This window comes from Macaca fascicularis, chromosome 13 (genome assembly GCF_037993035.2).
Source record: "Macaca fascicularis isolate 582-1 chromosome 13, T2T-MFA8v1.1".
NCBI lineage: Eukaryota > Metazoa > Chordata > Mammalia > Primates > Cercopithecidae > Macaca > Macaca fascicularis.
Genome location: NC_088387.1, coordinates 84,433,157 through 84,577,335, shown reverse-complemented (window position 1 = coordinate 84,577,335; position 144,179 = coordinate 84,433,157). Strand labels below are relative to the sequence as shown.

At 41.0% G+C, this 144,179-nt stretch overlaps 1 protein-coding gene and 1 long non-coding RNA gene across 4 annotated transcripts; one reads left to right on the top strand and one right to left on the bottom strand.

Moving 5' to 3' along the window:
- The first annotated feature begins 35,740 nt into the window (after window positions 1–35,740).
- LOC135966847 (uncharacterized) lies at window positions 35,741–75,610 on the top strand. The gene is made up of 2 exons (XR_010580510.1): window positions 35,741–35,817; window positions 69,221–75,610. It is a non-coding gene; the product is annotated as an uncharacterized lncRNA (long non-coding RNA).
- On the bottom strand, window positions 60,214–87,335 carry CDC42EP3 (CDC42 effector protein 3). Of its 3 annotated transcripts, none has more exons than XM_015433431.3 (2): window positions 87,198–87,335; window positions 60,214–62,196 (listed from the first exon to the last, which is right to left on the bottom strand). In XM_015433431.3, exon 2 carries the CDS (start codon window positions 61,959–61,961, stop codon window positions 61,197–61,199), a length of 765 nt encoding a protein of 254 aa, XP_015288917.1. In that variant the 5' UTR covers window positions 61,962–62,196; window positions 87,198–87,335; the 3' UTR covers window positions 60,214–61,196. The 3 variants fall into 3 exon arrangements, with proteins under 3 accessions (XP_015288917.1, XP_005576164.1, XP_045225421.1); XM_005576107.4 differs by having other exon boundaries at window positions 87,222–87,335; XM_045369486.2 differs by lacking the exon at window positions 87,198–87,335 and adding an exon at window positions 86,564–86,780.
- Window positions 87,336–144,179: the final 56,844 nt, after the last annotated feature.

Genomic DNA, 144,179 nt, shown 5'->3' with positions numbered 1-144,179 from the left:
CCAAGACTTTATGGGACATAGCTTGAAAGTTACTGTTAAAGTGAAAAAAGGTGTTGAGTGTGAGTTTAGGCCTAGAACATAGAGTCTAGTTCTGGTCCTACTATTATTTAGTTTTTGTAACCTTGTGTAAATAACAATAGCAATAACAGTAGTAATATAGTATCCTGTAAATGCTTATGGTTATAAGAAAGGTTGTTATAATTAGTAACTAGATATGAGGTCACAGATATGGTTTGGTGACTCACGAGCTAAGTGAGCCTGAGCAAGTCATTTATAAGGGAGTTACTTTTTTGATTGTGACATGAGAAGGTTGGACTTGCTTCCTCCCAATCCATTCTCTACTCTCTATCCAGAGTGATCTTTCTGAAATGTAAATCTGATCTATGTCACTCCTTTGCATCCACCTGTTCGTTGGCTCTGCATGATATCTAGGATAAAGCCACTCTCTTTAGCATGACATATGGTCATCCTTGCTCACCTTTCTTGTCGGGCATTTTCTTTACTCTTTCCCTGCCCCCACCATACACACAGTATGCTCGGATGCACACTCACTGAATAATGTGAAGCTGCTGTATATGGTACGCTCTCTCTCACCTCTACATCTTTGCTCATGCTGTTCCTTATAACTGAACAGACTTTTTCCTCCCCGTTTTCTTTTCACCTATCTATTTCTTTCTCATTCGAACTGGATGTCACTCTCCAGAATGCTTCCTTTGATCCCCCAAACTGAGTTAAATGCTTCCTGTATGATTCCCTTTAGCCTGTACGTTATGTTGCATTAATAATTCCTGTCCTGTACTGGTTTGCCCCAGTTGGCTCTAAGAAACTAGAAACCGTGCCTTAGTCATTGCCATACCCTGAGGCCTTAATGCAGGCCCCCCTGTAATGGATTCAAATATTTGTTAAATGAATTAAAGATTATTTGATTCTTCTCTGAACCTCAGCTTCCTCATTCCTTATATGAAACTAATATGTATCTCCAAGATTGTGATGAGGATTACAGGCACAGGATATGAGAAAAAACTTGCTGACAGAAATCACTGTACCTGTGTAAGATAGGAGGGGAGGGCCTGCCTACTTTTTGGTCTACAGTTTCCTCTATACAAGGGTTTGGTGAACTGTGACCCACAGACCAGATCCAGACCACCTCCTGTTTTTGTGCCACCCATGAGTTAAGAATGGCTTTTAGATTTTTAGGTAGTTGGATACAATCAAAAGTACAAATGCAAATGGTATGAAATTCAAATTTCAGTGGCCATAGTTTTATTGAGAAATCATTAGTCATGCTCATGGTTTTGGTTATGGCCACTTTCGTATTACAATGGCAGAGTTGAGTACCTGTGGCAGGCTTTCTTACTCTAAACCAAAACTTCTTCTCTCCCCTCACTGTTCAACCCCTGCTTCGGGCCTTGGTTCTGCTTTGATTTCTAAGCTTTAGGAACACTTGATAATTCCTCATGCACCTAGAAAGAACCAGTAACTTCTTATTTATGCTAAAACAACCATATGGGTATATACACAGAACATAGGATACTTCTGCAAAGATATTTTGTATTTGGGCATGTATAATATGATGAATTTAGGAACAAAATTACTGGGTTCTCCTGCAAATGATCTCATTATGCAGGTTATTTGTTAAAGTAAGGGCTCCTTATGGCTTTCTCTGATGAATATCTGAGTGTGAAATTTGTTCAGATGGGTATGAATTTTTTCTCTGCATAAGGCTTTTTATTTCTTTTTAAAAAAATAATTAATGGAAAGAAACTAAAAACAAAAGCAGCTGCCATTTTTAAAACGAGGTGTTGAAAGCATTAACGTTAGAATAGATTCAGTTACACAGTTGGAAGTGAAGAAAGAGAGAGAAAGAGAGAGAGGGAGTGAGAGAGAGAGAAGCTAAGAAGTGCAATGGTTATCTAATGGGCCAGCTAGAAATACTGTTAGAAAGCTGTGCAGACAATACCTCAGGGATCAGCATGGCTCTGTAAGGGAGAGGCCCAAGGACATTTTTGTGGTAGTTTAATTGCTTCCTGCAGAATCCCTGTAACTGTTTGGCATCTGAACCTCTCCTGTTCTGTTTTCGCACTCTGTGTGGTAGAGCTGGGATTGTACGTGAATGAAAACTTAATACACCCTATCTACGCAGAGGAACATGGTGTCCCACCTCCCAGAATAGAACCCAATGACCACTTGGACCCTAAGCTGAATTCCTGAGCTTCTCTGAGGATATAGTAAACAAGTTGTCGGGATCCAGAGATTCACGGAGAGAAGCTTCAACACTGTGAAATACTGTTGACATCTTGGTTGCTCCATTTGGCACCAAATCACACTTTGAGAGAGAACAATGATTTTGACAATGTTATAGACTGGTCTAACCACAAAACCCACCAACTCCTCCCCTCTCTGCCTTCTAAAATTGCTCCAACAGGATATAAAACCCTAACAAATGTAATATTCTAAAATGATGGAAAACCAAATACTAAGGTCAGAGGGGATGGTATAAAGCACATATGTGAGCTTTCAGTCTGACCAAGTTCGTAACACATGTTGTGTGTATAAATTCACAATTTGAACCTATAAACTGAAGTTATGCTACTCTGAGTTGGTTTTGGAAAAATTACATATACTTACATGTATCTGCTACAAAGTATTTAATTTTTTAACTCTTTAGTTTGAGTGTTTTTCTTTGATTTTGAGGGTATGCTTAACCCACCTTGAATATTTCTAGTATTCCCCCACCTTTTTTTTCCTTTTTGCAATGCTTTAAAAAATAAGTTTACATTATATCGACTGGAAACATGTGCTTCAATTTCATCTGCCTTGGTACTTCTCCTTACATAGAACATAGTAAATTTTTGGTGCCAATAAACATTTTCCTTTTAGGGAAAGGGACTAGATTTATGGTGCAGAATCCCATTAACCTATATTGAAACAAAGTATCTGGGAAATGCTTCTTATGTAGTGTATCTGTTCAGTGGAAGAATTTCTTTGTTTTATGTGTCCAATTACAATTTAGTTCATAATAAAATGATATTTTTCCAGACATCAGCTTTCCAGAATCCATTGTTTTCTTTGTGCTAATGTAAACTAAGTAGCATGTAGTTGACTGATTATTAACCAGCAATTTTCAGATATTGCTTCTTTTCCCTCCTAAATGAATCCCTATCTAAACTAGAAATGGGCAATAATTTTTCTATTGAAACCCAGAAAACCATAGAGGAAATATCAAATAAGAACACCCCCCTCTGAAAAATCAAGACAGTAAAGAAGAAAACTAGAAACTAGTTTATCAATACATTTTTTAATGTAAACACCACAGAAATGTACAGAAAATAGCAAGCATCCATATTTTCAGTTCCCAATATTAAATATTTATCTTGATATATTCTTATGCTTAAAAAAATACTAGGCTGGGTGCAGTAGCTTACTTCTGTAATCCCAGTGTTTTGGAAGGCTGAAGCAGGAGGATTGCTTAAAGGCCAGGGGTTCTAGACTAGCCTGGGCAACACAACAAGACCCCATATCTGCAAAATAATCTATTATTTTTGTAGAAATATGTGCGTATTATAACAAATTCAAAAGACAAAAAAAATCACTCAATGCTACTGCTCAGAAAAAATTCACTGTTATCATGAGAGGAACATCATTTTAGAGTCCATCTTTTTATGCATATATACTGTTTGACTCCTTCAAACCTGAAGTAGAAATTTGGTCCCTGGTGTTGGAGGTGGTGCTTAATGGGAGGTGTTTGGGTCTTGGGGGCAGATCCCTCATAAATAGTGCCCTTCCTGGGAGGGAGTGAGAGAGTTCTCAGTCTGTTAGTTCCTACAAGAGCTGGTTGTTTAAAAGAGCCTGGCTCCTGCCCCCAAGGTCTCTTGCTTCCTCCCTCACCATGTCATCTCTGCAAAATTACAATGGTTCCCCTTCACCTTGCACCATGAGTGGAAACAGCCTGAGTCCTTTACTAGAAGCAGATGCTGGTGCCATTCTTCTTGTATAGTTTGTAGAACCCAGAGCTAAATAAACCTCTGTTCTTTAAAAATTACCCCATGTCTTTATATAAAGGTACATATATATAAAGGTATTCCTTTATAGCAACACAAAACATTCTAACGTATAATGCACACACATGCACACACACACAGGTTAATTAGAAATATCTTTATTAAGATGGAGACATTACAGAAGACACTTTAATGCAAAAAGTATAATTTTACTTAAATTTAATAGAAGCAGAAACAGAGAATTGTTGAACTCTAAATAAATATTTCCTTAGAATACACAAGATTGGCCAGGTACAGTGACTCATGTAATCCCAGCACTTTGGGAGGCCAAGGCAGGTGGATCACGAGGTCAGGAGATCAAGAGCAATCTGGCCAACATAGTAAAACCCCGTCTCTATTAAAAATACAAAGAAATTAGCCGGGGGTGGTGGCATGAGCCTGTAGTTCTAGCTACTTGGGAAGCTGAGGCAGGAGAATCACTTGAACCTGCGAGGCAGAGGTTGCCGTGAGCCGAGATCGTGCCACTGCACTCCAGCCTGGGTGACAGAGCGATACTCAGTCTCAAAGAAAGAAAAGAAAAGAATAGACAAGATCTATTATTTCCTAAAAGTTTTCTTTCAGATTAAAAAAGAAATTTAAAAAACAATAATAATTCTTCAGCTACATATTTCTTTTTTTTTTTTGAGACGGAGTCTCGCTCTGTCACCCAGGCTAGAGTGCAGTGGCTGGATCTCAGCTCACTGCAAGCTCTGCCTCCCGGGTTTACGCCATTCTCCTGCCTCAGTCTCCCGAGTAGCTGGGACTACAGGCGCCCGCCACCTCGCCCGGCTAGTTTTTTGTATTTTTTTAGTAGAGACGGGGTTTCACCGTGTTAGCCAGGATGGTCTCGATCTCCTGACCCCATGATCCGCCCGTCTGGGCCTCCCAAAGTGCTGGGATTACAGGCTTGAGCCACCGCGCCTGGCCTTCAGCTACATATTTCAATCCTAGCATTCTCAAACTTTCTCCCACTGCTTCCCAAATTTTGGTAATATTTTTATATTGTCTAAAAATGTAACTTTTAGGTTTTTTCTGTAATCATAATTCTCTTAGTTTGATTAGTTTAGTATTTAGCTCAATATATAAATGGATTTAATGCCTATCAGTTTTTTAAAACTTGGATGATTTTATTTCTGTGTTCTTTATTTTGATTCATATTTTAATATTTTTTCCCCAAGAGACGCTTATGAATGTTGTATTTCCTGAATTCTGTCATGTTTGAGAAAGTCTGCCTACTGTTCTCCTCTAGTCAAATGCATTCTGGATGGGTAGGACATTCTTGGATCACACCTTCTTTGCTTCAGAACATTGTGAGCATTACTCCTTTGTCTTTGGCATTTACTGTCATTATGAGGAAGTCTGATTTTTTTCCCAGTGTACATGATTTTCTTTTCTGGCTTATTACTTGAAGAATTATTTCTTTATCTTTGAATTTTAATAATGTAACTTGGCTATGCTCAGTGTAGAGTGTTCTGTATCAAACTTTTCTGGAAAATACAGGAAAAAACAACTGCAAATACAGGCATTATTTTTTATTTATTTATTTTTTGATTTTGCTCTGTCGTCAGGCTGGAGTGCAGTGGCAGGATCTTAGTCCACTGCCACCTCTGCCTCCTGGGTTCAAGCAATTCGCCTGCTGCAGTCTCCTGAGTAGCTGGGACTACAGGCATAACGCCACCATGCCCAGCTAATTTTTGTATTTTTAGTAGAGATAGGGTTTCACCATGTTGGCCAGGATAGTCTCAATCTCTTGACCTCGTGATCTGCCTGCCTCGGCCTCCCAAAGTGCTGGGATTACAAGTGTGAGCTACCGTGCCTGGACTTAAGTATTATTTTTAACTCTTTGCTTCAGGAATGGTCTCTTGCACTATGTGTTTGCCTTTTTTTTTCTGTTTATTTGTTGGGTTTGTTACCTTGATGGCACCAATTATCCTTGTTTTAGATCACATTTTTCTCTATACCATATCTATTATATCGTTCCTAAATGCTTTGATTTCTTTTTAAATGTTATTCACCATGATTAGTTCAAGTCTTTCTGCTATGTTGGTAATTGTATATACAGCAATAGCCACTGTGTTTCATATTGTTTCTAAAATATTTATTACTTTTATATGAGGTTGTTTAGGACCCCCATTGCTTCCTCAGATATGCAACAACTTTTTACATCTTGGTAGGTTGTTGTTATCATAGGGCCTTTGAGTCTTTTTGTTGGTTTGTTTGTTTTTGCTATTTTAATTCTATTTTAAAAAATACTTTAAGTTGTAGGGAACATGTGCATGACATGCAGGTATGATATATAGGTATACATGTGCCATGTTGGTTTGCTGCACCTGTCAACTTGTTATTTACATCAGGTATGTCTCCTAATGCTATCCCTCCCCCAGCCCCCGACCTCCAACAGGCCCCAGTGTGTGTGATGTTCCCTGCCCTGTGTCCAAGTGTTCTCATTGTTCAATTCCCACCTATGAGTGAGAACATGTGGTGTTTGGTTTTCTGTCTTTGGGATAGTTTGCTGAGAATGATGGTTTTCAGCTTCATCTATGTCCTTGCAAAGGACATGAACTCATCCTTTTTATGGCTGCATAATATTCCATGGTGTATATGTGCCACATTTTCTTAATCCAGTCTATCATTGATGGACATTTGGATTGGTTCCAAGTGTTTCCTATTGTGAATAGTGCCACAATAAACATACGTGTGCATGTGTCTTTATAGTACCATGATTTATAATCCTCTAGGTATATACCCAGTAATGAGATTGCTGGGTCAAATGGTATTACTAGTTCTAAATACTTGGGGAATCACCACACTGTCTTCCACAATGGTTGAACTAATTTACATTCCCACCAACAGTGTAAAAGCATTCCTATTTCTCCACATCCTCTCCAGCATCTGTTGTTTCCTGACTTTTTAATGATTGCCATTCTTACTGGCATAAGATGGTATTTCACTGTAGTTTTGATTTGCATTTCTCTGATGACCAGTAATGATGAGCATTTTTTTTCACGTGTCTGTCTGTTGGCTGCATAAATGTCTTCTTTTGAGAAGTGTCTGTTCACATCCTTTGCCCACTTTTATGGGGTTGTTTTTTTCTTGTAAATTTGTTTGAGTCCTTTGTAGATTCTGGATATTAGCCCTTTGTCAGATAGGTAGATTGCAAAAATTTTCTCCCATTCTGTAGGTTGCCTGTTCACTCTGATGGTAGTTTCTTTTGCCATGCAGAAGCTCTTTAGTTTAATTAGATCCCATTTCTCAATTTTGGGTTTTGTTGCCATTGCTAGTTTGGGGAAGTTCTCCTGGATAATATCCTGCAGAGTGTTTTCCAAGTTGGTTCCATTCTCCCCATCACTTTCAGGTACACTAGTCAGATGTAGATTTGGTCTTTTCACATAGTCCCGTATTTCTTGGAGGCTTTGTTCATTTCTTTTCACTCTTTTTTCTCTAAATTTTTTTTCTCGCTTCATTTCATTCATTTGATCTTCAATCACTGATACTCTTTCTTCTAGTTGATCGAATCGGCCACTGAAGCTTGTGCATTCGTCATGTAGTTCTTGTGCCATGGTTTTCAGCTCCATCAGGTCATTTCAGGACTTCTCTGCAGTGGTTATTCTAGTTAGCCATTCGTTTAATCTTTTTTCAAGGTTTTTAGCTTCTTTGTGCTGGGTTCGAACTTCCTCCTTTAGCTCGGAAAAGTTTGATTGTCTGAAGCCTTCTTCTCTCAACTTGTCAAAGTCATTCTCCATCCAGCTTTGTTCCATTGCTGGCGAGGAGCTGTGTTCCTTTGGACGGGGAGAGGTACTCTGATTTTCATAATTTTCAGCTTTTCTGCTCTGTTTTCCCCCCTACCTTTGTGGTTGTATCTACCTTTGGTCTCTGATGATCATGAGGTACAGATGGGGTTTTGGTGTGGATGTCCTTTCTGTTTGTTGGTTTTCCTTCTAACAGTCAGGACCCTCAGCTGCAAGTCTGTTGGAGTTTGCTGGAGGTCCACTCCAGACCCTGTTTGCCTGGGTATCACCAGTGGAGGCTGCAAAACAGCAAATATTGCAGGACAGCAAATATTGCTACCTGATCATTCCTCTGGAAGGTGCATCCCAGAGGGCCACCCACCTATATGAGGTATCTGTTGGCCCCTACTGGGAAGTGTCTCCCAGTTAGGCTACACAAGAGTCAGGGACCCACTTGAGGAGGCAGTCTATCCATTCTCAGAGCTCAAACTCCATGTTGGGAGAACCACTACTCTCTTCAAAGCTGTCAAACAGGCATGTTTATGTCTGTACAAGTTGTCTGCTGCCTTTTGTCCAGCTATGCCCTGACCACAGAGGTGGAGTCTATAGAGGTAGTAGGCCTTGCTGAGATGCGGTGGGCTCTGCCCAGTTCGAGCTTCCTGGCTGCTTTGCTTACCTACTTGAGCCTCAGCAATGGCAGATGCCCCTCTCCCAGCCAGGCTGCCATCTCGCAGTTCAATCTCAGACTGCTGCGCTAGCAATGAGCAAGGCTCCATGGGTGTGGGACCCTCCGAGGCAGGCACGGAAGAGAATCTCCTTGTCTACCAGTTGTTAAGACCTTGGGAAAAGTGCAGTATTTGGGTGAGAGTGTCCCATTTTTCCAGGTACTTTCTGTTATGGCTTCCCTTGGCTAGGAAAGGGAAATCCCCTGACCCCTTGCGCTTCCCTGGTGAGGCAATGCCCCACCCTACTTCAGCTTGCCCTCCATGGGCTGCACCCACTGTCCAACCAGTCCCAATGAGATGAACCAGGTACCTCAGTTGGATATGCAGAAACCACCCATCTTCTGCATCGATCACGCTGGAAGCTGCAGATCAGAGCTGTTCCTGTTTGGCCATCTTGGAACTGGTCTGAGTCTGTTTTAGCAAGATCAAGTACTTTGTAAATTATTCTATAGTGCAGAACAGTTTTCCTTTGGGAAAGAACTTATTTAGTTCTTTGTCCTTCCTTTCCTCTCTTTCTTCCTTATCATATAAAAGTTATATAATTGCCTGCCATCTCATTTTTTTTTTTAAGTTTGGGTGGTTCTGTCTAGGCATTCTATTTGCTCTGATGTGCAGAGGGTTATTTCTTATTTTTTAAAACATTATCTATGACGATTTTGTTTGCTCCTCAGAGCTTTAGGTTGGTGCCTGAGTATCCTTGTGTTCTACCCATTCTGTTATAAACCAAGAGAATAGCAACAGAGGGAGAAAGCTCAGCTGGGTTAGGTTATTTACAGTCTTTGTTAAAGAATTGAGCCCTGCTCATTTTCTGGAACTTTATTGATGGTCCTGTGTCAAGACTTACTGGAGGGATATTTTCCTTTCTTGTGGAAATGTAGACTTGGCTCCTTAGACTGTACAGCTGTGGAGCTTTCTTTTCTGTAGGGTGAGTCCCTATTTCATTCTCTCCCTCCCCCCCCGTATCTTCTCCCCCAATTTCTCATTTGGAAAGGAAAAAAGACAGTGACTCAGTTAACTTCTTTTGAGGTTTGAGTTCATCAATTCAGAAGTACAACTTCTGGGGGTTTGGGCACAAGTAAAAGCAAAGCAGGGCACCCTCTCTGTTTCATTTCACAGTCTTCAGTATCTTTCCCTATTTACCAGTTTTTGGAGTTTATGCATTAAGCACCCCCCCTTTTCTTGTTTTGTGGCTACTAGTGACTTCTCCTTTAGGTTTTAGGTTTTATAATTTTTAAAAATTCCCGTCTCTTCCATTTTGTTAGATACTGGAAAGGGAAATACTTTGACTCAGTTTTAATCTGCAATCTTAAAGTGAAGGCAGGTTATGCCCACAATTATATTCAAGAAATATAACAGATAATTTAATTGTAAATTCCATATCATAACCAGTTAAAAGGGAGGGAGTTGGAAGGAGAAATATGATGAGAATTTGAAAGACTATAATAAAAAAATCAAGAGAATAAAAGAATAACAGAGAAGAGAGTGAAATAATTTAAAAAGAGGAAAATTCAGTTGGTTCTGATGATGCTTTGGTGGGTAATATTATCTTTTTAGACTGAGGGCATTGGTGTTGGTAATGCATTATCACTATGCTTTGAAAATCTGTTAGGCTTTTCAACTTTTGAAAAACGATCCTTCCTGTTCTGGGAAATAGTTTGGTTGTTTTTATTCTAAAACTTTAAAGTTTATGTTTGAAATAAAGTCTTATTTTTCTATGTAACCTTGAAATCTTAACAGACGTTTGAAGCAATGACTTGGATTTTAAAATTTATTTTGTAATCTGAGATTCGTTGACCAATGTGCCAACTATTCTGAAAGTTCCTGCTCTCCTGTATCATAGACTGTAGCATTAGAGAATACTAAGAAAGCGGTGAACAGCTAAACATTGGGAGGGAGGAAATGGTTAGGATGGTAATGGAATCAGAATCAGGGAGAGAAGTGGGACCAGATACTGGGTACAGGCAAAAGGTGGGGTTCGGGACCCAGATGGCTTGAAAATATCTACTAAGGGGTTTTATGGAAACTGCACCAAGAAGAAAGTCAAATGTCTAGGTAAAAGTCAGGGGTCAGTAGAGCCACAGAGTACAGGAAAAATGTGGACTGGAAATTCGTGCCTATTAAGAAGGAGTGAAACCTGAGATGGCTTGTTTTCTGTCAACTTTATTCTATCTTAACTATGGGAAGTATCAACTGTGACATAGAGAACTTGCAATAATAAGATATGATACTTCTGGCTGTGTGGATAGAGACAGAGAAACAGAGAGGGAAAGAGAGAGAAAGAGAATACACATCTTATTCCTTTGATGTCACCAAACTGTCTGACATATTTCCCTTCTCTGACATGGTAGGTGTGTCTCAAGATTACATTCATTTTGAATTAGCATTTATGAATATTTGATTTTTAAAATTTTCTTTTTGAATGTAGTGTTTGAGATTGAATTTAAGGCTATATTGTGGTAAAACTTACAAACAACCAATAAACTTTACTCATTTAAAAAATGCAATTTGATGAGTTTTGACAAACGTGTATTCCTGTAAAAACAACATAATCAAGATGCCATATGTTGCCATCAAGACATGGAACATTTCTACCTGCTTTGTAACTTATTTATTTTTCTACATCCTTCTCAATGTATTTTTTTTTAACTATTCCTAATATTGTGGTAACAAGATATGCCTGGGATTTGGAAAAAATGGAAAAACATGTTTGGCAATTTAAACATATTAATCACAGTTGTTTTCATGTTTGTGCCTGATAACTCTAATATCTCAATTAGTTTTGTCTTTTTCCCTCTGGTTTTTCAGACACTAGTCTGATCTTATGGTTTGCTTTGTAAGTTTTGATTGAGTCCAGACATTATATATGAAAAAATAAAGTGACAAGTTGAAAGTGGAGGCTCACAATAAGGTTTCCTTCCTCCAGTGAGGGTTTAGAACAGAAAGTGATCAACTTAATCCAGTTTGGCACCATTCTGATTTGAAGCAAGGTTTTGGTCTTACTAAGGGCCAATCTATTTCTAGTTTCACCTTTATTCCTAAGGTAAAGCCCTTTCTTTTCTGAAAGCCTGGGTTTATTGGTTTACCCAGGATCTTCCATCCTGGTGAGCTCTGAAGTTCTATTATTTGTCTCCCCATTCTTTTGAAATTCTGAAAGTGCTATTTATCTTCTCAATGTCTCTACCAATGCTTATAAAATGACAAATGCCTTGGGTGAAAAGCATCACTGATTGTCTGGTTCACCTCAACATTCTTCTCTTGTTTTTAAAATATTGGCCCTTCAAGTCCTGGCTGCCTTGGTAGCTCTCTGATTACTTCAAATACACACACACACACACACACACACACACACACACACACAAACACACATATATTCTTGAGCTGTTTTCTTATTTTGTATTTTCTTAATATGTGCTTCATTATTTCATTATCAATCCAGTTATCCAAACTAGGAATCTGGGTGTCATCTTTCATTCCTCCCTCATTGTCTGTATACAAGTAATCACCAAATTCTATTTTATCATCAAAATATTCCTCTAATCTCTCCCCTCCCCTATATCTCTACTACTAGGTTACTAATTCAATTTGGAACTCAAAATTTACTTTCTTTGAGAAAAAATTTTCTAAACAATTGGTAAATTCTCAGGCAAGCCTACAAAAGTCATTACCTATTTGAAATGCTATCACAGCATTAGCCATAAACTCTCCCAACTCCAAGTTTTAAGGCTCTTGATCTCTGAGTCTCATATCTTTTCTAAATCTAGAACTCTAAGATCCAGCCCAAACATAAATACCATGAGCCAGTTGGATGAATGAATAAAGGGAAAGAAAGGGATAGGAACTTAATGTAAACACCGGTAATATGAAGGAAAATCTGGCTGAGGAAGGGCAACATAAAGCATGAGCACTCTAGCCTTCAGAAAGTGTTCTTGGCTAGGGTTTTCAGATAAAATACATGTAACATTTGGGACATACTTATAATAAAAATTATTCATTATTTATATGAAATGCAAATTTAACTGGGCATTCTTAATTCTGTTTGCTAGATCTGTCAATCTTACGCTAAGCTGAAAAAGCAGGATTAAGAAACTAAAGTGTGTAGAGAGTATATAGATAAGAATATAGATATAGATAGATAGTTGGCAAGTGAAGAATTTTTTTAATGCAGGAGCTTTATAGACTAATATGGTGCACAGATATGACCAAAACTGAGTCTTCAGTTGCCATATTATAATTTTGAATGTATGGGGGCATCTTGGCATTTCTAAGAAACAATGCTGCAGGTGACATCAGCAAGATGGGAGAATGGCCGTAGTCAATGGATGAGTAGTCAACCTTCATCCCTCCCACAGAAACACTAATTTTGCCAACCACTCACAGGTAAGAGAACCTTTGTGGGAGCTCAGAAGTTCAGCAGAGAGATCATAGCACCTTGTTTGGAGCGAAAAATAAAAAATAAATGAATAAATAAATCCAAGAATAGATGCATTAAAGAAGGTAAGAACAGTTTTACTTTACCTGTGTCACCCCTCCCCCAGTGTGGCACAGCTCAGTGCCAAGGGAGACCACTTCAGCCTGATTTCTTCCACAGGGGAAAGTGAGAACAGTGAGTGCCCAATTTCCTCAGCTGTAGGATGCTGTAGAAGAGACCCACTTCTGCCTCACCCAGGTCAGAACCCTGAGGGAATCAGTATGGTAGAATAATCTGGGGTAGCTAGGAGCAGGGAAAAGGGGCAGAACTCACAGCAACCTAGGTATGGAATTCAGCAAAGAGCCACCGTTTCTATTAACTACCTCCCAAATTCCATCAAGAGCGCCAGCCACAAACTGCATAGAATGCATAATCTGCAGATCCCCTGCCTAGCCCATGTGTGCTTCCAACCTTCTGCATGCCTTTCCCCCGTGTAGCTGGCACCCTGAATACACCCCCACGGATAGCATGTACAAGCTTCTGCAGTTTGTGCATGGGAACACGAAGACAACTAACTTGATTCAGGATTGGAAAGAGGCAACTAATCTTGAATTTTTCAAGGCACTTCCTAGGGAAGATAAACAGGAGGCTTACATTGCACATGGCCTGACTTTTGCAAGACCAAGAGAAGGAATATGCTGTAATTTGAATGAAAATTTAAAATTTAAAATTTATGTTGAAGCTGAATCCTCAATGCAATAGTACTAAGAAGTCTGACCTTTGGGAGGTAATTAAGTAATGAGGACTCTTCTCACTTGAATGGGATGAGAACTCATAAAAGAGGTCAAGGTTTATGGGAGTTCTCTTTTGCCCTTCCATCCCTTTTGCCAGGTGAGACTTCTCCTATGAAGAATGCAGCAAGAAAATACCATCCTGAAGCAGAGAGCAGCTTTCATCAGGCATCAATCCTTCTGGAGCCTTGATCTTGGACCTCCCAGCTCCAAAATCATAAGAAATAAATTTTTATTGCTTATAAATTACACAGTCTCAGGTATTTTGTTATAGCACTGCAGAATAAGACAACATATTAATATAATCTTGAGACTTTTCTACCCCACTCAAGAGGGAACAAGGGAAGTGGAGCGTATGCATCTATAGAAAAGTTCTGAGAGACCACCAGAATCCCTATTTAAGCTGACTAGTGAAAGTATTTCTCTTTTGAAGTTAGTAAAGACTGGAAGAGATAACTACTTTTTCAAATGTGAAGATAGTAGCGAAAGACTTCGAAGAATGCAAAAAATCAAGGAAACGTGACTTCACTAAAAGAACACAATAATATATCAGTAACCACCCCAAAGAAATAGAGATCTATAAATTGCCTGATGAAGGATTCAAAATAATTGTTCTAAGGAAACCCAGCAAACTACAAGAGAAAACAGACAACTCAATGAACTCAGAAAAAATACATGAACAAAATTGGAAGTTCGATAAAGTGATAGAAATTATTAAAAAGATGCAAGCAGAAATTCTGGAACTGAATAATATAATTAAATGAAAAATTAAATAGAGAGCTTCAGCAACAGACTTAAGCAGAAGAAAAAAATATGTGAGCCCAGACAGATTAGATAAAATTATCCAGTTAAAGGAGAAAAAATAACAATAAAGAGTGAAGCTGATTAGATTTATTGGACATCATCAAGTACATGGATTTATATATACATTATGAAAGAGAAATAGAAAAAGGGGACAAAAACTTACTTAAAGAAATAATGGCTGAAAACTTCCCAAATCTTGAGAGGGATATTAACATCTTGGTTCATGAAGCTCAAAAATTCCCAAACAGGAAAACCCAAAGAAGATTATAATGAGGCACATCGCATTATAATAAAATTATCAAAAGTCAAAGCCAGAATTTTGAAGTCAGCAAGAGAGAAGCAGATTGTAACATTCAAGGGAAACTCCACAAGGCTATGAGTAGATATCTTGGCAGAAAGCCTGCAGGCCAGGAGAGAGTAGGATGAGATATTCAAAATGCTAAAGGAGAAAAAAAAAAAACCCTGCCAATCAAGAATACTATGCGTGGCAAACCTGTCCTTCAGAACTGAAGAAGAGATAGACTTTCCCAAGCAAACAAAAGCTGGGCTTCCTCAGATTTGCTACTACACTTGCCTCACAAGAAATGCTAAAAGGAGTTCTTTAAGCTTAAAGAAAAGGATGCTAATTAGTAACACAAAAACATATAAAAGTGTTCATATGTTTACTCACTGGTAAAAGTAAGTTTATAGTCAAATTTAGAATGCTGTAAGATTGCAATGGTGGTACTTAAATCACTTTCCTAATATAAAAGTTAGAAGACAAAGTATTAAAAATGCAGTTGAACTATTGTCCAAAGAAATTGCTCTATAAAGAGTAAGTGCCTCCTTATATTCAAACAAAATAAAACAAAATCTTAGCAGTTCAGAAATACAGTCTGATAGAATAGAAAGTCTTAGACAGGGAGGCCTGGTTCTGTCTTTTTTCTCTACTCTTTTCCTATATTGGATGAGTTCTTTAACATTCCTGGCCGGTTTTCCCATCCATAAAAGAAAGGAAAACATGCAGAAGATGGGTGCATTTTGGGGTCTTGTTAAAATGCAGGCTCTGACTCAGAAGGTCTCGGGTGGGTCCCAGACTCTACATTGCCAATAAACTCCTACGTGATGCTGGTCCATACTTAGGTTAATACTACTACATATTAACCCCATTCCTAAAGGAGATTGATCATATACAAATCATGAGATCAATAATCCTGGCTGATAAAAAATTCTGGACAGGGAAAGGTTTATTCAGTCAATAAAGGCAATATTAAAAAATGCAGTTGACCTTTGGAGAATGCAGAGGTTAAGGGCACTAAGTCTTCCCCCATGTTGTCAAAAATTTGCATATATAATTTTTGACTCCCCCAAAACTTAACTGCTAATAGCCTACTGTTGACTGAGAGCTTTACTGATAACATGATTGATTAACACATATTTTATATTTTATGTGTATTATATGCTGCATTCTTACAATAGAGTAAGCTAGAAAAAAAATGTTAATAAGAAAATCATAAGAAAGAGAAAATATATACTATTCATTAAGGAAAAGTGTATCAGCATAAATGTCTTTTCATCCTTGTTGTCTTCATGTTGAATAGCCTAAGGAGGGGGAGGAAGAAGAGAGGTTGGTCTTGGTGTCTTAGAGGTGGTAGAGGAGAAAGAGGTGGAAGAGGCAGGCACACGAGGTGTTACTTTTATTGAAAAAACTCCTCTTCCAAGTAGATCTATGCAGTTCAAATTTGTGTTGTTCAAGGGGCAATTTTAACTATATAGCTATAATAGGTTAATAGATACACACTATAAAAAGATGGAAATTTTGACATCACTAACATAAAATAGGTGGGGTGGAGAAGTAAAAGTGTAGAGCTTTTGAATGCATTTGGAGTTTAACTTATCAGCTTAAAATAGACTGTTAAAACTATAAGATGTTTTATGTAAGCTTCATGGTAACCCCCCCCCCACCCACACACACAGGCTCTAATATATACACAAAAGACAGAGAAAAAGGAATTAAAGCATACCTCTACAAAGTATAATCAAAACAAAAAGGAAGAAAGCAAGAGAAGAAATAATTGAAGGAAAACAAAGAAATAATTAACTAAATGACATTAGTAAGTCTGGTCTATCAATAATTATTTTAAATGTAAGCAAATTAAATTCTTCAATCAAAAGACATAGAGTGGCTACATAGATTTTTTTTAAAAAATCCAAGAATATGCTACCTACAAGAAACTCACTTCAGCTTTAAGAACACACATAGGCTGAAAATGAAGGAATGGAAAAAGGTATTTCATGCAAAAGAGAGTAGGGATGACTGTACTTATATCAGTCAAAGTAGACTTAAATCATAACTGTCATAAGAGACAAACAAGGTTAATATTTAACATATGGTGATCAAAGGGTCAACTTATCAAGCGACTATAACAGTTGTAAATATATATGCACCCAACATCAGAGCATGTAAGTATATAAAGCAAACATTAACAGAACTGAAAGGTGATATAGACAGCAATGTAATAATAGTAAGGGATTTCAATGCTCCATTTTCAACAATGGATAGATCATTCAGACAGAAAATCAACAAAGAAAATCAACAAGGTCAAAAAAGAAGTTAAAAGAAAAAAATACTGGACATAAATGAACATGACAATACAACATAGTAAAACTTATGAGATTCAGCAAAAGCAGTCCCAAAAGGAATGTTTATAGTGATAAACACCTATTTTAAGAAAAAAGAAAGATCTCAAATAAACAACTTTAATGTTATACCTCAAGAAACTGGAAAAAAGCAAAAGAACAAAGTAAGCTAAAATTTAGCAGAAGGGAAGAGGTAAAGATTAGAGCATAAATAAATGAAGTAGAGACTAGAAAACAACAACAACAAAAAAGTTGTTTTTTTAAAAGATAAAATTTAAAAACCTTTAGCTATACTAACCAAGAAAAAAAGGGAGAAGACTTGAATAAGTAAAATTATAAATGAAAGAGATATTACAACTGATACCACAGATATACAGAGGATCATAAGAAATGATTAGCATCAATTATACACCAACAAATTGGATAACTTAAATAGTACATTTTAAAACATATGACTTATCAAGACTGAATCATTAAGAAATAGAAAATCTGAACAGGCCAATAATGAGCGAGGATATTGAATCAGTAATTTAAAAAAAGTCTCCCAACAAAAGAAAGCACAGGACCAGATGGCTTCACAGATGAATTCTACCAAACATTTAGAGAATTAAAACTAAGCCTTCTCAAACTCTTCACAAAATTGAAGAGGAGGAAACACTTCCAAACTCATTTTACAAGGCCAGCATTACTCTGATACCAAAGTCAGAAAAGGATGCTACAAGAAACAAAAATTACAGGCCAGTATCCCAGATGAACACAGATGCAAAAAGTCTCAACAAAATATGAGCAAACCAAATTCAGCTGCATATTAAAAGCATACATACCATGATCAAGTGAGATTTATTCCTGGAATGCAAGGTTGGTCCAACATACAAAAATCAATCAATGTAATACAACACATTAACAGAATGAAGAATAAAAATCATATGATTGGGCCAGGCGCGGTGGCTCACGCCTGTAATCCCAGCACTTTGGGAGGCCGAGGCGGGCGGATCACAAGGTCAGGAGATCGAGACCACGGTGAAACCCCGTCTCTACTAAAAATACAAAAAATTAGCCGGGCGCGGTTGTGGGCGCCTGTAGTCCCAGCTACTCGGGAGGCTGAGGCAGGAGAATGGCGTGAACCCGGGAGGCGGAGCTTGCAGTGAGCCGAGATCGCGCCACTGCACTCCAGCCTGGGCGACAGAGCGAGACTCCGTCTCAAAAAAAAAAAAAAAAAAAAAAAAAAAAAAATCATATGATCATCTCAATAAATGCAGAAAAAGCATTTGACAAAATCCAACATCGTTTCATGATAAAAATTCAACAAATTAGGCATAGAAGGAATGTACTTCAGCATAATAAAGGCCATGTATGACAAGCCCACAGCTAAAATAATATGGATTAAAATCAACATGGATTAAAGACTTAAATATAAGACCTGAAACCATGAAACTACTAGAAGAAAATATAGGACCAAATCTTCTTGACATTGGTCTGGGCAATAATTTTTTTTATATGACCCCAAATGCACAGGCAGCAAAAAAATAGACAAGTGGGATTGCATCAAACTAAAAAGCTTCTGCACAGCAAAGGAAACAATCAACAGAGTGAAGAGACAATCAATCTATGCAATGGTAGAAAACATTTGCAAACCACATATCTGGTAAAGCCTTAATATTCAAAATATATAAGAAACGCAAACAAGTCAATAGTAAAAAAAAACCCAAAAAACCTAGATAACTTGATTTTAAAAATGGGCAAAAGACCTTAACAGATATTTCTCATCCAAAGAAGACAAGCCAAGAGATAGAAATAACCTATGTGTTTGTCAATGATAAATTGATAAAGTATGGTATGTGTATATAAATATATATATCCCATACTTTATATGGTATGTGTGTGTATACACACACACACATATATATATGTATACACACACACATATAAAATGGAATATTATTCAACCTTTAAAAAGAAGGAAATCCTGCCATTTGCTAAAACATGGATGAATCTGTAGGATATTATGCTAAGTGAAATAAGCCAGACACAGAAGGATAAATACTGTATGATCTCACTTATATGTGGAATTTTTAAAAGTTGAACTAAGAAAAGCAGAGAGTAGAATGGTGGTTCTCAGGGTGTAAAGACAATGGCTGCATCGCAGTCAGGTATAGGCCGAGGTACACATCTGGCACAGCATGACACAGTGGGATTGGAGTGCAGACACGCAACCCCATGCATTATATAATCATAGCTATGTAGCCATAACATGGGAAGTTTCATCACCTGGCCCTGAGCCACTGTTGTCTGTGAGGTGCATAAATGCAGCACCAACAGTGTCAGCGAGCTGCTAAATAAAGCCACGTCTCACCTACCTGTGGTCTCTTGAGTGTTCTTTCAGCTACCTGCTACCCCAGCGACTCCCCTTGGACCTCATCTTGGACTGAAACCTAATACAGGGGCTTTGTGGGGGGGGTGGTAGGGAGATGCTAGTCAAAGGGTACACAGTTTCAGTTTTGCAGGATGAATAAGTTCTGGAGATGCGATGTGCAGCATGGTGACTATAGTTAATGGTGCATTGTATACTGGAAATTTTCTAAGACAGTAGACCTTAAGTGTTCTCACTAGAAAAATGAAAAGGTAACAACTACATGAGGTGATAAGCAAATTAATTAGATTGTGGTAATTATTTCACAATATATACATATATCAAAACATCATGATGAATACTTTATATACAATTTTTTTTTGGCCAGTTATACCTCAATAAAGCTGAGGGGAAAAAAGGATAAGCTGCCATCTATTAAATTTTCTCCCAAGTAATCTGTTGCACGTTTGTGCTAGGAAGATACATCACTGAGCTCAAAAATCATGCAAGTGAATTGAACTCTGTTAGCATAATCTGATGAGTAAAATCCATTTTGTACTAAGAAACGTTTGTGAAGACTGATGAATGAATAACTTGGACTAGGTTTTCCCTAGCAAAAGAAACTATCACCTGAATTGTTCTCTTAGTGTTGTCCTTGTCAGTTTTTGTAACAGAGAGCTGGTCAAACAGCTGAGTGATGTCTGAAAGTGTCGTCACTCACCTCAGCTTTATAGACAGTGGAATTAACACAGGAACTCAGAGGGGAAGTGATCAGACCTTAGAGTGAGAACAAAGCAATGTCTTGAAAGATGCTTCTGCCACTGTCAGGGGCTGTAGAATCTTTTAAAGGCTCCAGCCTTAATTTATGAGTGAGTGCAAATCAGATATTGTTTTTAAGTGTCCTTTAAGAAAACTTGCCAGGAATTCCTTCATAAAATAGAGAATCCTTTTGTAAAGCAAACCACTCCAAATTTGGGAGAAGGCAATGACAGAGAATTTCAACAGTCTGCCAAAATCAAGTTATTATCTAAATAACTTGGCCCTTTAGCAAGAAGACTAACTTGTTTAAAAAAAAATCTGTGGCCCTAATTGGAAACATTTACTAGAAGTCAGCTGGTCTCATGGCAGCAGCTAATTTCTGGCCTGGGTTAACTTTGTCATCACGCTTTAGGAGGATAACTGAAGATCCCTGAGGATCCTGGAAATTGATCATCAGCAAACTGATGGCTTCTAAAAGTGAAAGAGTTGAGAGCAGTGATATTCCAATGGTTGCTGTACATTACAATCACTTGTAAAAATTTTAAAAACATGATGTCCAGGGACTTTTAAGGGCCATACCAATTAAAACTATCTGAGGCTAGGACCCCGGGCAGCAGATCTGAAAATCCCCCAGGTGATTCCAATGTGCAGCCAAGCTTGAGAACCAGCAGCTTTAAGCAGAGCAGGGATTCTCATCCTAGTTACACGTTAGCATCACCTGGAGAAAATTCAAAGAACTACTGATGATCAGGATTCACTAAGAACAATGCAGGTAGAGTGTGCAAAGGCCCAGCAGGTGTTCAACTGATGGCTTAGGGAGCATAGGCAGTAGTTCTCAAAATGTGGTTCCAGAACCAGCAGCATCAGCATCACCTGGGACCTTGTTAGCAATGCAAATTCTCAGTCCCCGACCCTACACCTACTGAACCAGAATCTCTAGGGATGGGGCCCCAGCTTCGGCATTTTAACAAGACTTCTAGGGGATTCTGGTACAAGCTGAAGTTACAACTATTGGATAGTGAATAAGAACGTGTCCCTGGAACTAGACTGCCTGGGTTCAAATCTTGCCTCTGTTACTTGCAGAGTAACATGGGCAACTAAACTTTTCTGGGCCTCAATGTCTCCTTCTGCCAAATGGGGATAATAATGGTTGTCCCCACAGAAGGTTGTTAAAAGGTGCAAAAGAGTGACATGTGAACAGGGCCTGGTATATGGGAAACACTACATAGTGCTGGTTAAGTAAGCATGTTGTTGTGCTTTTGTTCTAAAGAGATGTGAGTCTTGAATGCTATTCAGGTGTTCTTTTTTACTGCAGCAGACACTTGAAGAAGAATCTTTCTTGTGATCTCGTGGCTGGTACCCTGAAGTCCTGTTATGCCAATGGACCAGCAACCCTCGCAGGCAGGAATTTCTACTAGAAAGACTATCCTCTCTGCAGGCAAATTTCTGGAAGGATACTATTTTATGGGGAAAAATATAAACAACTGTAAGTAATTTCACAGTTTGTAGGGCTTGTCTCCTATTGGTAATTACCCCTGGTGGAAATGTGGAGGTGGCTAAGTCAGGTCATAGGAAAAGGCAGGCCAGCTGTGTTTCAGTGGCTTTCAGAGAAGGTGGAGGGAAATAGTCTCTTCTCAGCAGCAGCTGAATCCCAGTGTTAGGAGACGGAGCCTTGTTTCGTGAAAGTGCATTCCCAGGGATTCCCTTGAAGAATGTGAGAGACCAGCTGGAATGAAACTGGATGTTTTCGGGTCCTGAAGGAAATGTAAATCCAGCAGCTTATTCTCAAGATGTGGCTCCAGAACCAGCAGCATTGATTCTTCTGAAGAGTTGAGAGTGCATTTTAGCTGTGATATCTTTGTACTCTTAAGAAATCCTCCTCAAGAAGACAAAACTTGACCAAGAGCATTCAGTTGTCTTCCAGAAGGCTCCCTTCAGTACTGGCACTCTTCCTGGATGCTCCCAATTAATCTATTGAAAGAATGACTCGTGATGGCAGCCCCTCACCTGACAAACTCGATTTTCCCCAGAGATCATTTGTAATGTTTTTCCTGAATCTTAGTTGTGTTTCCCTATTAGCAATGTTATGTATTTCTATATCGCAAATACTAAGTGCCGCCTGTAGAACCTAATCTCCATTTATAGCATGGAACACGCAGCCATCACGTATCCTTGCCCTGGCCTTCAGCCTGTGAATATTTTAATAAAAATCACTCTTTCCTCCTTAAGGAGAAGGACCATGTTCTTTAAAAGTTTAACACACAGTTTTTAATAATTGGTCACTTTACTTGATATTTCTGATGTTTCTCTGTTTGTCTTGGCTGTCCAGAAGCTCAGACTTAAGCGTCTACTTACAGTAACAACCTTGTTGCGGATACAGTTAATTCTACCTATCTTTTATATGATTCCCATTGTCTTTATTTATTATCTTTATTTAAACCTTTAAAAGAGTATAAGATATCAATTTATGAAAAGAAAAAAATTTTTTAGTTCAACTGAAATCCCTGTTTTGTACCAAACTATATTTAATGCCCCATATAGTTCTAAAACTCTGCGTGATTTAAAGCAGGCATTCTTATTCTGGCATATGTGTGTGTGTGTGTGTGTGTGTGTGTCTGTATGTACATAACTCAAGGTAGGCTATAATTTATATAATTTATATGTATATATACACACATGCACACACACAGACACACATGTAATACTTTATAACATATATTAAATACATATGTATATACATACACACACATGTATATACACATTGTGTGTGTGTTTGAGTGTGTGCACTTTTGGAAAGAAAGCATCTCTTTCATTAGTTTATCCAAAGAATTTGTGACCCTTCTCTTGCCCCACCCCCAGACCCAAAGTTAAAAATTACTGGTTTAAGGGGACCTGGAAGTAAATATCCAGGAGTAGAAATGCACACAGCTCTGCCTTCAATTCTTCCTCCCCAGTCAGTAAGCATCATTGTCATTCATTTTTTGGCCTCTTTTAGGAATTGTTCTTCTGACCAAGCAAGTAGATGAATTGCCATAAGTGGAGCCAGTTCAAAGCAAGGCACAACTCGCTGGTTTTAGATGCCAAAGAAGTCCCACAGTTCAATTATCACCCGGGGGAGGTCAGAGCTCGGCAGGTGAATCTTGCTTCTGAATGAAGCTGAGGCAGAGGGAGCCGATTTGCCTCACCCTTTCCCTCACTGGTTTCCCCCAGGGAGGCCTGAGTGACAGGCAGGGCACAGCTCCTAGGCACAAAGATGCCTACTGATTGTGCTGGGCCAGGCTGTGTGTAGGAGTTGATGGGGCAGCAGGATGCTGGGCTAGATAGAGGCAGCAGTGGGCACCCATAACACTCAGGGAGCTGGATGTCAAGCCACGGAAATGAAATCTACCAGAGTATCAATGAGTCACAGCTGCAGCATGTTCTGAGTCCATGCACAGTGCTGTTGCCAGGAGACCCAAGGCAGTGTTTTCCAAAGATGCTTAGTAGTAGCGAGTCTCCTGAGCTGGCTAAGGATGCACCATAGTGCAAGAGGCACACAGCACACGCACCATCACTTTCCTCCTCCTCTCCAACCAGAGAAGTACAGCAATGATCTGCTTAATAGACATGTGGCAGCAACAAGTGCACACTAAGTCACTATTCCTCTTGTTTCCCTGTAAGAGGAACTTGGCAGTTTTACATTTCTATCTCCTCATTCCCTCCTCTCCAGAGGAGGAGTGACTTCCCTGATTGGGGAACTTGGGAGCGATGCTTGGGAATGTGGGCTCAGTCTCCTCCTCTGCCCTCGAGCTTTGGGAACAGCCTGTCTCAGAGGCCATGTGTTCTGGTCTCTTTGATTCCTTTGTACTGTAGTTTTCCCTGAGAGGACCCCTTCATAGGAGACTTCTGGCTGTCCAGTGCCGCTGTGGATACACTTAATTTTGGGATGTAATGCTAGCATGCTCATTTGGTCCTCATATCTCAGTCACAGTCTCCAGTAGCTTCACCAGTAATGATACTGATGTTTTGATCTGCACTTCTTTCTGTTGGTTCTGAACATAGGCCAGTAAGGCAGGAATGCTTTGTGTGGGTCTTCTAAAATTCCAACAATTTCTTCTGAAGAAAGGGCTCTCCTAGTTTGAAAAATCTTAAGACAATCTGATCTCAAGCCCTGTGGCTGGTGAACAATATTTAGGGTCATAAGAGCTGGTTGACATCAGTAGGTAAGAGATCTTGGAGAAATGAGGGGACAGAAGTGGAGCAGACAAGGAAGGGGTCACCCTACCCCAGCAGTCACAGAAGTCACCAAACTTCAACCTGATCTTCCAGCTTGAGTGGCCTCTCCATGTCCTCTTTCCCTGGCCAGATCTGATTCAGAGAGATGCTAACCAGAGAGTGCTTGGGCCAATGAACTGATATACTGAACAAGTAGAGTTTAATCTGGTATGATCATGAAGTCATGTTTTCTCATCACTGCTCCAGCAGATGCCATCTTGGCTCCTTTCTGCTGACTCTTGCCTTTGGATGAAAGCTCCCATAGACATCCTCTTTTTGGTTATTCTTAGATAATAATGAAAAAGTCCTCTAGTTACATCTAGCCACGAAAAAATATATATCTTATTTGTAATAAAATGTCCAGGCCTATATAATAGTAACATTTAGACTAGAAGCCCTGCTGTCCTCCGTGCAGGCTGCTTTCTCCTAGAAACTTGTATGAAGTTAGGAAGGGGAGGCATACCTACTTTCTGTATTTCTATGGAGCACGTTTACCATTCTCCTTTACTTACTAGGTTGTCTTAGCTGACCCAGGGCTGAGGCAGGGGAACAAGAAGACACAGGGAAAGTTCTTGCTTGATGGTCTCATGCTGGTCTCCTCTGGCTATGGGTCCTTAACAGATTCTTTTGCTGGGTCCCACTAACTACAGCTTCTAGCCTTTTCTGCTGAGATCACTATACTATTTCCAGAAGGTACTCCTGGGTGGGGTCACCTTTTAAATGACCCAAGTTGATGATCCTACTGTGAGTTACACATCTTGGAGTCACATACCAGTGGCCTCACATTTAAATCAGAGGAGACTTCAGCTAACATCCTCTTGCAACTAGTGGCAAAGTGTTGGTGGCCTGGGTGTGGCCGGCTGCTAGAGTGTGGAGCTGGCAGAGGTTTTGCTGGTGAGATGCTGCCAGGGGCTTGGAGGAGGAAGTGGGTGGAAATGTGGGCCTTGCCCTCTCTCAGCCTCTCTTTCCTGCTCCTGTTCCTTGCTGTTGGCTGCCCACTTTTCCCTTGCATCTCTCAGCCCTTGCCTTCTTCTTTGCAGTCACGACATCCACGTCATCTTTTCCCTTTTTTGTAGGATTTTTGGCTTCTTGGTGGTACCAGCCTTTCTGTTATTTTTGTTCTAATCCAGCCACATCTTCCCCTTTCACTTGCTAGACTGAGAATATTCTGGGTGATTTGAGCAGAGGTTGCCTTGGCAATCTGTATGCCCAGGGGTATTGATTGGTACTTCAGGAAGTTCATGTGAGCTGACACGCAGACATAAGAAAGGGTCTGCTGGGCAGAAGGAGCCAGGGCAGGACAGAAGCTACCAAGAGGATGGGAGAAGGGAGGACCTGCCTTAGAGAAACACAGGGTCTGCCTGCCAGGAGTCCACAGGGTTCAGCAAATGGCCCAATTGTGATAGACAAGAATTACACAGAGGGAGTGAGTTCTAAAGCATTTAAACATTCCAAGCAAAACAATAAGGGCTGTGAATATCGATTCAATAATCCTTCCTGTCCTAGGATTCTGGGAAAACCCATTTTACGAATTCCCTACAAAAAGTTTCCAAATCACTCAGAGAATAGTGTATTTGCCTGAAAAACATCCAGTCATTCCTTATCAGCAGACTTGTGCTGCCAGCAGTGGTAACACTGTGCTTCCTCCTAAAGATGTGCAAGATTATGAGCCATGAAACAGATGTTTGAGGTTTATGACTACCTCTGCTTAAGCCTGATGTCTTAAACAAGTACTATGTTTCAGGTGCCTTCTAATATGCACTGACTGCATTTACTGGAGGCCTCTTTCTTAACACAATCTCTTAATTTCCCTTCCTTTTGACTATGTGGTTCCAGGAATGCTTGGATTTTAGTAAAATCCTGGCCTCTGATTAGGGCTGAAACTGTGCCTTCTTCCCTAATGGTACATGGCAAATTAAATATCCCCAAACTTGGGTTTTGATGTGTTTGCTTTGATGAACTTTTCTCATCCCAAACTTATCTTAAATTGTAATCCCCATAAGCCCCATGTGTCAAGGGAGAGACCAGGTGAAAGTAATTGAATCATGGGGGTGGTTTTCCCCATGCTGTTCTCGTGATGGTGAGTGACTTCTCACGAGATCTGATGGTTTTATAAGGGACTCTGCCCTTTGCGAGGCAGTTCGCCTTCTTGCCACCTTGTGAAGAAGGCGTCTTGCTTTCCCTTTGCCTTCTACCATAATTGTAAGTTTCCTGAGGCCTCACCAGCATGCTGAACTGTGAGTCAATTAAACCTCTTTCCTTTATAAAATTTCCCAGTCTTGGGCGGTTCTTCATAGCAGTGTGAGAACAGAGTAATACGTGCTTCGAAGGGCAATTCATGTCCTTTCTCTCCTGGGCTGGATTTCTGGAGCTAAAATCAGGTTTGCAGGAGTTAGTATTACTTCTTTACCATGGAAAAGAAAAACAAGGATGGGTGGTTGCGTAAGGGCTCCAGTGATTGAATTGAAAGCACCTGTGAAAACTCAGCCACTATTTTCTTTAAAGGAAAGGAGTGTACACAATCATGGTTGTTTAAATTAGCTACCATAGCAGAAATGACCTGAATATCTGTGATTGGCTTCAGCTGCTCAGCGTGTCCTTCAGGTCGAAAAGTTGGGCAGTGGCCTCTGCCAACTTGTTATTAACAAGATATCCTAATATTTTGAACAATATTGCTATGCTTCTATTTCTACCTTAATGAAAACAATGATATCACTTATACTTTTTAAGCACTAGCCATGCATCCAGCACGGAACTAAATATTTATATGGAATATCTTGATTAAATGCCTCACAATAACCGTATATGAAGTAGCTGCTATTTTCATGAATAGATGATAAAAGAGGCTTAGAATCTGCCCACAGTCATATAGTTTGTAATTGAGTCAACCCATGGCTGTTGTGACTCCAAAGTCCATGCTCTTACTTAGTATTAACTGCCTGTCTTCATCGGTTGAGTAGAAGCTAACTTCTAAGTTTGTGCATGGGTGGGTGGCAGGGGTTGGTGTTCCCCCTTCCCAGGTGTTTGTTATCACAATGATTTCACAATTCCATGGGCTGTTCCTGTGCTCTCTGTGGTGTTGACTGCATCAGTGGGAGCTTAGCTGGGGCACCTGAGTTCTCCTCCAGGTGTCCTCTCTCTCTGAGTAGTGTCTCATCCTCTAGGGCATCTCCACATGGCTTCTCTCCAGCAGAACAGCCTAGTCTTGCTCACAACATGGAAACTGGGATCCAAGAGGGAGCTTCCCAAGACAACAAACCCCTTTTCTGATTGCTTATATTAAGCCTAGCTTGCTAAAGTCTCATCGGCCAAATCAAGTCACATGATCAAGCCCAGATTCAATGCAAGAAAGAACTTTACGAGGGAGTAAATATCAGGAAGTGTCATTCATTGGGAAAGCCACAGTAGAAACTCTACCTCATTAGTAATAATAGTAATGATATCTTTCATTTATTGAGCACTTACCATGTGCTAGTCACTGTGTTCAAGGTTTTACAAAATTATTTTAATCATCATAGTAACCCAACCTATCAGCTTGGTTTTATTCCCATGTTACAGGAGAGGAAAATGAAGCTCAGACTATCTTACCTGATAAAATGACAAGAGTGAATTCAAACACTGATCATTCTAAGTTCCCGATCCAAGAGATAGAAACATGGTATACAGAAAATGAAAAAAATGTATTTTTCATGTAATGATAGCCCTTGGAATTTATAAGGACAAAAATAAAGGTACTAGTCAACGACTTTCATGCTGACTGGATAGCATGTTTGGGGGCCTTCCTGCCTCAAGACTGACTCTCTTGTATTTGCAGCCAGCCTTTCTAATTCTGGTATTTTGAATGGAGAACAGTCGGTAAACAAAATTGGGTATAATTAGGCTAATCAAAATGTGAAAGAATATAATGTGACTTTTCTTTTAATCAGCCTCTTGTTTTAATCTTTGGCAAAATGAGCTGGTCTTTCCTCTGGCTGTGTTTTCAAAAAGTTCTGCTCCAAACCATTTGGGAAGCAGTGAGTTGGAGAAAGAACGAAGGGCAAGGATCTATACCCTATAATAATGCAGATTTCAAAACATAGCTTAGATTTTTGGAAAACCCCTTCATGAGCATGAAAAGTACAACAACTATGTTCAGATGCTTTTGCCAGCTGAAAACCACTATGACACTTGAGATCAGTTGCAAACGTTCTCTCCTTCCCCACCAGCACCCAGGGCTGTGGTCCAGGGGGTGAACACAGTGTTTGGCCTGTCCCAGGCCTAAGGGTGTATGAAGTGTGGGCATTGTTGGGTGAGCTTGGCTGGGAGGGCAGTGCTTCAATGCAAGGGAATCATGTGGAAAGATTCATGGAAACTTATATTAAAATATGATACCTCCAAAAATAATTTCTTGCAAGCAGCAAGAATTAATGCATTGTGAAACAAACAGAGCTTTCACTATTAACTTCAGGGAAGAAAAAAAAGGGAGGGTGGCTGGCTCAGTGGAAAATATCAGCTGTAAGCTGTGATTTTTTTTCTTGCCTTTTCCATGCTAGATGGCACTAATTGAAGAGATCAGTTGTTTGGGAAGGGGGTTTGGGGGGAATATAGCATCTGATCATGTGATTTTGGGGCATCATGGGGTCCCTATTTTATTTTCACTGTTTACTCCACCATTGTTTTGGTCTTTGAGGTAATTATTAATTTTAAACTGATTGCATGATTTTTCTGGAAGTCAATACTCAGAGAAAAGGCTAATTTGGAGGGCCTGCAGAAGTGCTGGGGTGGGTGTTGACAGATCTGACTGACATTTGCATGGTATTTCCCTGTGTCCCTCCACCCCTGCCACCCGTAATCACCCTAGTGGCAGTGGTTTAATGATACAAAGATCCTGGAAAAGAGCGTTTCTCAACCAATTTCTTTCAAAGGGAAGCCATGGAAGAAGGAGCCATTTTATCTGAGCAAACAGCAAATTCTCACAGGAGTTTGTAATGGCTGTCCCTTCTCCCACTCCATCCCCCAAAATAGAACTTGTGGTGTGAAATGAGGACAGCAAATGATTCATATGTAGATGGGTTTATAATTCATTTTAGAAATAAAGCTGAGCCTGTAAATGACATTCCAGGAAAAATAAGGAAGAATGAGTAGCTTTAAGGGCACACCAGACTACTTAGGCCAAAATTAAAATATTTGGTAGACTTAAAATAAGTATATTTATTTTTTTGAAAGGTAATATGCAATTAAAGTTTCCACTGGAATAGTCACTTAAAATAGGTTTGTAATATTCATATTGTGAATTTATGGAGGGATGGTATGCTTTGATCTCATCAATGGTTCTATAAAGAAGGCTTGACATCTAATGTTGACAGTGATAGAACAGAGGCTCAGATTCTGTCACTTTCCTAAGGTCACGTGGGTTGTAAGTGACTTGAACTTGGAAATTATGGCTCTAAAGCTCATTCTGTTTTCATTAAGTTGTACAGCATCTCACTCTATAAGGCTGTGTAATGATGGACCTGCTCACTCAAGATCTGGGTGGTGAAGAGTTTTGGATTTAGAATTAGAAGAGGTAATTGGATTAGATTAGAGTCTCACCTGATATTACTTAGCTGGGCGACTTGAAGCACATCACTAAAATTCTCTGAACCTCAACTTTATTATCTGTAAATTTGAAGGAGATATCGTTTATTTATAGAGTTAAGACCAAAAATCGTGAGCGTAAGAGTTCTCTGAAGATGGTACAGTGCTCTACAATGATATACTGTTTATTAGGCACAGGCTATTTATTAGGCACAACAATAGACTGGAGCTAGGAGAAATTCAGAAGTCTTTTTTATAGCCTGCCTGACAACCTCTTTAATTATTTTCCATCTGCTCAAGAAGCTCCAAGCCCTAGTCACACTGAACTTTTTAATTTTTCCTTGCACGATTTGCTCTCTCATATCTCTGTGCTTGTGCATAATACCCCTCTCCTGTGATCTCTTATGCATCTTTCGGAGGCCCTTTTCAGCTCCACTGGGTAGTTTTTCCTCTTCTAGGTGCCTATGCATTTTGTTTACAACTCTATTATAGCATTTCCTACAGTGTGTTGTAATTCATCTGTGTATATATGTGCTTCTGCTCCTTCCTAAGCTATGAGCTTCTCAAGGAGACATGCTGCCATCTGTATTAAGTGTGCCTGGTACATAGTAGACATCCAAAGGCTTGCTCAATGAATGCATGACTAGAGGTGTAAGAATTACTGTCCTGACTCTCATACACATTACAACGTAATTGAGGATCATGACAAATAGACACAAAACACTAGCAAAGTAAACAGGAAAAAGGATTCTGTGATGTAGGTGCAAAATTCAGTGCATAAATTCAGAGGAGTAGGAGACCTTTGAAAGCTAAAGGAATCAGGGAAAGTTTCCTGTGAGTATGTGGAATTACTTAGTAAGTGATGAATGGGGAAATCATTAAACCCACCAGAATTCCTTCAGGGAGAAAATCCTGTTAATTTGGAAGGCACTCTGTGGTAGATGCTAAATACTCAAAGCATCTGCTTAGGGGCAAAACTGTACTATAAGAATTTAGCTATTGTTCTAAGAGATAAGGATGAGGAAAGGGAGAATGGAGGTGGATTGAAGATGATGGCTGAAGACCACACACCCAGCAAATCTCAATGACATTGACTAAATCCCGAAGTGCTTGAACTGAATGGATTTTTTAAATGGAAACAATGAATGGACTCAAATTGGACATTCCATGTGAATATAGGAACAGGGAGACAGGGAACCAAGGCACAGCTATTCAGAGAACTTGAGATAGCCTCCTTGGGGTTCAAAGACATAGATTTGGAGTTTGGGCCAGGTTTAACCAAATCTCTCAGGATTGGAGCTGAGGAGCAAAGAAAAGGGGAAACTGATATATGGGTGATAATATCCAAATGAGTTGCCACTCCAAAGCAGAGAATTGGCCATGGGCCTTAGGGAATCATGCAAGTTAAAGCAAAATAATATTTCAATTCTCTATATAAACATTCCTGTAGCCACTGGCCCCTAGACCTATAGTTTATAAATGTCAGTCTACCCAGCATGCTGATGGAGGAAAAGCTTTCACCTAAACACTGTGACAATGTAAGTTGTTCATAATACTAAATTCATTTAACTTGCAGAACTATATTTCAAAATGTTATTTTTCCAACATAATTGTTCATTTTCAAATGAATTGATGGCTTTTGATGTCTTTACATGGCAAAATTAAAATGTGTCAACTTCATGTTCATTTTCTAAATTTCTTAGAGATTTTATTGGTCTATAAAATCCAAAATTTGAAGAACCACTTCTTTTAATATGACCTATAGTATACCTATAGTATAATTTCAGTTCCCTAGTTTGGTTTATTTTCAGTTCCTAAATTCATTACTGGTGGTCATGGTTGGTGTGGATTTTTAAGGCAATGCCTTTTTCGAGTCACATCATTCATAGCCTCTTCAAATGAAAATTTGTGAGTAGATGCACTGCCCCAGGTCCCCTGAAGGCTGTCTGCATATGAACAGGGTTTGGTTTTGTAGTCAATATGGCATTCAACAAAATGAACCCCATAGTTAGTAAAAACAATACCTTGCATTGTATTATTACAAAGCAGTGTTTATATAATGATTACATATTTTCACTTACATAATTATGAAATGCACAACTGTGACTGCTGCACAGTAATTAGTCACAAATGGCACACATTTCATGTAAGTGGCTGCAAGTCCTGTGACTTTTCCTATTACGGCTAGCTTCATGAGCATGTGACCTATCTAGTTCCACAGGGTCCCCTTGCTCAAGAGGGTCCCATGCTTGGCTTAATGTGCTGTGGTTGCTGTCTTGCAATTGTTCATAATTGTTGACAAGGGGACCCACCCTACATTTCCCCTTTACACTGAGTCCTACAAATTATATGGCCATATCTGACTGCTATTGCAAGGATTCAAGCTGGGCTGGGAGGTAGAAATAGAAGGACCAGGTAGAGAGGCAAGGGAGCAAGACTGAATCCTTTTAGTCATCTCAGGAGCTCCTGCCTCCAATCCAACCAGAAGGGCTTCTACTCTTACTTAGAAAGTCTTGGCTCTTTTTATTTCACTGGAACAAGGAAGAAGAATTAGCTTTTCAGAAAATAGTTTTAGTTAGGTCACAGTAAGGGGGAGCTGGGGAGATGCTATGGTTTTGATAATGTCCCCAGATTTCATGTGTTGGAAACGTAATCTCCAAATTCATATGTTGATTGGGGGTGGGGCCTTTCGGAGGTAATTAGGATTAGATAAGGTCATCAGGGTGAGAGTCCCCATGATGGGACTGGTAGCTTAATCGGAAGAAGAGAGACCTTAGCTGGCATGCTTTTGCCCTCTCACCATGTGATGGTGAGAAATGTCTTGTCTTTATAAATTATTCAGTCTGTGGTATTTTGTTAGAGCAACAGAACACGAACTAAGACAGAAAATTGATACTGAGGAGAGGGGCTATTGCTAGTAAGAAATACCTGAAAATGTGGAAGCAGCTTTGGAACTGGGTAATACACAGAGGCTGGGCTCTAAGAATAACTCACAGTGGTCAAGTGGTCTAGGGGGTGGCTTCAGGGAGACCAGAAGCACTTGACGGGATAAATAGTGGTCATGAGACAGGCAGTGTAACCTACCTCACTCTTCCCCACTCTTCCATAGCATCTGCAGTGAAGATATTGTTTCTTATGGTTTTTTTAGTGGATTTCTTTGTGGAGCTCAAAGTTCTGAACCCAGGTTGATTCAACATGAAAATAAACATTGTTCATGCAGGCTCAAGGAGCCAGAAGACGGGTAGGGGATGGAAGGGGGGCCAGTGGGCAACTGGGCTCAGAGTGATGTGTCCTCAGTGAGAATTCCAGTTCTGCCATAATCTTCCCTGTGAAGTTCTGAGAATGAGTATACAATGCCATAATGTGGTCTGGGACTATGATGGGGATGGTGGGTGTTCCCCACACTTTAGCAGAACGAAGCCTGTGTAAGCTGTGAAACTGTCAGCTTTGGAGATTAGTCATCCTTGCTCAGACTCCATAAAGCTTTTGCATTGGTTAGGCTGATGTTTCACTTTTAACTCATATAGTAGACTTCAGACACTATTGGAAATAGTACTTTTATCATTAGCTATGTTGCCATTTTTATTTTTTTCAAGCTGCTTCTCTCTCTCTCCACATAAGTACACTTAAAGCTTTACCCTTGCTATGAGGTTAACCTAAGGCAGAGGGTTTGTTGCCAGCTATAGGCCAAAACTCTGGGTAGGCATGTGAGAAAGAAATATTTTGGCAGCAATATAGCTTAGGAAGTCAATATTTTTTAACATAAGTGACAGTAAATATTTACAAATTCAGGCTCCTGTGCGTGTTCAGATTCTGAGTGAAAAGCAATTTACTTTGAATAGGTTCTCCTTTTTTTTTTTTTTTTTACTTTGACTATGTTCTCCTTTTTTTCAGTAACCATGACTAATTCCCCTTCTCACAGGGTGGAGAGCAAGTTGGCTCTCGATCTAGCCAGAGGCGAGGGGGAAAAAACAAGTTTTCTTATACTTCTGGTAGTAGGCATATGGTTAGAATACAGGAGTAAGAAAACAAATGCGACTCTTAAAATTATAGTACAGATTAATAAATGAAGTAAACATCTAAATGTTGCTAAAGTGGCTGAATCACAGATCCACTGTTTCTTACTCTGGTTTTTGCTACAGGGGCAAAAAACCTGTAAATTCGGGGTATAATGCAGCAAATGAACTAAATCAGAGATGTTTGAGTATTGTCGATGCCGGGAGAGACAAGAAAAATAAGACAAAAACCTTGCCTTCAAGGAACTTATATTTGTGAAGAAAATATATCAACAATGCAAAGTCAAGTAATCATAAAAATATGAATGACACTTTAAATTAACAATAGAAGGGAGGGAAAAAGCTGAGCGTGGTTAATTTACATACAGAATATATGATGTTGTTTCAGAGAGGCAAGACATTATTTGCCTCTGAGTCTTCCTGGACACAGTCTCCCTGGAGGAGGTAGATTTGAGTATTGAAAGGGGCATTCTAGGCAGGCAGAAGGCATGAGTGCAATCACAGAGGTGGTGAAAGATCCATGAGAGTGAGATGAGTAAGCCAACCTGGCTGATATGAGGTTTTGGGATGGTGAATAATTGGAGACTGTGCTGGAAATAGCTAGTGCATTGGACTCCAGAGGGTCTTAATTGGTGGGATAAGTGCTTCTCCATGCACCATGAAAGACCTGCTCTGACACAGTAAAAATCTCTGCATCTCCCTTTCCCGCTGAGTCATCTTAGGCTTCTCTCTCTGCTCTTCCCTTGAAGCCAGGAGTTCATTCCCAATGGGCAGGCCCATGCTTCCTGAAATCCAGCGCAAGATGAGGCCTGGCAGGTGAGTGTGCAGGGCCGTGGTGCAGACTCCTCCAAGCTCATCATTACTCCAGCTTGGTCAGGGTCTGTTTGGAAAATGGAGTGGTGACATCCTCTTGCCTCAGGATGTGTGGAAGCTCCTCCTTCCATGTGTACAGCAGAAACAGGGCGTCTCTGATCCTTCATTACCCCCAGAACCCACTGCCCTGGCTCCTGGCCGAAGGGCCTGAGAAGCGGTTGTAAAATTGGGAATTTGCCCAAAGGACCAGTACTATATAAAGATTCATTTAAACCCCTGAGCAAGGCGTTATGGATGCAGACCTGATAATGAGCCATTATGAGAAAATGAAAAGCACAGACTTTGTGGTGCGGCCCTCAGAGCTAAGTAATTCTGGAAAGTAATTATGAAAGCAGAAGAATGATTACACAAACTGCAGACTAAACATTTAGGCCCTGTGTGTGAGGCCAGCTGACAAAGCAGAGGTAATTAATAGGCAGTTACAACGTGGAAGATTCTGGAAAGTAGAGTTCTGTCGTCTGAAATTTAGTCTGACAGAGGAATATTAGCAAGATAAATGTATTTGGACCAAGCACTCGAGAGGAAGGGCATGCTCAAATCATTTTTGTAAAAAGTCCCTGGTGGTGTTTGACTCCCTTCTGTGTCCTTCATGAAACAGTTCTTGAGTATTACGGTTGGCAAGCGTGTGGGTGGGGGAGATGTCACACACACCCACTCCAGCTGTACAAGCAAGACACTGCGAGGATTAGACACTTGTTAGTTATGAACTTGGGTGTCTGGTCTGTTTCTTTGCCTTTCAAAGGCACTTCCTGGCAGAGAGGTACAATGGTGCTTTGCAGGAAACCCTGTGCCCGCAGCATCTGTTCTGCAGCTCGGCAGACTGCAGCTGGCCCTGAGCATGGCCTGCTAATTTTCTGGGTCAGGTGTGGCTGTGGTGAGATGGGTCTCAGCCAGGTAAGACCCTCTAATCTTTACTCTCTTTCTCCTGCCATAAATGCACTGATTGGAGGGTATGACATGAGTTCTTGCCTGCCTTTGGGTCATGAGGGAAGCGTAGAGAGTGTAATGGGCTTTTTGGAGTGCCAGGAGCCGAGTCCCCAGTGTTCATTCTTAGAAAACCATGAAGCTGTTCTTTGAACTCCAACTTCTTTTTCTTCTATATTCATTCGGGGCCCTTTCCTCTACAACCTCCTCATTCTTGCTGTTGATAGATGCCTCCTTCCTATTCTCTAAATGTCCAATTTTATCTTCCTTTGGAATGCCATCAAATTCTTCCTCCCTTTTTCTGTACCCCACCTCCAAAAATAATCCTAACCCCTACCTCTTCAGAGTGTCCACTTCCTCAGAGCTAATCCCAGAAGGAGCATATAAGTCGGTGGAACTCATACTAATATCTGAATGACTGTGGCCCTTGGATGGTTAGAAAATTAAGGTAGTTGTTCACTGTAGAAGATTGTTTAAAGCCAAGTGGTTAAGAATATACCCTTCCTTTTGCATATATTATCTCGTTCATCCTTGTGAAGCAGATAATCTCACCATCTCAATGTACAGAAAAGGAAACAGGCTCAGAACATTTTGTGTAGCCTACTTAAATAGTGTAGGCAGAGATTGAACCCACATCTCTGGCCCCAAGAGATCTTGATAATTCCCTCACACCTGCTGCCTAACAGCAGATGGAAATATATTTGGATTCTTCTCACCCTTAAGGAAACCTGCTAAGTTAAACTCTAAAAATCAGCAGGCTTCTCAGGGGATACAGGGAGAACTAGGACCATTGTCCCAAATTTGTAGTCATATTTATCTGCTTACCAAATGACCATGTGATGAATCCCTGAAAACCAAGGGAGAACCACAGAATTAAAAAAAAAAAAAAAACAAAAAAAAATCAGAGTTCTGTGACTTCTTTTTTACTAGGTTTCTCTAAAATTATTTTACTACAAAGCCCTGAGTATAGGCCACATGCTACTAGATGATCCATTATATCTCTTAGCCCAGTTATAACAACTTAGAGTTTTCCTTGTTTTTTTCTCATTGAATACAATGTTCCCAGTTATACTAGTTATAAAAGATAATTGCAAAAACCATGCCTGGTCATTTAAAGTCATCTTCTTCTTGAACCTGTTGGTTCCATCTGGTCTTCTGGATGAAAAAAGTGTAAGACATTGAGCTGAGTTCTGCCCTCAAGTGAGTTTTGTTCTCCAGAAGTTACTTTCTATGATGCCAAGCCCACACATCTGTTGAGAAGCAGATGAGGAAGTTTCCCTTGGGATAAACTAAGTGGAGGTGATTCACATCACTCAAGGGCGATGCCATAGTCAGAAAAGGAAACTTGCTTAGGCAGAAAAGGAATCGTCTCTCATAACCAAACCATGGGAGCATAGGGTTGTGGCTGGACCTTAGGAATAATCTGGATGAGGAATCAATGATCCTAAGCCTTTGTCTCACCATCGCTGGCCTCTGCTTTTCTGTACTTGATTCCATTCTGTCTGACAGACATCCTCCTGACAGCTGAAAACAAGACCAGCAGAAGCAACCAACCCTCACTGCTCACAGCTTGGGCCCAGTGCTCACCCCCAGGACCAGCTGACACTGATAGTAGCTGTTTTAAATCACAGGAATAAAATGGAGGAAAAATCATCTTCCAAAGACAACAAATGCTGCTCATGAAAGAAGGGTGCTGTGTAGATTCCCAATAAACAATATTATCTGTAAATGACTCTGGGAATCACTCATAAGTGATGATAAAGCTGATTATGCATTACCTAAATGTTATTTAGATTTGAAAAAATTGATTTGTAGCATATAAAATTTCATTTTATATTACGGAAATAGAAATATGAAGGAATGGAAACATTTTTAAAACAAAGTTACACTAAGACATTAGCTCCTTTGACTCACATATTTCAAAAACAATGACGGTTTTTATCCCGGCCCGCGGGATAGAGCAGGCCCTGGAGGAGGGGGTGGGAATTTGGGGAACAAGAGACACGAGAAATGGAGACAAGACAGTGCTCTGATCAAGTCTCGTTTAATGGCGGTAATGCACTGCCTTATATACACTTGGAAGGGAAGGGGTTGGGCTAAGGCGGAAATGATCTCATTGCCGAGGGCGTGGCCAGGTTAGTTTCGGTTTCTCCGGTCGGAGGTCATGTTGCACTTGCGCTATTAAGTAACAATTTTCCCGGGCGCGGGAAAAGTGAGTGAAGAAGCAGCAGGAAGAGCGCCATCTTTAATGAGGTATTAGTACAGGGGAAAAAAGGCAAAGATAGGGAGAAGGTGTGGGGTGGAAATGAATATAGCTCAGGCGTTTAATCCTCAATTATTATTCGCTATGGCCGGGGCGTGCAGCTCCGGACAGGTTTTCAGTGGAAAATAACGCTAAAAAGTTTTGAAAAATAACAGAAATAAGGAAGAATTTGAGTAATGAAACATTTATTCATTTTCCTTCAAGTATGTACAATATAACTATAAAACAATTAGACTAAAAAGTGACAGGCACACCGGAACCTTAAACCAACAAATTTAATATATGGACATTTTGTTGGTATAATAATAGCATTAATATGTATTGAATGTTTACCAAGTGCAGGTAACTATTATAAAACCTTTACTGGCATGATCTGAATTAGTTCTCAAAACAAATAGTTGGCAAACTAAGGCCTGTGGGCCAAACTCGGCCCACCTTCTATTTTCGTACAGAGTTTTACTGGAACACAGCAACACTCATTCAATTATGCATTGTCTATGGCTACTTTTATGCTACAGCTATAGTAGCAGAGACTCTGTGGACTACAGAGCCTGAAGAATTTGCCAGCTGGCCCTTTACAGAAGAAGTTAGTTGATCCCTGCAAAACAATCCAATGGAGTAGGTACTGTTATTTCTGCTTTACCCCAAGGCCACAGAGTGGTAATTGTTAGGATAGTGATTCAAATCCTGAACTGTCTGACTATAAAGTCATCTTTTTAGATAGATTTACAACACAGAGCACAGGCCCTAGAGTCAGACTGTTTGGGTTCAGATCAGATTCTACTATTTAGTAGCTGCATATTGGACAGTTTGCTTAACTGCCCTGTACCTCGGATTCCTTTATAACTCTTCCCATTGGTAACAGATGTGGCTGGTCATCCTTCATGTCAGTACGGGCCTTGGACCCTGGCTGTCCCAGGCCCTGCATCTCAGGGCCTCCCACGCTTTGGAGTACCTCCTCTAACATTCTCAAAATTCCTCTGGGAACAGCTGGAGTAGCAGTGCCATCTGGGCAGGGTGCCCTGAGCTGGGACCAGTAAGTATCTTGGTCCCCATTTCTGCCCTTTGGAGTACTCTTTGATCTCTACTTCCCAACTCTTATGTGGGGCTGACCTGATGCCCCAAGGAGCTCCAGAACTCATATCTGCGGGTTTATTTTGGGGTCCTTGACCTGGCCCTGATTCCAGGTAGGTGACCTGATGAGCTACTGCTCCCCAGAATAGCCCAGTTTTTCTCGTTGAGTCACCAGGCAAGTGCAGATATGTTGATTTTGATGACTCTCACTTACATAAAACCCATAAGTTGAGGGCTCTGAGGTTCTCATGGCCCACTGCCAGCCCTTGACTAGAGCGATATGTGGGGTCCATGTGTCAGGTCTCACTGCTCCATGTCCAAATAAATAGTGGCTTCCAATCTATAGCATCCCAGGGCAGTGAAGGTGGTGTCACTCACCCTCTCCCCTATGCCCCTCCCATCACTAGCACCAGGAAAATCAGACTCCTTCCCTGAGCATTCTTCCAGAGCATTGTCTGTCCCCAAAGAGCATTTGACACTTGCTCTGCAATGCTAGCAGACCCTTCTGCTTGAGGCCCTCCAATCAATGTGTTGCCTGTATCAATGTGTTGACATGAACCCTCTGTGCTTAAGCCATGTTGGTGAGAGGTGGACATTTCTTGCACAAATAGGACCATTCTTTTTCTACCCATGGGTTCCCCCCACCTCCCTATGGTGATAGTGTGTGGAAGGCAAAGGTGCTGTCAGCATTAAAATAAATCACATTCTAGGAATGCAGGAATTACCCTAGGGAGTTCAAGAGAAGATATGGTCAGAAAATGTGCTCTTCTATATTTATGCTATAAAATTTCAAACAGTGAATTTAACATTCTCAGAAAATGAATTAACATTCACATTTTCCTGCATACTCTGGGCAAGACTTGACTTTGTGGTCATCATCTCCAAAGCACAGTAACCGCCCTCCTTTGAGAGCATCATTGGAAGCCAGGATTCATGGGTGGCAGCGGGGATGACACAACATGATTGATGATATAACCAGCATTAAATAAATGATATTAAGGAAATCCAGAGGCTAGAAAATCTGTTTCAGTACAAACAAATGCTGAAGAGCTGGTGTTGTAACAACAGCATTGCTACCCTTTTCTCCCAGCGAGAAATGTGGAATTAGCACATCCAACAATAAACACAGAGGATTCTGGCATCTGCACAGAAAGTGATGGTGCCTAGACACTATGAAAAAAATCTGAGGAGTGGCGCCCAAGATGGCCGAATAGGAACAGCTCCAGCCTCCAGCTCCCAGCATGAGTGACACAGAAGAAGGGTGATTTCTACATTTTCAACTGAGGTACCGGGTTCATCTCACTGGGGCGTGTTGGACAGTTGATGCTGGTCTGCGGGTGCAACCCGACCAGCGAGAGCTGAAGCGGGGTGAGGCATCACCTCACCTCAGAAGTGCAAGGGGGAAGAGAATTCCTTTTCCTAGCCAAGGGAAACTGAGACACACAACACCTGGAAAATCAGGTAACTCCCACCCTAATGTGCTTTACCAAGGGTCTTAGCAAACAGCACACCAGGAGATTATATCCCACACCTGGCCCAGAGGGTCCCACGCCCACGGAGCCTCCCTCATTGCTAGCACAGTAGTCTGAGATCTAGCTGCAGCGAGGCTGGGGGAGGGGCGCCTGCCATTGCTGAGGCTTAAGTAGGTAAACAAAGCTGCCAGGAAGCTTGAACTGGGTGGAGCCCACTGCAGCTCAAGGAGGCCGGCCTGCCTCTGTAGACTCCTCCTCTGCGGACAGGGCATAGCTAAACAAAAAGCAGCAGAAACCTCGGCAGAGGTAAAAGTCCCTGTCTGACAGCATTGAACAGAGCAGTGGTTCTCCCAGCACAGAGGCTGAGATCTGAGAACAGACAGACTGCTCAAGTGGGTCCCTGACCCCGGAGTAACCAAACTGGGAGACATCCCCAACTAGGTGCAGACCGACACATCACACCTCACATGGCTGGGTACACCTTGAGATGAAGCTTCCAGAGCAAGAATCAGACAGCAACACTCGTTGTTCAGCAATATTCTATCTTTTGTAGCCTCTGCTGCTGATACCCAGGCAAACAGGGTCTGGAGTGGACCTCAAGCAAACTCCAACAGACCTGCAGCTGAGGGTCCTGACTGTTGGAAGGAAAACTAACAAACAGAAAGGACACCCACACCAAAACCCCATCAGTACATCACCATCATCAAAGACAAAAGGCAGATAAAACCACAAAGATGGGGAAAAAGCAGTGCAGAAAAGCTGGAAATTCAAAAAATCAAAGCATATCTCCCCCTCCAAAGGAACGCAGCTCATCGCCAGCAATGGAACAAAGCTGGACAAAGAATGACTTTGACGAAGAGAAAGCTTGAGAGAAGGCTTCAGTCAATCAAACTTCTCAGAGCTAAAGGAGGAACTATGTAACCAGCGCAAAGAAACTAAAAACCTTGAAAAAAGAATGGATGAATGGATAACTAGAATAATTAATGTAGAGAAGACCTTAAAAGAACTGAGATGAAAACCATGACACAAGAACTATGTGACAAATGCACAAGCTTCAGTAACCGACTTGATCAACTGGAAGAAAGGGTATCAGTTATTGACGATCAAATGAATGAAATGAAGCAAGAAGAGAAATGTAGAGAAAAAAAGAGCAAAAAGAAATGAACAAAGCCTCCAAGAAATATGGGATTATGTGAAAAGACCAAATCTACGTCTGATTGGTGTGCCTGAAAGTGACGGGGACAATGGAACCAAGTTGGAAAACACTTCGCAGTTTTCCAGGAGAACTTCCCCAAACTAGAAAGGCAGGCCAACATTGAAATTCAGGAAATAGAGAAAACATCACAAAGATACTCCTTGAGAAGAGCAACTCCAAGACACATAATTGTCAGATTCACAAAGTCGAAATGAAGGAAAAAATGTTAAGGGCAGCCAGAGACAAAGGTCGGGTTACCCACAAAGGGAAGCCCATCAGACTAACAGCAGATCTCTTGGCAGAAACTCTACAAGCTAGAAGAGAGCAGGGGCCAATATTCAACATTCTTAAAAGAATTTTCAACCCAGAATTTCATATCCAGCCAAACTAAGTTTAATAAGTGAAGGAGAAATAAAATCCTTTACAGACAAGCAAATGCTGATAGATTTTGTCACCACCAGGCCTGCCCTACAAGAGATCCTGAAGGAAGCACTAAACATGGAAAGGAACAATAGGTACCAGCCATTGCAAAAACATACCAAAATGTAAAGTCCATCGATGCTAGGAAGAAACTGCATCAACTAACGAGCAAAATAGCCAGCTAATATCATAATGACAGGATCAAGTTCACACATAACAATATTAACCTTAAATGTAAAAGGACTAAATGGTCCAATTAAAAGATACAGACTGGCAAATTGGATAGAGTCAAGACCCATCAATTTGCTGTATTCAGGAGACCCATTTCACATGCAGAGACACACATAGGCTCAAAATAAAGGGATGGAGGAAGATCTACCAAGCAAATGGAAAACAAAAAGAAGCATGGGTTGCAATCCTAGTCTCTGATAAAACAGACTTTAAACCATCGAAGATCAAAAGAGACAAAGAAGGCCAGGACATAATGGTAAAGGGATCAATTCAGCAGGAAGAGCTAACTATGCTAAATATATGTGCACCCAATACAGGAGCACCCAGATTCATAAAGCAAGTCCTTAGAGACTCACAAAGAGACTTAGACTACCATACAATAATAATGGGAGACTTTAACACCCCACTGTCAACATTAGACAGATCAATGAGACAGAAAGTTAACAAGGATATCCGGGAATTGAACTCAGCTCCACACCAAGCGGACCTAATAGACATCTACAGAACTCTCCACCCCAAAGCAACAGAATATACATTCTTCTCAGCACCACATTGCACTTATTCCAAAATTGACCACATAGTTGGAAGTAAAGCACTCCTCAGCAAATGTAAAAGAACAGAAATTATAACAAACTGTCTCTCACACCACAGTGCAATCAAACTAGAACTCAGGACTAAGAAACTCAAAACCACTCAACTACATGGAAACTGAACAACCTGCTCCTGAATGACTACTGGGTACATAAAGAAATGAAGGCAGAAATAAAGATGTTCTTTGAAACCAATGAGAACAAAGACACAACATACCAGAATCTCTGGTACACATTTAAAGCAGTGTGTAGAGGGAAGTGTATAGCACTAAATGCCCACAAGAGAAAGCAGGAAAGATCTAAAATTGATACCCTAACATCAGAATTGAAAGAACTAGAGAAGCAAGAGCAAACACATTCAAAAGCTAGCAGAAGGCAAGAAATAACTAAGATCAGAGCAGAACTGAAGGAGATAGAGACACAAAAAACCCTCCAAAAAATCAATGAATCTAGGAGCTGGTTTTTTGAAAAGATCAACAAAATTGATAGACTGCTAGCAACACTAACAAAGAAGACAAGAGAGAAGAATCAAATAGATGCAATAAAAAGTGATAAAGGGGATATCACCACCGACCCCACAGAAATACAAACTACCATCAGAGAATACTATAAACACCTCTATGCAAATAAACTAGAAAACCTAGAATAAATGGATAATTTCCTGGACACTTACACTCTTCCAAGACTAAACCAAGAGGAAGTTGAATCCCTGAATAGACCAATAGCAGGCTCTGAAATTGAGGCAATAATTAATAGCCTACCAACCAAAAAAAGTCCAGGACCAGATGGATTCACAGCTGAATTCTACCAGAGGTACAAGGAGGAGCTGGTACCATTCCTTCTGAAACTATTCCAATCAATAGAAAAATAGGGAATCCTCCCTAACTCATTTTATGATGCCAACATCATCCTGATACCAAAGCCTGGCCAGGGACACAACAAAAAAAGAGAATTTTAGACAAATATCCCTGATGAACATCATGGCAAAAATCCTCGATAAAATACTGGCAAACTGAATCCAGCAGCACATCAAAAAGCTTATCCACCATGATCAAGTGGGCTTCATCCCTGGGATGCAAGGCTGATTCAACATATGCAAATCAATAAACGTAATCCAGCATATAAACAGAACCAAAGACAAAAACCACGTGATTATCTCAATAGATGCAGAAAAGGTCTTTGACAAAATTCAACAGCACTTCATGCTAAAAACTCTCAATAAATTTGGTATTGATGGAATGTATCTCAAAATAATAAGAGCTATTTATTACAAACCCACAGCCAATATCATACTGAATGGGCAAAAACTGGAAACATTCCATTTGAAAACTGGTACAAGACAGGCATGCCCTCTCTCACCACTCCTGTTCAACATAGTGTTGGAAGTTCTGGCCACGGCAATCAGGCAAGAGAAAGAAATAAAGGGTATTCAATTAGGAAAAGAAGTCAAATTGTCCCTGTTTGCAGATGACATGACTGTATATTTTAAAACCCCATTGTCTCAGCCCAAAATCTCCTTAAGCTGATAAGCAACTTCAGCAAAGTCTCAGGATACAAAATCAATGTGCAAAAATCACAAGCATTCTTATACACCAGTAACAGAGAGCCAAATCATGAATGAACTCCCATTCACAATAGCTTCAAAGAGAATAAAATACCTAGGAATCCAACTTACAAGTAATGTAAAGGACCTCTTCAAGGAGATCTACAAACCGCTGCTCAGTGAAATAAAGGAGGACACAAACAAATGGAAGAACATACCATGCTCATGGATAGGAAGACTCAATATCGTGAAAATGGCCATACTGCCCAAGGTAATTTATAGATTCAATGCCATCCCCATTAAGCTACCAATGACTTTCTTCACAGAATTGGAAAAATCTGTTTTAAAGTTCATATGGAACCAAAAAAGAGCCCGCATTGCCAAGACAATCCTAAGCCAAAAGAACAAAGCTGGAGGCATCACGCTACCTGACTTCAAACTATACTACAAGGCTACAGTAACCAAAACAGCATGGTACTGGTACCAAAACAGAGATATAGACCAATGGAACAGAATAGAGCCCTCAGAAATAATACCACACATCTACAACTATCTGATCTTTGATAAACCTGAGAAAAACAAGAAATGGGAAAAGATTCCCTATTTAATAAATGGTGCTGGGAAAATTGGCTAGCCATAAGTAGAAAGCTGAAACTGGATCCTTTCCTTACTGCTTATACGAGAATTAATTCAAGATGTATTAAAGACTTAAATGTTAGACCTAAAACCATAAAAACCCTAGAAGAAAACCTAGGGAATACCATTCAGGACATAGGCATGGGCAAGGACTTCATGTCTAAAACACCAAAAGCAATGGCAATGAAAGCCAAAACTGACCAATGGGATCTAATTAAACTAAAGAGCTTCTGCACAGCAAAAGAAACTACCATCAGAGTGAACAGGCAACCCACAGAATGGGAGAAAATTTTTGCAATCTACCCATCTGACAAAGGGCTAATATCCAGAACCTACAAAGAACTCAAACAAATTTACAAGAAAAAATCAACTCCATCAGTGACAGACTGGATTAAGAAAATGTGGCACATATACACCATGGAATACTATGCAGTCATAAAAAGATGAATTTGTGTCCTTTGTAGAGACATGGATGCAGCTGGAAACCATCATTCTCAGCAAACTATCACAAGAACAAAACCAAACACCACATGTTCTCACTCATAGGTGGGAATTGAACAATGAGATCACTTGTACACAGGAAGGGGGAACATCACACACTGGGTCCTATTGTGGGGAGGACGGGGAGAGGGATAGCATTAGGAGATATACCTAATGTAAATGACATGTTAATGGGTACAGCACACCAACATGGCACATGTATACATGTGTAACAAACCTGCACGTTGTGCACATGAACCCTAGAACTTAAAGTATAATAAAAAAATTAAAAACAAAAAAAAATGCTGTCAAAAAAAAAATCTTCCCTTGTACTGAACAATAAGCAAATACAAAAATACCTATCCTTTACCCATTATTCTAAATCTTCATTGATAAGTCATGACTCAGTCCTGTGAATTTTGTAAAACATTAAATCAAATTCTTTATACAGACAGGGACTTGGCAGAAAATGTTTTCCAGGGACACATACCATAAAGATGCCCTGCTTGGTATCGCCTCATTTTCTGTTCTATGAAGTCACTCTTGCTTCCACTTGCAGTTCCTCCTGTCTTTTCCTCACATTGGTGCTTTCCCACGTTTTTTTTTTTTTTTTTTTTTTTTTCCCTCATTTAGGGTGTTCTTTCCTCCTTTTCAAAAATCACTTATGCTTTGTAATATTTGTAGCCCTCGGCTTCTTTCCAAGAGGTAATTTTGCCTTTCCCTGTCTCTTTGGTCATCTGTCTGTCTTAGCCTGTCAGACATTCTCTCATACTCTACACATGCACACGCATGCACACTCTGTACATATACACTACACTACGCACATATCACATATACACACAACTGATAAACATTTTGTTTTAATGTATAAGCAGCATGTTTACACAGAATTTGTCCTTGGCTTTAGGAACTATAGAACTCACCAAATAGAGGGCTACATATCTGATACAGGAGAGAGAGTCCAGGATTACTTGCTTTCATTCTCAATCTTGTCTGGATAATCAGGTTACAGTATGCTAAGGACACCGAGATGCCCAGGATGGCACAAGTGGAAATTCTTCTAGATGCCTTGTGGTTCACTCTTGAGTGTCTGTAGTTAGAACTTGATTCTTTACTGGCCTATGGATCAAGTGTCCTGTGGTTTGTGACAGCTGCAGTGTTGGATGAGATAACTGGGGGTGCTGGGCATAATTCATTCCCATGTGTCTACATTCTGACTATAGAAAGCTATTGACCTAAAATAACATGTCATTTAAAAATATTTTGATAGTGTAAGATCCATTTTTTGTTTTGGATCAGGAGGCACTACAGTAAATTTTTACATGTCATACCTCTTTGTTTTCACAGATAATTTATATTTCTTTATCTCTGACACTATTTGGCTATCCTAGAAATAGCTGATGACACCAATTAGGATATACACTCAGTCGCTGATGACGTCCTATCCTATTATGTGTTCATGCACAGCAGGGCAGGGTATCTGAAATACATTTGCTTTAGCACATTTAGATAATGTGTGGGAAAGGTGACAGGTTTTTATTTTCTTTTTTGCCAATTTGTACATTAGTGTCTCTTAAGTGGCAGATTAAAAATTTCTTAAAGCACTAACACTGATTAAAAATGTTTGTTTAGGCTTGTTCAGAATTCTAAGTGCTTGCAGGATCCAAATCACATTCTCGTCCTTTAAGCCAACATTTTAAAAGCCTGTAATGGCTGTATCTTATTGAAGCAAATGAAATAACTTTCTATAGGGCTATTTTCTTTTATAAGGTAAATAACTAAAACTTGTAAGTATGGAAAAACAATCCAGATCCTTAGACATATTTGTAAGTATATATTTTTAATAAATGTTTCAGTCCTATTAGTCTCTATCATTTTAATACACTGGCAAAATGCATAATACTTTGTTCTTTTCTCAAAACTCTTTTTCAGAATTTATGGCATTTCTTGTACCCGGTAAAGACTACTGATAAGCCATTTCTTGTGGACTAATAAAAAAGAATTCATGTTTGAGAAGCATTAATTTTAGTCTCTGCTTTTTATCTATTTATTCATTCTTTCATTCTTCATTCAGCAGCAGCTTCTGTGCTGGGCTGGGAGTCAGGTTGGAGGAATGTGCCCTCTCACCAGGAGGATGGACTTGATTGGATCACTTCGGGAGACCCACTGAATAGAGGGGCCTCTGCAAATGCAATGCGGCCCAAGAGGAGGGAATGGCTGATTCTAACACAGGCTTCACAGAGAAGGTGACAGAGGTTTTAATGGGTTAGGAAAAGAGGAATTCATGCAAAGACAGAAAGGCTGAAAAGACTGGTATTTGGGGAGTTCTGCAATGATAGGGAGAAGCTAAATGTGTGTGGCTGGTGGCATGAGTGAGAAGGGATGAGGCCAGAAGGCGAAGGGATTTGAGTGCCATTTTCAAGACTTTGTTTGGACTTTGTCTCCTGGCTATGGAGACCTCATAAGGACCTTTAGTCAGGGTGGTGACTTAGAGTGGGTACTATTGGAATCAGAGGCTCTTACAATAACTGTGAGAGGGAATAAGGACTTAAGGCAAAGACCTTCTGTGTGATTATAGACAAATTTATTATGCAATACAATAGATAAAAAATTAATGCATAAGTCTTCATAGCCCCTCTTCCTCTTCTCCCCTCCAGGAACATTCTAACAGAGCTATGGATTATGAGTTGGATTTCCTTGGGAGTTAAGAATATAAATATTCTAAATGCTTTAATTCTTCTTTGTTGCTACATCTTGATTTGTTTTTTCACTGTAACTGCACTGAGATCAGTCCCCATGGAGCTCTAGGTTATTAAGGCTACATAACATGTTTTCTTTTAGGAGAGCCAGTATAATGTTGGGTGACCCAAAGGTTAATGCCTATTTGGGGGCAGTTTGAAGACCTACTGGTTAGTCACATCTACAAAGATACAAGATAAGATAGGCAAGATCTTAAAAACCCAAATCCTGTCTGGTTTCCCGCTACCACAGAAGGTTCCTGAGGAATACTCCAGAATAAGAACATGCTATTTATTACCAGCTAAGGCTTTGTCCCTGACACCTCACAAAAGTGCCTATTCCAGGTCATGGACCTGGGTCAATCTGTGGGCAAGATATCAGAACCCTTTGCCTCCTCTGAACTCAGAAGCAATTAAGATGACATCCATCTTTGGATGCTCTCTCCTGGACTCTACCTGGTTCCTGCTTGGTTTTCTAAAAGAGGGAAAAAAAGAGGATGCCGCTTTCCAACCATAAGGACGCCTCCATCCAATCTTATCCTATCAGTTGCTAGGAAGGGAAAAGGAGAGAAGTGATCTCTGTTTTAAGAAAGTTGAACTTTAAAGGAAGAAGTTCTGAATGAAGTACCCCAATCAGGAGCAAGGATGCTTATCTTCTTTCCTCCTCTGATATGGTTTGGCTGTGTCCCCACCCAAATCTCATCTTGAATTGTAGTTCCCATAGTCCCCATGTGTCATGGGAGGGACCCAGTGAGAAGTAATTGAATCATGGGTGTGGTTACCTGCATGCTGTTCTTGTGATAGTAAGTTCTCATGAGATCTGATGGTTTTATAAGGGGCTTTCCCCCTCCTTCTCTCTGCACTTCTCCTTGTTGCCACCATGTGAAGAGGGATGTGTTTGCTTCCATTTCTGCCATGATTCTAAGTTTCCTGAGGCCTCCCCAGCCCTGCAGAACTGTGAGTCAATTAAACCTCTTTCCTGTATATTTAATAAACTATCCAGTCTCTGTTATATCTTTATTAGCAGCGTGAGAACAGACTAATACAGCTAACCCACTTTACCCTTAGCAGCATAGATTCAATTCCACCTTCTTTGTATGAATTAGGGTGTTGGGCAGAGTGAATATTTGACTTTCATTTATTCATTGGATTTTACATCCAGGTTGTGCCACTAGCACAAAGAGTTCATGGAGGGCCTTGTATAGCTGTTTAGGAGTTTGGGCTTTATATGGTAAAGGAGAGTTTCTGAAGGTTAATTTGGGACTTTATGGGTTTAGATGTTCAGTTAGAGAAGCTTAAATATTTTTTAAAATAAAGTATCTAAAAATATTTTTAGAGCCCATCACTCACAAAATTAAAAAAGAAAAACATTGGCAAAGGTCATACTAAAGACAGTGAAATAGTTAGGAAGCTGTTGCTATAATAGAAGCAAGGTATGATGAGGACCTGAATGAAGTCAGTGGCAGTGGGATTGGAGAAAAGAGACTGGACGTGAGAAATATTTAGGAGGCAAAAGAAGAGGGTTGTATGGAGAAAAGAACCACCTCCTGGGGTTTGTCCTGAGAAGCTGGTGGGATGGGATTGCCACTCACAAGCACAGGAGAAGGAAGATGGAAGCATATTTTTGATGGTGGTGAACTTGATTTGAAATATGGTAAATTTGGGGTTCTGGCAGGCCAAACAAGCAGAGATGTCCAGGGCTCATCTGAATATTCAGGTCTGAAGCCCAGGAGTTATATCTGGGTAGGAGATAGAGATGTGGGAGTCATCAGAAAATAGCTGGCAGTTGAAGCTCTGAAACAAGACATCACTAAGCAGAAGAATGAGAATGACCCTAGGGTGCATGGTAGCAATGGGGTCAGTAGCAGAAGAAGAACCGGGAAGAATTCACAGTGGTGTAGTTGGGGAGAGAGAAGGGAGTGAGAGGAGGAGCAGTGCCCTGGAGAGTCAAGTGCTGCAGAGAAGGAAGGGAGGTAGGATGGGGAACATCTGTGACTTTAGGAAAGTGGTTCATTGGTGACTGCCAAGCATAGCTTCAGTGCATGGTGGCAGTAGATCTGGAGGAAAGTGACTTCAGTGTATGTGAGGTGAGCAAATGGAGACATTGGTGTAAACGCCCCTCTCGAGGTTGTGGAAGCAGCTCACATTTTTGAGGCAGGACTGGGTTTGGTTTTCAGAGGTAGGGGTTCAAGCATATTCTCTGCAGAAGCCCTGTCAGTCAGTGAGACTGGTAAAGACTATTGTCATGTAGTCAGAGGCAGAGTCTCAATTCTACTCCTTGTCTTATCTCTGTCACACTGAATACTTTTGCTCTTTCTTACATCACCAGTTGGCTCCCGGGGCTCCCAGGCTTTTCTGGGTTTGCTCTGGGTTTGTTCACCTCTTGTGTTAGTCTGTTCTCATGCTGCTATGAAGAAACACCCGAGATTGGGTAATTTACAAAGGAAAGAGGTTTAACTGACTCACAGCTCTGCAGGACTGGGGAGGCCTCAGGAAACTTCCGATCTTGGTAGAAGGGGAAGCAGACATGTCCTTCACATGGCAGCAGGAGAGAGAAATGCAAAGGGGGAACCCCTTATAAAACCATCAGATCTTGTGAGAACTCACTATTCATGAGAACAGCATGAGGGTAACTGCCCCCATGATTTAATTACCTCCTGCTGGTCCCTCCCATGACACGTGGGGATTATGGGAACTACAGTTCAAGATGAGATTTGGGTGGGGATGCAGCCAAACCACATCACCCCTGTTAGAGGTGAAGGATTTGCTGTGTCCCTATCACTGCCACCCCCACTGCCACCAGGGCAGTCATGTCTCACCTGGTGTGACATTTGGTATCCCCATTCCTTCACTCATTTGTGCCTTCAGAGAGGACTCGGAGCCCTCAGGAGAGCTACAGGGTAGTCCCGTAAATAGCCAGGGGCCAGTGAGATGATGTACTCTGAGGAGAGGCTTCCCAGAATACAAATATTAGGTGTCAAATGTGCTATGAGGACATTGAGGCATTGTACCCTCAGTACCTGTGGCAGGTAGGTGGGGCCCGGGCCAGCCACAACAGCCCTTTCACTTCCCTGTGGTGCTGTCCCAATGTCATAATTCTCTTTGTCATGATGTGGGAAGCACTGCCAGATGGGGCTCCACCTCCAGCACATTGGCTTTGGTTTCCTGAATGGTATTTAAATGCCCCCCGCATCAGGGTCTCGGCAAACCCTCTGGCCTCTTCTTCAGTTTGCCCTCTGCATACTGGGAAGGCCTTTTTAACTTTGCCTGGTGTCTGTGTGGAAGAAGTACTTCTCAGGCAAAGAGCTCCTGGAAGACAATCTCCCTAGCAACAACGAAGCATCCTCTCTGCAGTGTTTTCTGCTTCTCTGTTGTTGTTATCTGGATGACAGGGATTGAATCTGGCCTCTGCCAATATCAAATGCTGTCTGGGGCTGGAAACAAGCCTCAAAACATGTTTTAAATATTTTATTTCCCCCCATCTCCCCTAAGTCTGCCCACCATGCATATGCTTAAGGTTATCCCCCAGCGATCAATTGTGAGTGACGGTGACCCTCCTAAAGGTAGTCGACTTAGCCTGTGGCCTCAGGCACCACACCTGTGTCTGATTAGACACTGTTACCCTGCTTGAACATGTACCACATGAAAGCAGCTTTCTCTTGTGCTCTTAGTAGGAGGTGCTTTCTGGTAATGTTGGTGCAGGGCTAGACTTTTCTCCTGCTGAGCCTTTGCCTGGAATGTTCTCCTCTTCCTTGTCACCATCCAGAGCCCCACTAAGTCAGTGTAAACTCCCCTTCTTAAGGGAAGACTAAGGACCTGGGAAGTGGGGTCATCCTGGCCTTATCTCCTTAAAAAACCTAACTCTTCAAGGGGGTCTTCCCTGTTAACCCTCTGTATTAGTTGGCTAGGGCTGCAACTGCCAGTACCAGGAACTGGATAACTTAACAGAAACTAATTTTCTCACAGTTTTGGAGATCAAGGTCAAGGTGCCAGCAGGTTTGGTTTCTCCTGAGACCTCTCTCTTTCGCTTGCAGATGGCCACCTCCTTGCTGTGTCCTCCCACGGCCTTTCCTCTGTGTGTGCGCACATCCCTAATGTCTCCTCCTCTTTTTATAAGCATATGAGTCCTATCCAATTAGGATCCCACCCTTATGAGTTCATTCAGCCTTAATTACTTCTTCAAAGGCTTTAGCTCCAAACATAGTCACACTGAGGGTTAGGGTTTCAACATATGAATTTTAAGGGAACATCATTCAGTCCACCTCGTTATCCTTAACATTCTCCATTTTTCTGTATTCTCTCCAGTGCTTGGGTATTGCATCAGTTTCCTGTAATTGCTTCAGCAAATTACTAAAAACTTGGTGGCTAAAAACAACAGAAATTTATTGTCTCACAATTCTAGAGGCCAGAAGTCTGGAATCAGTATCACTGGGCCGAAATCAAGCTGTCAGCAAGGCTGCACTCTCTCCAGAGGCTCTAGGGGAAAATCTGCCCCTTGCCTTTTTCACTTGTTGGTGGCAGGCAGCATTCCTTGATTTCTGGATCCATCACTCCATCCTCTGTGGTCACATTGTCTACTCTTCTGATCAAATTTCTCTTTGCCTCTCTCTTTAAGGGACAATTGTGATTGCATTTAGGGTCCACCCAGATAATCCAGAATAATGCCCCATCTCAAGATCCTTAACTTAATCATATCAGTAAGGTCCCTTTTACCAAATAAGGTGACTTTTATAGATTCCAGACATTAGAATCTCCTATCTTTGGGGCCATTATTCCACCAACCACAGGAGTATTGTTCATAATATATCATTTGATGTTTTAACAAATGATAATATATCATTTGATGTTTTAACAAATGATAACATATAATTTGATATTTGACAGTTGACCTACAAGAAGAGCCCTTGTTGCACAGGCAGGAGACACAAAGATGTTTTTGCTGGGTGTGTTCAGACAAGATCACACCCTTGATACCATAATCTAGACCCATGGCTCTGTCCTCCCACATGACCTTCGCCTGAGGGGAGGGGCTGGGGACTACAGAACCAAGGAGTCTCCCTGGGGAGGTGAGGTTTCAGATGATCCAGGGGTTGGAAGAAGTTTCTCTCATGCATTTTATCTCATGGCTGGTTAGAGGGGTGGGCATCCCACTCCCAGAAGCCATTTCACTTTGAATACTTTGTTTACTTCTGGTTAGAAGAGTCTCCAGGAGTGTGGGCTCTGGTAAGAAGGTCCTGTTTTCCCTGGTCTCACACAATCAGGTCTGCTGCTTGTCTATATTTTGCTATCATGACGCTTTTACAATTTTTTCTCTCAATTACCTGAGGTACCTGATGAATATTCAACATGTTTATGAAGTCCAGAGTGCCAGATGTGTTGAAAATGAGCAATTTTAATCAACGGTGAACCTACCACTATTTTTTTTTTTTTTTTAAAGAGAGCGATTAAGCTTCACAAACAGTGCTTTATTTAGTCATAGGAGCCATGGTCTGGTACTAGGATGGGAGGACTTTATTGGCTGCTAATCTAATATCTAAGATTGTGTTTGTCTGCTTTTCCTTCTTGCCATTTATGGTGAAAAATCTGCCAGAGCATCACAAGTGTTTTGTTTCTTGTTTCTAGTCCCATCCCAATTTCGTTTTCATGCAATGGGAGTCAGGTTTGGAAGATAATTGTGATTTCCTTCTCCTACTTTTAACAATGCCCTGCTTACTGTACAAAGTTATGTCTGAACCTTACTGTTTATTCTGAAAAACTCAATATGCAATTTTTAATGTCGTTTCAAGCCTTCTGAAGTTTTATCTGTTTCTGGGGCATTGCTAATGGTTTACCTTAGAACGCAAAAAGAACTTATAAAGGAGATGTCAGGAGAAAATAATAATCTCCTCAATGCAATCATGTCATTAGGATGCTATTGTTAAGAGTGGGGGATCAGGCAGAGGAAAAGACCAGATAGTGACTTAGAAACATGAGCATTTGGCATTAAAGGCATTACTGTCTTGAAGCCTTCTAGCCTATAGGGTGTATGGAAACTTGTCAGTTATGGAGAGTTTTATATTAATCTCCTGTACCATCTAATTTGGTTGATTCAAAATTAGGTGTAATTGCAAGTACTCTTCTGGCACTAGGGAGACCAGCCAACAATAACCTTCATTATCTCTTCTGGTGAAGGCCACATTTGCTCCCAGGTAAATATCTTAGAAAAGCTCATCACTTCACTGCCCGTTTTTCTTTGGTCCTAGGCAAAATTATGCATTACATGAACTCACTCTTCATGCTTTTCCTGGTCTCTCTTGCTACCTTGTCCCAGGCCAGTTGCTAGAGACTTGTGCTCCCACAGTGGGCATCTGATAAGTGAGTTCACATTTCATTGTTGGTGGCTTGCAGATGTGTTAATCCTGGAATTATTCTAAGGGGACTCTATGCCTAATATAAAGCCTTACCCAAAAAGGAACCCATCTCCAAGGGTAGATTTTCTAGCCCTGGGGCAGCTGAGTGTAGAAGAAATTGTTTTGAGCAGTACTGTTTTTCTAGGGTCACACAAGTTCTGCCTATTTCACTTGTAGCAATGCTGGCCATGGGTATAAGGATCACATCCTTTGGAGTTTTAATGCACATTTCCTGGGACTTAAAGATGGGAATTTTCTATGGACACAGTACCTCAAAGGGATTCTTTGGGATTTTCAAGACCCAAAAGTAATGAAAGAATCTTTTCACTACAGATGATCCTTGACTTATGGTGGGGGCTACGTCCTGATAAGCCCATTGTAAGTTAAAAAATATAAGTAGAAAATGTGTTTTCAATTAAGAACCATCCTAAGTTGGGAACCATCTGTATTTTTGTGGGTATTTGTGGTGTAAACGTTGGGGACCATGTGCTATGCTGATAATGACCATCTGGTTGAAGTGCCTTGTAGGGTAAGGACTCACCCTGGGAGTGAGTGTGAGTTTCCCTGAGGGGTGGACAGTCCAGACATCACCTCTGGGAACAGGCAGGTCCTGGGAAGTCTGGGGTGAGCCTCAGTTTCATGAATCTGGACTTCAAGGAGTTTGAGATAACCTCTGGGGCTATTTGTTTCTACTCAATTGAATTGTTTTCCCTACTTTGTAAGCCAGAACTCCCGGCTCTCTTGGGTTCTAATGACCCAGGAGACTCTTCAATGACATTTGGATTCTCCTGTTTCCTGGGGTGCTTTTGTCCTTAATCCTGGGGATACTCAAAGTGTAAGCCAGCCTGGGAAAAGATGGATTGAAAGAAGTTCCAAGGCTGGAGAGATCATGAGGTCAGGAGATCGAGACCATCCTGGCTAACATCGTGAAACTCCACCTCCACTAAAAATACAAAAATAAACAAACAAACAAATAAATAAAGCCGGGCGTGGTGACGGGTGCCTGTAGTCTCAGCTACTAGGGAGGCTGAGGCAGGAGAATGGCATGAACCCAGGAGGTGGAGCTTGCAGTGAATCGAGATGGCGCCACTGCTCTCCAGCCTGGGTGACAAAGTGAGACTCCATCTCAAAAAAAAAAAAAAAAAAAAAAGTTCCTGGGGCTGGGCGCAGTGGCTCATGCCTGTAATCCCAGCACTTTGGGAGGCCAAGGTGGGTGGATCATTTGAGGTCAGGAGTTCAAGACCAGCCTGTCCAAGATGGTGAAACCCTGCCTCTACTAAATATAAAAATTAGCCAGGCATGGTGGTGGGCACCTGTAGTCCCAGTCACTCGGGAAGCTGAGGTAGGAGAATCAGTTGAAACCAGGAGGCAGAGGTTGCAGTAAGCTATCGCGCCACTGCACTCCAGCCTGGGTGACAGAGTGAGACTCTGTCTCAAATAAAAAGTTCCTTGGGATACTGCTGGTGGAACAGCTGCCCAGTGTGTTCAGCCCAGGGACTGTGATACCAGCTTGCTTCATCTGGAGTTGTTTCAGGAGACACTTAGTCCCTCTCACTTCCTTCATCTTCCTAAGTGACTTACCCTGAGCACCTCACATCAGCCTCACTATTGAGGTGTCCCTACTCTGGCCTTCAGGTCTCTGGGCACTCTAGACTGGGCATGAGCTTTCACAAAATGTTGTCTAATTTTATACAAATATCTATCCTGGGAACCACCTGTTCAGTAGTCTGATTCCAGAATCTTTTCTTCTTCCACTGGAGTCTTCTCAGGAGTGGGTCCCAATCTTGCAGACCTAGAAGTGGGCATTTTTTTACACCAATTCCTGTTCCTGGACTGTTTTGAATAGAAGCGCTACTAGGATGTGAGTGTATCCTTTGGTTTGCTCATAATATTCTTTTCCTTCCAAGAATGCCCCTTCTCTCTCAAATGATCTCAGCAGACCCTCAAGGTACCTTTTGGGTCCTTCTTTTCCACAAAACTGCCCCAGGTCTCTCCCTCCCCAGAACTCAACTTCCTTTTTTCCTCCCAATGATCCTTTTGGCAATGAATCACATGCATACTTTGTGACATACTCCAATAATCACTTTATGGTGAGCATAATACCCACTTGACTTAGCTTTGCTCATTTTGATGTACGGCAGACATCTCTGAGTGATGAGTCTCTGGAATATTAACTCTATTCTGCATGATGGCTTTGGTTTGGGCAGATGTTTTTATCTATCACCCGTGTCGATCTGCTTTCCATGAGGGAAATTTGGCTGACCTTTAGAGGATGGATTACTGACCTCCATTGGGAGCCAATGGAAGTGACATCATTAACGGATTTTTTTTTTTTAACAGCAAAAATGGAAGATAATTAAATGCAGCACAGTAGTTGTAAAACAGATTTCATTGTGTTATACATCACTTCATAAAGTAAGCATAGTTCCCATTCTTCCACATGTTTTTTTGCAGCATTTTACCACAGAATAATGACTCCCTAACAACTCAGCTGAAAAATATTTAGATCTACTTGCTCTAAGAATAAGGTCAACATTAAACATTCTCAGATGAAAAGCTTGCTGGATGAAATAGTGCACCATCAGAATAAAGCATGCAATATATTTACAGTCAGATGAAACAAGTATGTCCATAAATCTACCAGAAAGACCATCTCCTTCTTTAGGAAATACATGTATTGCTTAGCCAGTACCAATAAGTTAATGTGGTGTGAGTAATTTTGGGTATTCTGGCCTTCCTGAATCTCATACAGCCAAACCAACCAGAAGGTTTCCCCTCTGGGTTGATGGTGGCTTATCATTTGGCATCTGGAAACTTCTCTTATTTTGCTGGATATGGCTCTCTAGTGGGTGGGGACACAGGGCAGCACCCAATAACCCTGATTATATGGCTTACTGACTTGCCTAAGAAAAATAAGTCAATCATTCAGATTAATCTGGGAGGCTAATTCTAAAATCAGATTTTATGAGAATTGCTACATTTGGGGCTATGTTAACCTCATTTCCAAAAGAAAAACTCTTACTGGAGAGAAACCATCATGTTGGCTCATTCTATTGTGTTTATATATTTCACAGTACAATGATTCAGTCTTGCCAGGTTCCATATTAGGAGGAGGATTAGAACTACATCATTCAGTATTTTCTTTTATCTGTTCTAAAATATTTATCAAGTTATAGACTTACAAATTTTTTCCATTCCAGGACGTCATTTGCAGGGAGCCTTCAGAAAAAACAGGTCACTTGCAGTAATATAGGACTAAACTGTGATTCTGGAGACCCGGGTTTCTCTTTGCTGTTCAACCAGTATAGTCTTTTGTGTGTGCTGTTAAGTGATTTCTGGCTCACTGAAATGTGATAATGACTTCATATTTGTGAAGCGCTAAGTATCCTGATATTTTGCTCTTTTCAAGCAGATAATTTCAGGCAGAAATAATATAGCTTATCTTTTGCTAGATCTCACTAGGGGGAAAAAATCGCTCACAAGAGCCTTGCCTACCTCAACAAGAAGGGTCTCTACTTACACAAATGGCTTGGTTTCTTCTCTGGTTATTGGGTCACAGGTGGCTCGCCATTTGCTTTGAGTTTGCAAAAAAAGTACATCTTGGGTTTCCTTATCTTTAAACAAGTAAAGATAAATTCGGTTAAAGTGTGAGAAGGTTCACAGGATGAGAACATCAATTCAGCTCATAGCAGGTGTAGGTCTAAAGTGCCTCTTTGCAGGAAAGCAAGCCACCACCAGCTGTCCACCTGCTCTCTGGGGAAGGGACCAGGCATTGGAAACGCTGCCTCGGGAGAAGTGACTCAACAAAATCATTTATAAGCCGGAGTAGCTTTGTTTCCTCTTTCTAATATGGGCATATTTATTGCCATTTCAATTACACCTAATTCAATTAATGGAAGAAAATGTATATGAAAGGACTCCCAGAAACTAAAATGGCTAACTATAGGCAGGATGCCTATAGTTCACTCAAATGTCTGAGTGAACAGTGATTATTTAGACTCTATCAAACAAACCCAGTACTGGCAAGGCTGTTCTCTCCCCAGTACTTACCAGAGAGGGAGCAGAGATAATGCGCAGCCACATTCCTCCCCATTTCATGAAATAGTTTCATCTTTACCTTGAGGTCACGCTACAGATGAAGAGTAAAATGAAAGACTGAATATGATCAGTACTAATTAAAATGGGGGGAGGTATTGAAAGAGTCTAAAATTGGCTACAAATAATGAGATACATTGGACTCTTCCTCATTAACAAGATTTAAAATAGGCTGGGAAATTTCTACTTGGAACTGTGAACTGTGATGGGTGTGGTCCAACAGAAAAAGAACACTGGAGAATCATGGATAATAAAATACAACTGGGAAGTTAAGGAAAGCATGCAATGCCCTAGGACAAGCTTGTCCAACCTGTGGCCTACATGAAGTCCAACACAAATTTTTAAACTTTCTTAAAACAGTCTGAGGTTTTTTTTGTTTTGTTTTGTTTTGTTTTGTTTTTTTTTTTTGCAATTTTCTATTTTTATTTTTTTAAGCTCATCAACTATGGTTAGTGTTAGTGTATTTTACATTTAGCCCAAGAAAATTCTTCCAATGTGGTCCAATAAAATATTGGACACTCCTGCCTAGGGGAACTTGTTTCGTCTACTTGATTAGTTGTCCTAATTGCATTTCACCTGCAGTCCAAAGGTTATTTTAGATGATAGAATTGCAAGAACCCCAAACCCAAAGAAAGAATCGTTGAAGTGGTTGGGAGAGGAGGTCATTTCTGAGATACATTTCAAGGAGAAATACCAGTTTGAGAGAAGGAGCTGGTAGTTATTGTGTGCAAGTGTTTTTCTTTGATGGGGAAGGAGTGGTTGGCAAAGAGACAGGAATCTGTGTATACATTTCCTGCTCCTGTTTCCTTAACCACCATCCTCAGGGCATCTCTGGCACCTTGGGATGGGGTAAGTGCTCTCTACTGCCCTCGCTTTAGCTGCCTTAATCTTGTCTATATGGCACTTTCTGCATGAACAGACATTTGCCTTACAGGGATGAAACTGGACTTGCAAGAGTTTGCTGTAGAAGGGTTCAAGTCAGGAAGATGCTCAGAAATGAGGACTGAGAGGGTGGCATCAGTGTTGACTTTAAAAAAAAAAAAAAATCTGACCTCACATGTTCATCTTTCCTAAAGTAGAGAGGCTCAGTTTCTAGCCTCTCAAACCATAAGGAAGTAATCAAAATTAGAGCAGATGGAAAGCATCTCTTACCTTAAAGGCTCATGTACATTTCAGAGAAGCAACTTCTCTAGCTAGACTTATTCTTTTATGGTCTTGTTTATTACTATAAACAAGCAAGTTCACTTTATCATTTACTCTTTATTGTGTTGTTTGAAGTACCTATGTAATGCAAGTATGTACGGTACTAAAATACCTATATTTCCAAAAACATCATGTGGGGTAGACCACAGTCTCTGCAGAAGCATCATGAGTAACCTGTGCCTTTATACTTTACAATTCGTTATTGGTTGCTGTTAAAGGTATGATAACAGATGAAGAAAAAAAACTAAGTATGAATATACTTTTCCAAACACACACATACACAGCTTACAGTGGAATCCCAATGGAAACAAGTCAAGTGACATCTGATGTAGGATCTATAAAATGTAGACTCTGCAATAAAAAGCCAAAGGCACGTAAAAATATATTTTAACTTTAAAAATAACTTAGTTACAGTAATACTTTGCCTGTGTCTTACCAACATGTAGCTGACAGTCAAAAGTTTGCAATATAGATATAGAGGGATATATAAGAACTACAAGAAAATCCCCAAAACCCATAAGTTCAAATGTGAAAACAGAAAAGTTTTAACACTGGAGAATTCGCTATGGTGAGCCCAAGCAGTATAGAAAAGAGTCTACAAAAAGGCTTAGGTGTTAAATAAATTTTGACTTCCTCTTGCTCAGAAAATGTCGGAGTGCTGTAAAGTTCCATAAAGTTCCTCAGTGTGACTCGCTCAGACCTTCATAGCTAGTGCCAATCCTGGCCAAGCCAGATTTCTTGTGTGTCTGCAAACAATGTGTGAGCCGAACATCACCAATGCCTGCTGAAAAATGGGCTCTGACTCACTTCCTCTTTTTGCCAAGATAGGTTTTGCTGTGTTGTTTTTTCCTAAATTGTTTTTGCAAGGAGGGCATACCAGGTAAAAAAATACTTTGTAAGAATATTATTTTAGAAAACCCATCACAAAATTGCAAATACAGCTCCGGAAGCCCTTCTCTTCAACTGTGGTTAGTTTAGTTTTTGTACCTTTTACCCCAAAGGAAAAAAGTTGGCATCCTGTTACTTATTTTTATCCATGACATTCAGCACCTCATCCAAAAGTGAGGGCCCAAGATCAAGCTGCAGGGAGAGGAGGGAACCTGTAAGGTCAGAGAGGGACTCCTCTGACTTAGTCTTTCCCTTGATGAGCTCGCATGGGGCGGGATGGTCAAACATGTCCTCAGCTGGCCAGTCGGGGTACTGTTCGGACAGGCTGGAGGAGTGGCTGTCCCTGCCCTGGCTGGACTGAGATGCAGAACCGCTGGAGCCCCACGAGGTGTCTCCCTGGTGGTCTGTCCCATTCTCCAACAGACTGCTTTTCTCCTGAGCTTTTTCCTCCATGACAGGCTCGCAGCTAAGCCTGGGCAGCTTTGCTGGCCCAAAGGACTCCTGTTTGGAATTAAATGTCACCGGTGACAATAAGGGCAGCATGAGAGCTTGGGACCCTCCAATGGTCGGGAGGGAGATGGCATTTTTGAGCACCGGGGAGGGTGTTTCTGTGAACACAGAGTCCGAGGTGCTGTTGGCCCGGAAGAACTCGTTATGCCCAGGGAACTGGCCCAGGTGTGCTTTCTCCTGGTTTCCAGGTAAAAGCTCGTAGTTCCCTTGAAGAAAGGAAATATCTCCAAAGACATCGTGCTGGCCCTCTTTGCCGATGTGGATGGTGTGGCGAAAGTCTCCAAGCGGGGGACTGATCATGTCGGGAGACAGAATGTCCCTCAGTTTAAATTTCTTTCCTTTCTTGTTATTGGCTGCTTTCAGGTAAATTGGGGTCTTGGCTGGCATTTTGGAATTTGAGAATGTCTATTTTGCAAGTGGAAAAAAGGGCCACTTTCTTCACAGATGGTATATGTTTCTGAATAATCCTTTTTGATAGGAACTGTCACATCATTTTTTCAAGTGGCTTCAGAAGTGGCTTTGAAATGAGATGGGGTCAGAGAACCTTCCTGAGGTTACGGCCAAGTGAGGCTTGCTAGAGAGCCAGTTACATCATCCAGTCTTGACCACAACCAGGAGAAACCTGGAGAAGAAACCAAAGCAGGTTATAATCTAAAGACTCATTTGGGTGCCCTAGGGCCTCCCTTTTCACAAGAGCCTGTATATAATGGCAGGGCCAGTTCCAACTAATGCGAACTTATTGTTTCCCTCCAGTAAGTGGATAAAAATTTTCACCTTAATCTTAAAGAGAAAACAAAACAGGAAAGAGAAAGACCTAAAAACCCCAAATCTATGACACCAGTACTTTTTAGACATAGCCATGAACACATCTTCTGGACATGTCTACAGTTGTAGTCATTTTCCTCTATTCTAAGAATTGCTGTAAGCATAGGATCAGTGATTTCAGCTCCTTAAATACAACTGGACTTGTTTTAAAATACATTTTCCTTTTGCTTTGATGTGCATACTAGCAAGACTAATGATATTTCACTGAGTTCCATACGTACATAAGTTAATGCAATAAAATGAATAGTCCTACAAGGGAAGGTACTGGAATTATTTAATAAGTGACAATAACTTATATGCTACTGTCCTATAAAATATTAGTGGAATACATTCTTACAGATAAGAAAATGGAGATTCAGGATAAGCCCTTCCCCCAGAAAGTTACCTTTTCTCAATAACATATAGCCAATAAACAAGACAGCTAGAGTTGGAATTGGGTTGTGGCAAAGTATTGGGCTGTCGAGGACGTCAGGATTTGAAGGCATTCTGAGGTGGGAGGAGATGAACAAAACCGCTGCACCTCAAAGAGACAACATTGTGATTTTCTATTATAGGCTGGGCGTTCACTTGGGAACACCTCTGAAACATTACTGATAAGGCTATATCCTCCCTGCAGTAGGCAGAATTCGAGGGGAGCCCCCATGATCTGCCTCCTGGTGTTAATGACTTTGTAAGTAGAACCTATGACTGGCTTCTAACCAAGGGAATATGGCAAAGGTGACAGGTCACTCCCTGATTAGGTTACATTATAGGAGATTCCATCTGAGCTGACAAGGGAGAAGACTTGCTGGCTGTGGGGAGGTGAGCAGTTATACTGTGTGAGGGCCTATGGAAATGAAATCTGCCAACAAAGTTGGGGAGCTTGGAAGTGGATCTTTTCCCCAGTTGAGCCTCTGATGAGACCATCACCCTGGCTCACACTGAATCACAACTCAGTGAGATGCTGGAACTCAGCCCCACCCAGATTCCTGACCCACAGAACCTGTGAGATGGTAAATGTTGTAAGCCCTCAAGTTTGTGGTCATTTGTTACCAGTGTAGAAAGCTAACACATCCTCCCTGCACATACTATATGGTGAGATTAGGAGGGCATGAGCTATAAGAAGGCATTGGGGATGTAATGTCCTCTTTTGCCGATGAGATGCTCTTATCTTTAGAAAATGATCCTCCACCTCTGATGCTGACATAGAGAAGCTAAACCCTTCCCCACTGCAGGAACTCCCCAGATGACTCTACCATGACCTCTTCCCTCAGGAGCTCCTCCCTCTGGCCGCAGAGCCTGCAGATAAATACTCCAAGGGCTGGGTGGGTTAGCTGGTGTTTTGAAGGGAGCCACATTTGCTCTGTAGCAGCTGGAGGCTGTCTGCATCTGCCCCATATTTCTTTCCTTTCAGCAAGAGTTTTAAATTCATTTACCAGTGGCAGGTGACAAGAACTGTGCTCCACCACCCACTGGCTCAGTAACAGCTAACTCAGTTTGGGAAGCAGCTAGCTCAGCGTGTCAGCATGCTGGCCAGCAACCCAGGCCTGAGAAGCCTGAGAACAATGCACAGGAGACAGCCAGCCCCACTCTGGCTTTGGGTGTGGGGAGGAGGCAGAGGAAGTACCAGGAGGTTTGCACTCATGCAGAGTGGGCTGACCATGGAGCTGCCAACAATGACATGATCGTGGGTCCTGACACTCGCTCTCATAGTTTTAGCTCTAATTTGGGTCTTGTTGTGGTAACAAAAGTTAAAGCTCACGTTCTTCCTGTTAAAATCTCAGAACTTCCTTCCTGTATGAGTATACAATGCCTAGTCCTGGCCTAGGACCCCTGCTGTTCAGAGGTAGCCTTCCTGCCCTCTGGGCACAGTGTGGCTGACTGCCTGCAGAAGCAGCTGGGTGGCCTGAGGAACAGCTGCCCACAGGAGTGGTGTTCTCAGCACACATGGCCAGGAAGGCAGCTGCCAGGGAAAGATACAGTTTGTCCACCACAACTCAAGGGCATGCCAGGACTGCCTGGGGTCAGCCGATGGAGGCAGGGTTATGCAAGGCCAGGTCCCAGGGTAGGCTGTTCCAATTATTTAAAAAAAAAAAATTGATCACTTAAGGCCTGGAGTTTGAGGTCAGCCTGGGCAATGTAGCAAGACCCTGTGTCTATGAAAAAAAGTAGCTGGGCATGGGGGCACCTGCCAGTAGTCCCAGCTACTCAGGAGGCTGAAGCAGGAGGATTGCCTGAGCCCAGGAGTTTGAAACCAGCCTGGGAAACATAATGAGACCTCATCTCAACAAAAACTTTCTTAAAAAATTAGCTGAGCATGGTAACACACACACCTGTAGTGTTAGCTACTTGGGAGGCTGAGGTGGGAGGGCTGGGTGAGCCCAGGAATTCAAGGCTGTGGAGAGCTATGATTGTACCACTGCACTACAGCCTAGCAAGGCGCTGTCTCAAAAAAAAAAAAAAAAAAATATTCCCATGAAAATGTAGCCGGAGTCCCTGCCACTCTGACTGGATCATTCACATCCACCCTTTAAGGATTTGGGACAGTGAGGAGGAAGAGCAAAGGGGGAGGAAATGCATGCTGTTCTCTGAGGGTGCAGGGGAGGAGGGCCCAGTCTGCAGGCTTCCTGGCTGGGCACCTACCAGGGAGCACGATGCTGGTCAAGTCCCAGCCTTTGGTCAGTCCTTGCCCAGCCACAGGCACTAGCACCAAGGGCCTCAACCAGAAGCTCGCGCGTCTTGAAGTTGGGCTTCATGTCAGTGGCATGGAGGCAAAGGTTGGAGGGAAGCAGCAAAAAATAAAAAGGTAAGAAAAGGGTTGGTGGGGAGGCTACCTAAGCTGTAGTGGGATTCTGGTGAGTGGGAGATACTAGAGAAGATACCTTCAGAGGCATTTTGCTTTCTTTCTACAAATATTTACATCATATTTAACGCATGATAGGGCATAGACTTCTAAGACTGTAGAAAAAAATAATTTGAACTGAATTTCTACTATGTGCCAATCCTAAGAGCTCCCAAATACTTTGAAAGTTAAAACAAAGCGTTTTGGGCAAAATGTCAGTTTTACAACTCTAGGTATGTTGACGTTTGTGCTGCTGGGAGAGTATCTGGCAGCTCTGATCTAGTCCCTCTATCGCATCTGTTCTCTTTCCTCCCCAGCTCAGGGGCAAACATGCTTGATCCCAGCAGAGGCAATCCAATGCTGATAATCCAATGCCCATAATTTCTTGAACTGACAACTTCTTCCTCTCCTTTCTGAACATTCTGGGCTAAGTCCATGCAACTTGATCAGTTTTCCCTTCTGCTTCCTGGGTTCACCGCTCTTTCAGAATCTTTGCCAATTACTTATCCAGAAACCTAATGGGATGGTTTCTTCCCTGGCAAGAAGTGGCTGCTCCTGGAGAGGGTATGAGCATCTCCTGGGTACCAGCAGCACTTAATACAAGTCAGTATTTGTTGAGGACTTCTCTATGTACCGAGCATTGTTCCAACCCCTGACATGGACTAGCTGAGGAAACCATGAAGCTGTTACTGTTACTATCCCCATTTTACAAATGGATCACTACGGAAGAACTGATGTCTGGCCACTGCCAAGGCTGCACGGCTACCAAGCACGAAGCCACATGTCTGGGCTCTGAGCTTTGAGGTCTTGACGTGACATTTAATGAGTACCCTCCTGGGAATTCTCTCTGCTCCCAAATTACGAAAGGGGTGCATTCCAAAGCCTGTTTAAAACACAAATGTGTGGCAATGTGCTGGGCTGATGACGATGGGAAACAGGCCCTGCATACACTGACAGTTGAAGTACGAACAGGTCCAAACTCAGTAGAGGCAGTGGGGCAATATCTATCAAAACTGCAAATCATATGCCCTCTGACCTCAGACGGCACTCACAGGGATTTACCCAACTCAACTTGTTACTTCATATGTAAGAAATAACAAGGCTGTTCAAACCAGCACAGTTTATAACAGTCAAGAGTTGGAAACAACCTAATTGTCCACCTATAGAGGACTGGTTCAATTAAGTGCATCCATACAAATAAATACTATTCAGAGCTAACAAAGAATGAAGAAGCGCTTAATATGCTCATCCGAGAAGAGCTCAAAGATGTTCATCATCAAAGAAAAAAAAAAAGAGGGGCAAATGCGTGTATTTATATTTGTACTGGCTTATTTATAAAGTATTTCTGGAAACACACAATAATAGTGACTGCCCACAGAGAGGGGAAGTAGATGGAGGGGGAACAGGGTGGCAAAGAAATTTTTCACTATCCTTTTATGATTTTGGATTTTCAAATCATGTGAATGAATTGGCTATTTTTTAAAAAATCACAAATGTGTATGCAGGGCTCAGATTAGGCTTTCTTGGAGAGCCAATTTTATACATGGCTGTTAGGTCCTGAAAAGCCTACTAGGAGCTACTGATCATAACACAAACATCGGGAAAATGTGTCCAAAAGCATCTGCAATGGCAGTGTGTGGGTATACGAAGACTTCAGAGAAGGCCTGAGCCATGTCTCCCCTGAGCTTGGCTATGGGACAGATTACTTTTTCCTTCTGTGATCAGGCTTTCACCAAAGAGGCAGCAGGGATCTGTACTTTGTAAAAGGGAAGAGATCTCAGAAGAGAAACATTTGTAGTCGGAAGGGAAAGTGAGAAAATCCAACAGGTGGGAGAGGATGCAGGAGAAGCTGCAGGCCAGGGCATGTGCGAGGAGGGAAGTGCAGGCAGGTGCAATTGCCTGGGCCCATGAGGACAGCTTCTTGTGCAAGGGTGACTAGTGACACACAGATAACCTTTGATGATGGAATGGGCCTAAATGCCATGACATGAAATCCTATCCCTCCTCTTTTATTTATTTATTTATTTTTTTGAGACAGAGTCTCACTCTATCGCCTAGGCTGGAGTGCAGTGGCGCAATCTTGGCTCACTGCAAGCTCTGCGTCCCAGGTTCACGCCATTCTCCTGCCTCAGCCTCCCGAGTAGCTGGGACTACAGGCGCCCGCCACCATGCCCAACTAATTTTTTGTATCTTTTAGTAGAGACGGGGTTTCACTGTGTTAGCCAGGATGATCTTGATCTCCTGACCTTGTGATCCACCCACCTCAGCCTCCCAAAGTGCTGGGATTACAGGTGTGAGCCACCGCGCCCGGCCTCCCTCCTCATCATTTTAAGAAGACACCTGGGTTCCGGGAGACAGCTGGTGGATGACCAACACATCAGAACAGTCAGCATGAGTCAGGGGAACCCCACGGCTTTGCCTTCTGCCCAGAAGGAAGGACCTGCTTGGAGAAAGGGATGTTGGGAAAAGAGAAAAGGAAGAGCTAAACAGGAAGGGCTTACAGGCCGGAAGAGAATTACCAGACTACAACTAGGGAGCGGGTCCTCCTGGGTGTTCCACAACCCAGATGAGAGAATTTTAGCTTTCTGTCTCAGTTAAAACTCTAACACCAGCATTAACCTGTGGGTACTGAGCCATCCAAGGGTGCTGGGCGCACTCATTTGTGTCTGTCTGTCCTCGTCTTGAACCCCTTTCCTGCAACCAAGGGTCAAGTCACTTGGTCATCCAGGCTGGAGTGCAGTGGCACGATCACAGCTCACTGCAGTGCCGAACCCCTGGGCTCAAGCCATCCTCCTGCCCCAGCATCCTAAGTAGCTGAGACTACAGGTGCACAACACCATTCCCAGCTAATTAAAAAAAATTTTTTTTTAGAACAGGGTCTTGCCATGTTGTCCAGGCTGGTCTTGAACTCCTGGCCTCAAGAAGTGATCCTCCTGCCTCAGCCTTCCGAGTAGCTAGGATTACAGATGAGCCTCACCATGCCTGACTCTCTAGTTTTCTTGCATTTCTCTACACCCACTCTCTTACCTAAATCTTAAAAGACAGACAGAAAGGTTCTTATAGGTAGCCCTTCCTCAAAAACCTTGACCCTGAAATTTGAACTTTCCACAATTATTCCTGGTTTCTTTCTAGTTCCACAAACGTTCTCCTAGTTCTTGGATCACGGTTTGCTCCTCTTTCCCTTCGTAGATGATGTTGGATATAATATTCATCTCAGAAATTAGATTCCTTTAAAAAATGCTCTAGTTCCTGGGGCATTAGAAAAGATTTGCCAACAAAAGTGTTCGGCTTGCCAGTCAGTCGTGGCAGGTCAGAGAGAACATGTGGCAAGCAGACAGGTGGGCACAATGCTGCTGAGAACGGACATGCTCCCTTACAGGTTTTCTGAGAAATCCAAGGGTTTCAATATACAAAAGGACCTGAGAGGAAGCTATGGCCATGGTTTTGATAAGGAAGAGAGCAGGGTTGCACTAGGCTAGACAATTCTAGTTTCTTGTGACTGACTGAAGTGTAAATGACAGTGATAATAATAGAAATAATCACAGCAGTAATAAATAATTCAGTTAAGAAAAAAACTGAAGCAGTGCTTTGCTTCATTTCTTACCATCCTTTTGGCAAACAGAATGATGCTGAAAATACCAAAACAGGGCAGCAGCCAGGAGGAGGAGAAAATCAAGGGGTTATAAAAAATGACAGATAGAAAAATTGGTTCCTAAGTTACTTAGAGTTGACGCACTGGCAACTTACAGGACTGTGAAAAGAACAAAGGGGTTGGGATATTTTAAAAATTCCATTTATTTTAAAGGAATGTTTGGTTTGCCTACTAATTGTTTTTAGATTAATTCTTAGTGGAGAGAAAGAATAAAAAAAAAATTTGCATCCTGCAAAACAGGTTGCAGTGTTAATTTAAAACACACGTGTATAAAAACAGGGGCAGGTGGGGTGAGGGGTGCTACTGTCCCCAGGGACCTGAGGCTCTGTTCTTTTCTCCTCCTTGCAGGAAGTGAGCCTGCATCCGACTTCCCCTTTCTGGCTTGGTTGTCACATCCTTCAAGGACATTCCAGCTTCTGATCACTTTTCGCTTTGCCTCAGCATAGTCGCATCGATGCAGCCAGCCACGGCACCACTGCACCATCTGAGCCCCATGCCGGAGTATCCAGTGACTCCCCCTGCATGTTGGAACCAACAGTCCTAGGGGAGGATGACAACTCGGCCAAGTACCCTCCGCCACTTCCCTACCCCCGACCATCTGTGGGCTATGTCTCTCTGCTACCAACCAGAAGATAATTCCACGGTGCCAAGCGCCCAGAACATGATCCTGGACTCCACATTTAGAAGGGATAAAGGCTACCTGGAACATGTCCCCGCATGTTCAGAGCAGGGCAAATGGGAGGAGGTGAAGGAGCTCGGTCGGGACATGTGAGAAGAGGCTGAAGGAATAGAGCAGCTTAAAGAAAACTCATAGAAAGAAAACTAATCTTAAAGGATCTGAAGGATTCATTTAATTGTAATGAAAAAGGAATTAACTTGTTCTGCGAGGCCCTAGAGCTAAGCAGAAACTACAAGGAAACAGATTTTGGCTCCTCTGAGTAACAACTCAGGTTTCTCAAAAGATGGAATGGGCTGTGGTAGGGAGGGGACAGCAAGTATGGCCATGGGATGAGGCTCTCACAGAGGCGAGGGCGGATACCCTGCACCTCCCCGACAGTGCGTGAAGGGAGGTGTTCACGTTCCCATTTACTCTGAGTTTCCTATATGGGAACATGATTACTGCCAATTTCCTTATGGTCCCAAGTCACTTTCCCATAGGAAAATGCACACAGACTTTCCCTTGAAAAGGCTTTCTGTTGCAACATGGCAGTCTTCTTACTAATTTAGAAATGACCAGCCAATCTTTGGGATCAGAAACACTAAAATATTTCTACAACATGGGCGCTCACATCAATCCTTTCAGAAACCTCTGTAGGAGTGCTTCTCCGAATAATTTTAAAATCAAAGGGGAAAAAAACCCCATGGTGTTAGATTTTCATTTAAGTTCAATGTTTAATATCTAAGGCGAAAATCAGTGTAACCAGAAGCACCCAGTAACCAGCATCCCGAAGGGGATGTTTTACATATTTTCAGTCTGTTTAACTCCACCCATTTGAGAAGATAAGATGCCTTTTCTATTTTTAGATTCTTACCCTCTCCCCATATCATCTCAACTGAGGACATAGCTCTAAGCTTCAGACTATGAAACTCTATTAGCTGGCTCCCCAGCTGCTGAGCTGTTATGCAAATGAACTTAGCCAGAATGAGCAGGCGGTATTTTACAGACCCATTTAAAGTCTGATACATCTCACCTTCCATGATTTTAAAGGGACTTTTTGTTTGTGATTCAGCTACAGCTTGAATTCATTGTTCTTTTACCACCCTGATTATATACAGACCCACAAATACCATATGTGAGACTCAGTGCTAATTTGTGTACACGTCTCACTTTTATGGGATCTAATTTGAAAGATCTTTTAGAAGCAAAATTGGAAGACAGAAGGTCCACCTTACATAGTACCAAGTCTGCACTTTTGAACAGAGGCCATTAGGGCCTTTTTTCCTATAAAAATGAGTTACTGGGGAAGAGTCAACGTGGACATTGATCTCCGGCAGTTACAACAAGGCAGGAGGAGGGCAAGTCCTCTCATGCCTGCTTCATTTATCAGGATGTGTTTTGCATGGCACCAGGGCTGGTCAGAAGCACCCAGGCAGGCACTCTAGTTTCACGCATGTGAATCTCTGATAAGGCCATTGCTGCGAACTGCTCACGTGCTTCCATAACTAATGGATCTGACTGGGTCTGTGATGCTGCAAGGACAATATCAATACAGGAAAAGAACTTGACTCTGAAGTTTTCAGCAATATTCTGCCAGGATATTCATTCTAATCTCTGCTCAAAAGCAAGGAACGTGCTTAAGTTGCTCACAAAATAACTATTAATATTTAAGTCAGCAATTATTCGATGCAGTACTCCAGTTCTGGTAATGGTAATTTCAAATGATCCCAAATAATAAGCTGACAACGTCCAGAAATTCAGATTATGGTCATTTGACCCATACTACCTCGGAGAGCAAAGTTCCTAACCATTTGCCTTTATGCCATATTCTCAAGTTTAGGCCCCTTGAATATTCTAGTTCTCTGATGGGGTAAAGGGACAAATACAGGACTTCCATGCTATTCTGTCACCCTGCTAAGGGCTGTCTACAATAATCCATGTTCCTTGGATGGGCTGAAACATGGTTTTTCTGTATGATACCAGCACTGGCTATATGTGGAATCTGGTGGTCGTCATTCTACTCTCAACCTACTTCCACTGCCAACATCCTTGTGTTATTTGTATACGTGTTAGTACACATATATTTGCTGAATGATTTCCCTCTAACTAGGCTGAAAGCTCTTCTGTGAGCATGAGCTTATTCATCTTTTTGCCTGCCACAACACATGGCCCACAGGAAACTTTAAATTCACAAGTGTTAAATCCATAACCCCTGCTAGACTTTCCATCATGAGAGCCAGGTTGACTTGCTCCCGGGGGCCAAACCCTAGAGCAAGTCTACAGAGGCTCTCTGGAAACTGACAAATCTGAAAGGCTTTGTTCTCTAAAGAATTTACACCTGTAAAGAGTAATAGCTAGCATGAGTGCTTTCTGTGGGCCAGGCAGGCATGTAATGCTCAGAGCATACCTCTTAGGAAGCAGTCTTAGATGAAGCCTGTGTCTCTGGTCAATCACCCAAAATGTAGAGGAGCTAGGATTCCAGCCATAGCTGCATTCTGTAGCCACTGCCGATTTGATAACTCGAGGACTGCCAACCTGAAGACTACGTATCTTGAAGTCTGACAGCACCAAGAGCTCAACACTGAAGAGAGGTGGAGATGCTAACCTGACCACGTCAGAAGCCAAGAATGAGTAGAAAGGGTCCTAGACAACGGTCCCTCCATCTCTAACTCACTAGGACTTTTCAGTATTTTGGCTATTGTCAAAAAGAATCTCAAAAGGGATTTGACTTTGTGGTAAACGTCAAAGGATTAGAATTCTTTGGGTATATACCGAGTTAATGGGTACAGCACACCAACATGGCACATGTAACAAACCTATACATTGTGCACATGTACCCTAGAACTTAAAGTATAATAATAAATAAATAAAGATTAGAATTGTAAAGTAACAAAGGCCCCCTGATCCTCGAGGAGAAAAACAAACATCCTGTTCTTAGAAAATCGTGTTAAGTGCGGTTCATTCTTTTCCCAGAGGAAGCCCATTGCATGCAACAGTGAACAATCACAGCTTTCACTGGGACAATAGCTCCCGAGCTTCCTAACTGACACTGCATTTCCCTCCTAACCTGAAACTAAGAACCTTGTGTTCCCTACATGGAAAGCTCTCCCACCTTCTTACCATCAGCCTCTATTCACAACATCCTCTGAGACCTGCTCCAGACTCATTTCCTTCCTGGAGGAAGTCTACTCCAATGCACCTCACGTAATCCAGCCTTGCTACTGCTTTGCTTGGGGGGTTTCTTAGGGGTTGTGGAGGGCTTGTATTACGTGATTTGTTGTTTTCCTGTTTTGTGGTTTTCATGCCTGCTATTTCCAGGTGGGTGGTGAGCTCAAGAATAATAAGGTAAGCAAAAGGTCTATAAATGAGTGCTACTGTTGAGAAAACTTCCCTCCTCTTTAGGCTGAGCCACTTACAGAGCCTCCTCCTGAGCTGGGGACACAGAAGACCCTCAAATTTTACTGAATAAGCTCTTCTAGTTTTCTTTCTGACCATCTCTTAAGTCAAGGGTCTACAAGCTACAGGTAGGCCAAATCCGGCCCTCTGCCTGTTTTTATAGATAAAGTTTTATTAGAACACACCTATGCCTATTCATTTATGTACTGTCTACAGCTCAGTGGGGTTCTTAACTGAGGGTGATTTTTGTTCCCTATGCAGTATTTGGCAACGTCTGGGAATATTGTTGATTTTCATGACTGGGGGTGGTGTGCTCCTGGCATCTGGTGGGTAGAAGCCAGGAATGCTGCTCAACATCCTCCAGTGCACAGGACAACTCCCCAAAGCAAAGAATTATCTGGCCTCAAATCTCAGTAGTGCTGAAGTTGGGAAATCCCAGTAAAGGTGTTTTTTTGCTCTATCAGGTCAGAGTTGAGTAATCTGTGACAGAGACTGTATGTGGCTCTCAAAGCCCAAAATATTAACTGAGCCCTTACAGAAGAAGTTTGAACCCGTCTTAAATGTTGGCATTTTCATAGGGTTGGATGGCTGCTGCCCATCCCCTGCTCCTCAACAATTCCCCCGGCAATCACATACCACCTCTACAGATAACTTCCAAATCAGTACCTTCAACCCACATGCATCTACTTAAGTCCAGACCAGTGCTACTCAAAGTGGGTTCATGCAGTCCATGATGAGATAAGTACAGCTGAAAGCAAGATCTTTTTGACATTGCCATAACATCAAACATGTGACCAATGGATTTTTTCTTACTGAACAGGCTATTGACAAGTTTGGGAGCTGTATGCTGTTGACCTTGCATGGGGGTTGTGTGTGGCCCAAGCTCCATATTCCTTGTGCACAGTAGTACTGTACAATGGATTGGAAATGGAAACAAAAAGACAGTGGCCCTTCCCAGAGAGTTTGAGAAGCAGTGGCCTTTTCCTTCCTTTATATTCCAGATCTCTCTACTTTGCTTCCCTCAGATACTCATAAACCTTGTCCCAGACGGGATTTGCCATCTTTCTTCCCCCTGCCTGCCCCAGGCATCTGCGTCCCACACTATGCTTTCTTGGTAAATGGCAGAAGTCACTCAATTCCAAAACCCAGCTATCATCCCTTCTCCCCGCCTCCCTCTCTACATCAAGTCCTATAGTCCTATCAGTCTGTCCGGACTGTCTCTCCTCATTCATCATCCCTGCTCCATCAGCCTTACTCCTGGCCCCATGATCTTTCTCCTGCACAAGGACATTTGCCCTTTACCTACCTCCCTGCCTCCCCGGGTCCCTCCACCTTATCTTCCAATCTACACCAGAGTGAGGAACCTAGAATCCTCATGTAACCTTATCACTCTCTGCTTTAAAACCCTTTCAAGGGTTTTAAGGGCAGGCCTGCCCCTACAGCCTGGAGATAAGATAAAATAGCTTGTGAAGCCCACCTCAGCAATCTGGGGGGCCTGCCACACTTGCAGCTGAATCTCCTGCCAGTTCCCCATGGCATCCTATGTATACCTCAAACCTAGCAACTATCACACTGGATTGTCATCACTACTTATTTAACTCTTCCCCCACCAGACTATAATCTGGGAGAGAGAACGGAGATCTTCTTCATAGCAGGTACTGAAAAGTTGAATGGATAAACAAATGAGAAAGCTTGAAAGATATTGCTGTGCCTCTTCCTCTTCAACCCTGCCTGCTCTGCTGAAAATGCAAGCTGGAATCTATGATTCTTACAGAAGAAAACAAACATGTAACAAGAAGCTGTCTCCTCTTTTCTTGTGGCAAAGGCTATCTTCCATTTTACCATCTGTAAGCCATTTTAACCTTCCTCTATCCATGCAGGGTAATAGTTTAACAGTGTATCAGTGCAAGCCAGAGTAATTCTACAGGACCATACAGATCTTTGGCAAATATACAGATAAAAAATATAGATCTTAAGGCAAATATTTGTGGACATGCTGTTTGAAAGAGATACGACTCCTATCCCTGACTGCAATGTGCAAATAGTGTCTTAGGTAAGACTCAAGGAAAATTTCACAATACAGTCCCCTGAATTCAAACTCACTGATTCTACTTAAATCAAACTTAAAGAGGCCCTGGAGCAACAATGAACTTACTCTTTTCTCGTTTCAAAATGAGATGTGTTAAGGGAGAACTTGGCTCATTTGGCCTAAAATGTACAAGGGAGCCTCAAGAAATTATAATGGACAGTCTACAGGAAAGTGTTGTTTGGAAGATCAATACATAACTGGCACAGATCAGATACATGGGGAAAAATAAACCTATCAAAACATTTGCCAAACCAAACCAAATGAAACACCGATTGTATGGGCCAAGCAACAGCTAACTCACTGCTGTTCCTGGCCTTAGAGGGGAAAGAGCTGGGCCAAAACTATGAGCCAGTCCTGTAAGACGCAGAAGCCCTGATACACTGGGTACCAGTTACCTTCCTGTAAAATGGAGATAATCATCCCAAACTTTATAATAACCACAGGTTGTCAGAGCCGAGTGTGAAAATCTACAGTGCTATGTAAACACAAGGCAGTATCTTTTCCCCAAATGAGAAACCAGATTGTCTACTGAAATACAGGGTGGAGGGGGAACTATTCTAATTGCCAAAATAAACACTTCTATTTTCTCCTTAAATTTCGCCTGTATCACTCATTAATAAGATGGTTCCTATTGATCCTGTGGACAGTCTCCACAATTGGAAGGGATTCCTACCACCAGCTTGATGAGAGGTTAATTCCCCTGTCCGTGGGACATAGGGCTGGGGCTGTCTTCTCATTCACATCTACATGCATCGGTTATCTCCAGTTGGAGCTCTTCCAGCCTTGGGAACAAATGAGACATCCCTGAGTTGGGAAAATTACACCAACTGCTATATAGGTCAGATAAAAGCGGTGTTTTAATACCAACTTGGGATCTCTTACAGTAGCCCCTGACCTTAAGACATAAATAAATACAAACAATCTAACATTTTTTTCTCCTAAATTCTCTGGTGACTTACTTACTTTACCTTATGGATGATTTTAAGAGGAAAATCCTTTTACTTCCATTTAAAGTTAATTTTAAGTTCATTTGGTTTTACTTTTTAAAGGAAGCTGAGACCAAAGGGGGGAATATTACCTTCTCTGATTTATTCAACTTCTGTTTTGCCTCTACCTTAAGGTTAAAAAAAAAAAAAAAGGAAAAGTAAATGGAATGAACCTCAAAGTGGCAAGAGCTGGAAGTGATGGGATCTGGAGGGTGTAGGGTTAGGGAGTGGTTAGGGAGTGGGCACAACTAACCCTGTCAAAGGGAAATGGAAGGCCAGACTGGAGCCGTAATCACTGGAAGGGACTTCATACCATATGGGAGTCCAGATTTCCAGGCCTGATGAATAAGGAAGAGCCTAAGGTTCTGAAATCACTTGTCTCCTTCTGATCATGAAACCATTTATGAAAACCTTTTGAAAAACTATAGGGAGTAGTATGCATTTATGTATATGTATGTATGTATATTACATATAGTGTGTATACTGTGTGTGTGTGTGTATATATATATATTGTGAGTGTATATATATATATACACACACACACAGGCAAATGATTTGATTTTCCAAAAGGAAGAGACAATTACTTGGTGACTACTATCACATCTATCTTCAATAAAGGTCTGGGTTTTGAACACTTAAGAGATACATGCTCAGTCCGCACTGATAAAAAGTTCACTGGCGCCTTACTTGCTTACGCACATGACACAGTTGCTAGAAGGGTCGATTACTTGTAATCTGCCAATTTCAGCCAAGTCTTAAAGGGATCTTCTTGATAGGGCAAGTGACGTGGAAGACACAGAAGATGCACTTATCAATCTAAACTGGAGACCCAGAGGGAGCCTCAATATGCCAATGGCTAACTGGGGTCCAGAATTACCTGGACCGAGAGCTGGGGCTGGATGAAGTCCACAGGAATGAACTGAATGATGATAAATAGAAAGTCCTGCTTTTGGGTTAAAATAAATTCTATAATTCCATTTGCGCAGAATGGGGCAGGCTCTGGCTGCTGGTGCTTATAAACTGGATGGCAAGGCTACTGGGAGCTGACAGCACGAGGAGGTGGCTGAAAAACTCATAGCCATCTGGGAGTCTCTGGATAGACCCCACCAGAACCGGTGATGTGTGAGAGAAGAGAAAAAACAAAAGGGCATATTGTTATTTTCCTAAATAGTTGATAAGTAGGGCCAATCTCTCTTCTTTCTAACCAAAGAAATTATGTTATTATCTGCTTATATATCAGGCTTAAGATTTTCTTTTCCTTGGCCTAAAAAAAAGTTTGACAGAGAGCTGGGCCTAGGAGAAAGATTCATACTCTGTGTCACTTAAACAATTAAGGCCTTGGTTTTATCATGTCAGAATGAGACTGGGGCTGAGATAAGGTCCCTTCCATCTGTCAAATGGTAGGGCTCTGTCATTCTATTTGCAGAAACATCTAGCTTCTAGGAAGTTTCCAAAAAAGAAAAAAAAAAAAGCATTATTTTTAATGAAAGTAAGACTACCCTTAAAATCAAAATACTTTCTACCAGCGAATACAATTTTCATCCTCCTTTCCCATCCTTCCTGGTATTCAGTTAAGGGTCCTGAGCCATGCTAGCGACTCCCTTTGGGAGCTTCAGTTTCCCCATCTATGAAGTGCAAACAGCAATGGTGGGAATCTTCTTAGGTGACACTGAGCATAAAGTGCTTGGCAAAGCACCTGGCAGGCAATGAGCCCAAATCAATTGAAGGGGTAATGTTCATTATTAATTACTCCAAAAAGCTACAGCTGCATAAGGAAGAAGATGAGCTGGAAGCTCATGGTGGGGATTCCTTCTAACCTTACTCCTTTTAGACCTTGGGATCTGGCTGCCTCAACTGATTGTTTTACATATAGTGTGAAAAACTCCCAAATGTTCTGGGTCCAACAGTTTAATTCCCCATTCTGGGAAAGGAACGGAATTTGAAAGAAGTCCCTGCTTTACTCCCTGCACCGCCCTGAGCGACATCTCTCTGAAGCTCGCTCTCCCAGGCCGGCAAGTAAAGCACCACCATTCCCGGGTGAGCCCACAGGGAATACAAAACAAAGCCCCATCGCCAGCATAAACTTTCGCTAAACTTAATAGAAGGCCAAAAATCAACACTCTTTTGGAAGACATTTCATTCTGAAGCCATCTGAGAGCAAGAAACCAGGCTCCAGTTGGTGCTGTGACATGCATAGAGTGAGCCACATGCCTGTCGCCGGTTCAACCCATGAGAAGCCGGCTCTAGAAAGTCTTTCAGTTGGGCGCGGTGGCTCACACCTGCAATCTCAGCACTTGGGGAGGCAGAGGCGGGCGGATCACGAGGTCATGAGATTGAGACCATCCTGGCTAACACGGTGAAACCCCGTCTCTACTAAAAAAAATACAAAAAATTAGCCGGGTGTGGTGGCGGGCGCCTGTAGTCCCAGCTACTCAGGAGACTGAGGCAGGAGAATGGCGTGAACCTGGGAGGCGGAGTTTGAAGTGAGCCGAGATCGTGCCACTGCACTCCAGCCTGGGCGATAGAACGAGACTCTGTCTCAAAAAAAAAAACAAAAACAAAAAAAAAACTTCTATGTGCCTCCCCAGCCCCTGGCTGGTCCCTCATGTATTCAACAACAAACATCCATGGAGGGCCTACTACGTGCCAGGCACTATTCTAGATGTTAAGGCTGCAGCAATGATGCACTCCACTGTGGAGAGACTGACGCTAATATAACAAATAAATAAATGGCTCACGTTTATTCATTCGTTAATGGCTGGCGAGAGGTCTAGGCAGCACTAGGAAACACAAGGACCCTTACTCTGTGCTCTAAGTGGACACATGGGTGCCAAGTTGCCTCAGTCACTCCCAGGGCATGAGAAAGCATTGGTGGGGGTTGCCAATGTCTCCGATGAGATCTTGAGAAGGTTCCAGCAGGGACTTGACCTATTTCCACAGGGCCCTCAGATGACCTCTATCACCAAACCAAATGACTGGGGGTGATTCCCCTTGCATTTGAATGTTCTGTAGCCTGGGAAGGAGTAACTTCACTACAGCAGGACTTAAAAATAAGCTAGTGTGATGGTTAATACTGAGCGTCAACTTGATTGAAGGATGCAAAGTATTGATCCTGGGTGTGTCTGTGAGGGTGTTGCCAAAGGAGATTAACATTTGAGTTGGTGAGCTGGGAGACACCGACCCATCCTCAACCTGGGTGGGCACCATCTAATCAGCTGCCAGCGTGGCTAGGATAAAAGCAGGCAGAGGAACGTGGAAGGACTAGACTTGCTGAGTCTTCTGGCCTTCATCTTTCTCCCGTGCTGGATGCTTCCTGCCCTCACACATCAGACTCCAAGTTCTTCAGATTTTGGCTCTTGGACTTACACCAGTGGTTGCCAGGAGGCTCTCAGGCCTTTGGTCACACACTGAAGGCTGCACTGTTGGCTTCCCTACTTTTGAGGTTTTGGGACTCGGACTAACTTCCTTGCTCCTCAGCTTGCAGACGGCCTGTTATGGGATTTCACCTTATGATCACGTGAGTCAACATTCCTTAATAAACTCCCCTTGATATATACATCTACCCTATTAGTCCTGTCCCTCTAGAGAACCCTGACTAACACAGCAAGGTAAGTGACAGAGATTTCTGACCTGCCAACAACTTAAAGAGATACGCCACAGAAAGAATCAGGTAGTATAGCAAGGGCTATACTGCCCACTTTGTCATTAAGTCCTATTGCAGAAAAGATGAATGACAAGATAAATGAGATTCAGTCCCTACCCTGGAGGAGCCAGTAGTCCAATTAGGCAGCCACTTGTGTCAGTCAGGAACATGGATGGAGTTGGAGGCCATTATCCTTAGCAAACTGACACAGGAGCAGAAAACCGAATACCGCACACGCTCACGTGTAAGTGGGAGCTAAATGAGAACAAATGGACACAAAGAGGGGAACGACAGACACTAGGGCCTACTTGCGGGGGAAGAGTGGGAGGAGGGAGAGGATCAGAAAGAATAATGATCAGATACTATGCTTAGTACCTGGGTGATGAAATAATCTGTACATCAAAACCCTGTGACATGAGTTTAGCTATATAACAAACCTGCACATGTAGCCCCGTACCTAAAAGTTAGACCTATTATGGGATTTCACCTTATGATCATGTGAGTCAACACTCCTTAATAAACTCCCCTTTATATATATATATACACACACACAATATATATATTATTTTTATATATAAATATGTATATTTATATATATGATAATCTAAATGTAGTGAGTGTTACAACAGGAGAAGGTACAAGACACTAAGGAAATGCCTGTGATAGAAGAAAAAAGAGGAAGAGAATCACAATTGAGGGCCAGGAGAGGGCCTAGAGAACATCTACACACTTCTCTGGCCTCCCTTCCCATCCCCATCCTTCCCACTCTGCCATTTTTTTTCACAGGTGATGGGATGGAGCCTGCCCAAAGAAGGGGAAGGATTTGTTTTGTGACTAACCAGCCGGTCAGCCAAAGGCTTAGAGCCTCATCTCCCACTGTGTTAAAATCAATGTTTTAAGTCTGAACTGACCCTTGGCAAAACAAAAGTTTAAAAAAATAAATACAAAGGTTGAGAAATCAAACATATTCTGAATGGCAAAGCCACATTTCACCAAAAATGCCTCTGCTTGTTTTAAAAAATATATGTAGCCTAAATGATTATGATGTATTTGGACAGAAAAGTTCTTTTTCAACTAAACTCATGACAACGATCTATCATTGGCATGATGTGTCTACAAATAGGACCTTCAGGTTGTCACCAGAATGTGACGGATTCCCAAATGTGGAAGCTGTCTAAATAGAGGCCTGACTTTGAAGTTCCCTGCCTTCCACACTTGCTCAGGCTGCTCTGCCAGAGATCTGTACGGGTCTGTTTTTCAATCCAGAGTCTTATATTATTAGTAGTAAGACAGCTATGCTAATAGGTGCCACCGATCCTGGCTCACTGATTCTAGAGTCAGAGATTATCTGAGATCATCTCCCACCAAATGCCATGTTTTAGGGATGAGAACAAGAAAACCCCAAGAGGTCAAGGTTACACAATTTGGGTCAGAGCTAAGACCAGAATCTGTATTTTTTTAAATCTCTATTCCTACACACACACACACACAGACACCTCTTTTGATTGCCCTCACTTAATTCTCCATTAGTTTTATCAGTGTTCACCAGGATCTCCTGGTACATCCTCACGGCTCTCTTTCTGTAACGCCTGTGGTTCTCTAACTAAAATGTCCCTGGGTTGTTTCGGCTCTGTAGGGCACACTGTGGTTACGTAGCTTCTGTCCTGCGTTTCCCAGAGTGTGTTTCCTGCCAGGCTAGTCCTGCAGCTGCTCAGTGGGCAAAACAATTTGAAAAACTCTGGACACTACCTCCCTGTGGAGATCCACTGTATACACTGGCTTTTTAAATGTTCTGAAAAGTCCTGCAGAAAGGGACCTTCATCAAACTGGGGTCCCACAGAATATTTTTATGCCATTCATGGCTCGAGGTACACTTTAGGTGGTACCCTGTTATCTAATTGCAGGTGTGTGATCTCTGCAACATGGCTTAACAAAGGGCCGAAGGCTAGAAGGCTAATAATTTTATCCAATATGGAAATAAAACCCAATCCACTGAAAATCCTTTTTAAAAAGTTTTAAATTTGGGATTCTAGAATTCTTTTAATTCATGACTTAGGCAAGTAGTAAGGACTAATCAAATACTAGTTTGGAACTCATCAGCTTTCACACAATTTACTTGGCTATTTAGAAATAGTAATCTTTTAAATATCAATATCATGCTTTGTATTATAAAACTGTATGGTTAAAATTTGAAAACTGCTTTTCTACCAGAGGTATTGTCAAATTCAGTCCATCATCATGTGACTCTGATGAAACTTGGCACTGAAGTATATCGAGGCCAATGAAAGCTTTTTTTTTTTTTTTTTTTTTTTTAAAGGAAAGAAATGTACCTGACTATTGCTTTAGAACTACATGGCTACTTATTTTGATTTGTGGGGTATTGTTTTGTTTTGTAGCCTTTAAGGGGTGGGGACAGGAGAAGATTTCAAATGGAATTGGACAGCTCCAAGGCTGTAACCCCTGGCTTTGAGGCTACCTGAGTTACTTCGGGCTGTCCTTTCCGGAACCCTGTTGCAGTCTGAGAAGTCTCTGGAGCTGATCCCCACAGCTAATCACAAACCCAGAGCATCAAAGCAGTGGAGGCCAAGGCAGGCCCTCTGGGTTTTCCGGGGCACCACTCTAGGTTTCAAAGGTTTCCTTGTTCTGTGTTTCTTATCTAACAGGGCCCACGGCATACGCCGAACTGTAACAGGGCTTGACTTCTGCCATGGACAGAGCCCAGTGCCTTTCTGTTCACCTTACCTGTAGCTCCTCTTCTGCTGAGTTCTTGCAGCAACATCAATAAACATGGACTAAAACGCCCACTGAGTGCCGGGACTGAAGGCCCAGGTAGTGTGGTTCCTGCCTTCAAGGAAGGGATTGTCCAGAGGTGGTTACCGGACTCTGCAACCCCTGGCTCCCCAGAATTTTGAAGCAAGCACACGGTCTACACTAGAGCTTCCCTTCATCCCCAGCCCCCAGAAGTCCTTGTCCCTGGCTGTGTCTTGGCTTGCTTTCTCACCATAGAGTCGCACATTTTCACCTGGTAAATATCTTCGTTTACGGCATAAACTGCTTATGTTAACCCTAGCAGTGTTCATGCTAGATCCACTTTCATGCCATATATGTGGGATTGAATCATCTTTAATAATAAAATAATTTACACATTGTTCCTCAAGGCTGGCAATTGCTGTCATCTTCAACTGTGAGATACAGGGTGATACGAAATTATTTCCTTGCCAGAGGTCGAAAGTCATAACAAAAATCAGATTTAACAACTTCTCTGCCCCTCCTCCCTGTTGGTGGGGGTGTGGTATTTAGCATAAGGTCAAAAAGACCTGAGTTCAAACCCTGCTTCTGCTATTTAGCTGTGTGACCTTGGCCACATTACTAAACCTTTCTGAGCCTGTGTTCTCATCCGGAAAAGAAGAGCAATATATTATCTGCCTTATCCTCAAAGGATATGTTCTAACACCCCCAGTGGGTGTCTGAACCTTGGACAGTACTGAACCCCATATATACTATGTTTTTTTTTCATACATACATACCTGTGATAACGTATAATTTGTAAAGTAGGCACAGTAAGAGATTAACAATAGAACAATTATAACAATGTAATAAAAATTATATGGATATGGTCTCTTTCTCTCTCTTAAAATGTCCCGTATTCACCTAGTTTCAGACCATGGTTGACTATGGGTAACTGAAACCCTGGAAAGAAAAACCACGGATAAGAGGGGACCACTGTACTGTCTCTCTCAAAGAATAGTTAACGAATATTACATGACAGAACCAGTATTAAGTACCTAGGAAAAAAACAAAAGCAACATTGAAACCTCAACCTTTGATTGTGGCTACTCTGGGCCAGGCACTGTTCTGAGTACATAATCTTTTTTGACTCCTTTAATCCTCAGGGAAATAATATTATCCCCATTTTACAAAGGATAAACTGAGGTAAAGGCGAGGTAACTTGCCCAAAGTCACAAGGTGGTAAGCGCCAGAACGAGGACATGTGCCCAGGCAGCCTGACTCAGAGGCTTCAGAAGTTCAAAATTGGTTTTTTTTTTTTTTTTTTTTCCCATCCCCTTAACTCAAAGACCTGCTGACTTTCATCTAGGATTAGCCACTCATGCCTGCACATATTGTGCTGTTAAACTGCACATGAATGTTTAGGTTTTTCTTATTGTACAACTTTGGGTAAGTTATATAACTGGTCTGTCCTCAGTCTCTACACCAGCAAAATGGGGATACGAACGGTTCTTTCATAAGATGATTGCTAGAGACAAATAAGATAATCAAAAGGCTGAGAAGAGTGCTTGACACATAGGACAGGCTCCACTTAGGAAGTGCTTTTAACATCCAAAGTAATGAACAATGCAATATATTAGGAAAATTCTTGGTCTTCTGTGGCTTGGTAAGGCACACAAGATTTTGTGGCTGGCTGAATCCAGTACTTTCAAATGGCTATCCTTGTTCTCTAGCAAACATACTGCATTTAAAAATAGATTGCTCATTCAATCAATAAAAAGAAAAACAGGTTCACAGGATTCTGGTTAGTAAGAAATGAGACTGGATATGGATATACTGAAATGAGGCCTAGATAAAATCAGACTGAAAGCAAGAATCTTAATAATAATAATAATACAATCAGAGCAGTCTTCTTGGAGGTTTTTAGGTTATAAATTGTATTCCACCCACTGGATAAATGTTACAGTTAATGGGCAACGAATTTGTGAAAAATCTATGGCCTGGTTAAAAAAAAGAAAAAATCTTTGGGTGATACAGGTTAAAGCAATTTTATCCCCAACACCGTTGAATACCAGGAATTTTATACGTAAAAAAGCACAGCTTTTGTGAGCATGTTGGACATAAAACAAAACACCACATTAAAGGAAAGGCTGGAGGGCAGACAGGGCAAATGAACTCACGTGAGCCCTTCTGCAATCATTGTTACGGCTTTGTATTACTCATCTTGCACCACACTTAAATGTACAATAAAAAGCAAAAAGTGTGCAACACGCATTACTCTAGCTGCTTTTACTTGTTCCATAGAGATATGCGAAACAATTTCACTGCTCAGATTGAGGGAAAGAGGAGCTCATCTTATTTCAAGCCTGTAGCTGCTGCCACAGACTCAGCACCACGTTCTAATCATAGACTTCATCATGTAAATCTCTAGCAGATGATACCACTGGAAAACAGAAACTGCCATGGATCCAGAAATGCTTCCAAATTTCTCCTCTAAAGTTCTTATCTGTGAACTCAGAGGCTGACGCTGTCTTATTCAATGGGTGAGGCCCACTGGGAAACCCACATTATTTGGGAGACTATGAAGAACTTTCCACCATTCCTTGACTATATAAAAGGCCTTTATCACGTATTTCATGATACATGAAAATGCTAAGTATTTCACAACTACTCCAACTTATTTCTGAGGGTCTAAATCTATTCTGAAAAGGGTATGCATCACACACCTACCTGTGTAGCTTATTAACTACCAAGAAGAACTCACACAAATTGCAGGGGGTATGAAATAATAGACTTCTGGAACTGTCCAGAAAAGAAGAGAAGGTACATTTTTCCCGGTTTTAAGATGAAAGCTCTTGTGTAAGTTAGAACATTACAGGAGTCGTTTAAATTCTCTTAGGTATACCTTTGGGGCATCATCCCCGGTTCCTGGCGAGTCTTTTTTCTCCCTGTGATGTTAAGAGGAAGTCCCTAAGACTGGCTTTGCTATTAAAATACAGACATCTGCTGCTCTCCTAATTTTTGTTCTTTTTAAATGGGAGTACTCCCCAGAAACTCTTGGATATTGTGGGAACTAAGATCTGGGAGATGGGAACGGAATCTTTGTCTCCCTAACACATTCATCAGTTCCCTCCCTAGAGCCCCCCATACCCTCAGCACACACCAGCAGCCCACTCCTCCAAAGACGCCAGGGCTGGAAAGATTCATGTTGCAATACCCTCCTGACATTCCTCATTTTAATTCGCTCACTTTTTTTTTTTTTTTTTTTAAACAAAATGTAATTACTTGACTGTCAGCCTGCGCTGCACTCTGGGGCTTTTACTCCTTTCAACACAGCTGCGCTCCCGGCTTTGATGCTGCTGTCCACGCAGCTTGTCCCAGCCACAGCCTGGCTCTCGGTAATGTAACATTCAAGTGCATATTTATTTTTAAACTGACCTCTCCTAGACTGCACAGTATAAAGGAGATCCTGCCAAAAAATATGCTACTTTCTATTTATAAGATGAAACACATGCCTCCCAAAGTCGGAGGGGGATAGAGTATAATAATTCATAACGAAAAAACGATTGGCCAGATCCACTCGTCCTCACGTCTGATACTTGTCTGTGTCAAGCCACTTGGTTTCAAGGAGAAAGGGAGGAAAACTACAATCAAAAAACCTTGTAAACGTTTCAGCTGTTCACCGTCAAAAAACAAAAAAGTCAATATCCAGATTTCCAGGTTGGCGCCCCACTAACAATGTCCTCCATTAAGAAAGAGGAGGGCACCGGGCAGGCGATGCCACGGCAGAGCTGTGCGATGCACCCATGTGCGGCCCTGGTACCAATTCACGACGCGAGGGGCGCGGTAGCCAAGTGCGGCTTGTTCTCAGATGGAAAAATGCTATACGCGCCCAGAATGGCTCTGTCAATAGCTCGGAGGGAGCAATGGGGCCGCGCTGCCCCACCCTGAAAAGTGGTGGGCACAAATGGTGGAGCTCTGAGTCCCGGTCATGCCGCCCGCCCCACTCCTGGCTTGCTTTATGTCCCCTTCGGTCCGTTGGACACTAGATGTGAAAGCGATGCCCTCGGTATCCCGGCTCCCTGCTGGTTTCCCAGCCTAACACCAGCGCACGCCGGAAGCGGCCACGGCGCGGGCGGGACAGACTCACAGACAGGTAGAGAGGAACGAACCCTGGATTACCCAGACTCACCGGCCGCCGCTGAGAATCCCAGCCGCTGCCCCGGGCCTCCCGCGGGCGCACGCAGCCCCGGCCGGTGTGCGCAGATCCAGCCGAGTCTGCCGGCGCGGTGCCTGCTCACCGCATTATCCGCTCCGAGACAGCGTGAAGGCGCCCCAGGCCGGTGGCCGGGTCTCCGGGCTAACCCCGCACTGCGGACCCTCGGCCGCAAGAGAAGGTGCGCGCAACTGAGAGCTGGGCGGCCGGACGCGAGGACTGAACCTGCGGAGGGCGGGGCGGCGCGGGGCGGGGCCGGCGGCGCGGGGACGGACTGGGGCGGGGCGGAGGGCACGGGCCCCGGGGCCGACCCTCCCGGCCGCAGTACCTGTGCCCTGGCCCGGGGCCAACCGGCAGCCGGGCGCGCGCGCAGGGGGGGTCACCGTTGGACCCTCGGAGGACAACGGGCGCCCATTGTTACCTCTCCAGCGCTACCCCCCAGTAGGCGACTTCCCTCGGAGAAGACGCCGCTTTCGACTCCCTAAGCACAAAGAAAGGTCGCCGGACGCTCGTTTTAAAGAGGGACCCGGAGGTGCTGCCGCCCGGGTGCACGGGGACAATAGGACTCCGCCCGCACCCCGGACTCCCGCACTAAACCTCGTGCGCCCACCTCTCCCGATCCCAACAGGCCGACCTAGCTGTGCGAAGTTCCGGTGTGGCGGGCGGTGACCGGCAGGGAAGCGAGGCCACCTGAGCGCGCCTCCCCGTTCAGGCCGCAGCTCCCCAGGTCCCTCGCAGCCAGTGCTCTGGTGGGCGCGGAGGGGGAGGGTCGCGTTCTGTCAGTTTCCAGCTCGCTCCCCTTGGAGCTGCAGCCAAAACCCGGAGCGTGGACTTCGCGCCCTGGAGATGCCGGAGCTCCGGGCTGAGCAACTGGACAAGCGACGAACAGCAGACGCTACAGGTTCTCCTGTCCAGAGGGAGGCGTTTCCTCTCCCTCAGGGTCTTTCAAAAGGATTTGCCTAAAGCTGAAGCAAGCTGGTGGCGGCTGCCCCAGACGCGCGACGAGGCGCAAGTGGCGCAGCTGCCGGCCCGGGAGCGTAAAATTCCGCCCGTGGTGGCACCTGCGCCCGCCGGTCAGCGGGCCACAGCCAGCGCCGCCGACTGGCGCACCCCTCCCCTCCGCCGGGGCACTAGCGTGAACCGGGTTAATGAATGCTAATTTTCTTAATCGGCCTCCGTCTTTTCCTCCTCCGCGAGTCATCGGCCTGGGGAAGGAGTAGGCGACAGGAAAGGGCGGTTTTTTCCGGCTGGGAGGTCCCAGCCCGCATGATTAGCCTGGGGAGGGGGCTGGGACCCCGGGGAGTCGGATGCTCGGGGCCTGGTCTCTGCCCTGAGACTCTCAGGTTGGATGGAAATCCCGGCACAACACGGAGAACTTTCCGGGCACCTTGGCTTTGCCGAGAGGTATCTAGCTTCAGTCATCACCGCGGTCCTCTAGGTCTGTCTGAAACCCTAGAGGGTGCACCTTAAGCCGATGTTGTAAACCCAGGCTGACTTTAAGGTGAAGTGAAAAGGAAACGGACACAATCTGGAAAGCAAAATACTTGGGTGGGGTGTTAAAAGCTTCAAAGAAAAATAATAGTTGGCAGGTCAAATGGCCATGAGGTTGGAAGTCAAATAAGAAACTCGGCTGAAGTGATGTTAGAAGTTTGACAAGCAAAACAGTCCATGAAGATAAGAGACCCAGCATTGTTTCCCTTCTTCAAAAGACAACTCGTCCAAAGTTTCCTTTGGCAGATACCTGGATTCTACTCCAGATTCCTGAGCATTTTACTTGGGTTTCATATTTCAAAATATATGTTCCATTTGGCACTAATGTATATATTTTATATATTAATTTATTGAAAAATATTAAATGTTGCTGGCCTACTTAGAAAAAGGTATTTTTATAAATATTTATGCATAGTTTTCATTACATATGGTATTTTATAAGCCCAAATAATATGTGTGTATTATATGTATAAAATACCACATGAAAAATTCCCTTTGAACACATAAAGACATTCCTGACACACATGTCTTGTATGTAATTTTTTTTATGTGATCTATTGTTAGCTGCTGTTAAAAGTACTTTATTTCTACATGGCCAAATAAGTTCTTTACAGTTTGTGCAAATATAGAGTGGCAGGTTGTCTGAAGTGGCAGTTTTATTCTAAAACCTATGTTTACTTTTCTGCATTATTCCTTGCCTTTTAGAGGCTTTCTCTCCCTCTGCCGTTTTTAAATGAGACTTCACTGCTGGACTCTGAACAGTTATCCAGGACCTGCTCATTCAAGGGCCTGGTGGTTTGATTTATCTTGGTTCCGTTGCTGCCTTCCCTCCCCACCCTTCCCCTCCCCTCCTCACCCTTCCCCTCCCCTCCCCTTCCACCCCTGCCTCCCCTCTGTTCCCCTCCCCTCCCCTTCCTTTCCTTTCCTTTTTTTTTTTTTTTCCAGGGTCTCAAACTCCTGGCCTTAAGTGATCCTTCTGCCTCAGCCTCCGAAAGTGCTGGGATTACAGGCATGAGCCACCACACCCTGTGCCTTATGTTATTTCTTTGTATTGAACATTTTTAGTGAGTAAATGATGCCCTCATAGAGTGAATTATTATTCTAAATGAGTGCGTTTCCCGTGCTAACTATAATAGCTTGTAGAGTTGATGGATTTAAGTTTCAATATGTTATGGGACTCTACTACTGGAAGAGAGGAAAAACTTCGCTTCAGAAAGATTTTAGGCGTTTTGAGATTCTGCTGTGAATTTTGGAAAGGTTTAGCCTTAAACATTTGGTAGTAACCTTAGAAGCCTAGTTGAGACTGCTATCTGTAGAACACCTGTGAGGCCCAACAGTGGACTGTTTTTCTATTAGTCCCTACTTGGGAGAAAAGCCAAGTAGTATTGGCGGTGCCCTTGCTGTCCAGAAACCTGTGATCTACCTAAGTGCAGAGAGCAGCTTGCCCGTGTACACAAGCAAATGCTGACCACATTCTAGTCTCTTGCTACCACGTGCGGTCCCAGGACCAGCAGCACCAAGCCTCACTCCAGGGCTACCGAATTGGAATCTTCAGCCTAATGAAATGTGGATAGTTTGCATGCAGATTTAATGTTTGAGAAGCACCTTCCATGAATGCTTGGTGGTTCTCCACCTTTTAAAGCTACAAACTCATTTGAAAATCTCATGGGATTTATGAACACCCTTGGAAAAACATATTGAATGATACACTAAATTTTTCATATGCAGTTTCAGCGTTCCTGTAAATAATCTATCGATGCCGGGGAAGTCCTGGGTTAAGACCCCCTAGTCACAAAGAAGTCACAAAGAAGATTGACTCAGCGTCAGCTGGAGGAGTTAAGAGAAGATTCTCACAGGGGGCAGAGCTTAAATTAAACTTGGGGGAATTTGATAGGAAGAGGAGTAAAGAAGAGTATTTCAAGCTGTTGAAATGCAAAGGTAAAAGGGAAAACAGAGAATGTCCATTTTTGTATGTGTTCATGTGAAACCTAATGAGGAGATTGTTGTTTGATAGCAGGCTTTCCTTGCAATTCCTTATCATCACTTGAACATCCAGAAAATGAAGCCAGACTGTGGACTCAGTAGTCATTCCACTTTGGGTGTGCAGGAACCCTATGACGTGGGGGTTTCACGTAAGGTCTCATTTCCTACTCTTTTGCTCGCCTCTCACTCTGCTCCAGCCACACTGGCCTTCAGGCTGTTCCAGGCACTCCCGACAACAGAGCCTGGCCCAATCTGTCTGCGTGGGGCAGTTCTTCCCCAAATCAGCAGAAGGCTCCGTAAGATCTTTATTCAAATAAGACTTCAGGGGAGAGGCTTTCTTTCTAAAATAGCGGTCCCTCCCACATTCCCTTTCCCTAAATACAACAGGAAGAACAATTGCTTCACTACTTGGCATTGTATTTATTTATAAATTCATTTATGGCCTGCTTCCTTAAATATATGAACTTTATTTGCTGCTGTATCTCCTATGCCTAGAATAGGGCCTGGCATACAGTAGGTACTCAATAAGTGTTTATTGAATAAATGATCTTTTAGCTACCACCAGTAATGAGCGTAAAAGCCATGTTTACAAACTCTATAGCTACAGAAATCATAATATATGAAACATTCTTGGAATATACCGCATGTTTGCTGAGACTGAATTTTCAACCACTTCTCTTTAGTCTAATGAAACAAGAAATACTAAACACATGGAACATTTTCAGTTTGAAAATTCAAACATTTTAAAGCAAGGCTTACAAAAAATGTCTGTAGAGTCCATGTATAATGCATAACTATTTTTCTTCCGGCAAAGCTGAAGCACACTCGTGTGTACTCAGCTGGGGTTTTCCTCCAAAATGCCACATCCAGACTGAATTCGTGTGTGTATGGTCTCGATTATCGCCCTAAGTTAGATTTAAGGAAAATGTAGGAGAAGCTGGAAGGTTAGAACATTTTGAATGAGAATGTCCTTAAAACTTGAGTATTCCCCTCCTTGCTACCCGATTAAAATTTCACCAGTCCTGGAAATATGTCAACCTGTGCTAATGAACTTGATTGACTAATTGCCAAGGCTAAGGAATTTTCTAACCAGTGATTTCCTTGTAAAGAAAGAAATTTAGGTCACATCTTGGTTGGGAGATTTCAGCTTTGCCCAATCAAATGCAGCAGGAAATGGTGTACTATGAGATATACTACGAGAGGCTATGTCTGCATGGGGACTACGGGCCTAGGATACAGTTCTAAGCAGGTTACACAGTCACTCACCATAACCACCAAATACGTTTCTGGCATTTGTATTAGCTCTTGAACTTGGGCCAGCACCAATTTAATTTGTGCATAAGACCTTCAAATATAGATGCATACTTGATCCTGTTAGTGCAAACCAGTGACTCATAAAGAGCATTACTGTATATTTATATAGCCTTCTATACTTCCAAAAACACTTTTTCATTTCATCTTCATTTTAGGTCGTTTTGTTCTTGCTGGGTAGGTAAGGCTTTTATGGTTGATTTACACATTTCTTCTTTCCGGAAGGGATTTGAGGCAACGTAGAAGGCTTTTGTATAGAATGAGTCATTCCTTTTTTTCCCAGCTTTACTGAAGTATAATTGATTGAGTCATGCCTATTGTACTCTTTGTTATGTGCTCTTTCCCCACATACCTGTATGTCTCCCTCCTTAGCTTTCTTCCCGTGTCTACTTAAATCTGAGCTCCTAGAGGACTGCCTTCCAAGACATCCTAGATAAAGTATCACCCATGGCCTTCTTTATCCCAGTACCCCCTTTATTCTTCTTCATAGCACTTAACACTTGACATTGTTGATTGTCTATTTATTTGTTTATTGCCTCCCCGCTCCCCATACCACTAGAATATAAACTCCATGAGGGGTAGACATATTGCCTATTTTATTCATAGCTGTATCCCAACCCCCTGATCAGTGCTTGGCACATAGTAGGGATTTAATAAATATTTGTTGAATGAATAAATGAATGAAGCCCCAGTGCTTAGGTCAAGCGCCTGGCATGTGATAAATATTTGTGGAATTAAACAAAGCTTTAATGAATGAGCTTGAGAAAGGCCTGTGATTCATTCAAGGTTATGCAGATAGTGATAACTTGCTTAATCTGGATGCGAATCCCCACTAATTCTTTCTCCAAGCCTTCTTCATTTGTATACCTGGTAGTAAATCCAATCTATTGTAATGTCAAAATTTCTTTGTTCATCCTTTCTGGCACCTGACAAAAATTGAACATTATACAGCTTTGATAGTGATTACAGGATGAGCAAGAAAAAAATGATTATTTCCGTTAATGCTCTGAGTTAGTGAGAAACAATAAAAAAGAGAGAGGTTGGCCGGGCGCAGTGGCTCATGCCTGTAATCCCAGCATTTTTGGAGGCGGAAGCAGGTAGATCACGAGGTCAGGAGTTCAAGACCAGGCTGGCCAAGATGGTGCAACCCCGTCTCTCCTAAAAATACAAAAGAGTTAGCCAGGTTCAGTGGCAGGTGCCTATAATCCCAGCTACTCGGGAGGCTGAGGCAGAGAATTGCGTGAACCCAGAAGGCAGAGGTTGCAGTGAGCCAAGATCATGCCGCTGCACTCCACCCTGGGTGACAGAGGGAGCCTTCATCTCAAAAAACAAAAACAAAAACAAGAGGTCTGCAATGATACGCCCCCTCTCACTTCTGCTTCCCTGCATGCATTCATGCACATGGATAGAAGAACACATACTCACATACCACCCCCAACACACACACAAAACACACACCTACACCTACCAGTGTGCACCAAGGACAGATGATCTTTTGAGGGTTAATTACAGATCACTTCATTTGGACTCCCATAAAGAGAACCAGGAAATGTGCAGTGGAGGACACCCAGGATTGTTCTTGCATTTACTTCCCAAACAATAACCCGTAGGGATATTTGCAAACTGCATCAGACAATTGTCTCCTCCTCCTTTTAGGGCCCCAAGGTGGCTTACACATAGGGCCATCATCCTTCCCTGTGGCTCATATCTCTGATGTGCTAGGCTCTTGAGCATGCCTCTTCAGCCTGGTACTGTGGATGCTCTGAAGGCCCCTTGTTGGCCATGCCTGATTTTCAGAAATGTTCACCTGGTTGTCAACTCTGTAGAAACAATGGTTGTGATGCCTTCCTCAACAAAGATAACAGATAGATAGATGCAGGGCCTTGACAGTACTTGGAGCTCCCTGGCTGCTGACTGAACAGGTTGGAACCAGAGAGAGGGGAAACCATTTCGCACATTTAACACGTATTTATTGGGTGTCTACTTCGTGCCAAGGAATTGGGCCAACAGTGCTGGCACTCTCCTTGGATTGACCTATATTCCTTTTATTTTTCAACCCTGTGGACTAGATGTGGAAACTATGTTGTCAAAACCCTCCATCTGAACACTCCAGAGACATCTAGATGCCCCTGGCTGTAATCAGGTCACTTGTCTGAGCATCCGGACGTGCACCCATACAAGAGTCAATACTTGGTCATCCTGTGCGTTGCACCTTAGTGTGGAAATGCTGTTAGACTGACACAAGTGAGCACTGAATGCTGAGCTGCTTCTTCCAAGGTAGTCGTCTCCTCTGTGTCACTATATTAAAATCTTTGTGCCTAAGAGTGCTCTAGGACTTCCTTTTTGGTTTGTGAAGTCTTATCTTTAAATTGGTTCTAATTATGGGTTTGCCTAGAAAACAAAGGTAGAATTTTGCATGTTCATTCTATTATATTGTAGCCCTTAGAATCTGCTGCATGGATCTGTTTGCTAGTGAATATGATCTAACACTCTTGTTGTCATTCAACTTATATTTATTGAACACCAGAGTGTAAGGCATTGTGACAGGTACTCTAAAAGGCACAAAGATGAATATGCTTCCTATACCTAAGCAGGTTAAACTTGTGCAGATGATAAAACAAGCACCCAAGTCACTATAAGACCAGATAATATATAATAAATGTTATTAATTCCCTGTTTTCCAAATGCCAAATAGGGACGCATATTCTGATATGTTATCTGACAGTGGGACAATATGTATTGCAATTGGGATTATCTGGGATGTGTGGCCCACTAATGCTGATATTTCACTATACACTGGTGGTTTTGAAGTTTTCTCCCTTTTGAATGGAATCGTAAGCAAGACCTCAATGCTTATTACAGGTGAATGTGCAGCTGCTCTGGTTGAGCTATAGTGAGTGAGGAGTCCTTCGCTCTTAGTCCCCCTACTCCCATTCTCTCGCCAAGGGGGTTCTTGACACTCCTTCTTGATTCTCATTGGCTCGCTTATGGGCTGAATATTTGTATCTCCCTAAAGTTCATATGTTGAAATTCTAACCCCTGAGGTGATGGTATTAGGAGGATAGGCCTTCAGTAGGTGATTAGGTTGGAGCTCTTATGAACAGGATTGGTGCCCTTATAAAAGAGACCCTAGAAAGTTCTCTTGCTGTTTCTGCCAGGTGAGGACATAGCAACAAGGGTTACCTATGAACCAGGAAGCAGACCCTCATCTGACACCAATCTTGGCCTTGATCTTGGACTTCCCAGCCTCCAGAACTGTGAGAGATAAATATTTGTTCTTTAAGCCACCCAGTTTATGGTGTTTTTGTTGAACTAGCTTAAACAAATAAGACTCCAAGAAACAGCTGAAACCACAGAGAGATGATCAGTAAATAGAATACTTCTGGTTAGAGTAACCAGGATGGCCTGATTAACATAGGGTGATTATTGGGCTTTCCATTGTATAGGGCTGGGGCGTGTGGTCTGAGTGCACCTGTTTGTGGTACAGATCTTTATGACTCAGGTAATGACCTCCATAGAGGGTGTCAGTGAGGATCCAGGACTTGACTGGTAAGTTTCACAGCCTATGTGGGTTTCAGGTAAAGTGGTGAAGGATCTGAGGCTCATTTCCAGCCTCCTGTGGCCTCCTCTTCCTCAGTCCTCCCCTTTCTTCTCTCTGTCCACTATAGGTGGCTTCCTGCCATCCGTTTCTCAGCCTAAAGCCCTGGCTCCTCTGGATATTTGTCTTTTGTCAGCAGCAGTACTCATAGTGGAGCCTAACATTTCTTCTTTAGCAATGGATCCCAGAAGCACACACCCTGGGCACTGCAATGTCGGATGAATAGTGCCATCCCCAAGGATGGAATGCTGGGTTTGCTTCCAAAGAGGGCTGGCTTGGGAGGCATGAACTCCAGAGCCATAGACCAATAAACTAGAACCCTAGTCCTTTAGTGTAGCATTCTGGCTAATCAAAGTTTTATACCGTCTTGGAGTAGAGTTAACAAGCTTCACACATTGCTTGGGAGGGAGGCTGCGTACTTTGAGGTTCATGCTGTCCTGAAATCTCCAAATGTTAGGATTATGATGGAGGAATGATGAAGTCTTAGATACCATTCTCTTTTTTAATTGATTTATTATTCCTTGTCAATGACCTAGCTCGCTATAAAGGAAAGCAGGGCTGATGGAAAACCCAAAGATGGAAGCCATACTCATATTTTCAAAAATATGAGGGCTGTGCAGAAAATTCAATTCAATTAAAAACTGTATTTTTGAGGGGTTTCCTTTTAAGTAAACGTTATTTTTTTAGGGCAGTTTTAGAGTCACAGCAAAATTAAGCAGAAAGAACAGAGTTTCCATAATCTTCCCACCACCCCCACATATGCACACCTTCCCTGCTATAAAATCCCACAACAGGGTGGTACTTTTGTTACAACTGATGGATCTACATTAACACATCATTATCCCCCAAAGCCCATCATTTCCATTAGGTTTCATTTGTTATGTTGTGCTTTCTATGAATTGTCAAATGTAAAATGATATGTATCTACCATTTAGTATCAGAACAGTTCTATTGCCCCGAAAATCCTCTGTGCTCCACTTATTCATTCCTCCCTTCCTTCCCCAATTCCACCCCAGTGGTCCTGGCAATCACTCCTTTTTTAACTGTCTCCATAGTTTTGACTTTTCCAGTATGTCATATAGTTGGAATCATACAGTATGTAGCCTTTTCAAATTGGTTTCTTTTACTTAACAATATGCACTTAAGATTCCTCCATATCTTTTCATGGTTTGATAACACATTTCTTTTTAGCACTGAATAATATTTCATTGTATGGAGGTACCACAGTGTTTTATTTGTTCACTTATTGCATATTTGTGAAGTTCTTACTCTGAATGAGGTATTAAACTATATGCCATTGGGAGACATAATAACATAAGACACTATTTACAAAACAAGGCATTGTTCTGTCATTCAAGGAACTTACACTCCTTTGGGCCTTTGTTAAGTGGTGGAGTGGAGAAATGGGGTCTCAAGGAAGGAGAGATTCCAGCTGGCTGAGTTTCATGCTTCCTGAAGGGAAATGCATCTGAGGAGGATTAGGATGGGTAGAATTCCAACACTGCATGGACTGAATGTGTCTCCCCCAGCAAATTCATACATTGACGTCCTAACCACCAGTACCTTAAGAGGACTGTATTTGGAGATACAGCCTTTAAAGGGGCTTAAGGTTAAATGAGGTCATATAGGTGGACTCTGATCCAATGTGACTGGTGTCCTTACAAGAAGAGGAGATTTGGACACACACACACAGACTCCAGCGGTATGTGTGAGGGGCACAGTGAGAAGATGGTTGTCTGCAAGCCAAGGAGAGAAGACCCAGGAGAAGCCAGTGCTGCTGGCATTTTGATCTTGGACTTCCAGCCTCCAGAACTATGAGGAAAGAAATTGCTGCTGTTCAAGCAACCTAGCGAAATACCTAGTGATTATTTCAGTTTGTCTTTCTTTTTCCTAATTGCAGACTCATAGCAAATAGTGATATTTTGTTAGGGCAGCCCTAGGAAATGAATAAAATTGTGAAGACAAGAAGGATAGTGATGCAGCAGTGAGAAGGGCATAAAGAATGTTCAGAGATTGGAACACATGCCTGTGTTCAAGATGGAGCCCGGGTTGGCTGGTAATTCAGGGCTATTTCACCAGGCTGTTGTTGGCCTCGGGGAGGCCGGCAGAGGGCAGTCCATGAGGGTGCTGGGATGGAATGACCCCTAGGATCGCCCTTGTGAGTTCGGTCAGCCTTGGAGGTGGTGGCTTGGTAATAGGAGATGTTTGTATTTTGCATGTTTTCAAGTCAATGAATGCCAGTCTTTAAAATGTCTTGGCTCACTTTTTTATTCCTGGTGTCAGTATACAACGGTTTTAGTACAGTAAGTTTGCAACACTAAAGGACATATTTTGTCAGAGAAACCAGCTAAAAATATTTCAAGATGTTTCTCTTCACCAAGTAAGCTCCTTGCCATCCTTGGCTTTCCTTCTCCTGTATTCCTGAACCTCAAAGCAAAATGGTTATTTAAAATAGAGGTGCAGATGTAGCTGATCAATTAAAAGAATATCAGTGCTTAATGAGATCTTAGAGGTCAACTAGTCCTGCCCTCTCATTTTACAGCAGAGGAAACAGAGACTAAAGGAAATGAGTGATTTTCTCAAGATTGTCCAATTAGTTAGTAGCAGAGGCTCCTACTGTAGACAGGTTGTTTTGCTAAATAATTTTGTTTCTGTATTAAAAAGGAGGTTCATCCTTGCAAGGGTTAGGATGGGAAAGTGCTCTGAGTTATGTCTGCAGGAGGCTCATGGAATCCAGATGAAAAGCAAGTGCTCTGGTGTCAGGCACCTGGGTTCAGACCCCTGCTCTCCATCAGCTAGCCCTGTGACCTTGGGTCATTACTTAAGCTCACTAAGCCTGAGTTCTTATTTGTAAGAATGGTGGTGGTACAGGGAGGTTATCACAGAACCCACCTTGAGTGTGATGTGAAGATTAAGTGAAACTGAAACAATTATTACCGACGTGACTGACACATTATCAGGCCTCAAAATATATGCTCTCATCTGTTCTTCCCACCACACAAGGATACCATATTTGTCTCTGTCCCCGGAACCTGGCACAATTCCTGTTCCAGTCTGTGTGTGACAAAATGTGTTGGATGAATGAAGCATCAGGAGTGGCCTAGAGGGAAGGATAGCACACGACACTGGGAACGAAAAAGGAAGCAGAATACAAGATTAGATACAGATAAGGGAGATCTGTAAGTATTTAGATTCTCAGGCAAGGGGAAAGATGTGAGAAGTGTTAAAGAGCAATGAAAGTAAAAAATGAATTCTCCACCTCCAGGGGGTGGCCACAGGGGGTCAGACAACAGGTGTACTTGACATGCATTGCAAAGCATGAAGTGCAAAACAGGTGTATAGGAGCCATCAATATCAGAAGCAAACACACCTTACTAAAATTTCAAGAAGACAATGTTGCCTCAAGCATCTGGAGAAGCTTACACTGCTCAGATCTCAGGCACCAGGGAGGTCAAGGGGGAAGAGACTGAGGACAGTCGCAGGCAGCTTCAGCAAAAATAGACCCAACAATAAAAAGTATGTAAGAAGTGCATTAAGTATGTCTTTTTAGTCTGATTCTTCAACATCTTCGAGTCTAGCTGACATTGAAAGGAACTGCCCCTCCCAGGGTTATGAAATTCCTAGAGATAGCAATTTGCCTGGGAACCTATCTTTCATATGCAAACCAGCCAATCCAAAGTCCACACCTCTACCACCTCCTTTATTTGGCTCTTATATGCAGACCCACTATCCCGCTGTCCTAATCACCCTAGGCCAGCACAGGATACCATATGACCAGAGACAGCCCCTATGCCCCAGATCCTGCTGAAATTATTCAAACGACCCAATCCAAAACCTGCTTACTCTGCCTTTCCCTTCTCAATAAAGGCTCTTGTCCATGATCCCCCCTCACTCCTTCTTTCTCTTGACTCACCCTTCTCCATGTGGCCCTACCTAGGGTGCTGTGCCTCCTGTTATTAGGTATCTGTAAGTACAAAAACTTATTCCTTCATGACTGTCTTTTCTGCATGTCTTACCATACCTGATTAAAACAAATCCCAGGTACTCTTATATTAATAAAAAGGAGCCATCAGGGTTTCTAGGATCATCTCCTCTATCTAGATGACAGCCCTCTCTTCTCTTTTTGGGCATGTTTTTCGTTTTGGTTTGGAAAGGATAATCTCTTCTGTGTTCTGAGAAGTTACTTTGTGCATTTCTCTCCTCTCTTTCTCATTTATTTTCTGTAAAGCATTATTAGCTCCCACAACTTTGTTTGCTCTCTTATTGGATAATGGAGCACATAAGAGCCAAAGTCAAGTGGAGGAAACAAGTGGTGGTTTCTACATTCTGCTTCTTATAGGACCCGGAAGAGGAGCACCTCTTCTATAGCCTGAGCTATCTCAACACTGTTCTCCATGGCTCATGCTGGTGACTCAGATTTCTTGTTTAGTTTTTAAGTTTTACTCGCCACTCTTGACAAACTTTTAATATTTTTAAAAGCGGTCAAACAACAATGAAGTACCATTATACACCTATGAGAATGGCTAAAATCCAAAAATAACTGACAATACCGTTTGCTGGCAAGGATCAACAGAACTTTGTGGAACAACAGGAGTCTCATTCATTGCTGGTGTGAATTTAAAAAGGTAACAGCCACTTTGGAAGATAGTTTGGCAGTTTCTTAGAGTTAAACATAGCCTCATGGTAGGACCCAGCAATCATGTTCGTAAGTATTTACTTAACTGAGTTGAGAACTTATGTCTACACAAAAATCAGCGTGAGAATTTTATAGCAGTTTTACTTATAACTACCAAAAACTAGAAGTAAACTTTAGTAGGTGAATGGCTAAATAAACTGTGACACATCCGTACAATGGAATGAGCTGTCAAACGACAGGAAGACGTAGATGAATCTTAAATGCATGTTGCTAAGTGAAAAAAGCCAGTCTTAAAAGGTTACATAATGTATAGTTCCGTTTAAGTGATATCCTGGAAAAGGCAAAACTCTTATGGAGACGTCAAATAGACCAGTGGTTTCCAGAAACTCTTGGTGAAAGGAATTGAATAGGTCAACTACTGGGGATTTTTTAAAGGGTGGTAAAACTATTTTTTTATATACTGTGATAATGCTAGATGCATGACACTATGCACTTGTCAAAGCCCATAGAACTTTACAGCATACAGAGAGAAACTTAATTACACAAAATTTAAAAAATATTTAGAAGGTTGGAGGATTCCAGGATGAAATGCAAAATATGACAAAATAATCTAACTGTATTACAAATACATGAAATAAGCTTACTGAAGGGGATGTGGGAGAAGATGCTTACCTAAGTAAGTTTGGAAATGAATCGAGTCTGTAAGATTAAAGGCAAAAAGAGCTCTATATAAGCACTCAAACTTAAAAAGTTTTTTCTATGTGGGTATGGCTTAACAATTATGGAAGTACTATACAGGACACTGGAATTGAACAACGAAATAAATGAATGAAATAAATTTAACACTTCTCACATCTTTCCACTTGCCTGAGAATCTAAATATTTACAGATCTCCCTTATCTGTATATCATCTTGTATTCTGCTTTCTTTTTCGTTCCCAGTGTCATGTGCTATCCTTTTTATTCCTTCTGACGGCAGAAGCCAGGTTCTTCATTGTAGGAGGGGGAGGAAACAAGCAAGGGGGAGAAGGTTAGAATTATCTATGTGCTACTGGGTTGGGATTGGAGACATCAGTATCAACTCATATTTAGCTTAATATAGATACAGATGGTTAAAAAGAGAAGGATTTATAGATATATGTGTATAGACATGGGTTAATTTACACACATGGAAGTTATTTCTCTGTCAGCTGAGCCTAGAAGCAGTAACACCTCTGCAACAAGGAGTACGTCTAAGTCTTGGTTTCTAATACCATTCTCCAATAAAAGAACCAAGCTCCTTGGAGACGTAGACTGTAGGATGGAGCAGGAAATATACAAGAAGAACCTAGAGCATTCTGTAGCTCCTAAAAGTAAGAAAGTGCTCAACCAAATCCAATAATGACAGGGCTATGTTACAGGGACACAGGAGCCAACTGGATGTATTCTCCATGGCCACGGCTGGAACAGCTTGAGTAACAAAATAAAATAGTATTGAAAGTGCAAAATAAATATCCATGAGACCAAACTGATACAAATAAATGATTGAATAAATAAATCAATGGGGGACAATAGACAAATCTCCTGGGTAGAAGAATTTCAAATAATTTCTGTAGATATTTTGCCATCAAAGAGTGGAGTATAAATCTCTGCTTCTTAATTGCGTGCTATGCATTGTGACTTCCTTCCAGAGTATATTATAAAAATGTGGGGAGGTGCGGTGGGGGAGAAAGGCTGTAATCCTAGCACTTGTGGAAGTCAAGGTGGGAAGATCACTTGAACCCAGGAGTTCAAGGTTGCAGTGAGCTATGATCACACCACTGCCCTCTAGCCTGGGTGACAGAGTGAGACTCTGACTCTAAAATAATAATAAATAAACAAATAAATAATAACAATAATATAAAATACAAATAAAAGATGAGAGGAGTAACTTGACAGTGGAGAAAACTAACAAATACTACCCCAGGCAGGTGACTAAGGTCAATATCAGCAGTCATAAATCTTGTTGATAGTATGCAGCCTTGATATATGATGAGAATGACATTTTACCTCTGTGGTCTTCATTTCATAAATCCGTAACTCCAGCCTAATCATGAGAAAGCCATCATATAACTGCCAATTAGGGGACATTCTACAAAATATGCGAGGAGAAATGACAGGAGTACTCCTCAAAACTGTCAAGGTCATAAAAAGCAAGGGAAGTCTTAACAGTCATGGCAAACAAGGGCCTAAAGAGACACGACAACTAAATTTAATGAGTTATGTTGGATGGGATCCTGGAACAGAAAAAGAATATTAGCTAAAAACTAAGGAAATCTTAATAAATAATAGACTTTAATTAAAAACTATATATCAATATTGGTTCATTACTTATCACAAGTGGACAATATTAATGTAAGATATTAATAGGTGAGAATGGGTATAGGATATATGGGAACTCTGCATTATCTTTGTAATTTTTCTGTTAAGTCTAGAAATATTTTAAAATAAAACACTTCTTTTTAAAAAAATGCTGGGAAGAGGATATGCCCTTAGTTATTTTGCTGAAAGCTGATTTCTGTCTTTAACTAATCATTCTATAATTTGTGGTTGGAAATTTAACTTTTTAAAAAATATTAATAAAATGATTACATTTTAACTCAGCATAAAGAGCTAAAACATCTTACATAAATAATAAACAAAGAGCAGAAAGCTGGAAATAAATGATTAAACCAGTAAGAACATGGGTTAGGACTAGATAATTTCTTCTATACTGATGATAAGGGTTGATCATCATTGTGGTTTGCATTACTGAAATGAAAACATGAAAGTTCATGGCAAAGACAGACATTGCATTCAGCTAGTGTATATTGCAAGATACCTTTCATATACAAAATACTGTTGGTCTTGGAACATGTTTGCAAATAGATGACTTTAGAGAATACTGGTGACCCCGAACCCTTAGATATCAATAAATAGGTGAGTGGGTAACTTGAAACTTTGGCAAGAAGGTCCTGTTGACTTTGGCCCTGCCACTGACAAGCATGTAGCTCTTGTGGGTGACTGACTCATAAATTCAGATCATTTTCTAATGTCCGGCAGTCTACTTTAGAATCTTCTAGAAATTATATAGACTCTAGTACCCACCATCTCCAAAAAGATGGTCAGCAGGGATGTTATGAAACCTTTAAAAGTTTCTGGTAGGCTGTAAATGTCTTATGGATGTGCAGTATGGCATAATGAGTAATCTCTCTGCAAAGGAGGGAGTTGAAGGGCTTTCTCTTGGTTTAAATACTGACTCTGGCCCCACTCCCCGCACATAAATTCTGTGTTTCTGTTTATTCAATATATATTTACAGCATCATTGATATGTGCAAGATCTGCGCTAGAAAGTGTGGGCAACACAAACATGAATTAGACACAGGTCTCTCTGATCTTCCTTCAAGGACCTGATGATTGAATAGGGGCAATAAAATTTGCATAAATAATGAAAAAAGGTACCGAGTAGTCATTGGATAATAATATTACTGAAGGAGAATTATTCTATTTTTTTCTCCTGCCTAGTGAAACCTATGAGATCACATGAGGCCATTTATTTGTCAATTATATCTTTGGTTGAGGCTCTCATCATATCTCACCTGGTTCCTTTACACCTCCTCCCCAGATCCCACTAGTCACCAAGTCAAATAGATTGGACCACCTCATGTGGCTTCTTATAGCCATCAGGATAAAATACAAAGTACTCAGCTGACTACAAAAATATTCTGTTATGCCCTGGCTGTGCCTGCCTCTCTAACCTCATCTTCTACCATCCCCAGTGTCTTACTCCATTTTCACGCTGTTAATAAAGACATACCTGAGACCAGGTAATTTATAAAGGAAAGAGGTTTAATTGACTCACAGTTCAGCATGGCTGGGGAGGCCTCAGGAAACTTACAATTATGGTGGAAGGGGAAGCAAACACGTCCTTCTTCACATGGTGGCAGCAAGGAGAAGTGCTAAGCAAAAGGGGGAAAAGCCCCTTATAAAGCCATCAGATCTCGTGAGAACACATTCACTATCACGAGAACAGCATGAGGTTAATCACCCCCACAATTCAATTACCTCCCAGTGGGTCCCTCCCATGACACATGGGGATTATGGGAACTACAAGGTAAGATTTGGGTGGGGACAGCCAAACCATATCACATGACATCCCACACTGTCATGTTCTTTCACCTCACTCTGTGCAGTGCTGCCTCCTCTTTTTTGAATGCCCTTCCCCTGCTCTCCATCTGACTATCTGCTACCTCCATATCCTTCAAGTCTCAATAGAAGCATCACTTCGTCTGTGAAGTGCTCTGGGGTCCTTTTCACTGGGTGATTTTCCTTCCTTGTCCATGACTCTGTTCCTTTTCATATCTCTTGGGATGTACACTCCAGCCCCTTCCTTCATATATTCTCACTCATCCTTTAAGATTCCCCCTGGTCAGCCCTCCTTTCCTTAGTCAGAGTTAATTATCCTCTGCTCTGGCCAGTCATTAATACTTTGTTTATTCCTCCATTATAGTACTGAGTTGCATCTGACTTCAGATAGTTGCTAGCATGCTTTGTCTGGTGTTTTCACCTGATCACAAACCATTTTAGAATAGGCACTTATCTTCATCTTTCATTTTAGGACAATGCCTGGCACAACACTTGTTGATTGAGTTAATTACCTTTTCTGTGGTTACCTGGGCCTCTAATCAACCAGACATTGCAAATCTGACACAGAGACTGCCCCAGTTAGCCTCATTTCTGAACATTCTAACAGGCAGGCTATGTCAGTCTGTATAGGACTTAATGAGCCTCAAACACCCAAAAAAATGGAATTTACAGCATGTTTATTTCTTCTCTCTAGATATATATTCTGCAATCATGACCAAACGGAAGGACTAAATCTGGATCAGAATTTGAAATGTAAAAAGGCTACTTGTCAACCACACCATTGTTTTCTGTTGGAGCTAGCAGAGCAGCCTCGGCTGCACATTCCTGGGACGTGAATAATATCGGTTGTGATTACACTTCAGTATCTCATCCATTACCAGCCCTGTGAACACTGAATATAACCTAATTAGGAAATGTGAAGGGCCCTTTGCTAGGGATGAGTGCTGGGGCAGCAGAGGTCCACATGCCTTCCCGACACAGGGATTCACTGAGTTTCACACACAGGTTTGGATCCTGCAGGGCTCAAGGACAGACTTTACTGGTCTAGTCCACATTCCTCGTATAATCACCAGTAAGCTGAGAATGTGACACCTTGGATTCCATCCTATGTTATGCTCCTCTTTAAATGCATTGCAAAGGAGATATGCCAAGACTGATAAGTCAGTCAATTGCAAATAGGCATTAAAGTATTAATGAAGTGATTAACTCCCTCTAACACATTTTTTTGTTTACTAGTTGCTACTGGCCTTGAATAGGAATTTTCAATTTGTTGTTGACAATTGGCTTCTCATCTTTCACTGAATTCTTCTAAGCTTGTCTTTTCCTACACAGCTCTTAAAATGCTTTCAGAGGACTGCATTCTGTCTTCCAAAGTGCAGAGAGCAGAGCACTAAGGATGGCTGCAGGCTTAATTACAAAGGTTGTGATTCTGTTATTTTTATGCCATAACTTTTCTTTGCAGTAAAAGCTGCTGCATTCATTTATTCAATCCTATGTCCCTGCATTCATCTGACACTTGCTGAGCACCTGCTATAGTCAGATTCACCTCATGCCCATGGTGCTCTGGCATCCTGCATTTATAGGGTAACTGGCAGGAGAAAAGAAGAGGCCTGTGGCCATAAGGCAGTGAGATGGAGTCATCTGCTCTGGGAGTTAGCACCCCGCAACCCACACAGAACCCAGCCAACTGAGCTAACTGATAAGTCAACCTTAATTCTGCTCTAAATTATTTTTCATCAAACCACCCTCTGCTGAATCAATGTACATTCCTATAACCTGTATCTTGCCCTGGTAATGTGTGAACTTCAATGTCATGGTCCAAGGTTTTGCTGCTGGGACATGTGGTCTCAGGATGATCATCAGAATCTTTCACTAGATGCTCTAAACCATCACTAGATGCTCTACAGTTTGCCACTTGTTTCCAAGTGTCCTATGTCCACCTCATTTTACAGAACTGGGCTTCCCTTGAGTTCTCATTCTGGGTACCTAGTCTATTTCCCTGCAATTCTTATTGCTGGGTTCTCTCCTCAGGGAATGGAGCCTGGCTTTGGTATAGATTTCCATGAAGTACTAGGATTCCAGATGGCACCCACTCAATTTTGTTCACCCAGCTCTGACCATGAGTGAACCCTTCTGTAACTTCTGCCTTCTAACCTGGTGTTTGCCTGCATTGTATCTGGACATTGCTCAGTTGCCTTGGTTGCTGTGCCCCACCTGCTTGTCTGAATTTCTGTTGTTACTCCAGTCTCCACCTGTCCCTGCAGCTCCACACTCACTCCCACCCCCATTTGTCTTAATGTCAATGCCTTACTGAAAAATCTTGAAATGTGATAGGGAAGATAGTGGTGTCATTGTTATTACTACTATTGCCTTACCATTTGGAAAACTGAGGCTCAGAGGATTAAGTGACTTGGCCAATTACTTGTCTAATAAAGAGCAGACCCCTGTCTGTAATAGTTTGCTCTTTGCCCAAATCCATGCTGTTTGCTCTGAAAAGTCTTATGAGTAGCTTTGACAATTAGATGCTTTACAAAGGTAAAAAATACACAGGATATAAAGGTTTTATTGTTATTATGAGCAGCACGTGGGCTTTCTCCAGTATGTAGCAACGCATTTCTTCTGTTGCTAACCAGGTCTTTGAAACATAAAAGCTTTTGCTTCATTCTCAGATGAAGCTTGCACGTGGGCGGGAAATTACGACAATGTCTACAGGTGCCAGTGTGAACAAGTCCAAAACTTCATTTGTGGTTATTTAGAATGGAAGCCTCATTTCTAAACAGATAATGCTATAAAAGGTGGTTAGATTCTTGGGCTAGCTCACAAAAGCAGTTTAACTAATAATGCAGCTGGAGTACATTTCTAATTCATAAGATAGCTGAAGTAATGTATATGTTATGCTCTTGCAACATAATAATCAAGGCTCTGATTAATTAAGGAATGTGTATTTGGAGTCCTGGTCTCTGTAGAACTGTCTCCTGACAGCAGTAGTGATTTCACCACTATTGGCTCCAGAGTGCTTAGGGGTTGCTGGGAAATTTTCCTGAAGTTTCATAGCCCAGAGAGCTAGTCTGTTAGGTGGGAAGTCAGAAGTTACTCTAAAGAGAAGTCAGGAGTTTTTGGAAAAAAAAAAAGCGTAGATGAAGAGTAGAAAAAGGGCAAGAGAAGAGGAATACTGGAGAAAAATGGTATAAACAGAGGAGTTGGAGGAAAAGAGAAAGAAAAATTGATAGAGTCACAGCCAGCTAAGGATGAGAAGTAAACTCTGACAAGGAACTGGGAACTAATAAAGGGACTTAGACAATGTGGAGTTAGCAGATTAGGAATTTAAAACGCAAGAGATAAAAGATGATTTTGGCAGATCTTGAACAACTTTGGATAGAGAAAGATCAGTTTTAGAGAGACGTTTTAAATAAAATGCTATACTAGTAAAGTTTATGGAACTTCAGGCATAAATAATGAGCTGCCAGATTAGCCGGGGATTCTCACTGATGGGGGACAGGGTGCAACCCAGGGAGAGCATGAGACCTGAGGACGCATGGGAGAGAGAGACTTGTAGGGAAGCTAAGTATTCCTCCATGCCCAGCAAAATAGAAAAACGGCAATCCTGCAGAGAAGGAACAGATAGCTTTGGTGAAATATGTACCCTTATGTCTGTCTTTGCTCTCTTACAGGACTAGGATGGGGAAGAAGTCTTGACTAGAATAGGATTTGGTCTAAAGAAAAGAAAAGCTAAGAATGGCAATTAAGCAAATGGCACTGATGTTTTCAAAGATACCGTAAGGGGCTTCTTTGTTAGTTGGTTTACATAAGGAAAAGCCTGGACAAGGTCTGGAAACAGAAGAATATGAAAAAGGAATTGAAGTCTCTGTGCCAGTAATTTTAAAATGCTATCTTCATTGTGACCTCAGGCAAATTCTGCAGATAATACTCCTTCAGGTCAATGTTTCTCTCTTTTGTATTTGTAGAGGGATATTTTACTACACTTGTTCTGGAGAGGTGAGTATGTATTGTTTGGCTGAAGGTCCATAGTGTTGTCCCAGATTGAACAACTCAGTCTTTGGGGAGACGCTGTAATGAGCTATGTCTCATGGCTGTCCTAGAAGGGACTGGGCCATTTTGTTTTAGGGGACGACCAACCCCCTTAAGTAGGGGAATAAAGTTTTCTAGAGGAAGGTAGAAGCTCGCAACATGATGGATTTAAGAATATTCTTTCTTGGCCGGGCATGGTGGCTCATGCCTGTAATCCCAGCACTTTGGGAGGCCTAGGCGGTGGATTATGAGGTCAAGAGTTCGAGACCAGTCTGGCCAACATGATGAAACCCTGTCTCTACTTAAAAATACAAAAAATTAGGTGGGCATGGTGGCAGATTCCTATAATCCCAGCTACTTGAGAGGCTGAGGCAGGAGAATTGCTTGAACCTGGGAGGCAGAGATCACAGTGAGCCGAGACCTTACCACTGCACTTCAGCCTGGGCAACAGAGCGAGACTCTGTCTCAAAAAAAAAAAAAAAAAAGAAAGAAAAGAAAAGAAAATTCTTTCTCAGCCTGGTCAACATGGAGAAAACCAATCTCTACAGACAATACAAAAAGTATCTGGGTGTGGTGGTGCAAACCTGTAGTCCCAGCTACTTGGGAGGTTGAGGTGGGAGGATTGCTTAACCTGGGAGGTTGAGGCTGCAATAAATTGAGATCGTGCCACTGCACTTCAGCCTGGACGACAGAGTGAGACACTAAAAGAAAAAAAGTTATTTTTATATTTCTGAAGGACAGGAGAGCAAGGCTAGGAGAGGGTGGAACTCTTAAGAGCATCTATGCAAAGGATTTAACTTGCTACTTGATTGTTTCATAGATCCTGGGATCACAGTCATTTTTAGGGTCATTAGTGATGATTAAGGTTAACTGAATATTAAAATTTTAATATTAAAAATTATAATTACATGTATCTCCAAACCCTTAGTTAAGTCCAACAGCCTTGTGTTATCGACGGACTGGGGTGAATGAAGGAATGTGACAATAGAGGGAAGTATCACCTTTTGCTGAGGTCAGTCTGACAGCAGCAGAGTTCTATGGAGGGGACAGTATCCTGGAGGTCCAGGGGGTGAACTAGCAATGAGGAGCCAGAGGCTCGAGGCAGAGCTGGGAGAAGCAAACTATAGTGCTGGACTACTTCAAAAGCACATGAATTGGAGTACACAAATGAAACAATGGAGACTTTTCTGCCTACTCTTCCATTAATATGTTGGAAAGGCAGATTTCTCAGGATCCCACATAGCTGAGTAAATGTTTGAGGCTGTCACAGGAACTCTATGCGTGGATTCTAGAAGGGTTGGAAATGCATGGAGAAGGTGAGAGCCAGGAAGGACCCATCAGAAGCCAGTGGGGAAGCCAAGCCAGAAAGTCATTCTACCTCATCAGTCACTATAGTGCAGTGGAAAAATGCATATATAAAGATGTAGGATTTTGGCAGGATTAGGAATTGCTTTTTCCATTCCCCATTTACTGATACTATTTATTATGTGTTGCTTCCTGTTAATTAAACTTCTATTAAAATAATCTTGTAGTGAGAGTGTTGGCAAGAGAAATATCTGATCTTTATTTCAGATATTACTAGGCAAGTTGGGGCTGTGGGCAGAACATTCCAGCAAAAGCAATATTTTATGAAACTAATTATCTAGGGAACTTGTGGAAGGGTTTGCTATAGCAGTGTTACACTTAGATGTGGAATTTTTTAGTAGCTGTGGAGGTCTCAGAGGATTTATTTTTGAGATGATATGGCTGTAAAAGTAGGAGTTAGCAGTTTAGGGTATGCAAAAGGAAACAGAGCCTGAGATAGTGTTGTTGCTGCAAAATTAAAACAAATCTTTGCCAGTGCTTCCAACCATATCGTAGAATTAGGCTGGAGATTTGGTGACGGGAAAGATTGGGAATTTGGCCTTAATTGTATTGCAATTTTGCTGATTCTTCTACTACATAACATTCTACAGATTAACCTAATTCAGGTCTTCATTACCCCTAATTACAATTTTATTTTTTAAACAAAATTTACATTTTATTTAGATTGAAATAAAACTATGCAAAATTGATTTTCTTCACCGAAAATGACAGCAATATTTTCCACATTATTTCTAGATAAACTACAAAACACTTATTTTTGTATGTTTTCCAGGTTTTGCTTATAAATCAAGCTGAGGTAGTAGATACAGTAATGGAAAAAGACAGAAAAAACAGACACATCAACTGTCAGCATCCAAGGCCTCTGATTCTGTCTTAACCATGAAGCAGAAGTAAAAACTAGATAATTTTGGTTTTGTCTTAACTTTATGTGTTACGTCGTATTGTCAGCAGTTGACTGAATCTTCTTCAAATATCATTTTCCAGTTTCATCCACATATCCCATCTCTGACTTCAGTTAATTCATTCATTGAGCTTGTGTTTTCAACATTAATTGCTTACTGCTTTATGCCAGCATAATCACTTGGAAATAAAGAAACACAACATCTTGTATCAGCACATTTCTGTAATGGAAGTTAGCTTACATATGAGTGGTAAATACAAGAATGATATCAGAATAATGCAAAAGTAATGTTGGTTTCTGTGTTTCCCATATGTTCACATTTTGTGCCACTAAGTAATAGGATTGAACACTTTACAATGGCTTTTCATGTCTTTTGCCCATTTTCTCATTGAATTTTTTTAACCATTGGGTTTTGAGAGTCCTTTATATATTCTAGATTCTAGCACTTTTGTCATATATGTGGTTTGCAAATATTTTATCCCTTTCTATACTTTGTCTTTTCATCCTCTCAACAGTCTTTTGCAAAGCAAACATTTTTAATTTTAATGACGTCTAATTAATCATTTTTTAAATGAATTGTGCATTTGGAGTCAAGTCTGAGAACTCTTTTCCTAACCCTAGATCCCACAGATTTTCTATTTTTTAAACAAAAGTTTTATAGTTTTATATTTGACATTTAAGTCTGCAATCCATTTTGAGTTAATTTTTGTATAGGGTATGAGTTTATGTCAAGTATTAATTTTTTGTCCTTAGATGTCCAATTGCTCCAGCACCATTTGTTGAAAAGGTTAGCCTTCTTTCATTGACTTGTTTTTGCATCTTTGTCAAAAACCAGTTGGGTGTATTTGTGTGAGTCTACTTCTGGGCTCTCTAATCTGTTCCATTGATCTGTGTGTCTATTCCTCTGTGAATACCACACAGTCCTGATTACATACCTTGAAACTGGGGAGACTGATTCATCCCATTTTCTTCTTCTTTTTCAAAATTGTTTTAGCTCTTTTAGTTACTTTGCTTTTCCGTATAATTTTAGAGTAATCTTGTCTACATCTAAAATAAAAACTTGCTGAGATTTTGATAGAAATTGTGTTAAACCTATTAACTTGAGGGGAATTGACCTCTTTACTATATTGCGTCTTCCAATCTATAAACACAGTACATCTCTCCATTTATTTAGATTTTCTTTGATTTCTTTTATTAGCATTTTGTAATTTCCAGCATACCTGTGCTTTACACATTTTGTCATATTTACACCAAAGTATTCCAGGTTTTGAGCAATTGTAAATGATATTGTATTTTCAATTTCTATGTTTCTAGACTTTTCCTTTCTTGGTTCTTTGGCTAAAAGGCGTTTTGGGGGGGTTTTTTTGTCTGTACCCGTGAATGTTTCTAGGATTGCTGGCTTCTTCAGTTTGACATATATGAAGTAAAAAGAAAACCTGGGGAGTTTATCACTTGTCATTCCTTGGGTCTCAGTGTCCTTAGCTAGCTCCATAATTCCCGTTTCATTTTTGTGCATATTTTTTGCAAACTTCAGCGTTTTCAGCCGTGTCTATGTTGCATTATGGCAGAAATATCCATATAGTAAACCTGAAACCTGCCCTTCAAGAACTTACGGTTTGGAAGACTTTACATTCCTCCCACATCTAACCTAATATGACATGGTATATTAGCTGAAACAAAGGCAAGTTTCTTGGTTGCTAACTGTCATTGTCCTTAAAGCTTCACTATTTGTTTTGCATTCTGGTGAACTTTTTTTTCTTTTTCTTTTTTTCTTTTAGATAGAGTCTCACTCTGTTACCCAGGCTGGAGTGCAGTGGCGCAATCTCGGCTCACTGCAAGCTCCGCTTCCCGGGTTCACGCCATTCTCCCGCCTCAGCTTCCCGAGTAGCTGGGACTACAGGCGCCCCCCACCACGCCCGGCTAATTTTTTTTGTATTTTTTTTAGTAGAGACGGGGTTTCACCGTGTTAGCCAGGATGGTCTCGATCTCCTGACCTCGTGATCCGCCCGCGTCGGCCTCCCAAAGTGCTGGGATTACATGCGTGAGTCACCGCGCCCGGCCTGAACTTTGTTATTTTTACCAATAAAATATAATTACTACAATGTCTCAGAAGTATTCAAACAAATATGCCTATCCAGGGGAAGAAGGAGGAAAGCATCGATTTGGAGACTCCCTATCACACTTGGCCCTAAAGACTAATTTCAGCTTCATAGATGTATTTTGTGCAGTTCCTGCATACCAACAACCTGTTCTGCTCTGTTTCAGATTCGTCATTCAGCCAAGTAAATGGGCCTGCTGGTTTGTTTTTTTTTTCAATAGAGCTTTTATCTTCATTTTTTTTTCCCCCTTTCATTTCTTCAAACTGAAATGCTATTTTCCCTCCTGTTAAGTGATTCCTGTTCACAAAGTCTTTACATTAAAAACAAACCTCACCTTATCTAGCTGTTTCTGTAAATTGACCCAGTTCTGACCATTCTTTTTTTTCCCAGGTTCTCTAGAAATTTAGGTATTCGGTTTGTGTTTTAGTAATTTATATTTGCTGAAAGGTTTTCAAAAACTATGTATTACCAAACACTGCACATGTGCATAGTCAGTTCAGATTGTAAATTCCACTGGGACACAGGCAGTCCTAGTTTTGCCTCTTCCCAGATCACCTATATCAGTTATTTTCCACAAGCCAGACACTGTAGTTTACATGTGAGAGTGCTTCTGAGTGAAACTGAATTTGGGGCATTTCAAAAAGTTACAGCATATCTAAACAGCAGAGAGGTCAAGAATGCTAGATGAATAAGATATAAATATTTAGTAGGTATTCTATTGCTGAATGAGTAAGAGAAAATGAATGCCTGCATATATGAAGACCACTGGGGCTTGGCAAATCCATTTTCAGTGGAAATTATTTTGGTGCATTAATTATTTATTAAGTACCTAATGTGTTCCTCCTGTCACTTTGCTAGACCCACAGATGCAAATGTAAAAGATTTAAAAAATTTCACTCTCTGGCCCCCAGGAAAACAGACACAGGGGGAAATATACACATACTCACATGGATAATACAAGCCAAAAGTAGGATGCTGGGAGCACTCACGGAGATTGCAGAGCTTGGCAGGATAGCTCAGAAAATGATTCCTGGATAGGATGACACCAATCAAATCTTAGTGTGTAAGAGTCAGCCAGTCCAAGAATGGGCTAGAGTGTAGAAGGGCATTTCGGGCCAAAGAAAGGCACAGGAGCATTTTTAGCATGATTACTGCAGTGAAGGACAAGTTGTTTAGTATTATTAAAGTATAAAGTGGGAAGTAGCAATTTGGGAGAGTTAGGAATGGAGGGTAGGTAGAAACAGATCACAGAGGGCCTGTTTTTCCCAAGAAGGGGCTCAAGAAGGGGCTCAGCGAGGCTTGGAAGAGTCATTGGATTACCACAGGCAGAGGAGAGAAGGAGAAAAGGTCAACTCCGTGTTAGAGCAATTCCTTTGGCAGTCAGGTGGAGGATGGATTTCCTGAGTAAATTAAAAGCAGGAAAAGAGTGTGATAATCTAGGCAGGAGATAACTGAGGCCTTGAACTGGGCTGTGATGATAGAAACACAGAGAAGGAATGGATTAGAGGACTATTTAGCAGGAAAAATTGGTGGACTTGGTGGTGATAGAATATGGAAGATGAAAAAGAAAGATGAGTCTAGGTTGACCGCCAGATTCCTGCTTTGGGAGACAGGGTAACTTTTGCGTCATTGTGTCATGGAGGTGGAGAAAGAGAATGGATGATGTTGTGAAGACATCAAGTACAGTTTTGTACTTGTTGAGTTGGAGGTACCTGTGAGGATATTCAAGTCAGTGGAGGAATATCTTCAACTGGGAAAGGTTATTTGGGAATGCCATGTCCTTAAGGGCGAACCAGGTTTCAGTTAAGGTCAGGAAGTGAAGGGAGTGTCTGCAAAGAGATTGAAGATGTAGGATGGTTGGGCTGTCACGGAAAGAAAGTTCCAGAGGACACAGTTGATAGCTAGGAGGCAGGGGTGGGGAAAGAATGATTGGACACAGACAGGAGGCTTAGAGTCCCATGAAATCAGTGTATGAGACAGTCAGGGAGCATCAGAAACATCATCATCAAGCAGTCATCTTGGTCTGGTGCCTGAAGAAGACATGGCTTTTGTCTTGGTAGAGTCAGCTGGCCTTAAGGATCTTCCATGGAATTTAGGATTTTAGGCAGGACAGAGTCTGAATTTGTCTTTGGGTGGCTCCAGCCAAGGGCGGTTAATATTGGTAGTGACTTTGGAGTCTGTGATAGGGTCTCCAGGCAGCAGTCCCCATGAACTCTATAAGCTGTGTGGTGAGTGGAAACCAGACTGGCTCCAAGACAGCCATCTATGTGATTTTATCTAAAAATATATATCAATCAGAAAGTTAACCAGAAGGTTCACATTTAATTAATCAGAATATTTCAGATTTTCTTCTACACTGGTAATGGAGACAAAGTAAGGAAAAATAGAGAGGTCAAGAAAACAAATAAATGCTGAGAATCACATAAATTAACTCCTGCTTTGTTACTCAGAAATGATTTTGAAGTCATTTGCAGAAGTAAAATGAGTTTCTAGAATAGACACTTTTTCCTTATACAATCCAACTTCTAAAACCCTCTGAAATCTGATTATTTCTACTGAATGCTACCAATACGGATATTGTAGCTGAGCATTTGACTAATTAATAAGTTCAACAACAGATAAATGCCCTAAAATAGAAAGCCCTTTTATTTTATTTTACTGAACAAGTATGTGCTTTTTATTCATCATTACTCCCTAAACAATACAGTATAATAAATATTTACAGAGCATTTACACTGTATTGAGTATTAAAAGTAATCTAGAGATGATTTAAATTATACAGGAGGATGTGCATAGGTTATATGCAAATACTGTGCCATTTAATGAACTAATAATTTTTTCCATAAGTTATTGGGGTACAGGTGGTATTCAGTTATATGAGTAAGTTCCTTAGTCGTGATTTGTGAGATTTTGGTGCACCTATTGCCTGAGCATTATACACTACACCATATTTGTAGTCTCTTATCCCTTGCCCCCCTCATACTGTTCCCCCCAAGTCCCCAAAGTCCATTGCATCATTCTTATGCCTTGTGGCATCATAGCTTAACTCCCACATATGAGTGAGAATATATGATGTTTGGTTTTCCATTCCTGAGTTACTTCACTTAGAATAATAGTCTCCAATTTCATCCAGGTCACTGCAAATGCTGTTAATCCATTCCTTTTTATGGCTGCGTAGTATTCCATCATATGTATATATACTACAGTTTCTTTATTTACTGTTGATTGATGGGCAATTTGAGTTGGTTCAATGATTTTGCAATTGTGAATTGTACTGCTATTAACATGCATGTGCAAGTATCTTTTTTGAATAATGACTTCTTTTCCTCTGGGTAGATGCCCAGTAGTGGAATTGCTGGATCAAATGGTAGTTCTACCTTTAGTTCTTTAAGGAATCTCCACACTGTTTTCCACAGCAGCTGTACTAGTTTACATTCCCACCAGCAGTGTAGAAGTGTTCCCTGTTGACCATATCCACACCAGCATCTACTGTTTTTTGATTTTTTGATTACGGCCTTTCTTGCAGGAGTGAGGTGGTATTGCACTATGGTTTTGATTTGCATTTCCCCGATCATTGGTGATGTTGAGCATGTTTTCATATATTTGTTGGCCATTTGTACATCTTCTTTTGAGAATTGTCTATTCATGTCCTTAGCCCACTTTTTCTTACTGATTTGAGTTTGTTGTGGATTCTGGATATTAGTCCTTTGTCAGATGTACAGATGGTGAAGATTTTCTCCCACTCTGTGGGTTGTCTGCTTACTCTGCTGACTATTCCTTTTGCCATGCAAAACCTCTTTAGTTTAATTAGGTCCCAGCTATTTATCTTTGTTTTTATTGCATTTGCTTTTGGGTTCTTGGTCATGAAATCCTTGCCTAAGTCAATATCTAGAAGGGTTTTTCCAATGTTATCTTCTAGAATTTTTATAGTTTCAGGTCTTATGATTAAGTCCTTGATCCATATTGAGTTGATTTTCGTATGAGGTGAGAGAGGAGGATCCAGTTTCATTCTCCTACATGTGGCTAGCCAATTATCCCAGCACCATTTATTGATAAGGGTTCCATTTCCCCACTTTACATTTTTGTTTGCTTTGTTGAAGATCAGTTGGCTGTAAGTATTTGGGTTTATTTCCGGGCTCTCTATTCTGTTCCATTGGTCTATGTGCCTATTTTTGTACCAGTACCATGCTGTTTTGGTGACTATGGCCTCATAGTATAGTTTGAAATCAGGTATTGTGATGCCTCCAGATTTCTTCCTTTTGCTTAGTCTTGCTTTGGCCATGCAGGCTCTTTTTTGGTTCCATGTGAATTTTGGAATTGCTTTTTCTAATTCTGTGAAGAATGATGGTGGTATTTTGATGGGCATTGCATTGAATTTGTAGATTGCTTTTGGCAGTATGATCATTTTCACAATATTGATTCTACCCATCCATGGGCATGGGATGTGTTTCCATTTGTTCGTATCATCTATGATTTATTTCAGCAGCGTTTTGTAGTTTTCCTTGTAGAGGTCTTTCACCTCCTTGGTTATGTATATTCCTAAGGTTTTTGCTTGTTTGTTTGCAGCTATTGTAAATGGGCTGAGTTCTTGATTTGATTCTCCACTTGATCACTGTTGATGTGTAGAAGAGCGACTGATTTGTGTACATTAATCTTGTATCTGGAAACTTTGCTGAATTCTCTTATCAGTTCTAGGAGCTTTCTGGAGGAGTCCTTAGGGTTTGCAAGGTAAACAATCATAGTGTCAGAAAACAGTTGACAGTTTGACTCCCTCTTTACCGATTTGGTTTCCCTGTATTTCTTTCTCTTGTCTGACTGTTCTGGCTAGGACTTCCAGTACTATGCTGAAGAGGAGTGGTGAGAGTGGGCATCCTTGTCTTGTTCCAGTTATCAAAGGGAATGCTTTCAACTTTTTCCCATTCAGTATTATGTTGGCTGTGGGTTTGTCATAGATGGACAATAAGGTATGTCCCTTGTATGCCGATTTTACTGAGAGTTTTAATCATAAAGGGATGCTCGATTTTGTCAAATGCTTTTTCTGTATCTATTGAAATGATCATGTGATTTTCATTTTTAATTCTGTTTATGTGGTGGATCACATTTATTGACTTGTGTATGTTAATCCATCCCTGCATCCCTGGTATAAAACACACTTGATGATGGTGGATTATCTTTTTGATATGTTGTTGGATTCGGTTAGCAAATATTTTGTTAAGGATTTTAGCATCTATGCTCATCCAGGATATTGGCCTGTAGTTTTCTTTTTTGGTTATGTCCTTTCCTGGTTTTGGCATTAGGGTGATGTTGGCTTCATAGAATGAATTAGGGTTCCTTCTTTCTCTATGTTGTGGAATAGTGTCAAATGGATTGGTAGCAATTCTTCTTTGAATGTGTGGTAGAATTTTGCTGTGAATCTGTCTGGTCCTGGAAGTTTTTTTGTTGGTAATTTTTAAATTACCATTTCAATCTCTCTGCGTGTTATTGGTTTGTTCAGGGTATCTAATCCTTCCTGATTTAAGCTAAGGGGGTTGTATTTTTCCAGAAATTTATCCATCTCTTCTAGGTTTTGTAGTTTATGGACATAAAGGTGTTCATGGCAGCCTTGAATGATCTTTTGTGTTTCTGTGGTGTTGTAATATCTCCTGTTCATTTCTAATTGAGCTTAATTGGATTTTCTCTCTTCTTTTCTTGGTTAATCTTACAAATGATCTATCAATTTTATTTCTTTTCAAAGAACCAGCTTTTTGTTTCATTTATCTTTTGTATTTTTTTGTTTTGTTTTTTTTGTTGTTGTTGTTTCAATTTCATTTAGTTCTGCTGTGATCTTGATTATTTCCTTTCTTCTGCTGGGTTTGGGTTTGGTTTGTTCTCATTTCTCTAGTTCCTTGATGTGTGACCTTAGATTGTCTGTTTGTGCTCTTTCAGACTTTTTAATGTAGGCATTTAGGGCTATGAACTTTCCACTTAGCACTGCCTTTGCTGTATTCCAGAGGATTTGATAGATTGTGTTACTATTGTCATTTAGTTCGAATAATTTTTTAATTTCCATCTTGATTTCATTTTTGACCCAATGCTCATTTAGGAGCAGGTTATTCAATTGCCATTATATTTACATGGTTTTGAAGGTTCCTTTTGCATTGATTTCCAGTTTTATTCCACTGTGGTCTGAGAGAGTGCTTGATATAATTTCAATTTTCTTAAATTTGTTGAGGCTGATTTTGTGGCCTATCATATGGTCAATCTTGGAGAAATTTCCATGACTTGTTGAATAGAATGTGTATCCTGCAGTTGTTGGATGGAATGTTCTGTATATATCTGTTAAGTCCATTTGTTCCAGGGTATAGTTTAAATCTATTATTTCTTTGTTGACTTTCTGTCTTGAAGACCTGTCTAGTGCTGTCAGTGGAGTATTGAAGCCCCCCACTATTATCGTGTTACTGTCTATCTCATTTCTTAGGTCTGTTTCCTACTCAACATACTTTCTGTGACTTCTACTGTCTATGAAGAAACTCCAAACTCCTTAACTTGGTGTGTCCATTGTGTTCAAGTCACGCTAACTTGGGGGCTAAGATGGTCACATTTTCTTTAATGACCAATTATGATGATATGTTATTGGCAGGCAATCCAGGATGTCCCCAGTTTCTCTGCCCCTTGGAGCCAAGACTATCCTCTCCCAATCTTGGGTGCATTCTTTAAATCCTTGTTGTCTGTCTCTGTCTCTTTACATGGTATGATTCACAGGGACAATGGCCCAAAAAGATATAGTCCTGCTTTCCCCTGGATTCACGGTTTTATCCCAGGGATGTTTTCCATTGTAATTTAGCTTCAATTTGACCATGGGGTCTAACACTTCACGGTAATATTTGATATTTTCTGTCTCTCTCACATCCATTTCTTTAAATCCACATGTAATCATGGGATTCAGAACTGAAAAGAACCTTAGTAATCATTGAGTCAGATTTCCTGGTATTTTAGGTAAAGAGAGAAAATTCAAGTGACTTACTTACATGATAGTTACTTGGCAATAGAGTTGGTATTTATGATTTGTTTTCCCAATTTCCGGTTCAAAATGCTTCCCTGAGACCACCCAGTATCTTATAATTAGGTAACTTAAAAGGAACTTATAGGTAAATAAAAGATCTAGGTTTGCATGCTGGATAATTGTCCCTTCACTTATCTGTCTATTAAGATTTAATTTTCATATATTAGGTGCCTAATGACCAGATACCCCCATATCTGATAGAGGTAAAATGTATCATTTTTGAATGAGATTAAACAAATATAGCCTATATTGGCTATTCTCTCCACTGTCTACCTGTGTGACTCTGAGAATAGACTTTAGGGTCAATCTGTGCTAACAATTGTGGGGCTACAGGCTGGGGGGCACTTATGAGTGAGGCTTACTTTTCAGGTGTGTCTCTTCCCCTGGTCAATGTCCACATAAAGCAGGGGCTGTGTTCTATTCATTCTCATATTCCCAAAGCCTCACACAGTACCAGCTCAGAGAAAGGATTTGAGAAGTGTGTGTTGAGCGGAGAGGAATTGTCAAAGGAACATTCCCTTTTCCTCAGACAGAGATGATAGCACAGAAAAGGAGCATAAGAGATGACCAGGGACATACTGAGTTGGTGAGGGGGAAGTCGGAGAGTAAAGAAAGGGGATGTTTCACGTTTTGGTTATCTATTGCTGTATACAAACATTACTTTTAATGGGAAACCACATTACTTTTACACCAATGTCATACCACCAAACTTAGTAGCTCAGGGCAATAACAGTTTCACTATCCCGTGGATCTGTTGGGCTCAGCTGAGTGGTCCTTTTGCTACATACTATGTTGGCTGTCCTCACTCACAAGGCTGCACAGCTGGAAACTCCATCTAAGATGGCCTCCTTCTCCAGGTCCTCTCTGAGCACAGCCTCATACCATTCCATGCTCCAGGCTGAGTTTCTTAAATGAGGGCTGGAACCTAGAGGGCAATAGTAGAACTGTCAGCTCTCTTAAGGCATAGACCCAAATGCTGGGCGGGGTGGCTCACGCCTGCTATCCCAGCACTTTGGGAGGCTGAGGCAGGCGGATCACAAGGTCAGGAGATCAAGACCGGGACCATCCTGCCCAACATGGTGAAAGCCCGTCTCTACTAAAAAAAATACAAAAAAATAGTTTGGCGCGGTGGCAGGCGCCTGTAGTCCCAGCTACTTGGGAGGCTGAGGCAGGAGAATGTCATGAACCAGGGAAGTGGAGCTTGCAGTGAGCCGAGATCACACCACTGCACTCCAGCCTGGGTGACAGAGAGATACTCTGTCTCAAAAAAAAAAAAAAAAAAAAATGGCATAGGCCCAGAACCGGCAAGGCATCACTTCTGTAACATTCTATTGACCCAAACAAGTCACAAAGCCAGCGCAGCCAAGGGGTGGAAAGATAGACTCTACTTCCTGATGGAAGGAGTGGCGTGCATGCACAGAAATGGAGGAATTGTTGCAGCCATGTTTTTTTCTGACAAACTGCTACAAGGGAGGAAAAGGTTGTAGGTAGTGCCTTGACTAAGGCCCCAGTGGATACATGTAATGCAGACACCTAGGAGAATGTCTGTCTTTAAGAGAAATGCAACTGTCAAGACTATTAAGGAAGCAAATATGCTTTATCACCTTATGTTTCTGAATTAAGAAATGCGTTACCCTGAACACGAATTTATGCCCCCAACAGAGCTTTTTGAGATATCAGCTCTGAGGGTAAGAGTATAATAAAGATACTCGGCTACTGCAACTTTTCTTTAGAGAGAGCTAGGGCTTTAAATGAAAGCAGTAAATTTTCCTTGTCTGTAATAATGAGAAACCCTCAAACCACTTATGTAGCATAATTCAGAAGTTACAGGACAGTTTACAATGAAGCATTTTTATGAGCAATCAAATACAGCAGTCAAAAGATTTTTCCTTCTTTCAGTTTCAAAATGCTAAGACTTCCCAGCCACGTTGTGAACAAAGGACAAAAAAGAGCAGAGTATGCAGGGGAAAGAATCAGAAGGCCTGAGCTCCTTTGCAGACTCTGCTGTTCATTAGCTCCAGGCCAGGGCTGGTCACCCAGCTGCTCCTGCCTCCATTCCTTCCTTTTTCAAGTAGGGATGGAAAAGTGGGATCTGCCTCACCTGGCCCTGCCTGCTTGGGAGGGTTACTGAGAGGCTGCTATACCATAGTAGGTGTAAACATTTTGAACACTTCAAGTGGATGTCGTTGTTGTTACTATGTGATCTCAGTAAATGACTAGATACATATGCTAATGAAATATCTCTCAATATCTAAGATCTGTCGATAGCTGTGAATATTGTTGATATCTTTGTAGAGGCTTTGTTTTTACTGTTAACTTTTAAATTACAAAGTTACACATGAATTAAGCTAATTATATAAACTTCACATATATAAAAGGCAAGAAATAAAACCTTTTCTACATCTCAACTGTCCCCATCCCTCTCCCTTCTCAGAGGTAACCACAGTTGCACTTGATGTATATTTGCATATTCTTCTAGATCAGTACTATACTTTTTATGTTGTTGTTGTTGAAGAGAGAGGGTCTTGCTCTGTTGCTCAGGCTGGAGTACAGTGTCATAATCACAGCTCACTGCAGTTTTGACCTCCTGGGCTCAAGCAATCCTTCTACCTCAGCCTCCTGAGTAGCTAGGATTACAGGCTTCACCACCACAGCCAATTAAGTTTTTAAATTATTTTTTTCAGAGGGGGTCTTACTATGTTACCTAGGCTGGTCTCGAACTCTGGGGCTCAGGTGATGCTCCTGTGTCAGTCCCCCAAAGGGCCAACAGGCATAAGCCAGTGTGCCCAGCCCAGTTCCATACTTTTAGAATACGTACAAACAGAAACATACAATTTCTACATAAATGGTATATATTAATATGGATTTTCATAAAAGTTGTAGATAGTTTTTTTCAGAAGTCAATAAAATATTTTGCAAATAATTTGCCAAATTAAAGTAATGGCTAAAGGCTTTATACCTTAACCACAGATCCTCCTTGCTAATCTCATGCATATACGTTGTTTTCCTCTTGTTTATTCCTTATTTGGAATATGTTTTATTTTGTAATATGGAACGCATCTTTGTGAAGGTTCTTTAAAACCTTTCAGAACAAGAATTGAAGCACACACATAAACTTACCATGTGTCAGTGACTTCTGCCTCCCCTTTTCTTCCCTTGGCTACTTTGCGTTTTCTAAGGAAAACTTTCAAGCTGACAGCAACAACAACTTCTCCCTTCCTCTGCCTTTAATATGTTTCTGGGTCACTCGCAGTTCGCAGAGTGACTTTTACCTCAGAGAACCCCTTTCTCATACACACACCCAAATCCACCTTTGAATTCCTCCAATATTCTTGCTTAGTTACCTCAGGGAAACCTCTGCTTTTCAGCCCCTCCCTAGCTCACTCACTTGGCTAAAAAACATGGCCCCCTTTGTCTTGTGCTAGTGATAAATCTGTATGAACAAAACGTCTGTTTGCTAATTTACTTATGCTATCAATACTTCTGGAATGCCTACTGTGTGCCAGTCACCACGGACCACTGGGTTATGTGAGAATGTGTCAAGGGGCCTGGCCCAGTTTAGGGGGTCATGGAAACATTTTCTGAGGAAATGTGGGCTTGAACTGAGATCTAGGGAGGAAGAGAAAAGAAGGAGGAGGTAATTAGTTGAATAATGCTTGTGTGTGCATTTGTGTGTGTGTGTGTGTGTGTGTGTGTGTGTGTGTGTGTGTGTGTATGTAGGGAATAGAGATGAGGGAACATTCCAGACAGGGGCTGAGGATACCCAGTGGTTCTGCAGTGGGGAGAAACCTAGGACTTGTAGGGAACCAAAAGGACACTGTGATCTGACCATAGGGAGCAGCGGGGATGATGGTGAGAAATCAGGTTGAGGAGACAGGCAGGGTCATGTATCACGGACTGTGGAACATAGGTCAGCCGTGTTAAGGGTTTTAGCCTTCAAATGTGAGAATGAAAAGGCATCAAAAGATTTTAAACAGGAGTGTGTGTACCTGCATGTCAGTGTGCGTGCATCTGTGCATATGTGTGTATATGTGTGTGAGAGAGAGCTGATCAGATTTGCATTTTAAAACAATAATTCTGATAGTGTGGAAATCAAGTTAGAGGAATGCAAATGTGGATGCAGGGAGACCAATTTGAAAAGATTTGAGTAAACATAGACAGTAAATTATGAGGGTTAACGGCCTCTGGTGATCTTAAAACTACCCAGATATGTCCTTTAAAATCTTCAAAACTGCCCACTTATCAACTCATGCTGTGATAATTAAATGCTCTTCAAGCACTTAAGTATTTTAAGATAAAAATGTGAATAAGCCATTGCTCAATTTATGATCATTCATATTACAACCAGAGCATTGCCTACTATTTTCAGTATAAACCTCTGGGTGGGGGTCTTGCCATGGTATGTCTTTGCCAGGGAAGGGGGATGGGAAGGGTTCCAGTGAGGCAAGGCAGGGTGCTAGGGGAAGGAGGTCCCTCTCTGAGCTCCTGGAGGCCCTCTGGGTGGCCTTACCTTGGTGTGCTTACCACAGCTTAGGGCAGAAGCCCCAATACTTGATTCATTACCTTCCTGCCCCAGCTGCCCTAGATTTCCCCAATTTTATTTGAAATAATTTATTCATAATACAGATTTTAACATGGTCTTACTTATCATTAAATATGCTTGAGCCATTTTTTTGAGGAGGCAACAACAACAACAACAAAAAACCTATGCAATATGACCGAGAATTCCCAGAGCACATGATTTTGCAGTGAAAGAGGCATATGGAAATTAGGAGTATATTTCATTCTTGTCCTCAACCAAAGGCTTAACAGAGCAATATTAACTATAATAGAGATGAATGAGCTCTTGCAAACAAGAATCAGCAATTGCCATTTAAGTGTTGTTTTTGAGAAATAATTCTGATCGAATCAACAGATTAAAATATTTTAAGATAAATTCTGCTGAAGAAAACTAAGAATGGTGCTGTCCAGGTAATAGAGTTAAAACAAATCTTCACTAATTTTTGTTTCACAGGATAGTGAAACAAAAATTATTTTATTTAGTGTTTTAACCATGGTTTAATGTATGTATATTTTTCAGCCTCCAATTTTGTTTCCTTTACTGTAGTATTTCTCGACTTTTCTTTCCAGAATGCTTGAATAATTTGTGATGGATTCTATGAAGAAATAGATTTCAAAAAAAAAAAAAGGAAAAAATTTTAGATTGGTGAATGGTTCTGCTTGGAAATACATCTTCTACTGAGGTTGGAGACTGATGAGGGAAAGTAAAAACATTGAGGGAGGTAAAGCAAGAAAAGGAACAATACACTATGGATAAGCAATGAACAATTTTGTTACTGGGGGAAATGCAGAATTTTCTGTTTTCTAGAGATGTGGCCAACTGGGAATAACACCTTCCTTATCTTCCAAGTCACAGATGTGGACTTTTCCAGTCCTAACTTGGAGAAAAAAAATTAGGTTGAAGATATATACACAAAATTCATACTCTGGGTTTCTCACCAAAACATGGAACAGAAATGGGAGACAACAAGGTAGAGAGCATTGGCTCTGGAGTCATCGAAACCCGCGTTGACTACCAGTTATACAGTGTTTTGTCCTTCAAAATTCCTCAGGCTTCCTTTCCTCATTTGTAAAATGAAATGACTTTGCAGGGCTATGGTGAGAAAATATGTATGTATGGGAAGATAATCTACCAATGTAAGTGTATAAATATCTCTATAAAAATCTCTCTATATACAGATAGCAATATTTATCTTCATATCCGTATCATATAGTAAGCACTCAATGGCTAGATGCATTGGTTATTATTATTGTCTCGAGGTAAGATTGGTTTAGAGTTGTAGTGGTAGGCTGAGTAATGATCCCCCAAAGATGTTTGCATCCTAAAGCTTGGAACCTGTGAATCTTGCCATATATGACAAGAGGCTCTACAGATGTGATCAAATTGAAGATATTGAGATGGAGAGATTATACTGAATAATCTGAGTAGATTCAATGCAAACCCAAAGGTCCTCATAAGCAGGATGCAGGAGTCAGATCAGACAGGAAGAGGTGTGATGACAGAAGAGAGGGACAGAGAGAAAGAGATTTGAGGATGGGGGCTCTGAAGATGGAGGAGGGTGCCATGAACTTGTTGGAGCTTCCCCCACAATGACTTCTCTCTGGGGATTCATCTGTTGAAAGTCACAATCGCAATCTTATAGGAGCTGGAGCTTTGCGGGGAGACCCTGAAGGCACTCAGAGGGAGGCTCCCTAGTGCTGTCTTTGGAGACTTGCAGGCAGATGCCTTGTCCTCTCTATCACCAGCAAGTAAACTGCAACTGGCCCTGCACCTCCTTTTGAGATGACTTGGGATTTGATGGGAGCTCAGGGAGCCAAGGAAGGCAAAGAGAAGCAGGAGCCCAGCTACACACATTGCAAGTGGTGGATTGCTGGCTGTGGTTTTCCTGGAAGGCTCTTAAATGGCTTTCAGGACATTCTTTGTTGGGGCCCTACATTCTTTGTCAGGGCTATCATGACTTAAGGGGTGTGGCCAGCAAGCCACATCCTCTAGGGTGTTTTGTGGGCTGCTCTGCAGCGTGGCATAGGGACCCTGGCTTGAGAGACCTGCTGCTCTCTAAATCTATTACTCAGGAAGTGTTTGACCTTTTTCTGCTTATTCTGGTGAAAACATATCTCCACTTTCCTACTTGGAAAAAGACTTTGTCCTAAAGTTTTGGGGAACTGTTATTTAGAGTCATTACACCTGCTAAGATATTTCCCCGAGTCCCAAAGGCCAGAAGTAAAGGGCAACATTCTACCCCAAGCAATGAGTCAGCCACTATAGTCAGACAAGTGGTCATTATCCTGGTCTGTAACATCTTGCTCACTCCTCTGTGCTCCCATATACAGTCACAGTCTATAGCTGCATTAAACACTTGTTTCGACATTTTGAAATTGTACTTTCCCCATCCCTTAGAATCCATGCATTCTTCAGTGCTGGGATCACATCTTGTAGAGCTTGGTATTCCCAGAGATTAGCATGGTACTTGTCATGTAAGTTGTTAATAAATGTTTCTTAGATGAGCAAACTTTACCTCCATAGTAATTTGTGTAGCTGCTATCCACCAGATGTAGTTGCTTTTCTAAAAACTGAGGTATAATTTACATACAATCTACCAGAAAGTATTAAGTATTCAGTTCAATTATTTTGACAGTTGAATACATCATGACAATTGACTACACCAAACAAGAGGCAACCACTGTTCATGTATTTTTTTAACCAGAGATTAATTTTGCCTAGTTTTGGACTTTATAGAATTGGTTTATATATTGCACACTTTTTGTGCAGCTTCTTTCACTTAGCATAACTGAAGTCTCAAGTTTCATTCACACTGTTACATCATCAGTAATTTTTTCTTTTTTCTTTTTTTGAGACGGAGTTTTGCTCTTGTTGCCCAGGCTGGAGTGTAATGGTACAATCTTGGCTCACCGCAACCTCTGCCTCCCGGGTTCAAGTGATTCTCCTGCCTCAGCCTCCTGAGTAGCTGGGATTACAGGCATGCGCCACCATGCCTGGCTAATTTTGTAGTTTTAGTAGAGATGGGGTTTCACTATGTTGGTCAGGCTGGTCTTAAACTCCCGACCTCAGGTGATCCGTCCGCCTCGGCCTCCCAAAGTGCTGAGATTACAGGTGTGAGCCACTGTGCCCTGCCAGTAGTTTTTTCTGTGTCTTTTTGACTAATATATATCTATTGACTAATACATATCTATTTCTTTTTGACTAATATTCAATTTATGAATATGCCAGAGTATGTTCATCTACCTTCATATTGATGAACATTTGGGTTGTTTCCAGTTTGGGCTATTATGGAAAAGCTTCTCTGAGCATTCTTGCATAGTTCTTTTTGTGGACATATGCTTTCATTTGTTTTGAGAAATATTGAGGGTGGAATTGTGGTTGTAGGATAGATGAAGAAGTTAACTTTATAAAAATCTGACAAACTATTTTCCTAAGTGGTTGTACCATTTGCATTCCTACCAGTGTTTGAGAGTTCCATTTCTCCACATCCACATCAACTTTTGGTATTGTCTTACCTCTATATCTGAGCCATTTTAATTGGTGCAAAAGGACATCTCATGGTGGTTTTAATTTGCATATCAGTGATGATTAATGATGTTGAAAACACTTTCATGTGCTTATTGGTTGTTTTTATATAGTAGTACCCACTTGTCCCTGGGGGATTCATTCTAAGAACCCCAGTGGCTGCCTGAAGCCAGGGATATTGCTGAACTCTGTATGTACTATTTTTTTAAAAATCTGATAACTAAGGCATTTTTAAAAATCTGATAACTAAGGCAGCTGACTAATGGGTGGGTAGCATAGACTGGATATGCTGGACAAAGGGATGATTCAGGTTCCTGGTAGAACAGAGCAGGATGGCTTAAGACTTCGTCATGCTACTCAGAACAGAGGATGATTTTAAACCATGAATTGTTTATTTCTGACATTTTCTATTTAGTATTTTCTGACTGTGGTTTACTGTAGGTAACTGAAACTGGAAAGTGAAACCAAGGATAAAGGGAGGGACTACTGTATGTCTCTTCTTTTGTGAAATGACAGCTTCAATCTTTTGCCCATTAAAAAAATTAAATTGTCTTTTTATTGATTTGAAGTTCTTTATATACAATGGATACACGCCCTTTGTCAGATATATGTACTGATTTGCATATTCATTTTCTTAATGGTATCTTTTGTTATGCAGAAATTTTTATTTTAATGAAAACCAGCTATCATTTTTCATAGTTAGTGCTTTTTGTGTTCTGTCTAAAAAAAATTTGCCTACTCCAAGGTTGTAAAGTTAAGCTTTTATGTTTTCTACTAGAAACTTTATTATTCTAGGTTATATTTTGTTCTAAGTTTATCTCAAACTATCTTATTACATGGAGTGTGATAGGAGTCAAGTTTTTTGTTTGTTTTTTATATGGCCATCCAGTTGTTCCAGCACCACTTGTTAACAAGTCTTCTTTTCTTCATGAAATCACCTTGTCACATTTAGTTAAAAATCATTGATTCTAATTTGATGTGAACCTAAAACTACTCTAATAAAACATTTTAAAAAATTAACTCTATACATGTGAGTCTATTTCTGGATTCTGTTCTCTTGATGTATTTGCCTGTCTTCATGTCAATACTACAATGCATTGATTAGTCTAACATATTCAGTTTTAGAACTGGGTATTATAAATCTTCCAACTTTAATTTTTTCAAGATTGCTTTGGCATTTTCATATCAGTTTGAGGCTCAGCTTATAAATTTCTCTAAAAAGTCCCACTGAAATATTGATGATTGTATTAAATTCATAAATAATTCTGAGGAAAATAAATATATTAACAACATTGCATCTTCTACTTCATAAACATTGAATGTCTCTCCCTTTTGTCTGGGTTTCTTTAATTTCTCACAGCAATGTTTTACAGTTTTTTACGTAGAGATATTGTACATCTCTCTAGCTTTTTCCTAAGTATTTGATATTTTTTGATACTATTGCATATGGTATTTTTTACATGCTGTTTTCCAATTGTTTACTGTTGGTATATAGAAATAGAATTGATTTTTATATATTGACCTAGGTAAATTCATTATTTAGTTCTTATAGTTATTTCGTATCCATAGTTTTATATATAAACAATTCTGTCATCTGCAAAGAATGAGTTTTACTTTTCTCTGTATATGAATTTACTTCTTTCTTTCCTTTATCTGTATGCCTTCTATTTCTTTTTCTTTTCTTATTGCATTGGCTAGAACTGCCAGTTAAATGTAAAGTAGAAAGGATGAAAGTGAAAGTCCTTGCCTTGTTCTTGATGTTAAAAGGAAAAATCAGTAAGTATTATATTAGCTGTAGGTTTTAAGAGATCCTTTTTAGCAGTTTGAAGAAGTTCTTTTCTATTTCTAATTTGCTCAGGAGTTTTTATCATGAATGGAGGTTGACTTTGGTCAAAGGCTTTTTTATGCATCTACTGAGATCATTGTATAGTTTCCCTCTATTCTTTAATTTCATTGGCTAATTTTCAGATGTGAAACCAATCTTACATTTCTTTAAAAACCCTCACTTGGTCATGATGTGTATTTTGGAAATGTATTAGTAGATTCGTTTTGCTAATATTTTGTTAAGGATTTTTCAGCTGTACTCATAAGGAATATTGGTCTATAATTTTATTTTATTATAATGTCATTGTCAGTATTTGGCATTGGCAGTGTGCAGGCTTCATGAGAATTATTCTCTCTGTCTCTACTTTTGAGAGGACTTGTGTTGAGTTGGTATTATTTCATCCTTAAATAATAGATTTCATTGGTGAAGTCACCTAGATCTCAAATTTTCTTTATAAAAAATTTTTGATAATAAATTCAATTACTTGAATTGACATAAGAATATTTATGTTGTTATATTTCTGTTATGTATTTCAGTAAGTTGTGTTTTTTAAATTATTTTTCTATTTCATCTAAATTGTTTAATTTTTCACTTAAAGTTGTTCATAATATTTCCTTGCTATCTTTTTCCTAACTATAGGGTCTGTAGAAATGCCCCCCCCTTTTTTTTTCATTTCTAATACTGGTAATGGGATTTTCTGTTTCACTTATCAGTCTTGCCCTGGGTTTCATTAATCTTTTTTTAAACACACTTTTAACATTGTTGATGCTCTCTTTTTGTCAATTTTCTGTTTTATTAATTGACATTCTTACCATCATTTTTCTTTCTTATATTTTGGGTTTTAGTTGTTATTTTTCTAGCTTCTTCACGTGAAGGCTTAGATAATTGATGCTATACCTCCCTTTTTTAAAAACTTGAATGCTATACATTTCCCTCTAAGTACTTCTTTAGCTACATCTCACAAATCTTGATAAGTTGTGTGTTCATTATAATTCAGTTCAGATGATTTCAAATTTCCTTTGTAATTTCTCCTTTGACCATATGTTAGATATATAATGTTTAATTTTTAAATATTTGTTTTTTTCCAGATATCTTACGGTTATTGATTTCCATATTAATGTCATTATGGCCATAAATGTACTCTATATGGTTTCAATCTTTTTAATTTTAATGAGTCTTATTTTATGGCTCAGCATTTTTTATCTATCTTGGTTAATAGTTCATGCAAAGTTAAAAAGAACGTATATTTTGCTGTTGTTGGAAGTAGTGTTTTGTAAATATTGATTAGGTCAAATTGGTTCATAGTGTTGATCGAATATTTTTAAATTATACGCTTTTCCCTTCTTTTTAAATCAGTTACTCAGGAAGTGATGTTAATATGTTTAACCATAACTGTAGATTTGTCTTTCTCTCTCATTAATTCTACTTGGTTTTGCTTCGTATATTTTGAATCTATTTTTTTATCTCATCTTTTTCCATTCATTTATACTGTTTCTTCTGCTCTCTTTCAGGTGAATCAAGTATTTTTCAATATCCTATTTAATCTCCTATATCAACCTTTAAGCTCTACCTTTTTGTAATACCTCTGTGAGATTTTTTGTAGTTATTTTAGATATTTTGCTATGCATATTTAAATCATCTTAATCTACCTTCAATAATATACTTCTTCATATCAATGGAAGACACTTCCAACTTAATAATTTCATTTAGAGTCCCTCCACCATTTGTGCTATTTTTTAAAAATATTTTACTTCTACATATGCTATAAATTCCACAATATGTTATTTTTACTTTATTCAATAACCTTTTAAAGAATTATGTATGTATTTTCATACATGTCTATATATACCTATATCTATTTATTGATATGAATACATATCACTTAAAAAGAAAAGGTTATTTTACATTTACCCAGGTATTTACCCTGCCTATTGTTCTTCGTTCTTTTAAAAATTTATTTCTTGTACAATAAGTCTTCTAGAGATAAATCCCTCAACTTTTGTCTTTCTGAAAATACCTTTTATTTTACTTGAATTTCTAAAGGATGTTTTTGTAGCATTCTAGGCTGACAATTTTCTCCTTTCAATACTTTAAAAAATACTATTCCATATTCTTCTGGGTTCCATTTTTTCTCTAAGTCAGCCTTCATCTGTATTGTTTTCCCCCTTATGTAATCTGTCTTTTCCCTCTGGGAGCTTTTAAGATTTGGTCTTCATCTTTGGTCTTCAGCAATTTGACTATGATATGCCTAGACTGATTATCTCTGCTCTCACTGCTTTCCTTGCAAACAGCATTTTCTGAGGATGGAAAACGTGGCCCACTCCTTCCAGGAAGGTGGCTAGCAAAACCTACCTGGGTCTGTGACCTTGGGATACTTGCTGGAATGTTTTCAATTTAATGGGCTCCCTGGTGTTATTGCTCTTGCTTGGTTTTGTTGTTGTTAGCTTTGGAGAAAAGAGCTGGCATTTGTTGGTGAGTGTCTTAGTCCCTTTTTTACTGCCATAACAAAATAGCTCAGACTGGGTAATTGATAGACAGCATCAAGTTATTGCTCATAGTTACGCACTCTGGAAAGTGCAAGACCAAGGTTCAGTGTCTGATAAGTGCCTGGTTTCTGCTTCCAGGATGCCTCTGTCCTCCCATGGTGGAAGAGCAGAAGAGAAAAGAGGAGCTAGTTAGTTCCCTTGAGCCCTTTTATGAGGGAATTAATTCATTTATGAGGTAATTGATGTTTTATAATACAGATTCAAATATGTAACAGGAAGCCTGTCACATTTCATTTAATCTAAGATGCTGTCGATTGTAAAACCATTATTTTATATACTACTATAAAAGCAAAAAGTTGTCAACTAAACTGACATGTCAACAAATTTCAGATTTAGATGGATATGAGATACTGAAATATGAATAAAAGATAATTTATTACTCCTCCAAGTGTGGTCTCTGGACCAGCATCACCAGTATCAACAGGGAGCTTTTTAGCTATGCAAATTATACAGCCTATCCACCGCAGACCTACTGAATCAGAAGCTCTAGAGGTAGAACCCAGCAATCTGGTGTAAGAAGCCCTCTGAGTGATTCCGATGCATGATAAAGTTTCAGAACCACTGAAATAGTGCATCTTAGCCTCTCTGGAATGTGATATTTCAAAAAACTATTTCATAGATGCAGACATTTCTGCAAACATTTATTGAAAAGATATTACATACAAGCACCATGCAGGATGCTCAATACAGAGACAGAGTTGAGTAGAACTTAGTCTTTGCCAACCAGCAGTTTACAGTCTAGAAGTAGATTTGTAATAAAAACTAAATGATCAAACATGATGTGATGAGTGCTGTGACTGAGGTACCCCCAAAAGATAAGGCAGCTCAGAGGAGGAAGAGGTAACTGCTGAGTTAAATTTGGATGATGACTTCATGGTGCAGGTGAACTTGAAGTTGGGCCTTGAAAGGTATGCAGGATCTTATTTTTTGGAATACAAATAAATGAGAAATAATATTCCACAGAAGTCTGTTTCTCTCCAATGCCCTTCTTCTCATGTGTATTCATGAAAAAGTTAGAAATTAATTAGAAAGCCATATGATCAAGAAATAACTGTGACAATGGTTCTGCAAACCATCCCGTTGGGCTCTCTGGAGATATGTTCTCCACCAGCACCCTGGTGTCAACAGAAATTCATGTGAGTGCCGGAGAAAAAGGCAAGCCTGAGCTATTATCACCGGTAATACCCAAGAAGGAAATGCTGTTGATAAGAAGTGGACAGTGTCCTAGAGTGAGCAGTTTTTATAGGAACAGAGAGTGGAGAGAACCAAGAGACTAATTCCTGGTTTTGTGCATTTGGGGTCTAAGCAATGGCAACAGAGGTCTTGTCCAATTTCACCGTCATGGAGGGGCAAGGGGTAATCTCATTTACATTATATCCGCCAATTTTCTGGACACATGAAATTTAGAAGTGCAGAACATCAGTGCTTAAAAGATAAGCTTTAAGTAACAAAGCAAAGGAAAATGGCATTTTTTTTAAGGACCCCAGCAGCAGCATAATGGCCAATTTGGACTGTGGTCCATTCTCTAATTCTTTAAATTGATTTCAGCTGCATAGCACTGTGTCATGTTTGTGCTGCTCACACCTTTATATAGGAGAGGTACAGCCTTTGTGTTTGTTGGAAAAGGTAAATATACCCCAAGCAACTGCTTATCCAAGAAGTGTTTCAACCACTTCTCATCAGCAAGAAGAGAAGGACTGTTAATGTGGGAACTACAAAATGTGTCTGGAGCTAAAGCTGTTCCTAGAGGTTCCAAGAACATCACACACTCAGGCTTGTTTCCAGCTCCTGAATTTTGGAGACAAAGGGAAAGCAAAGCTCTGACAAAAGGGAACAGAGTGATCCTTGCTATGTCTTCTGGAGGCTTCCTTTAGCCACAAACACATTTTCTTTTCCATTTAGATTGGACGTTAGCCCCCAGCTCTCATCTCCCTCTCCCAAGAAGATGAACTTAAATAATGTATTCTTTACCTGACAGGGATGGAATACAAAATACACAGGTCAGGTCTCAGTGACTCTGGACACTTTTGGAAGAGCAACCTCCATCATCCCCTTCTTGATAAATCCTTTTGGCACACCTTTGGGATATGGACAGACTCTCCTACCCACAGTGTCCACCACCTGGGGAAAGGAATCCTTATGTTAGATAGGAGGCCACGATGGACACAAAGAAGTACCTACAGCAAACTAAGCACAGAGCTTTCTCATCTGAAGCAAGATCATGTTTTGAAAAGTCATGGATTCTGTTTTTCTTCTTCTTGTGTCATGCTCAATTTATTCTCCAAAAGCTTATTTAATATGCCACTTGATGTTTTTGAACTGTATGTGATATACTTTATGAAGATTACAATTGCAGGCTCTCACATTACTCATTTCTGCCTGTTACAAATGAAGTGGATAAGAGAATGTAAGATTTCAACATGGTTATACTATTTATACCCAGCGGGGACGTGGAAGCAAGGAGGGATTTGCAATCTTCGTTTTGGATATTCAGGGAAAAGTATACATTTAAAAAATAAAACCTTAGCCAAATTGAGTTCATTGCTTTTTGCAGTGATACTTTGCAATGAAGAACTCAAACGTCTTTAAAGCAAGGCATTATTAACAAGTGTTATTTTAATTAAAAACTAGACTTGGGCCTTGTGAGTCTTCTGTAGGTATCCACAAGGATTGTGGAGGAGGCTTGTATGAATTGGTTGAGAGCCTGGGATTTGTGATCAGACAGGCTTGGGTTTAAATCCCAGCTTTTTCATTTACTTGGGATTTGGAAAAATTTCTTCAGTTCATCTGTGAAATGGAGATAATAATATCTAGCTTGTAGAGCTGTTAGAGTTGTTCTTGAGGTACAAACATATTAATGTTCCTAAACATAGTAACTAGCCATGTGGTACATTCTCACCGAATGGTATTAAAACAAGGTGGCTCATATGTACATCATGGGCTCTACAATCCCTTAAAAACAGAGGACCTTTTTTCCCAATTAGCAGAGAACAGACTCTGAAACCATCCTCCATGGGAGGCTTATGGAAGGGAAATGTGTGGGAGAGGTGAGGTGGAGAGGAAAAAGAGTAGACAGCACAAGGCATTCTCTGAATGCTCCAGCACAGCTGGCCAGAAGAGGTCTTTCTCCGTAATGATGATGTAGGAAGTTGGGGCAAGGCAGGCCACCAGTGCCCCCAGAGGGGTCTTGTCTCACTGTGGTATTCTGCTCTCTGTCACAAATCCCTGCTCATAGTGAAAGTGTTGTTAAGTGGATGTCTTGTGAAGAAACTCTTAAGCAAATGATGCCTTTAGGAAAATCAAAAAGCACGTTGAACAGTGGATCACTGTGACCAGGAGGTGTGGGGGTGATGCCATTTGTTTGTAAAGTAACAATGAATACAAACTTTCCAAACCACTCATCTGTTTTGCATGTGTAAAACTGGCATCTGAGCATGTCATTTGGCACAAAATCACATGGCATTAACATTTTCATATGGATGATGAAAGTATATAAAAAGCAGTTGCAACATGGGAAGTTGATGTTGGCTTTGGCCAGCAGACCATTAATCATTCATTACAAGTACAAGAGTGACAGCTGTGCTAAGGATGGCGCCTACCTTGCCCTTATTTCCCACTCTCAAAGAGGAGGTCATCATCATGCATTTCTCTGCCCACAGAAGCAGCATTCAGATCAGATGTATCCTTTAAAAATCACAAAACTTGCCATGTCCTTGATTCACCTTGTTTTTTAGGACCACAACCAGATCACTGAGATCTTGGAGCCAATGCTTTTTTTTTTTTTTCTTCCAGGCGAAAGCCTGCAGTTGAGGATGTAAGCAAATACACAGAAATAAACTAACCACGTGCCTCCTTTGGGAATCTGATTTGGCCTATGAGTATGGGCCCGAAAATAACTAGATGCTTAATTATGCATCTAAACTTAGTCCATGAATTTGCATGTGTAAGTAATCAGGGAAGTATTTGCTTAGAAATGTGTTCCATTTCCTGTGTTTGCTCTAAAATCAAATTACTGAGCAGCAGATAGGATTCTGAAATATCTTTTTTAAATGTGTTCTAGAGTCCCACTACTGTAGCCTGGGATCCACTTAGGCTAGATATCTTTTTGGGGAGGCTACCAATGGCAATCAAGGACAAAAGCCAGAGTAGGTAAAGTGACTTACGATCTGGTTCTCTTCTCCCTCACTCTCTACCCCTACAGAAACCAGGTTCATTCATAATAATTTTGTTCTCATTTTGGTAACCACTGTAAAAACGTTGAGTAGGTGCATAGGAGGGGCATTATGAAGGATCAGGAACAGAGCCTGGTAGAATACTACCTGCTTCCAATTCATTCATTCACTCACTCACTCAAATATCTTCAAGTGCCTGTTGTATACCAGATTGGAAATACAAAGATGAAAAAAACATAGCCTCTGTTTTAAAGAAGGTAATAGCCTAAAGGAGGCTTTATACAGATGATGACAATACGCTGTGATAGGCACTGTTAGTATAGGTGGGAAAGACTGAATGATTGCCTAGTAAGTAGTACTATTACATATCCACCCTTTCTGTGGCTTCATAGTGGGTGGAATGTACTTCCCTGCCCTTGGTGTTGGTGTTGGCCATGTGGCTTGCCTTGAGCAGTGGGATACAAGCAGAGGCTTGAAATGGGCCTGCTAGGTTGGGCTTAAGTCCTTTTTTTTTTTTTTTGCAACAAAGTCTCACTCTGTCGCTCAGGCTGTAGTGCAGTGGTGCAATCTTGGCTCACTGCAACCTCCACCTCCCCGGGGTTCAAGCAATTCTTGTGCCTCGGCCTCCAGAGTAGATGGGATTACAGATGTGCACCACCATGTGCAGCTAATTTTTGTAATTTTAGTAGGAATGGGGTTTCACCATGTTGGCTAGGATGGTCTAGAACTCCCGATCTCAAGTGATCCACCTTCCTCAGCCTCCCAAAGTACTGAGATTACAGGCATGAGCCACTGCGCCCTACCAAGTCCTCGAGCGTATGCATCTCTACCAGTGGAGCAAGGGCTATCCCACCCAACCTGCAGATGGATGAATGATAAATAATGCTTCTAGTTGTATCACACTGAGATTTCATGATTGTTTATTTGTACAGCAAGAGTTGACTGATACACTAAGACTACTGCAGGCAAATCTATGAGGGGCTCCAAACTCAGGCTTGAAGGTCTTGAGGAGGCTCCTGAGAAATGCTAATGACTAAACTGAGACCTAAAGGATAAGTGGTCTCCATGTGCATGTGTAGGTTTGGAGATGGCTGGTTAGAGAGTGTAGAAAGAAGGGCAGACGGAATGGAGGTAAGAGAAATCCTGGCTTGTCCTCTGAGCTATAAGTAGTGCAGCTTGGCTGGAGCAGGTAGAAAAGTCAACCTTACATAGGGCCATCAACTTGAAGAAAGAGAAAGGCTAGAATCTGCCATTGTATTCAAGGTTGCTCTCACTGGGCACTGGCCCCTGACTGGTGTAGCATCACTGAGAATTTCTTTGACAGGAGCTTCTTACAGATAAAAGTTACTCAAAAGAAAGTTTTGTGTCATTTTGACTTGTATTCATTTCTTATTACCTATGTTGAAAGTCGGGATCAAGTTGACAAGGATCTGGTCAAAGACTAAAATCCAGTGTGTATAATACATATAATACTCGAATATGGTATACATGAGACTATACTATGGTGTTCACGGTATCCGAACTCTATTTTAGGGTAACACCTTCATATTATGGCTTTTTCTTAAGCCATATATTTTTTGTTTCCAGGATACATATTCCAGAAACATAGAATTTTACTATGGATAGGGGCTTTAGGTCTTCTAGTGCAACCTTCACAGATGGCACCAGAGAGGAGAAGTGAGCAGCTAGAAGTCATGCAGCAAATTCTTGACAGGGCTGGAATGGCGAGGTATTTCATTTGAGTCTGCTCCCTTCCCTCCTTCCCTTCCCTTCTCTTCCTTTCCACTATGATGGATGTTATCTAGAATATTTTTGGTTTTGTTTCTTTTCATGCTAGAAGATATCATTTTTCCTACCAGAGTAGAGCCATAATTGAGCCAAGCACCTGCCTCTTATGGAAAGGCACTGTCCACTGAGGGCCCAGCCTAACACACATACACACCACCACCACCACCAGCCCTGTCTCTCTTCTATTTCCCACTGAACCAGTATTCTAAATATTATTAAATATTTTTCTCTTCTTTTATTTTTATTTTGGTAAAAAGGGGCCTTAAATATAATAACCCCTATTGATTTGAAAGGAAGGGTATTTTAACTGGGTTCTAATGACCCAACCAATTTCTTTAAATGAAGAATAATGCATTTAGCTGCCCAGGATTTGTCATTTTCTTTGACTAATGCAATGTTAGAGAAACATTATAGACTTAGCAGGATTAAATCACCTCACATATGTGTTTCTGTACTGTACCTGAAACCTACATCATATTAAATGGTAATAATAAGAACCATTTCCACCTATAACTCATACTGAAAATTGACTTGGTCATGACTCACAAGCACACTATTAACACATAGTTAAGTATACATGCTTTTTCCTTCTTTTTTTTTCTTTTTTTGTTTGGAACAATTTTAACTTCATGTGACGTTTACTTTTCTAAAATTTGACTGACACCTTGACTACATACTCCTTTAATGAGATTTATAAACTAAAAATTCAGAAGGTTCCTTTTATTCTGACATATACAACATTGTCAAGATCACCTTAAAAGCCCAATGATTTTACTACATACCATTGAGTCAATAATTAAACAGAGAAACCATTTAATTATTTGCCAAGATTTTTACCTGTAAAAGTGTCTCAGAGTTAGAAGCTATCCAGATGAAATAACTGGGAAATTAAAATTAATGACCAGAAAAAGGACTGGCTATGCCTTTGGCATTTCTCTTGGATAACAGTTGGCTTTGAGGCAGTTTGTAATCTGGGTTCTATTCCCTGCTTTGCCACAGTTAGACATGTGACCTCAGGCAAATCACATAAGTCTCTGTTGTCTTCAGTCTCCTCATTCATCAAATTAGAGGGTTGAACCAAGTAAGAATTTCTGCCTCTTTCTATGTCTAGCACTTTAAGTTATTATCCAGAGAGTGGCTGGTTGTCATTTATTCTCCAGATTCACCTAGATGAGAACCACTATGAGGAGGCTGAAGTTGCAGCAAGGAGTGTACAGGTTGAATTTGAATAACTTTACCATAAAGAGAAATATTAAATGCAGGACTGGATTATGCCATTAATCTGACTGCTCTTAGGAGTCCTTAAAAATAAATCAATAATATATATGGCCTGGCTTTATAGGTATTTTTTGCATATAGACCTACCTGGGCCTAGCATCAATTAAAAAGAAGGGCAGACTCTCCTAGAAACAGGGGCCAATTTTACCATAAGTGACTATTTTGTTCAGTATCTTTTTAGGACTCTTAGATTGCTAGTAACCACAGCCAACTTAAGTGAGTTTCAGCAACAGCGGTTTTAAGGACAGAGGCATTTTATGAAACCCAAGAACAGAAATGCAGCTGGACCTCAGGAGAGGTCTGCGGCTAGGAGGAGAAAAGTTGTCAGGAGCCTTGGTGGGGCCTTCTCTCTTTCTTCTTACTGCTACTTCTCTCTGATGATTGCTTATATTATTTCCTCTCTGCAGAATATGCAACTGCAGGTAGAAGATCCCCCTTTCCCAACCACCGCCCAACACATACACACACCCTGCTCCAGATGACTAAAGTTTGCCTTATCTTCATGTAAGGAAACAGCCTGCATTAATTGGAAGGTTTTCAATCCAAATTCCAAATTCCTAAAAGAGATAATCTGGTGGCTCTGATTGGCTCAGTATGGTCAAGGGTTTATCCTTGGTTCAACCAACTGCAGTGGGGGAGGTAGGGTCCTCTGTTCCAGAGTGGATTATTGAGCAATAACTCTTCATTGCACACCTCCAGGGGGCACTACTCATATTTTGCTGTGTGCGCATTATGCCCAGTGGAGTTGTGCAATGGGAGGTCCTACTGTTGCCTGGAGATAGTTCTCAGGTAAGGGGGACTATTGTCAGCTATAGCCAAAAGGCATTTACTATATCTAGCTAACTAATTGTAGTTGCTAGAAAGTCAATCTTTTCCTCAATACAACTCCCTCCCACTTAACAGACCTTAGCAGCCATGTTTCCTCCACTCAGCGCCTGAAATTCCGCCAACCTGTGAGACCTAAAAGACCTGTCTCCTTCTTTACAGTTCTGTATCTTTGTGTCTGAGATGAGCATCTCGTGATAGAAGAGGCAGTGGATCTTCCATGTTTCCCTTCCTGAAAGCCACTCTGATGGCTCTCAAGGCATCTGTATGAGACTTCTTCCCTCTTCCTCTTCATTTAGAGGAGAAGATTCCAAGTGAGTGATCTACTGAGGGGCTGTTTTCTAGAATTTTAGGATTTTCTTGGCTCCATCATCATAAGCAGCCCCAAACTCAACCTCCACTGAGAAGAGACAGTTTTCACTACAAAAATGAGCCACATGTGTCCTCTCCAAAACACACAGCTCTGCTGGATGTGAACCAGCATTACACACTTTTAATTTATTTTCTTTGATTCAGAGCTTTTTCATGCAGATTTATGAACAGTAGATGTGGAGATCAATTTAGCCCTAATTCTGCCTTATTTTACTTGGCCATTCTGGGGACCAAGTCTTGACTCAAGTGGCTACAGTTAAGATTGCAAATCTTTGAAAAGCTGAGCTGCTTTTGTTTGGTGCTTGGCATCTGGTGCCTGTAAAATGGCTTGGATCTGATATTTCCTTTCCCTCTAAAGTAAGAACACATCTCTTGAAAAGGTTTGATACACTCCTGCCAAAGAAGGAAGCAGGAAACTCAAGCCAGCTTGGAGTTTCATGAGCCATGGAAAACTGGCTAAATTCACCATGAAAATAATTTGGAAACATGAAGAGAGTACAGAGCGGCCTCTTTCTAGCCCAGTTCTTCATTCCAGTCTCAGGAATACTATGCATTAATGCATATTTGCTGAAATATGACAATTTAAATGTTATTAATTCATAAGACCCTAGATCAGAATTGTGATCATCTGAACAAATATCATGAAGTTGAACTTTGAAATATAATGTTTGTAGTGGAATTAATGATACAAACAAATGGCCGGAGACTGAACTCTTAAGTGATCAACAAGGTAACTTGCATATGATGAATGTGCACATTTTGAGTGTGGAGATGGATATATAGCAGATTCTTAGAAGTTGAAAGAGGGAGGTTGGGATTCAATCTTCTCAGCCCCTCGGGCTCACCACAGAAGGCCATCTGAAAGCCAAAATGATGTGTTTACGTAAACTAAGTCTAAAGTATCAAAAAAAAAAAAAAAAAAAAGGCAATTACATTTAGTGCATTCCATAATATAGAATTTCATTAATTCGAACCATTGTCCCACCCCTTAGTCTGAATGAGTGAGGCTTACTTGTACATAAAATAAAGGGAAGAAGTTTTAGTCTCAGCCTCCAAAACCAGTTCACTCTGGTGCTTTCAAGCCCCTGAAAGTTTCCACATGTGCACAAGTAGCAGACCTTTGCAAAATTCAGAACTGTTAGTATAGATTCAGTGAATCAGCTATGGTTCTTAGTTTCCTTCAGTCATTCCTACATTCTTCCCGCTTTCCAAAGGTTCTTTTATTTTTCTAGTACGTGTATTTTAAGTGGGTTTCTGTTTGTTTGAGTTTCTGTTTTTAAAGGTTAAATTTGGAAGGTCTCATACACAAGCATTAATAAAAGTGATGGAGAAAAGATTTAATGGCATGCAACATGAGAGTGTTAATTAGCATGAGAATGCTTGCTACGTGCCAAGAAAGCTGTGCTCAATGCCAGTGATACAAAGATGAATATGGTCCCAGAAAAAAAGACACATAAGATTGTAGAAGATTGTAAAAACAAAACAAAAAACAAAAAAAAAAAACAGAAGGAAAAGAGAAGATTTTAGTACTGGGGAGTATGAAGATGGAAGTTGAGGAAGGTTCAGTGGGGAAGTAACATTTGAGCTGCGTTCTTGAGATTGGGTAGTTGTTTAGGGTGGGAGGATCGGAAAGGTAGTCCCATTAAGGGGTGTCAAAACCCTGGTGTATCAGAGGCTCAAGGGACTCTGAGAGCTTGGAGCAGAAGTTACCAGGAGAAACAGCAGATGTGGCTTCCCATGGAGGAGGGCCTTCTATGCCATTATAAGGAATTAGGGTTTTATCTTGTAGCCAGTGGTTTGTAGGTTTGATTGTTTGGTTTTGATTAATATGCTTCCTTTTCAATGAAAAATTTGAGCCCTCAAGTGTAAAAGAGATGGATGCAGAGCAGATTCTTAGAAGTTGAAAGAGAGAGCTTGGGATTCAATCTTCTCAGTCCCTCCGGTTCCCCACAGAAGGCCATCTGAAAACCAAACTAGAAGGAAATGGGGACCGCACTGTAAGCATAGAAGTGGTCCAGTGCTGCGTGTTTCTGTTTCTGAAAGGTCAACATGTCAGCACTGTGGAGTTGGGAACAAAGACAGACAGGAAGCAGGGAGACCCACTGGGGCCTGATGCTAGGGCCTGAAGAAAGCATCTCACCGTGGGCATGGGCGGGAGGTGTTTCTAAAGCTGGTTGATTGACTGGGGAGAAGGGAAGCGTACATTGGAGATGATCCCAAGTTTTCTTCCAGATGCTGGGAGGAAGGCAGTGAGTGATATGGTAGCTTCCAAATTCATTTGACAACAAGAATGTAGCTATTAGATTCTGAGTAGTTTCCTTCTAATGCAAGACTCTGCAACCAAGTTTGAAATGTGCTGAATTCTCATGAAGAAAGGAGATGCCATGATTAGAGAAGTCGTTTTTAAGATCTTTCCTATTTTTGGATTTGGGAAGTTTTCTCAGAGGCAAGTTTGGTATTGAATGAGACCTAACAGTTGTTTTAACTATATCCCTGAACCCTTGATTTCATTCCTGATGTTTAATCAGTAATGAGTGGGAGACAAAAACTCTAATACTGTCACCCAAATTTGAACTACCTCTTTTTGCTGCAAATGTTTCTTGAGGCATACATAAAAAGTATAAATTACCATCCTTTAAAAAAATATCTGAAAAACTTCAAAATACAGCTTATTACATGGAAGATGTGTTGGCAGTTTGGGTCTTACGGCCTCCAAAATAAAGACCTCTGATGGAAAACATTTACTTAATTTTTGTCGGTGAACTCTTGGAATTCATATTCACAAGGGAATAAGACCATTTGATTTCCAGAAACAAAGGTGTGGCTACTCTTGTCTCCCACTTCTCATGAAGTGCACCCTTTCAGTTACACCAAGAAAAAGGGGAGCATGAAGCAGCTTTGTTTCTTCCTTAGAAGGAGCAAGTTTGAAGCCATAAAGACTCTATTTTGGCACTCAGGAACTAACTTCTAGCTCTTTTCTAGCTAGCTGGAGTGAGTGCCAGCACTGGGGTATCCTAGCGTGAACAAGAATGCTATTTTGGTCTGTTGTAAAGCATTGTGGAATGCAGATTTTAGACCATTTCATCACATCCACCAGCAACCACAAAACAAACCTTATTTCAGAATGAAGACCATGGATGTAGAAGTACTAAGAGCTAAATAAAAAGAAGATTATAGAGACATTTTTATAGTTTAATGAATATGCTCACTACCAAAGCTTTGCTTTAAAAAAATAAAACCAAATACTTAAACACAGTGTTGGGTGTTTGTACAGTTTGATGAAGGCCAGGTGTAGAGGAGTCATTGAAGAATTCCACTGCTTCTCTCATCGAACCAAAGTGGGAGGGGAAGCACAGAACAGTCTATTATGAGTAATACCAAACCATCTTTCCTAAAAAAAAAAAGTAAAAATAAGGATCCTGTTTATCCAGAATAAGTCACCTAGAGAATTCAGTAATTTCAAGATAATTAGATTCCTTCCGAGAGCTGAATGCAGGTTTCACTTTTCTCTGGAGAATACAGCCATTTTTCAGAGACAATTAAAATGCTTTTAAGTGTGGCAACACAGTCCCTGGAGAGGAAGGGGGCTTCATAACATGACCCAAGTGGCAGCTGATGCTGCTCCTCTGACCCAGAATATCCTGTGTGTGTGCAGACACTTAATCTTTGTGTCTTTCCCTGGACTTTGAGTAGGAAATTGTAGTCAAGACTCTCTAGAGTACTTTATATTCATGAAATTAAATGCTTGTAGGATTCTATGATTTATATGAGGCATTAAACTTTACTTCCATTCTCAGTCCCATTAGTTTTAATGAGTTAAGGACTTTGCTTTACTTAAAGTAAACAAATAGAAATACTCCAATGGCAAAGAATATCGAACTAAATTCCCCTGGTCCTTGTGTATTCCTCCCATCTGGTACCCTACTGCTTGAAATGTCATGATTGAAGATTTATTCCTTTAGCTTAAATATTGTCCTCTCTAATTTTAATCTAAATCTGAATTAATTTTAATTTTAATCTGGGAGGAAAGGCACATTAAATCTCTTGTGTGAACTAGTTAATCCTTTTTAAAAAATTAGAAAGTCTGAAAAAAAAAAAACGAA

Bases quoted from the DNA above. Each gene is read 5' to 3' on its own strand.
- CDC42EP3 (XM_015433431.3), bottom strand. From the start codon at position 61,961: ATGCCAGCCAAGACCCCAATTTACCTGAAAGCAGCCAATAACAAGAAA.